Source organism: Schistocerca nitens, chromosome 1 (assembly GCF_023898315.1).
Source record: "Schistocerca nitens isolate TAMUIC-IGC-003100 chromosome 1, iqSchNite1.1, whole genome shotgun sequence".
Classification (NCBI taxonomy): Eukaryota; Metazoa; Arthropoda; class Insecta; order Orthoptera; family Acrididae; genus Schistocerca; species Schistocerca nitens.
The window spans coordinates 1071127403-1071271581 of NC_064614.1; the positions used below are offsets into that span (position 1 = coordinate 1071127403).

Consider the following 144179-nt stretch of genomic DNA (forward strand, 5'->3'; position numbering starts at 1 on the left):
AGGGTAGGTTCATACAGTTTCTGCATTGACTACTTACAACTGTGAAAAAAAACACAAAAAAAGATGTCTCTCCATTGCCTTGCAATGACAATATAGCAGACTTCCTTACAGGATCAAAATATTTCTCAACTATGGACATGCAGTAGGCTACTGGGAAATCGGGGTTGATGAGGCTGACCAGAAAAAGACTGCCTTCATACCTCCTGATGGCCCCGTGAGCTCAAACCTATGGAGTTTGGACTGTGTAACATTCCAGTACCTTCGAGGATATGATGGACAACTTGCTGCAACACGTTGAATAGATAATGTGTCTTTGCTATATGGACGACACTTTTTCTTTCCGAAGACATCTGAAGAACATCTAAACTGCTTGACAGCTGTGTTGAAATGTGTTCAGACCTCAGGTCTCTGCCTGAATCCAGACAAGTGTCTCCTCATCAAAAAATAAAAATGTGGGGACATCTAGTCAATGGCAATGTAGTCCATCCCAATCCGGAGAACACAAGAGCAGTTCTGCGCCAGTATTTTGTTAAAATTCAGCAAAGGCGTGGTTGGGCAACGAAGTCTGTGGCCGCTGGCAGTGTGTAGTAATAGTCGGCAGCCAGTTGGCCAGACAGAGTAAACATGGTGCAGAGCTGTGATGGCGTATTGCAAATACGATGTGTTTGGTGTGAAGCAACAGCGAGGCAGGAAACCGCAACGTTGCCTGAAGTTATTGCAATGTATGAGGCGAGCCAGGAGGGCGATGTGTAACGTGACGCTTCAAACGGCACAGTAGGACGTGTTCTGGGCCAAATGGTAAAGGGACAGGAGCATCTGGTGGCTTATGCTTCCAGACAGTTAAATAGGGCAGAGCGGAATTATTCCACACCGGAAAAGGAGAAGTTGGCTGTAATATATGGAGTAACGTATTTTCGTTGTTACCTTTATGGTAGAAAGTTTAAGGTCGTGACAGATCATGCAGCACTGAGATGGTTACTGGGACTCAAGGATCCTTCTAGTCGGTTAACATAGTGGGCTCTAAAATTGAGTGAGTTTGATTTTGAAGTGATAAATAAGCCAGGGAAGAAACACGGGAATGCAGAGGCTTTAAGTCGCAAGTTAGACACATTAGAAGCAATGGGTAAGAGTGTTGCAGAATGGTAAATGGCACAAGCAGAGCATGAAGAGTGGCAGGGTTTTAGAACTCAACCACATTTCATTACAGAGGGAAATTTGTTGTGTAGAGTTACCAGGTGTGGACCACGGGTAGTGGTACCAAAGAGTTTGAGAGAGGAAGTCTTAAAGCAGGCTCATGATCATGTGCTTTCAGGGCATGGGGGTCATCAAGCAACGGAAAGACGAGTATCAGAACGATTTTGGTGGTGCCCTCGGAGAAGGGATGTGGAACAATACATAGCAAATTGTGTATTGTGTGCGTAGTGAGCAGATATGATGCGCACAAGAATTCCATTGCAACGGTTACCAGAGGCTTCGAAACCTTTCGAGTGTATCGGGTTAGATATCTGCAGGCCATATAACAAAACACCAGCAGGGAATCGTTACATTTCAACTATAATTGATCACTTTTCACGGTTTCTATCCATGGTCGCAATACCAGACCAACAGGCGAGTACAGTAGCACAAGCTTTAGTCAATAACTGGTTATTGAAGTTTGGGGTGCCTGATACCATAATTACAAATCAGGGAACGAACTTCATGTCCGAGTTAATGTCACAGTTGTGTCGGTTATTGAGAATTAAAAAATTTTAGCTGGAGACAAGTGTGTGCCAGGTCAGTTGAGAGTCGGGATGGAGCTGTTCTGGTCTACGAATATAGGGGCCAGTCTGGCAGCGATGTTGTAAATATTCTGCGTAACCTATTCTTTATTTCTATGTACTTGTTCGGGCTGTATTTCACCTCCAGGAACACAACACTGGGGTGGAACAGAATGGCAGCTGGGTACTTGGAGACTGAACAGTCTGCCTGAAGGAGGGCAGTGACAGCGGTCTGCAGTGGGCCCAGGATGGGCCACGTTTGCTTCCCACCTGGCATACCGGGGTCCAGGCGAGGTGTATGCTGCAGGAGGCACGGCAGCACTGGAGCAGCGCTGGAGGCAGCTGCGGGTGTTGCCATCCGGCAAGCACCACTAGCGGCAAGTTGCGGCACCCATCCAGGAGGTTCAGGTTCGAGTTCGGTCCTGTCCTGGGAGCAGCAGCAGCCGAGGGCCGCAGGTGACCAGTACAACCACCTTTGTCCCATGGTCAGACAGAGCAGGCCAAATGGGGCGGTGGGCGGGTGGGGGGGCGTGACTTTAACAGTCTCCGGAATCAGCGAGCGGTGACTGGGCATGCGCAGCCGAGTTCCAGCTGAGTGGCCTTGCAGACGGCAGCAGCAGTGTCGGTATACCCAGAGTTGCTGAATCAGCTGGACTCGTGGGACAACACTGTGGGTGGCATGCTGACACTACGCTGCAGCCATCGAAGTACTGTAAATGATGTGAATAAAGAAATGCTTCCGAATACTGCTGTATCACTTTGCACTGCCCCTTGACGATACTGAACTTTCTCGGCCTCCTGACGAGAAGCGGCACGGTGGGTCCCAGCTTCAGCTCGGCCATCTGGAGTCCCAGGTTCCACCACTGATGGCCCGCAACAGCAGTCACAGATTTTTTGAATATTCGTAACATTCACGATGTGACTAGCTTTCCCAGAACATGCTCATACTACAGCAATTCACAAAGGACTAACGTGCCAAGGCACGTTCCATATGGCAGGGAGATGCCAGACTTTCCTGGAACAAGGTGCAAGAAAGATCCATCCTTGTCCTTAAGGAAGCACTGACACATCTTCCGGTTCTAGCATTGTAGAATGAAAATGCTGAGACAGAACTTCAAACCAATGATAGCAGATGTAGGATAGGTGCAGTTCTAGTGCAAAATAATAAAGGTGCTGGAAAGGTTGTAGCTTAAGCTTCCAAGAGCACTCTCAAAGACTGAGATGTTGTGCCATCAACAATTTCCAATCATGTTTACATGTATGCTGCAAATTATTCACCACTGTGACATACCACCATTGTCTATGCTGACTGAACAGCCTGAAGGATCTGTAGGGTTGACTGTTAAGATGAACACGGGCTTCAGGAGTACAATGCTCCCACGGAAATGGACACAAACACAAGGATGCTGATTTCTGTGCAACAAATCTTTCAACAGAACACAGCAGCATGGATGAAATCTCTCACTGTTGAATTTAATGACATTGGTGGTGAAGATGCAGCACTGCTGAAAACCATAAAAGTGTTGAAGGAGGAGGAACCAACCTAAGGACAATTCCAATTAACAAACAAAGCATTACGTAAGATGAACTATGATTTAGTATGGCAGAAATGGTTGCTTGTCCTCCCATCTCATCTTTGGCAAGCTACCCTGAAGTATTTTATCAATGCTCCAACATGTGGCCTGTAATTGAAAAAGTATCATGATGATCTCTCCATTGGCAGAAGATTCCAGACTAGTTCCCCATTCGGATCTCCAAGAGGGGACTGCCAAGGGGGAGGTGACCATGAGAAAAAGCGTTGATAACCAATGGAAGGATAACATTCCATGAGTCGGAGAGTGGAATGTCAGAAGTTTGAATGCTGTAGGGAAGTTAGAAAGTCTGAAAAGGAAAATGCTAAGGCTCAATCTAGATATAGTGAAATGGAAAGAAGAAAAGGATTTCGGTCATATGAATATAGGGTAATATCAACAGCATCAGGAAATGGTATAATGGAAGTACGATTGATTATGATTAGGAAGGTAGGGCTGAGAATGTGTTACTGTGAACAGTTCAGTGAAGGGGTTGTTCTCATCAGAATCGACAGTAACCCAGCACCGAAAATGATAGTTCACATATACATGCCGACGTCGCAAGCTGAAGGTGAAGAGAGAGAAAAAGTATGTGAGGATATTGAATGAGTAATTCACTTCACAAAGAGAGATGAAAATCCAATTGTCAAGAGTGATTGGAATGAGTTTCTAGGGGGAGGAGTAAAAGAAAGGTTTATGGGAGTTTATGGTCTTGGTACTAGGAGTGAGAAAAGACAAAGGCTGATTGAGTTCTGCAATACATTTCAGCTAGTAATAGTGAATATTATGTTCAAGAATCACAAGAGGAGAAGGTGTACTTAGAAAATTCTGGGAGGTACAGGAAGATTCCAGTTAGACTGCGTTATGATCAGGTGAAGATTCTGAAATCAGATATAAATTATGAGGTTTCCCCAGGAACAGGCATAAACTCAGATCACAATTTAGTAGGAATGAAGAGTTGATTGAAGTTTAAGAGACTAGTCAGGAGGAATCAATGCACAAAGAACTGGAATGTGGAAGTACTAAGGAATGAAGGGATACACTTGAAATTCTCTCAGGCTGTAGGGATATGCAATAAGGAATAGCTCGGTAAGCAGTTCAGTTGAAGAAAAATGGATGTCACTAAAAAGGGCAATCACAGATGTTGGGAAGAAAAACATAGCTACAAAGAAGATAACTGCTAAGAAATGATGAGTAACAGGAGAAATACTTCAGTTGATTGATGAAAGAAGGATGTGCACAAATGTTCATGGAAATTCATGAATACAGAAACACACGTCACAGACGAATGAAATAAATTGGAAGTCCATGGAAGCTACACCAAAATGGCTGCATGGCAAATGTGAATAAATTGAAAAAGGAATTAGTGCCAGAAGGATATCCATAGCATATAAAAAGGTCAAAACAACCTTTAGTGAAATTAAAAGCAAGGGGTAGAATTGTTATTTACACTCACTAATCAAAATCCATCGTTCTCTAGAGCAACGGAAATGAGGAGAGAGCAGATACGTGAAAAAAGTACATTGAAGACCTCTATGGGGCACATCTGATGATGCGATACAAGAAGAAACAGGAGTTGATATAGAAGAGATAGGGGATTCAGTATTAGAATCAGAATTTAAAAGAGCTTTGGAAGACTTAAGATCAAATAAGGCAGAAGGGATAGATAACATTCCATCAGAATTCCTAAAGTCATTGGGAGAAGTGGCAAAAAAATGACTATTCATGTTTGTGTGTAGAATGTACAAGTCTGGTGATATACCGTCTGACTTTTGGAAAAACATCATCCACACAGTTCTGGAAATTGCAAGAGCTGACAAGTGTGGGAATTATTACACAGTCAGCTTAACAGTTCATGCATCCAAGTTGCTGACAAGAATAACATACAGAAGAATGGAAAAGAAAATTGAGGATGTATTAGATGATGATCAGTTTGGCTTTTGGAAAGCTAAATGCACCAGAGAGGCTATTCTGAGATTGCGGGTGATAATGGAAGCAAGACTAAAGAAATATAAAGACATGTTCATAGGATTTGTTGACCTGGAAAAAGTGTTCAACAAATTCAAATGGTGCAAATGTTCGAAATTCTGAGAAAAATAGGGATAAGCTATAGGAATTAACAAGTAATATACAATAACAATGAGAACTAAGAGGGAACAATACAAGTGGAAGACCAAGAAATAAGTACTCAGATTAAAAAGGATGTAAAACAGGGATGTAGTATTCTGCCCCTACTGTTCAATCTATGCATCAAAGAAGGAATGATGGAAGTGGAAGGAAGTCCAAGGAGAAAGGATATCACTGATCAAGATTTGCAGATGACATTGCTATCCTCATTGAAAATGAAGAATAATTACAGGATCTGCTGAATGGAATGAACAGTCTGATGAGTACAGAGTAAATCAAAGAATGGCAAAAGTAAAGAGAAGCAGCAGACATGAGAACAGCAAAAAACTTAACATTAGGATTGGTGATCATAGTGTAGATGAAGTTAAGGATTTCTGCTAGCTAGTGGCAAAATAACCCACAAGGAAGGAGGAGGACATAAAAAGCAGACTAGTACTGGTAGAAAGAAAATTCCTGGCCCAATCAACTAGTATCAAACATAGATCTTAACTTGAGGAAGAAATTTCTGAGAATTTACATTTTGAGCACAGAATTGTATGGTAGTGAAACATGGACCGTGGGAAAACTGGAAAAAAAAAGAGAATCGAAACTTTTGAGATGTGGTGTTATAGAAAAATGTTGAAAATTAGTTGGACTGTTAAGGTTCTCCAGAGAACTGGCAAGAAAGGGAATATATGAAAACCACTGAGAAAAAGGAGGAACAGGATCGTAAGACATCTTTTAAAACATCGTGGAATAGCTTCCATGGTACTAGAGGGAGCTGCAGAGGGTAAAAACTATAAGAGAAGACAGGGATTGGAATACACCCATTAAATAATTGAGGTCATTGGTTAGAAGTGCTACTCTGAGATGAAAAGGTTGGCACAGGAGAGGAATTCACAGTGGGACACGTGAAACGAGTCAAAAGACTGATGACCCAAAAAAAATTGAGGGATGCTGTAGTTGGCTCCAATGAGAACTTCTGAAGCAACAGGTTGCTGATTCTTCAGGGGAGGAAGCAATACCTCAAGTCGTGCTGCATGCAAGGGAGGAGTAGTGGTTAGAGTTACTGAATGGTGTGCTGTGGATCACCAGTTCAAAATCCAACACAAGAAAAAATTTATTACTTAGTGTTTATCATTTTGAGAAGGTTCTTGAAACTTCTTATGTTTGTAATGCTTGCAGAAACTGGAATATTCAATATTTGTATAAATAGCAACACTCTGCATCCAGATGGCAGTTTTGTCTGTATGTTGGTGTCCATAATAAACATGCTTTCAGTGCTAGGTACTGTTTGTTCTTCACTCATGATCCTGCTTTCAGATTTAAAATTGACTGTAGTTCTGACGTGACAATGTTAAATTACCATATTGCAACTCCATGTAGACACTTATCTTGACTACAGCATAGGTTGTACCAGGTACCTGCAGTTAATTAACTTCATACATGTTAGTATTAGCATTTGTCTGAGAAATGTGTAAGGCCAGAAACATACGTTCTTTCATCAAATCAGTTTCTACAGAATTTATATAGAGAGCAAGCAGCATCTATCACAAACCACTGTACAATTTTGTTACAGTATATATAACACACACACACACACACACACACACACACACACACACACACACACACACAGAGAGAGAGAGAGAGTGTGTGTGTGTGTGTGTGTGTGTGTGTGTGTGTGTGCATGTGCTGCTACTCGTCTCTTAACACTTACATTTATATATTAGTTGTTTAATAAGTTTTACATGTGTGAAATTACTTTCAACAATTAACTAAATGTAGCCAAAGTATTTCCCACATATAATATGAAAAATTCTGATGTCAAATTAATTTTTATCTGCATTCATCAACTTTTAACAACCAATATTACGGAATACTGTATTAGTTCCTCATTTCAGAAAATGTAATGTTGGCATGCATGCACAAGTATCAAACGAATCATAATATAATACTTCATGGGCAATTAAAATTATGCGCCAGAGAGGGAGTCAAACATGGAACCTTGCCTTCTTGCCTTCTGAGCTATCCAGTCATGATTCATGGCCTGTCTCCATAGCTTTACTTCACCAAAGAGGTACTCATGGAAATAAAGAAGTGAGGGTGGGTTGTGATTGGAAAGCTCAGTTGCTAAGAGTGTTGTCCTCAAAAGTAAGAGTTCAGGTCTGGTTTCCTGTCCAATGCACACTTTTAATTTTTTGGAAAGTTTAAAAACAGTTATACTGTACTACAGAGTGAAATATTCATTCTGGTTTATAATATTTTGGTATCAGTCAGTATGTTAGTTCTTACTGTGTTTAGTTACATCTCAATGTATAGTAGTAAACATTGACCTAAGACACTAATTTCATTTATAGTTATGTGACAACTCACACCACATCTAGTTCAGTGATAAGGATTTTAATTCATACAAGATTTGTCAAAAAAATAATGTGATTATATCTAAAAACAAAGATGATGTAACTTACCAAACAAAAGCATTGGTATGGTGATAGACACACACATAAACACAAACACACACACAAAATTTTGTGTGGGTGTTTATTTGTGTGTCTATCACCATACCAACGCTTTCGTTTGGTAAGTTACATCATCTTTGTTTTTAGATATATTTTTCCCACGTGGAATGTTTCCCTCTATTATATTCAAATAATGTGATGAGCAATATTAACATATTTCTACTTCATCACCACTTTTACATTACCTCCTTCAAAAGACTCCGCCCCCTCCTCCCCCCTCCCCTGCATACCTTACAATTCTTCATGTGAATTTTCCACTATTCAAAGCAATACCTGTAGATATTTTCTGAAAACATGTTCAGCATGTTTGTCACTTTTTCTTATATGGTTCAACTGTCTCAAATCTTGTTCCTTTCAGTGCAGATTTCACTTTTGGGAACAGAAAAAAGTCACACAGAACAATGTATGGTGATTAAGGTGGATGTTCCAACACAAGGACCAATGCTTAACCAAAAATAACTTCACAGGCATTGGATTCTTGGCCACCATTTTTGAACCAATTTTTCTCTTGTGAAAATGTTAATGTAAAATTTGCAGAACTGTTTATTTGGCAGTGTTGCTCTCAAGCAACATCAAAATGACACACTCTTTTCCAAAACTGGTTTGAAGTTTTGTCCTAGGATGGATAAGGTTGTTTGCAAGCAACATATAAGCCACCATACACAGTGAAATACTGTTGTCTCTGGTGAAAAGTTTCTGAATAGTGTGAATCTTTAGCACACATCTTTAAATGTTATGTGACCATCAGTTATTAGTGAAGCAGTTTCGTTCGATTTTGTGGCACTGTTTTTTACTGTGCAATAAAAACTGCTTACAAACAGAAAGAGGAAGTCTTGGAGGTGAATTGTTATACAAATGTTTTGGCAAATTCTTACTTGGGGCACTGCAAATGCATTTACCTTTCCTGGGAAGAGGAAATCTGGCTTTGAGTAATGTATGGGCAAGAAGACCAGAAGAAGAAGTAAACAGCAGTTCCTGTGTCAGTGAAACATGTGATATGACAGTTTTGGCCACTAGCCAGACTATGAGGCAAAAGCAAAAGACCTAGACTTCATCCTCAGGGACAGTTGACTGTAAAATGTGGAAAATGTGGCATTTTCTCTGCCTCTCAAAGCTTATTAAAAGAAATTAATTTGGTAATTAGTGACAATCAACAGGTGATGTGAGGGAGGGTTCATGAACAAGAGTCAAGCAGGCATGAGTGCTCATACCCAAAATCAGCTAGTTGTTAAGCCCTGACCTAATGTATGAGGTTTTAAATACCAAGAGCATAATCAGTGTAGATAGAAACTAATTGCAGTAAATGATAGTTCATACAGCTGTGTGTTGAAAAAGGCTTTTTACAAACACTTAACAGCTGTTTCTCATCACTTCTTGAGAATCTATTGTTTCGTTTCTAAGAGAACAACATGTTACAACCTGCAATATTTGAAACAACCTGGTTTCCAGTCACCATTATGTTAAAGGTAATTTATTATTTCCCTTACAGTATGGTCTAGGACCTTTCTTTCATAGTCCCTAGTCAACCAAAACTGTCTAAACAGGATCTTCACCTCCATTTTGACGGTGTCTCTCCAGATCATCAGAAAGGAAGTAGGTATAAGGTAAATACCTCCAAGGTTGCTAGCATGGTCGCTCTTTCTGTTATAATTGCCATTGCAATATTAAGGGCAAGAGCAATCTTAATCCATTTTCTTATCATCCTCCCATCATTAAATATGCACACATGCATCCCAGTTGCTGCCTGGCAGTGAATCTGGGCAGAAAAACAAGCCTGAGTAGATGCAGCAGTGAGGATTCATACTAAGGAGGGTCCGTACAAAGCAAAGGGAAAATGATATGTGCAACGATGCCAACAAGGCTGCGAACACATTTGTTGTCATAAATTATGGCTGCCTGTAATATTTTAGCAAAACTCTACCAGTTACTATCATTTGTTGGTTCACTCAGTTTTACATGGTACTGATGCAATTACAACAGTTAAAACAAAAGGTTATCACTAATTTAACAATGTTCACCAAGAACCCAACAAACTATCCAGCAGGTGTTCAGAACAACTTCCTCCTACAGAAGCCAACAGAGTAGGTTCTATTATTGTCTATTCTGGGATAAAATCAGGGTCTGATATTACCACAGGAATGACATGCATAATCTTCTATTACCTCCTTTGCCAGGTCCCTGTATTTGGACATAATTCCATTCAACCATTTTGCAAATTTTGGGTGTTGCAACTGGTGACACCTCTGAGGGAAGTGACTTGCTCAGTTTTATTGATCACAGTTATGTCAGTTTGATTACAATGGGTTATTTTATTGATTATTATGCTGGGGTTCCAGCAAATTTAAATTTATTATTTTTATCATAATGTTTTACACTCAAACATTTCACTGGTATTGGTATAGTTGCATAGCTTTGAAATGCTTACATCCTTGATGCTATTACAGACCATTCTTTTCTAAATATCACAGTGGTTCCCAACCTGGGATAATTACCCCCTGAGGAGTAAAATGAAATTTTATGAGGGGTGAAAACTAAATGATTCAATTCTGTTTCAGTCACAAAACTAAATTATTTTCAAAAGATCATTACTATTATCACAATTTTGTAAGATTCTAATACTGTTTATATAAGCTATCAATGATTACTTTTTCTCAATTAGTAACGTTAATGCAGCAGAGATCACAGATTCCTCACATAGTCCATCCACTAAAAACATATGTTGTGCTTTGTTCCATACACCATAGAGATAAAAGTGAGACATATACATAAAAAATGCTAAATATCTCAAGAAAATGTCTTCTCAGAGTTGTAGGTAGTACCTGCAGTAACCCCGAAATTGCTTCATGATTCACTTTGAAACAGATAAATGAATTAATTGTCAGCATGACATAGCAGTAACTACATAATGGCTACTATAGTGCTGTACACAATATTGTTATTATTATTAGTATTAGTATTACTATTAGTGGCTGTGGTCAAACACAAAGCATTAACAGTCCGAAGTCTTCAAGCTTCTGCCAGTTGAGAGGTAAGGAGTGTAGCAATCAAGTGATTTATGAACAGTAAATATAGACTACACATTTTAAATAGGTTTGCAGTGTGCAGGTCAAGCAGGTGCCACAATGGAGAGTGATGCAGGGGTAATGCGTTTTGTAACAAATGTCTGCTGCCACTGTGGATAGTTAGCTTTCTTATCTGAGAAGAAGTTATAGATAGCACTTGCAAAGCACCACGAATGTTCAGAGTGCAACGGATATGGAACTAAGTTTCATGATAAGCTGGCCATTGACCTGACTTCATTTTAGTTTGATATCCACCCGGGTTCCAAAAAATTGCACATTTGATTTAGTATGTAACCACAACGTTAAAGATTTTCACTGTGAGCCAGTTAAATGCCCATTCAGCTATTGGCTTGCCCGAAGGTGATGTGACAGATTGGGCCATTGATTAACATACTTCTGCCCTACGTACACCACCATTCTTGGACATTCCTCTACATAATTCCAGGGTTTATTCAACCATTTTACTAGTTTCTGTTTCACCACAGTTTCATAAAAAGGAAACTGGAATGAAAGTGCTGTTGAAATATTTTTAAGAAGGAATTAAACACACAAATGTTCTTGATCCACCTGACACACAACATACAGTTAACTTCTGCAAATAGCATGCAGCAGAGAAGACTGCTGGTACCTGTACTGCATACTCTCTAATGTGCCTGTCATGACTGTGGCATGGGGACCCACAGCAATGCCTTACTGACCAGGCAGCCATTGCTATGGCTGGGTGGAGCCCACGAAGAGAGGCCCCCCTTCCAAGTGGATGACACCATGGCAGATGTTTTTCACATGAAGCAACTTCAACTTTCTCTGGTCACACTGCCCCAGCAGTCCCTTCATATGGAAAGACTGTGTATGATCCCAAATGTATTCCTGTCCCTGGCCATGCCGCAGGAGGAACGCACAACTAGGCAAGCAGGAGCAAAACCCTCCCTCCAATACCCGGTCTATACTAGGACTGACAGCGCTTAGTTTTGTTGAACACATTGAGAAGAAGAACAAGGAAGTTGCACTCATCTCTAAGACTAAGAGTGGTTCTCTCCTGATTAAAACATCTTCTCCTGTCCAGTTACAGGTGCTGCTCTCAGATGAAAATTCGTGTCATTCCCATGACTGTTACTCCCCACAAGAGTCTCAATATGGTCCAGGCCATCATCTTTCACCATGATCTTTTACATTCTGACAATGAACTGATGGCAATGGAGTGTGCACTTCATCTGTCCTAAGGGGATCAAGGGAAAACAGAGTTTCTACCAAGTCCTTCACCTTGGCTTTCAGGGGTGATATGTTGCCTGAGAAGGTCAAGGTGATGGTCTACCACTGTGATGTGAAATCCTTTGTTCGTCCTCCTATGACATGCTTCAGGTGTATGAAGTTCAGACATATGTCTTCCCGTTTCACTGCTAACTGTCCACAGGCATTGTGGATGTCCCCTGCACATGAAAGTTCAGTGTGCCCCTACCCCTATCGGTGTAAACTGCAGCAAGCTCCACTCTCCCTGTTCACCAGATTGCTCCAGTTTTAAGCGTGAGAAGAAAATTCAGGAGTATAAGATCCTGGATAACTTCATATACCAAGAGGCTAGAAAAAAGTATGAGTGTTTCAGTCCCATACAAATGACACAATCTTACGCTACAGCCTCGACACCATTGCCCTCTCTGTCAATGGTGCTTTCCTCTGTTGTGCCTCTTACAGTGAGCCCTCCAAGCCACCTGCTAACACCTGCTGCCCAGGTGATTGGGGGACCTTCTGGTGCTTAGTGTTGTGTCAACAAGTGGTGCCGACACAGTGTTTTGAGGGGGCCGAAATGCACGCTATACGCGCACGAAGGATGGCGTGAAGTCTGAAACAGGAGACGTAATGAATGCTATAAAGAAAAGTACGTAGCTGCGGAAATACTTAACTTTAATCCATCCTTGTGGTACATTGCTCTTGACGATACAAGTGAGACTCTTAAGATACATGCAATGTTACAAATGGCGCCTTGCTAGGTCGTAGCCACGGACTTAGCTGAAGGCTATTCTAACTGTCTCTCGGCAAATGAGAGAAAGGCTTCGTCAGTGTAGTCGCTAGCTAAGTCGTCCGTACAACTGGGGCGAGTGCTAGTCAGTCTCTCGAGACCTGCCGTGTGGTGGCGCTCGGTCTGCGATCCTGACAGTAGCGACACGCGGGTCCGACATGTACTAATGGACCGCGGCCAATTTAAGCTACCACCTAGCAAGTGTGGTGTCTGGCGGTGACACCACACTTAGACTGCACCCACTTCAGGAGCATTGGCTCTCCATCTGCTGGGGACACAGTCGCCGCCCCCAGCCAGAGTCACCTCGTCTCCTCTTGCTTCTCTAGCTAGGAAGAGGCCCTCAGGACTTTTCGTTCCATGGTTCCTGCTGGTCCACAGCCAGATGCCAGCCAGTGGCTGAAGAAATCACAGGTTGCTGGCCATCAGACTTTAGGTTCTTCCTCTGTCCATGAAAACATTTCAGGGAAACCATGTCAGTCCTTGTCTTCTAAGGAGAAGGACAAGAAGGATAAAAAGAAGTCCTCTAGGATGAAGGGAACTCCAGTGGCTCCCACACCACTGGACTCTGCATATAGTCCCCCTCCTGTGCCCAGGGTGGAGATCCCAATGGCCCCTGAGGCACCACATCTCTCAAGGCAATGTGCTATGTGCTGCAGAAACTATGACAGTGGATCCCAACATCTCAACTGGCGGCAGCACATGACCCTGGGTCTTAACCTGCCCTCGCCCTCTCCTCCCCCAGTCGCTACATGCCCCCCCCCCCCCCCCCAGTATTCACAGTCTGATCCTCCAGTGGAATTTTAACATATTTTCCCACCACCTGGCTGAGCTATGGCACCTTTTAAGCACTTACCCTGGATATGTATCGCCATCCAGGAAATGTGGTTTTCAGCAGCTCAAACCCTTACCTTTATTGGTTACCGAGGGTGTTTTAAGAATCATACTGACTCTGAAAGGGTATCAGGTGGAGTTTTACGTATGTGCTGTGCTCTATATACAGTGACCTTGTGCCTCCTAAAAACACCATTGGAGGCTGTGGCTGCTCAGGTGAGGGCATGTCAGTATTTTATCATCTGTAATGTTTATTCCCCCAAATGATTTCGTGTCCCATGTACTTTCATTACTTTCTCAGCTCCCCCCCTCCCCCCCCCTCCTCCCTTTCTCGGTCTTGGGAAACTGCAACACCCATAACCTTTGTTGGGTCGTACAACGATCACTGGCCATGGTAAAAATATCAAAACTTCACGGGCACAGCTCAATCTTTGGCTCTTAAACTCTGGCGCCCCCACACACCTCAGCATGGCACACACAACATATTCAGCCATTGATCTCTCCTTTTGCAGCTCTGGTCTTCTATCACATATCCACTGGAGAGTCCTCACTGACCTGTGTGATAGTGACCGCCTCCCAATCTTCCTATCCCTCCCCCAGCATTGCTCCTATGGACGCCCGCTCAGATGGGTTCTCCATAATGCTGACTGTGTTGAGTTCACCTCTGCCGTCGTCCTTAGCCGTTATAATTATTACAATGCAGTGGAGACACTTTCTGCAACTGATGTCTTACTATTTTAATACTGTAATATTTCCTCATTTAAACAAGTAAATACAGATACCATGATTTTGTTTTTTGTGTAGTATAGAGAATGATGTGTTTGCTGTACTTAGGGATCTGAAGGTGGTGAATTGTACCACTGGAAAGTAAATAAATAAAAACTAATACATGCATCTGAAGGTATTAATATTGCACAGCTGATATTTTGTTTCAGTAAGCAGCAGTGACGTTTCACAGTCACCAGCTCTGCTGAAAGATAATGCGAGTTGCCAATGTGGTAATGATTAATTTTGTAATAATCAAAATTAGCTAAAAGTGTTAATTACTCAAACTGTAGTTTTTTGACTCTGCCCAACCTCTGGAACTCTTTAATACACTTTAGATGGGATTTTTTGAGGCGATCTGAAAGGTTAGTATATACACATACACTTTCGTAGTTTAACAATGGACACTGATATCACAATTTATTTGAGTAGCATGATGCCAATTTATTTTAAAACTTACACTTTTCAATCAACATGTACTGTGGATCTCACTTTTAAAATAATTAACAAATGCAGCAATGATCAAAGTCTGTTTTCAATAACACAAAGCTCACATAATACTCACTCTCTATCGTATTGTCTGCATTCCTGCTGTAGCTCACTGTCTCTCCACTTCTCGCAGTCAATATAAAAGAACCTACTTACTCTATTCACAGCCACTGTTACTGCACCATATACTCGCATTTCTGTGATGAAATCTAACCACGATTCTTAGTCTATTCTGATGTCTGAAATCTTCACTCTCTTGTAGTCTTCTGCATATCTTTGTACTAAATCTTTGTTGTTCTGATCTTCAACCTTCAGCTCTTCCATCTTCTCTCTTCTCCATTACAAAACTGTTGCAATAACGATGTTATGACTAGTCTCTGGAAGATTTTTCATTACTCTTATGATAGTCTTTGAAGATGTGTTTCAGTATACTTGCCTCTTAAAATTGTTTCTCCATCTAATGTCATCCTGCTGGCTGCTGTCCAGATTTGACTGGAAATAAGCTTCTTCACCCCAAAATTGCTGATTGTCAGCTTCCACAAATGTGACACGGACCACCGTGCACCTCTCGCCTTGAGTTCCAGCTTTGAACTGTCTACCAATCAATTTTTTAATAACAGAGATACGGTGTTATCCTACCAGGTGTTACATGACTGTTTTCGCCAAACTGTCCTATAACTTGTGTAAAATCTGTGAGAGAAAGAGTCAAAACTAATCAGAATAAATTCATCCCCACCAGATAATGAAATGTGAATCAGTACCAGTGATTGACAATACTTCAATAATTAGACTATGATTCCATACATTGAATAGCATGCATAACTAAATGAGAAGCCACTGTGAAAGCAAGTTGTGCTCTACATACAAGGGATGCATAGTAGGGTCATAAACTGAAGGGAGTCAGTCCCTCACCCTCATTCATAAACTGCCACTCGCCCCCATGTGGAGGGAAATGCTAGTCAGGCATAATGTCAAGCTGGGCTGCATATGGAAAGGAAACAACATGGTGCTGACCACCCAAAGTCAAACACTGCTGATTACATTTTCAGGATGTACAGGACAACAGAGACTGTTTCTCACAACTAGCATGGCCACGAGATGCGTGCTGCTTAATGTCAGTGTGTCAGAAGAACCACTATTGTGGAGAGAAACTGTGGGCAGTCCAAAGTCACCAAAAATAAACATAGGCTCTTATTAAAACATCTTAGAAAGTTTAGGGCATCTTTCAAGATCATGAGATGCCAACGCCTTGGCCAGGTGCCACCAAACCAAAATCGTTACAGAAACACAAAAACAGCTACCACTGATTCATGTAAATAATTTATAAATGGGAGTAAGGAGTATGACTGTGTTACTGAAGATCTTGTGGTACTAGACAACACGTGACAGTAGGCAGAGAGAGTGAGAAATTCAGATACATTTTGTAGCAGCAAGACTAGCAATTTTGTTAACTGGTTAACTACCTGAAACATGAGTAAGGGAGGGAGATCAGTATCTTGTAAGATAACTTCTCGTTAATTGGCGCTCAAAAGCCTTAGTATTCAGCCAATCACAAATTACACAATGCCGAAAAATGCAGAGAACAAGCTTCTTTCTTCAGCAACTTGACAGGCAGGTTTCACTTCTAGGTGACTTCTCCAGGCTCATCTGGGACGAGAGGCTCTCATCCAGCTGAGTGGAACTCAGGTGCAGACAGAGAGGAGTTGTTGGTACCAAGCCAATGACTGATTTTGCACCCACATCAGTCAGCACTTGATGATTATTAGTATGGTGAGATAGACCTGCAACAGCGAGGCAAACTGTACGGAAAGGTACATCATTTGTAACAATGTTCATTATGAAGACATGATAGCAGTAAGGGGTTAAACATGTTTTCAACTCCAGAAACAGATGCTTACACATATTCTTCTATCTCTATGCACTGAACTTTAGCAATCAGGTTATGATGCCCATAAATGTAAAAGTTTTGTCCAGATACAAATTCACTTTAATCACATTGCCAAGGCATTGTTCCACTCATTCTTAATGTTCGTTCCATCTGTTTATTGTGAGTTCAACTATGTACATGTGTAATAATTTGAGTTCATTCATGTCTTTGACTAATTTTGTAGTCACACGAACTCCTTAATCATTATTTTGATGAGTGTTGATTTACTTATATCTGATACACAGAGGCAAATTAAGATATTCAGTTAAAGATTCCTTACAGTACTCCAACCACCAGCCACACTATAGACCATAACCTTATACAGGCTACAGTAGTTTCTACTTACACATGATATTTACACAAGAGCTTTACATTTAATGCTACATTTAAACACAGAAAACATACACAGACATATATATTTGTGTAAAAAACAAAATTAACACACATTACATTTGAATTTATATTAAACTCTTGAATTCTACTACGCTAGTTATGAGGGAGAAAATCTTTGTCATATCTACCACTCGAATTTCTAACAAAATACAATTACTTTTATCAAAATCGCGTCTAATCATACATTCCCTGCTCATCATCACACGGAGTACTCACCACCACCATTTTTTCCAAGAGCTGCTAGCTTATTTGTCCCCTCCCTGGACATCAAATGCAGACCATTGTCCCATATGTCCTCCCACCACCACCTACTCCAGTCCAGTCACAAGTATCACCTACCCCATCAAAGGCAGGGCTCTCTGTGAAACCGGTCACGTGATCTACAAGCTAAGCTACAACCATGTGTTGCATTCTGTGTGGGTATGACAACCAACAAGCTGTCTGTCTACATGAATAGCCTTTGACAAACTGTGGCCAAGACACACCTGTACCACCCAGTTGCTGAGCAGGCTGCCCAACATGACATTCTTCATTTCAATGCCTGCTTCACAGCCTGAACAATCTATATCCTTCCAACCAACACCAATTTTTTTGAATTGTGCAGGATTGAACTCTCTCTGCAATTTATATATATTCCCATAACCCTCCTGACCTCAACCTTTGTTACTCATTATCCTTTACCAACCTAACCCCTTCCCTTTTCCCATTCCAGCACTACACAGCCCTCTATTCCACCAATGCACCCACAATCTACACTTCTCTCCCTCTGTCTAACCTTCTGACTGCACCTAGCTGCCCTACCCCCCTCCACCTCATCCCTGTGAGCTCCCACAAGCAGCTCTTTACTGCCCCCCAGCCCTACCCTGCGCTAACCCACCCCATCCCCGCCCCAAATGCCTCCTTACCCCCCCCCCCCAACATCCAGATGGCTTCTCCCACCATGTGCTGCAGCTCAAAGCTTCGCCTCAGCAATCATCAGAAACTGTGGTCATGCGTGTGTGAGTTGTATTTCCATACGTGTTTGTGTGTGTGTGTGTGTGTGTGTGTGTGTGGAGGGGGGGGGTGCAGGGGGGGGAGGGGCCGCACGTGATTCCGATGGCCTTTTTGGCTGTTGCTTACTTGTTTGACAGTCTTTCTGTTGTGCCTATCTGTGCGTCATCATCTGTGCTACACGGTGAGTAGTAGTTACCCTTTTCATAATATTGTCAATAGCCTTCACAAGATTGTGTAGGTGGGTAAATTACATCTCTGTTAGGGCACAGTTGCTGTCTATTAATGTTGCTACTGGATATTTTTTATGCAAGATTAAGAACGTTTAAACTATCATGAATTTATTTAAACGCTCTTACTCAAGAGTTGCACATGACCAGAAAGTTTACTGGGAGAGGTATATAGCAAAGCTGTGTGTATGTAATTATGCCTGCCAACTGCAGTTTATCACCAGTGTAGCAACATCTTGTCACAATCAAACTAATCTCAAAAAGAAATTTATTTCATTAGAGAGAACTAGATTACAATAGTGTGTGATTTACACACTTTGCTTTCAAGACAACAGAACTGCTTGCTTGAATTATACAGTAAATCAAAATATTCGACTATGAGTGAAAGTATGTGTTGAACCTGACTATTAAATACTCTTTATTGCTGGTAAATGACTACTAATGTGAAGCTTTATTCCTTAAAATATCTTTAAATTAACATTTGAACTTTTATTAAAATCTTGAACCATGAAGGAAAGATACTACACTAATTACAACAGAGAAAATAACCATCACAACTATTGCAAACATGTACTCAGACTCATCACTGGTATCTGAAGTGTTCATATTGACAATGGATTATCAATGGCTATTTTCATTACACTGTCATGCCTTCATTGCTTCTCCTCAAGCTGTTTGAACCTTTCTGCAGTAATCTTTTCAGTCATGCTCAATAATAGCCTGAAAGGAAATATCTGCAAGATTCAATTTAGTTTCAGATGATGTGTCACCTGTGATACCATTCCCTAATGTCTTCATTTTTGCCCACATTAACTCTAATGCATTAAAGTCACAATAGCTTGTGGCCAATATGCCAGGTGTATATAAGTTTGCAGCTGACCTATTCTCCTGACTCAGGGAGTATAGAGCTTCCTTTGACATGCTCTCAAGACATCAGATACTCTCTTCAGCAGCCACTCTATCAGATACGATTGGTGACCATGCAGCACTCTAGAATGAAATGATAATTAAATCAAGACCCTACGTTGCCGACAGGCATTGATATCAACAGGGACAGCTGAAAATGTGTGCCCCGACCGGGACTCGAACCTGGGATCTCCTGCTTAATGGGCAGGGGCACTACGAAATGTAGTGTATGGACATTATATTGGGAATGTGGGTCTCATGGGGAGTGTGCAAGGGATAAATCCCTGCAGTCGCACTATCCTCTGTGCCCTCGGTAGCTCAGATGGATAGAACGTCTGCCATGTGAGCTGGAGAGCCCGGGTTTGAGTCCTAGTCAAGGCACACATTTTCAACTGTCCCCGTTGATGTATATCAACACCTGTCGGCAGCGTAGGGTCTTGATTTAATTATCATTTCACGCTATCAGATAGTTTCCTATCCAATCCCATGGGCAGTTTGTTGGCCTGCCTGTTGTGATAAGAGGTCCATGATTATTTCAGACTGAGAAGAAAGATTTGGGAACACAAGATACTTGTATCATTTTTCAAAATGAGCAGAATTCATCTGACACTGATAGTCTCACTGGGTTGATTTGGCCACGAACTTTAGTTGTGCTTGCCTGACAAAATCCCTTTTTACGACTCACAATTCCAACTGTTAGTTTTCTAGACACTTCCCCAAACAGTAATAACCACAGTATCTTTGTTTTGCCAACACCTGACACACATTAACCTGCCCATCCCCTATTCAGCGAAACAAAATATTTGTGTGTCAGATTTCTCTGTACAAAACCAATAAAGTTCAACACTTTTCTCAGGGAGGTACTACTCCACTGGAGGTACTACTCCATCAGAGGTACTACTCCATCTCTAGTTAATTTTCTATAAAAGAAATAGCAGTTTTTGTACACTAGGCACTATCTTTCGCATGGTGTAGAACTCATCTATTACGTCCCTATTGACAGCAATTGCTGGATTCACCAACAATTTATTCAATGTCCCTCAACACAATCTTTTCCTAAATGGATTAAAAATGTATTACTAGTCATCACTGTATGCATTGACTCTCTGTACAAAATACTCTGCCAGTAATCGAGTACATATTTGAAAGTATTAAGGACGAAGTGTGATGTTGTTTTGAGTTACTCTCTATTAGAATTACAACTATGGTTAACCTTTTCTTGTCAGGTGTTCCTGGGGTATGTCTGGATGATTCCTGGCAAAAACTTTAATTACAGTAATTCTACACTTGCTGGAGTATGTTGCAGTTCTGAGGGAAGACTGTGCAACTGGATGTACCAGTTCTTTGTGTACTTTCTCAGCACCACAGCACTTCACTGTATTCGACATCATTTTCTGACCTGCTCCTAACAACCAGTTTCCTTTTCATAACTGGAGAAGAAGATAACTCCTGTGATGGGCCAGCAGCCACCACATCACTCTTTTTGAAAAAAATCACAATTGAAACAGCACAAAAATACACAACACGATGTCAAAGCACACAATGCAGTCAACAGCAGCTAATAATATGCTAAACATGTAGCAACAAACATCTGCAAATCACTATGGGCATGAAATCTTTCGACTGGTACCAATCAGAACTCGGGATTCTACATCCCAAGCTATAGTTCCCAAATAGTACATTCTTCTCTACAGGCAAAAATCACAGCCAAATGTTTTTCAGTTCAATGGTTATTTCTTCAAACAATACGAGACACATAAATAACTTTTATCTTGACTTTGTCTAGCCTCGGTTACATTTTCTAACATTGGTGGCCACTAAGAGCCACTCTCATTTTATTTCTGAAGTGATATACTTTATGAAACAATTTTGACTATGGGAGAATGCAGGCAGTATCTTCAGCTTGAGTAGAGTATAGCTGGTCACTTACTCATGGACAAGTAAATTAAAGATACCTACATAGTAACATTTAGTACTAGGAACTGGGACAAACGCTCAGTGACACCCAAGATATACTCAACAGGATTACAATCAGGTGAGCTGAGGGACCATACAAGAATCCTTATGTTTGTGGATTGTTGCTCGAACCTCTCTGTCATAGTTTGACAATGACTGAGAGGTGAATTTTCTTGTTGAAGGCACGCATCATATGTGCAGTATGCTGTAGGCAAACAAACAGATGAACATGACTAAACAGCAAATTCCTGTTTGTGACTTTCATTGGTTCAACATGATGACAGACCTATCACGGCTCCCAGTTAATTTTGTTTACAATATTCCTCACACAACAATCTCTCCATTCCTAATGGTAAGCAGGATCCATCGCTGCATGATTTTCAATACATTTATAATCTGTCGTCTGCTTGTACAACATGTATTATAATCCATCCATCGAAGTGATGATATCTCTTGTCTGGAGCATCCAGTGGACCCCATTGTGAGCAGAGGTAAAGGTTAAGTGGCACTGACTTCCTGTGCCTCATTATGAGGAGGTAGCTCTGGACAAAATAGCTGCACATCACTAGCTGTGGTCATCAGCCAGTAATAGCAAATTACTTGCTGTACTGTGAACCAAACACTTTCTGCATCTGTGATGGACAGTAGACTGTTGTTCACATCACTTCACTAGAGGCGACAGTTTTCTTGAATAAAGGCATTCACTCTATATCCTTGACACAGTGGAATATGAAAAGCCCAATGCCTGAAAGACATCAGAGATGAAGGGTCACATGGGATGAACACCCTTAATCTGGCTGCTGTCAAATGACTTGATATTGCATGTTTTGCTCATCACCAATCAGATCACTGATCTGTCAGCAGCAGTATGAGGTCCAATTCTTAACCAAAATAGATACTAACCAAACTATACAAAGACTGAACAACTTCATGGGTTTACAAATATTGATGACCATGTCTGAACTTGCACATATGAACTGCTAATGCTACATTACCCTGTAAAATCTTAATACAAAATCACTCATATTACCTGTATAAAGCGCCTCCACATTCCTGTTAAACATTCTGCCCGAGCAGGCCTCAAATGGCCCAACAGTACTGACCAACTGCCAGGTCACCTTCAGCCAATAGGCATCACTGGATGTAGATATGGAGGGAGATGTGATCAGCAACCTGTTCTCCCGGCTGCTGTCAGTTTTTGTGACCAGAACCGCTACTTCTCAATCAAGCAGCTCCTCAACTGGCCTCGCAAGAGCTGAGTGCACCCTGCATGCCAGCATTTCTCAACAGACCCTTCCCGTCACCCATCCACGTGCTAGCAGAGCCCAACAGCCATTAACTTTGGTGATCTGATGGTTCACCACACTGATGGGACAGAAAAAGTGCCACAACCACCACAGCATTTAAAATCACACATGAATTTTGGGACATATGGCTTCTAATTGGAGTACTCGTACTGATATGATTGTCTACCAAATGGCGTCACAGCACTGCTGCTTTTGCTGCCATCTAAGTATTGCTGATGTGCACAGGAGAAATCAACCTCCCTCAAACGATTTTGAGGAAACTTTTTGGTTGAAAAATTGATAATTTCACATTTTTGTATTCTTGATGTTGGGCTAGTTTTTTTTCCAATATTAGTCATAATCATCATGATATTTTGAATGTAAGTGACCCATTTGTAGAGTTTTAATTGAAAACTGTAGTTTCAGTCACATGTACAGGGTGTCCCATTTATCTTGACCACCCTAAATAACTGTTTGTCCAGATGCAAACTACAAAATGTTTCAAGCAAATGTTCTTTAGCCGTCAGGGGGACATCAGTCAGCATGATTGCCTTCATTGTAGCTTTGTTTTTTACAAAGATATGAACAGCAGTATGACATTTCCAAATGGCACCCTGTATTTTTTATTCTGTAATTCATTTCCTCTCCTAAAGACCTATTCAAAAATGTATCACAGTGTACCATTCACTGAAACACAACATTATTAATTACATAACACAACATTGACATTGACGCTCCAAGTGCTTAGAGCACATACTCAGGGTAATGGAACACATCCACGTGCTGACGTTGACAGAGGACAAATGTAAACATAAGTAGAATGCACACCTGTCATTCCGTAAACCATTGTCAGTTGAAGAGTTGTGTGAGTAGGCAAAACAGTAATTGCAATACTGTTTGTTTATGTATGGGTATGTTTAGTAAATTGTTCATGTAGGGGTATGTTTAGTAAATAGTTCAGTCCTTTTAAATATTGTTGTGTACAGTAGGCATACAGTAAAAACTGTACTTCCTACAAAATGCATCAACATAACATTTCATTTATTGTTGTTGTTGTTGAAAGTAGGCAAAATGCTACACAGGCAGTGGAACTGTACAGAGAGTGATATCCTGACAAGAACCCACCTTCCCAACAGATGTTTTCTCGTCTTGTTGCGATGCTTTAGGAAACGGGACGTTTCAACCCATGACAACGCAATCGTCGTAGCACTCTCACAGGCGAAGCTGCCAAAGTTACTGTTCTCACTTCCATTGCTATGAATCCACGTGTGAGTACACAACAGCTTGAACATGAGATTGGTGTTCCTAAAACCGGTGTACATCGTATTCTTACAGATCACCAGTTCCATCCTTACCATGTAAACCTACATCAAGAACTGCATGGGAATGATTTCCAGAATCGTGTACAGTTCTGTCAGCGGGCACGGCAGCAAATTCTTGCCAACTTGAACTTCTTCTCCAATGTTTTATGTACTGATGAATGTTCCTTCTCAAACAAAGGACAGGTGAATACAAGGAATATGCATTATTGGTCCAGCGACAACCCACGATGGCTTAGACAGGTGGAACATCAGCATCAATGAAGAGTTAATATCTGGTGAGGGATGCTTGTATTACAATTATTGGCCCTTATTTCATCAATGATAGTCTAAACAGTACTGTGTATACCAACTTCCTCAGACGAATTGTTCCTCATCTTCTGGATGAAGTGCCACTAAGAACCAGAACGCTTATGTGGTATCAATACGATGGATGTCCAGCACAAAATGCCTTGTGTGCATGTTGTGTTCTGAACTGAAGGTATCCTGCCAGATGGATTGGTCGAGGAGGAACAGTTATTTGGCCTGCTAGGTCTCCTGATTTAAATCCTCTGAACGTTTTTCTTTGGGGATGCATTAAAGACATTGTCTATCGCGATATTCCAACAACTCCAGAGGACATGCATGAACGTATTGTGCTTGCTTGTAATTCTCTTCAGCAGGCAACACTGGAAGCATTAAATAATTCTTTCATTTAACGAGTGCACCAGTGTATCAGTGTCCAGGGTCACCACTTTGAGCACCTTCGAATGTTCTACTCCTGGCCAATGGTACAGGAGAGTCAAAGTTTTACTTGGTTTTCATTTGTTTCCTGACAACTCCAGCAAGTGGACAAGTTTGTGATCCCGGACTCAAAGTCAATCTTGTGTTATTTAATTAATAACGGTGAGTTTCAGTGAATGGTACACTATGATACATTTTTGAATAGGTCTTTAGGAGAGGAAATGAATTACCGCATAAAAAATACAGGGTGGCATTTAAAAAAGTCATATTACTGTTAACATCTTTGTAAAAAACAAAGCTACAACGAAGGTAATCATGCTAATTGATGTTCCCCTGACAGCTAAAGAACATTTGCTTGAAACATTTTGTAATTTGCATCAGGACAAACAGTTATGTAGGGTGGTCAAGATAAATGAGACGTACACACAGGGTGTTTGGAAGGAAGGTTAATATTTTACAGTGACAGTGTAAGTAATTTTCAACAAAAAATGTTATATGAACATAGGTTCGCAAATGCTTCATTAGGGAGATATGGGTATTGAAAGAAACTTTAATTCTGCAAAATTGATGTGCACAATGTGAACGTATACACAATACAAGTGGGCCATAACATGATTTTCTTGAAAACAATGTTACAGAGAAGTACAGTTACGTTACAAATTTTTACATAATGTTTATTTACTTTGCATTTAGTACAGAATGCATTACAACATGCATGTTACATGTATTCAGTTCAAAAAGACATACCATGTTTTTTACAAATGGCTTTAACACTTATCGTACAGATGCTGTACAGTTCACGGAACAGGTTCAAATATCCCACCATGAATGCCAATGCACTTTTGTGCTCTAGTGATAACATGTGTTGTGTTTCTTGTTCAATTGCCTGTGGTTGGTTCCTAATCAAGTCAGCAGCATCCAAGATGCGACGAAGCAGTTCATCTTGTGTATTTACCTTCACTTTGTGCACCTCTGATTTCATCCAACCCCACAACAGAAATCTAAAGGCGTAAGGTCAGGTGATCTTTGAGGCCAGTTAATAGCACAGCCATGGCCAATCCAGTGAATAGGATAGGTGCGGTTGAGATGGTCCCTCACACGTAAGGTAACATGTGTAGGGTCACCACCATGTTGAAAGTACATTCCAGTTCACTTGGCTAAAGGAGTGTCTTCCAATAGTTCCACAAATGAATGTTACAAAAAATGCAGGTACCTCTCCCGTCAATCGCTGACTGATAATAAATGGACCAATCAAAAGGTTGCCGATCATGCCGCACCAAACATTTATGGCAAAACGAACTTGGAAATTGCTATCCACTGAACTGTGTGTATTTTCCCGTGACCATAGATGATTATTTCGTGTGTTGTTTATTCAATGTCATGAAAACTGGGCTTCATGAGTGAATAGTATGTATGGCAGCAAATGAATATTCTCAATTACCCAGTGACTGAATTGAAGTCGCTGGGCATTGTCGCCAACATGGAGATTTTGGACATGCTGTATATGAAATGGATACAGGTTTTCCGCATGTAATGTTTTCCATACATGTGTCGGTGGGACATTCATACACAGGGACATTCTTCGTATGCTTGTACTGGGACTTTGCTCAACACTTGCGAAAATTTCTTACTGTTCTTGCAAAGTTTGTTGGCGTGCAGGCTCAGATGAAAAATGTCATATTGGAAGAGAGCCTGTTGCACCCAAAGTGATAAACACTTTGGTAAACACCCTGCGATCAGGTAATCGTTGAGTCGGAAAGCGCGTGTGATATTCTTCTCTTGCAGCGGTAGCACTACTATCACAGAACCCATAAACATACACCATATCTGCACATTCCTTATTACTGTAGACATGTGGCATTGAAAGCAGAGCTTGCACGAACACAGTTAACACCATAAACTACACAGCTAGCCGATCCGTTGCCTGTACACTACACAATGCAGCTTACACAGCACAAGTGCGCAAACAACATGTGATTTTACTATGTACGTCACATGACCATAATATGCGGTAAACATGGCAATCAGTGATGGCAATAAAAAAGATTTATTGGCCGTGCTGGATTACTTTGTCTCAAAATATAACAAGTTCAACAAGGCAATCGATTCCTACAAATTCTGTACTGCTGTAGATAACAATATTTTAAATAAATATTTGATAATTTAATTACTCAAAATAATTCAAAACACCGAACAATGCCACTTTTACATACAAAACATACAAACCGTTTTTTTACATATAGTACCAGTAACACTTTTTCCTTTCTCCTGAAAAATTTACTTTTTGGCACTTATATCCTTTTCCATGTCAACTCTTCATTTACTGACAAAATTTAAAATCTACTAAGGATTATAATCTTACGTTACACACTTACTCACTAAGTAGTGTAATTTTAGGTTACAGGATTAACACAGTAAGACAAGTATTATATCTTGAAGCAATGTAACTCATGATATGCATAAATGCCTGGGCTATATTCACCCAGTATTTGAGAATGAAACCACATAGCAGCTTCCAACAAACTGTGTATAAAATTTCAAACCTTTTCTGAACTTTTTCTTGCTTACATGCTTGATGCCAAATAACACAACATTAACTCATCTGAAGCTGTTTTACACATGAGACTTCGATTCTTAAACGTCCTTTATTGAAGTTGGGGAATTGGGTGGGATATTACACAAATTCTGTTTTGCTTTTGAAGTGATTCTATTTTTGTGAGATGAAAATAAAAATATGTTGTATGATCCATTGGTTCTATCCACATTATGGAAACAGCAAAATTCAGAAGACATAATTTTTTCAACCAGTCTTTCAGTATTGCAACAAATGTGTAACAGTAAACACTGGGATACTGTCTCCTCTCCTGGTCACCAACCTTGCACCCAAATGAAGCCGTGGTTTTTCTTAACAAAATGATTAGGTTTTTGTCTAAAAGTTAGCTCTATATAAGAAAGAAAACTCCAGGCTGGAATATCAACAATGTAAGGAAAAGATTGATTGCTACTTACCATAAAGATGACATGTAAGTTGCAGACAGGCACAATTGAAAGACATTTACATATTAGCTTTCAGTTACAGCCTACATCCAAAAAAGAAACGCATGCCATTCATTCACACAAGCAAATCACACTTTACGCACATATGACCGCCAACTCAGGGAGCTCGGTCGAGAGAGAGAGAGGGGGGGGGGGGGGGAGTGTGTGCAGGTGCGTGCTCCTGTGTTACTGTTAGCTGAACTATTTACATACAGAGGTACAAGGCAATTAAGCCTGACAGATCAAGAATGTTACTAAACAGCCACCATTACCTGGAGACAATTTCTGAACCAAGGATCACATACAAAAATTTTTAGTACATAAAGTTATTGTTTTTCTAACAGTTACCAAATGCAGAATATTGAAATTAAGTGCCATCAGAATTATGAATGCACAATTTTTCCAAGATTTTCACAGATGTGGGTAATGTGTCACAAGAAAAGTGAACATAATAAACAGAAACTGATTTCATTTTAGAATACAGGATTCAATTTTTCTGTTTTTAGTGCAGCTTATTATTTGCACTATTTGTGAAAAAAAAATACTGTTATTCAATGCAGCAGAAAAGTCTGGCTTTTGAGAGGTGACATATGATTGTGATTCACTGTAGCGAACATTTGGCTATGGCAAGCCCCTGTGGCAAATTTCGCTGCACTGAGGGACAACCCCACCACCGCCATGGTGCACCATGGCAAATTTCACTCACCAAGGAATTGCGTCAGTGTGGGGAACATCTAATTGATGAAATATGTCAAGCAACTGTTCTTGACAAAAAAAAAAGATTAATTCCCTCCCTCCACTGCCCCCCCCCCCCCCCATCCAACACACCCCAAAGTCAGCAATTTTTATTCAATTCTTACTGTTATAACATTAGTTCTCATGGACAAAAACAGACATTTTTAATTTTTATCTTGGCTGTGTTGTTGCACGTATGAACTATTTCTGACAGATATGTGTAGACTTTTCCTGTCATCAAAGCTTCTGATGTCAAATAATGCGAACTGATTTTCAGGCATTTACTTAAATATATTTAACATGATCACAGTTTGAAATAAAACATATAACATTTTACATTGTCATTGTTGCAAGTCTTTATACATTAGATGTCTCTACATCAATACATATTAAAGTAAGTGAGCAATGATGAATACAGCTGAAATGTACAACAGAATTAATATGCAAAGATAGTAACTCTGGTATTGGTGTAACTGCATACAGAAGTAGCACCACTGGTGTTAGATATATATTCGTAAAACACAAGGAATTAAACAAGGAAGGAAGGAAGGAAATGAAAAAAAAAAATTATTGATGTCAGTTACAAGTAACTCCAAATACTCCTCAATACATTCATCCTGCTTATGGTGCAGACTCTAATAATGATCAGAAACCTCATTAAAAATTGTGTAGTTATTTCATATGTTGATGCTGTCATGAAGAGTATCTACTATCAATAACGAATACTGTAAATGGGATAAAATTCAAATAAAGAGTCTAACTATAATGTGGATAAAGAACACTCAAACTATTTTTCACTGATCTAAGCAGACCAATGAGTTCTGTAAAGTAATTCATTTTCTGTACAATGCAAACACATCCTTCACGAATGGTTGCATACTACAAATCAGTCTTATCACAACTAACATGTGGAGTTTATTTTCTTAGATTTCCACTGACCCAACAACTGAAGTTTTTTTTTTATGCAGTGAGTGACATATCATTAACCATTATGATTTCAAGAACAAAAGTAAACACTTCATTTACATTTTCAATGTGAAAAGAGTGTTTCTTTTTGTTCTTCTATCAAGACTTGCCAACCACTAATCAAGAATTCAACTAATGTCAGGATAATTTTAGTAATGTTATGAACAATTTGTGTGGAACACCAATTAATGTTTGTATTTTACAAACAAAATACTACTAATTGCCTTGATAAAAATCACATATTTAAATAAAAACGAATTTCAAATAGCAGTTCACAACTGACAACTGCAGTCTTTCAAATGTGTGGATTCTAGTTATAAAATGTACATTATTTATAAAATCAAAAGTAAATTCTGAACCATATCCTGAATATTTTGTACTTTAAGGAAAGAAATTGTGATGCAAAATATACACAAACACATGTAACTTATCAAAAGAGTTTATCAAAAGTGTTCATTACTTCACTTAGTGCCTTCACTAAAGTTTCTTCTACTTGACTAGAATTCTGCCTGCTACTAGAAGTCACCTCGCTTGAATTATGTGAGCCATACCTGTCATTTCTCACAGGACTCAATACTTCTCTGGCAGTATTAGAGGCTGCTAATGACTGTGGTTCTGGAAGTACTACCATCGTATCTCCTGTATCACATGGTATGCTTGGTATTTGTGGTCCTTGTGAGGAGAAGCCATGATACTCTGCTGTTAACACCGGTTTTATCGGAGAAGGAAGAAGGCCCCCAGTTGGAGATTCAGTGCTGTCTAAGAGTGACGAAGCTGATTCGTCAATAGGTTTTGTTTCAATAGGTAAAGTCACATCAGCTTTAGGAGAAGTACGTGAAATAGGATCATCAGCACAGCTATTTTCTGTACTGAGATCTGAAATATCAATGTCATAATTAACTGATGCTAATCCTTGGACAAAACTCAAACTCTCCTGGGCGGCAAAGATCTCATCTGGTGTTGCCAGTCCATTGAGGCCATCAGAAAACCCAAACCCTGGAGAAGGTGAAGAAAGGTAGTCATAAGATGTAGAAGCAGGAATAGAATCTGTTAAAAACAACTCTGCTTCTTGAATTGGTAATTTCTTATCAGTTAAACACTGTGTTTCATCGGTTTTCTCTGGAAGCTCAGTTTTTAGAGCAACAACCTGCAAATCAGAATGGGCATATTAAACATTGAAAGAAATGACTGAACAGTGTATGCAATCACTAAATGAAAATGACAAAACGATATACTAAACCTGTGGAGTAATTGGTGGGGGCAAGGCCTGGCATGTTGGATCATCTGAGTCAATATTGGTTGGAGTCTTCCTTGGGCGAATTTTGAGAGGCGTGCGTGCCAGAACAGCTTCAACTTTCACAGTCACTTCATTCTTGAAAGAAAGAAAAAAAGCAGTAATGTTCTTATTCTTCAAAAGTAATTTCACTATCATAAAGATAAAAAAAAACCAGAAACTACTTTTTGTGGCAAAATAATATATGAGAATCTGCATCCAGATTACATAAATCAAACCATTTTGCTTAATTGTAGTTGTTATCCAGCACATCACCAAGAATGTGAGCCAATGCCTGTACTGATGCATAAAAACAATAATGCACTGAAGTCATTTAGTGTGAGTGTGTGTGTGTGTGTGTGTGTGTGTGTGTGTGTGTGTGTGTGTGTGTAAGGGGGGGGGGGGTTTGTTAAATATTTTTTACCATCACCACATCTTTTTTTATTTTAGTCATAATTACATAATATGATGACAATAATAACCATGTATGCACCATTAAACTACTGATCAAATAGCAGAGATGCTTAGCAAGTGAAAGGTACACAGAAAGGGCAATAACTTCGTAAGTTTCCAAATAAAGCCCTTGTTTAGACCTATCACTGTATATTCCATTGCTGGTTTTACACCAATTTATTAATTTATTATCTACAGCTGTGTTGCTCTGATCACACACCATTAATGGTGAATGTATAGATTATTGGGTTGGTGCATAAGTTCATAGCATTTTCCCATAAGTTTAAAAAACACAACTGATACACATAATAGAGGCTCTAGTCATCAATAATATATTCTCCTTCACTATTTACTACGGTCTGCCAATGCTGGAGTAATTTTTCAATTCCACGACTCCAAAAATCATGTGGTTCTGAGGCAAAGAACTCATAGAGCCATGTTTGTAGTACATTTTCATGTGGGCAGGAAGTTCCTAGAAGGTTGTTTGATAGAGCAGAAAAGGTGAAAACCTGAGAGCAAGATCGGATGAATAGTGTGGATGTGGAATGACTTCCCAACTCAATTCAGTATAGTGTTTTTTTGTCAGTCTAGCAGAATGCAGACACACTTATTGTTGAGTAGCATCACTTCACAGTCTTCCTGGTTGTTGGTCTTGGACTACGGTGGCAAGATGTCTGAGTTGTTAACAAAAAATGTCAGTAATTATGGTTGCACCTTTGGGAAAGCAATTTGTAGTACACCACATCATCACTGTTCCACCTGATGCATAACATTATCTTTTGTGGATGTGCGCAGGTCTTTGTATAGGGAGCTGCTGCTTTGTTTGGGCTCAACCAGTCCTTCCTTTTCTTTATGTAAGCATTTCTTGTCACCAGTAATGATACATGATACAAATGATGTGTTGTTCACTAGTCAATTGATGATGAGCTAGCAGAGATGCACATATGACTACCCACTGATTTATGTAATTTTGCCTCAGAACATGCAGTAGGAATAAACCCAATTATTTAATCGTCCCTGTTGCATGCAAATGCTGAATGATGGTCAAATGATCACAGTTCATCACATTTGCCATTTCTTGAGCATACTGACGTGGATCATTGTGGATTAATGCCTTTAAACAATCTTCTTCAAATCCCAAAGTTATTCCTGAATGTGGAGAATTCTAATGTCAAAATAATCACCCTCAAAATGTGAAAAGCATTTTTTGCCATGCTCTGTCCAATGACTTTATCCCCATACATGGTGCAAATTTTCCTAGCTGCCTCCACAGCTGTCACCCTTCTGTTGAACTCAAACAGAAGAATATGTCAGAAATGTTACGATTTCTCCACATGGCACTCCATTTTCTATCATCCACAGCACCACTCACTCCCTCCAAATGACCAAACAACAATATGTGAACTCATACAGCAACAATAGACTACAAACAGAAAAGACAATCAAGAAATAAAACCACAGACACTGGAATACCAATATGCAACATGCAAATACTATAAACCTATGCACCAACCTAATATTATGGGGATCTGATACACTTTCTCTTACAGAAAACACAGTATCAAACTAACACAATCAATATCAACTGCTTGGGCAAGAGTAATATAAGCATATCACAGAAGAATCACAAACATATAAAAATAATTATATCAGAAATTTACCTTAGAATTATATATTTTCTCTTTAAGGTCTGCTATTCCCTTCATAAGACTTTCATGCCTTGTTCTTAAATCTTCCAACATTGCCAAGTTCTCATACATTAAATGCATTCCCTGCAACAGAAATACCATGGAGCTTCACAAAGTTTTAACATTATAGGCTGAAACTGACTATAGTCATCATCTTCCATGTTACTCTTATAAATAATGAAATTATCATAATAAATTGAAGCACAGAGTGTCCAATACAACTACTAGTTACAATATGCGAGTGTAAATAAATTATCAGTGGCCACACTATTACTAATTTTTAATATCTAGCAAGAAGCTATGAATAATTCTGACATATCTTGGTGCTACAACTAGTACATCTCAATTCACATCCAGTAAGAACAAAAGAAAAGAAGACAGAAGAAAAATTTATGCACCACTCTCTTGCATCAAGATATCACAGTAACCAGTTTTGGTTGGTACCAGGTTACCTTCCATTAGGAACATTGGGCGCAATCAATACTTTCAAATGATACAGCACAGCAATCAGTCATCCTTTTCTTGCAGGTTTTATTTGGCAAATCTAGATTTTGGCTAGTGCCTAGTCATTATCAATGCACCATTTCATAGTAGAAATGCATGTTCTAGTGTGTCAGTCTCCTGTTGTTCAGGCTTCAGTCACGGCTCGTTCAGGACTGCAATATACACAGTATATTGTATATAGTAGTCATTTAAAAGTCTTGATTGGTTTAACACTACTCTGCTCGTGTTTTCCTTCTTCTCTGTATAAACACTAGATCCAATACCCATAATCACATGGGCAAAAACAATTAGGGTTCTGAAAGAGTACCTTTACATAATGTAAAGATATGCTTTTAACTCATCCATAAAAGGACATACTCTGACGTACAATATATTTCTTTATCCCATTAAGGTACATCATGAGAACCTATATTATTCATCAATATTTACAGTAGCAGTGTTCACAAAGAAGTTTCAAGGGAATTCTTCTGTGTGTTTAACTGTGATAGGATGTGATAAAATTACCAAACTTTCAACTACACTACTCAAAAGAATTAGGAAAACATGACTTTTGGCATCTGCCATACTGCACTGAGCATTAATTGAGGACCAGGTATGTTACTCTTTGAAAATCGTCTTATAAAGCAATTGACGTGTCTCGGTCAAAGCACGAGGTCAAAATAGCTCAATTCAGTTACGTACGAGGGTTGTAAAAAATGTTCAAATGTGTGTGAATTCCTAAGGGACCAAACTGCTGAGGTCATTGGTCCCTCGACTTACACACTACTTAAACTAACTTATGCTAAGAACAACACACACACCCATGCCCGAGGGAGGACTCGAACCTCCAGCAGGAGGGGTCACGGAATCAGTGACATGGCACCTCTAACCACACGGCCACTCCGTGCGGCTATGAGGGTTGTACCAAAAGTAAGGTTCCCATATTTTTTTACAAATAGATAACATTGTTTATTGTTATTAATTTACACACTGTTGAAAAGCTTACACTTTTGTCTATTTTTCAACATAGTCTCCATTTTTTTTCAACGCACTTTTGAAGACAGTGCTCCAGCTTTTTTGTTCCTAAGTCAAAGAAGTCTCCCTCCAAACCATTGAGGGACCATGAGACCTCTGCTCAGACTTCATCGTCACTCTTGAAGTGTTTGCCACCTAAGTGTTCCTTTAGCTTGGTGAAGAGGTGATAATTGCTGGTGGCTAAGTCCACGCTGTACAAGGGATGGGGCGTAACAGTCCACCCAAATTCCTTCAAAAGCTCGTGTTCAATGAGTGATGTGAGGTAGAGCATTCTCATGAAGAAGCACTACTCCCTCCTTCAGACGTACTCTCTGGCGATTCTGGATTGCACATCGGAGATTAGTCAATGTTTCACAATACCTGTCTGAGTTCATTGTTGTCCCAGGTTGCATAAAATCAATGAGTACCCCCTTCCAATTACAAAACACAGTCGCCATAACATTTCCTGCCAACTGCGTTTGTTTGAATTTCTTTGGTGGCGGTGAACCAGAGTGACGCCACTGGAGAGAGAGAGAGTTGTTTTGTTTCGGGGTGTAATGAAACATCCACGTTTCATCTCCCATGACAATAGAGTCCCACAGCTTCTCCTTGTTGCCCCCCCCCCCCCCCCTACACACACACACTGCTGAAGAAACTTGCGAGCACAGTCAAGACATTGTTCCTTGTGTCTGTCAGTCAGCATCTGGGAGACCCAGTAAGCACACACCTTGAGACAACCCAACGTTTCTGTTAAAGTTCTTTCAATTGTGCCTTGGGAAGCTTCACGAATGCGTTCAACAATTTCGCAGACAGTGACCCTCCATTCTTTGAGCAGCTCACTGTTGATCTTCTGGACAATCACATCTAAAACCAGCGATCTTCCACTCCGTTCTTCATGGTGAACTTCTGTGCAACCTTCAGCAAAGGCCCTGCACCATTTGTGGATGTGCTGAATGGGCATGCATTCTTCACCATAAACTTCAGTCAGTTGCCGATAAATCTCCATGGGCGGCAACTTCCTTGCATGGAGGAACTGGATTACTGCTCGAACCTCGCACTTAGCGGGAGCGGCGATCAACACTTCCAGCTCTGATGGCTGCCAAGCCAACTCTGAGTGACATAGCGAATCGCGGACGGGCGGGCTCGAGAGTGGGGGAACCACTGTGCATGGTACTATTGTCAGATTTATCCTAGCACCTTCCCTTCAGACTGTAGCTCATTGGGAACCTTACTTTTGGTACAACCCTTGTAGTTTCACCTAAAAGACAATGTTTTAATCACTTACAATTAAAACATCAATGACTTTAGAAACAGTTTTCCTTCAAAAAATTCAATTTAAAATATGTATGTCCATTATAAAATGTAATTATCCATTGTACATAAAACCAAAATTATGCTCAACTTTTATTCTGGTATTTGTATTGAGAATTATGTTTATGTATCTCTTTAGTCTTATCCTTACATCACACCATTTCAATAAATATCTATTGAATATGATTTGCATGCAAACTGAAACGAGTTGTCCGGATTTTTATTTCGATTCACTAAATCTTCGATAAAATTAGCCTTCAGTGTAATTTGAAATTATATAAAACACAATATAAGTTAAATGCTGTGTTGTAATTATGACATATAAAGCCGCCTTAACGAAAGAACCTGCCTCAGTTGGAGGTGGGATGAATATCAGCAGAGAGTGCCGGCCAAATGATGAGAGAGAGAGGTTGTGGTTGGTCCGACAACGTGTCACTTCAGATGAAAATGTATTTTCATTTTAAATAATGGTATTGTGGTAACACTGATATAGTCATACTGGAGCAATGCATATATGTTTTTTGTTCTGAAAATATAGAATAAATGAAATAAAATCTGCAAAATTTTCGTTTGCTATTCAAACCGCAATTGCACCTCAGACATCAAATAAAGCTTGGGACCTGAAACTGTGGATGAAATGACATTAACTACAGTAAATATATCATTGAGAATTGTGAATCTCAATATCTACTTATGGGGGCTAGATTACATGTCAGAAAATAAACATAAAACTATGAGAAGGTTTGCTGGTCAATATATACCTTCAGGAGGCAAAACTTTTAGTACTGTCACTAGCCACACATCAATGTGCATTAAACTATCCTATCTTTCATTTAGTTACTTCCTCGGAGGGTATCAAACCATCAGTTCTTTCCTTGAAGACAATGGAGGAAAATGTTGGAGAGGGACAAAGAAGAAGGGCATCTCACATTGATCCCCAAGATCTGGGGGACTCACCTCTTGTGAGGACAGAGGAAAAACAAAAACAAAAGGGGGGAGGGGGGGGGGGGGGAGATATTGTATAGAGTACAAGGTAGACAGTACAATGCTTTGTGCCAGCTACAGTCAAGATATGATGGAGGCATAGTAAAAGGTAACTATGGATTAACAGGAAGAGAAACTAAATGAACTAGGAAGGAAGAGATGGAGATGTGGCAAAAAAATTAGAGAAGAGAGAGAGAGAGAGGGAGGTAGGGAGAGAGAGAGAGAGAGAGAGAGAGAGAGAGAGAGAGAGAGAGAGTCAGCAATAAAGAAAACAGTTAAATAAGATATATAGAAATAATTAGCAACCAGTTGTATAAAAGAAATTTAATTTCTTGACCACTTTCAGACACCTAGTGCCCTTCTTGCTCTTATCAGTGAGCATCAACAATATGATACATGCAGCATGTTGCTGTGGTCCTAAAAAATACAATAGTAATAAGTAGTACAAAAATGAAACCATTAATACAATAAGAGCTCATAAATGCTTACATGTGGTTCACAGCACCTGTGCAAAAATTGTATAAATGAACCAAACAACAAGTTTAGACATCATGCCAGCACTGGAGCTAATCAGCTTGGCCAGTTCTGGCATGATGTCCGCACTTTTTGTTTGACTTCTTTATATCATTTCTGTATAGGCACTGTTAAGCACATGTAAGCATTTACAAGCTCTTGCTGTATTAATGGAGTCATTTTTATAATACTTATTGCTATTGTATTTTTAGGACCACAGCAATATCCTGCATGCAGTGTTTGTGGATTGTCAGTTGACAACCCATTATTCAATAAAGTGAACAGAAAATAAATGAGGTCCAGATGAGGAAAGGTGAGAAAAGTTGCAATCAATGATGGCAGCAATTTTGCAAATCAATAGAGAGTATAATCAGAAGAATGAAGTAATGTTACAAGAAGTTGACCGGAAGAATGAAGAAAGGCTTCAGAAGGTATTACAAGAACAAGGCTGTCAGTCAAAGAAAGAGTTACAGGAGTTTACAGAAGAGATGAAGAGAGAATACAATGGAAGAACTAACAAATTGCAGCAAAACCTGACACAACTCTGAGAAGATATGGGCAAGATGGATTAGAAGGTGACAAGTAACATTGAGGATGATGTTAAGAAGTCAAGGAAGAATTGGAGGGGAAGATCCAAGACACTGAGAGACATTTTGGGCACCAGATCGAAAGGTTGACACAGAAGCAACAGCAATGTGATGCTGCTATTCAGGGACTACCCTCTAAGTGAGACGAACTGGCTGTAAATATAAAGAATGCTAAAGCAGTGCGAAGTAGAGAAAATAATCATAAGATTACACAGGATATGCAGCATTTACCGGCAGTAATCCAACAACTAGAAACAAAAACTGATGAAATTGATAAGAAGATTGTTAGTGAGGAGTTAGCAGTGGGGGAGAGTAGAGTTATTAAGGTAGTGAATGGTGATAACAAGTACGCCCAGGCTCATGTAGGACAAAGATATAAACCTAAGGGAACCTTGCACTCAATGATATTTACGAAATGGTTGAAGGGCATCTTCCCTGAATGTTTCAAGGATGAAGACAAGATGTAATTTGCGATAGATAGAATGGAGGGTGAAGTATTCATATGGGGGATGAAGAAGATGGACGAAATTAACAGTTATGATCAATTTGAAGGAGTCATCAGTGTGCAACGATGGAAGACCTACTACATCGCAAGGCACTTAAAACTGAAGAGGTACCCTGAGGGAGTTTGTTGAACATTTGTGGGAATTGAATGGAACTTTACAGCAGTCACTAAAAGTGGATATAACGATGTCTGCCATTAAGAGAAGGTTGAGAAGAAGAATGAAAGAGATCTTATCAGTAAGCCTGATCAAGGATATGGATGCACTGATGGAGGTACCTGAGCAGTTAGAATCAACACATCTGCAGAAAGACAGTCAAATGCACAAGCAAAACCAAGGAGGAGATAACTGCCGAGGAAATCGCTCTGATAACCAACCATCCCACAGAGGAAGGGAGGTGGTCATGGCTACAGAAACCAAGAACATGGTTGTCAATTTTACAACAGTTCCAGAAGAGATGAGGATTTGAGGAATGATGAGAGGGGAGATGGTAGACTGAGGGATAGAGGTAACCTAAATTAAAGGACTGACCAAGAGCATAGTGAACAGGCAGCTATTTTGTATGTATACTGAGGGGCAATTGGTATGCTCCCACCTGAGTGAGATTTTTTTTCCTTTTTCAAGTCTCGCTCATCTACCATTTTTCCTGTCCTTTGATTTAAGAGGTTTTTAGGCATTAATTTGTTGGACGATTAGCAATCCTGGCAAGTACTAAGAAGCAATTAACAAAATAGTAGGACTTATTCATTATGTCAATAAATAGATTTAATAGTGGTTATTCAGATATCATCTAGAATATAGTAGGAGCTATTGTTTAAATTACTGTGTTGTCATAGTCATTACGATTATCCCAGCAATCCAATCAAAACCAATTAATAATACAAGATAAATATGAACTTTTGAAGAAGTCGTGTTTTATGTAATTGTTTGGAAGTTAAATTACAAAAATAGTAATACCAGACCTAAAGGAAAACATCCGTTTAAATATAGAAAAGAGATAATTAGTATAAGTTAGGAATTATAGCTAAACAACAGCTGATAGGTATTGTCAATAGGAGAATGTGTGTAGGGGCATGTAGTTGATAAGTAATAGTCAATGCAAATGATACTGAGATACAGAGAGAAGTAGTGTTATGATGTTATAAAATTAATGAAGTTTGTAATATGTATGGAATTAATGGAGCATTGTGGAGTTTTGTGTTTTTTATGGAGATTAATGAAAATGATTAGTGGATGACGAAGGAATATGCATTTGATGTACATTTGAAATCAAACAATGGGAAATCCCCAATGGAATAATGATAGTATTTTGAAAAGGGAAGTTCTACTCACCATACAACTGAGATGCCATGTCACAGAAAGGCACAACAAACAAAGCTTATGGCCAAAGAGGCTTTCATCAGAACAGACAACCTACACACACACACACACACACACACACACACACACACACACACACACACACACGACCACAGTCTTTGGCTGCCTGAATTGAGATGTTGAGTTGAGGTAGGTATGTATGTATATGTTCATGGAGATTTATATAAGGTGTAAGACATATGGAATATGAAGTACAGGTGATGTCTGAATGTCATATATGTTCACACGAGTAATCCTATTTATATCAGTATGCATTTAAAGGTTGTAATGATGAACAATGTATGATTCAGCAATCTAATTAGCTGTTGAGGTTGATAATTTATGTTATCAGGTTGAGTGCAAAGGTAGAATGCTGGCTCTAGGCAGTCAATGATGAGAATGGATATTTCAAATGTTGAATCTATGTAACAAAAGATATTCACCATTCTATGTGCAATGTTAATAACAACTGTTCAAATTCAGTAAAAATAGCTTAGGACAGAGTAATACGGCCATATATTTGGAAACCAGTTCTGAGACAATCACGTTAAAGACAGACTTACACTCGCATAATCTGGTAAGAAGAAAGGCACTGCAATTATTTGTATTATTTATAATATTTTGTTTAATATCTTTTGTGTTACTAGAGTGTTACAGATCGAGAATAGTCAATGGTTAGAGGTATTTGCTCTCCTCCTTGTGTGGCGCAGAACTGAGGTGAAGTGTTTTCGGATGGCAAGCCCTACTGAACAGACAGCAAACTCAAGGGGGCACCCAAAATAAAGTTAATAAGAGTTTTTGTACTGTGTTATGTATTAGATATTTAGAATTTCACACTAACTGTTGAAGAGAGACATTTATTGTACATTATATATGGAATTTTGCAAACTATTTCCGATTTCTCCAGTAATATATGTTTAACTTTTTGTGTAATATTTTCTTTCGAGGTAGTTTATGACCGGAGTAGAAGGAATTTACTCAACATTTTATAGTTTCAATGTGTACTTGGATTTAATGTCTTCATTCTTTTTGAATATGTTTAAACTTTTCCTACATTCTTTTTTGCCTCCAACTACAAAGAAGTCTTTTAGGGTGGGGATGTAAGGAGTCTGCAGCCCCTTATGTACAGAGAAATGTAGTTTTGCCTCACACAACTCAACGTAGGCTTGATATCAAAATCAAGTGCCAGACAGATACAGCAATTGGTAGTAAGTGCAGTGCTGAGAGTGAACAGGGAGAAGTCGCTGTAAGTGAGCAGGACGTGGTGTAATGGCAGAGAGCCACCCATAATACACTCCTGGAAATTGAAATAAGAACACCGTGAATTCATTGTCCCAGGAAGGGGAAACTTTATTGACACATTCCTGGGGTCAGATACATCACATGATCACACTGACAGAACCACAGGCACATAGACACAGGCAACAGAGCATGCACAATGTCGGCACTAGTACAGTGTATATCCACCTTTCGCAGCAATGCAGGCTGCTATTCTCCCATGGAGACGATCGTAGAGATGCTGGATGTAGTCCTGTGGAACGGCTTGCCATGCCATTTCCACCTGGCGCCTCAGTTGGACCAGCGTTCGTGCTGGACGTGCAGACCGCGTGAGACGACGCTTCATCCAGTCCCAAACATGCTCAATGGGGGACAGATCTGGAGATCTTGCTGGCCAGGGTAGTTGACTTACACCTTCTAGAGCACGTTGGGTGGCACGGGATACATGCGGACGTGCATTGTCCTGTTGGAACAGCAAGTTCCCTTGCCGGTCTAGGAATGGTAGAACGATGGGTTCGATGACGGTTTGGATGTACCGTGCACTATTCAGTGTCCCCTCGACGATCACCAGTGGTGTACGGCCAGTGTAGGAGATCGCTCCCCACACCATGATGCCGGGTGTTGGCCCTGTGTGCCTCGGTCGTATGCAGTCCTGATTGTGGCGCTCACCTGCACGGCGCCAAACACGCATACGACCATCATTGGCACCAAGGCAGAAGCGACTCTCATCGCTGAAGACGACACGTCTCCATTCGTCCCTCCAGTCACGCCTGTCGCGACACCACTGGAGGCGGGCTGCACGATGTTGGGGCGTGAGCGGAAGACGGCCTAACGGTGTGCGGGACCGTAGCCCAGCTTCATGGAGACGGTTGCGAATGGTCCTCGCCGATACCCCAGGAGCAACAGTGTCCCTAATTTGCTGGGAAGTGGCGGTGCGGTCCCCTACGGCACTGCGTAGAATCCTACGGTCTTGGCGTGCATCCGTGCGTCGCTGCGGTCCGGTCCCAGGTCGACGGGCACGTGCACCTTCCGCCGACCACTGGCGACAACATCGATGTACTGTGGAGACCTCACGCCCCACGTGTTGAGCAATTCGGCGGTACGTCCACCCGGCCTCCCACATGCCCACTATACGCCCTCGCTCAAAGTCCGTCAACTGCACATACGGTTCACGTCCACGCTGTCGCGGCATGCTACCAGTGTTAAAGACTGCGATGGAGCTCCGTATGCCACGGCAAACTGGCTGACACTGACGGCGGCGGTGCACAAATGCTGCGCAGCTAGCGCCATTCGACGGCCAACACCGCAGTTCCTGGTGTGTCCGCTGTGCCGTGCGTGTGATCATTGCTTGTACAGCCCTCTCGCAGTGTCCGGAGCAAGTATGGTGGGTCTGACACACCGGTGTCAATGTGTTCTTTTTTCCATTTCCAGGAGTGTACATATATTCAACTGAGCATGTCCCTGATGCCACAAGTTGACTCTCAGCAATTTACCAATGAAGACTATAGAGTTTATTTTGAAGTGTTTATTGAAATACCTACATTGTTCTGTCATTACGCGTTTTGTGCCAACTGCGCCAGCCACCTATAATTGGATTGAAGTGAAGATTGTGATGTGTTTGTGTGTGGAAAGATATCCAAGAGCACCCGTATTGAGTTTAACCATCATTAAATTGTAAGGCGAAGGGAGCAACTGCCTCACATTTGTGTAAAATCAAGAAATATAACACTTAATTACAATGGAACATCATAGTTATTATTGTTACAATAGAACCTTATTGATTGTGTTAATGCATTATTCAGTCCTCGAAAAGCTGATATCAAACAACTCACACAGCAGTACTAGCCAATCAGCTCATTCTTAGGACTTGGTTAGTATAACTCATTTATTAGACTGTTACTTGGTGATTAATAATATCCAAACCAACCGGCAAAGTTTCAATTTTCCCATGACTATCCCTGAAATGAGAACCTCTCTCCCCCTGACATCCTCCCCACACCACAAACTGTCACTGTCCTAACCTCCGAAAGACTGTTGTCAAACCATACGACATTCCCAGATTACCCCTGCAGTCACCTCTGCACTGAAACCTGCACCATGCATCCACCATTACCACCAACTCCAGCCAAAACAACAATATATCCTAAAGTATCAGAGACAGAGAAACTTACAAAATCGTGCAAGTTGTTTACAAACTAACTTGTGTCCACTGTACAATGTTTTATATAGGAACATTCGCCACTAAACTGGCAGAGCACACTAATGGCCATAGAATAACTGTCCACCTTGAGGATACCCATTACCCAGTAGCTGAACATGCTCTATGGCATAAATGTACAGGGCTGAGTGGGTGCTACACCATACAGGCCATTTGAATCCTCTAACTTGATAGTAGTTTGCCTCAACTCTGGAGATGATAATGTTGCCCTCTAACATATCCTCACATCTTGGCACCATCAGGGACTTGCCTGTGTTAACATATGACTGTCATAATATTTATTTCATTACTTTTTATTGGTTTTACTTTCTCATCTTCATTCTCTTCCCCCATTTCTCATGATTTTCCCCCATCTCCTCCTAGATGTTAATTGTACTATTCATTTTATTTTTCATCCTCTTAATCCACCATTTCTTCTCATTCTGTCATATCTGGACTGAATCTGGCACAGTGTTTCACTGTACTATCTTAGGACCTAGTATCCTCTCTGACAGCTCTCATTTCATCATGGCCTCCCTCTGTTCTCACAACAGGTGGGTCATACTCATCCTCAGTCTGACCTATCCTTACTTTTTAACCTCCCTCAGCCCAACCCCCTATCCTCCCCAAGGAAGGTACTAACAGTTCAAAAGGCTAGAATATTTTTGTGTGATTTTATATTTGTCTTTTGGCAGTACTTAAAGCTTTGCCCCTGAAACTAAGTACTAACGAGCATTTCTGTCTCATCATTTTATATTTTTCTCAGATGAATTTTAATTTTGATACAACAAATAAACAGAGGTAAATCTCAGTGTCTAATAAAAATGGTCATTGTGTGCCACCACCAAGGATAAAACGCATGTATGTAAGTCCATTTCTAGGTACCTGCATATTAATGCAGAATGATTTAATTTATAACTTAAGAGAGAATAATGACAGTAGTATGGAAAGGATAGACTGCTAGACTGTTACTCACCGTACAGAGAAGATATTGAGTTGCAGACAGGCACAACAAGAAGACTGCTATACATTTGAGCTTTCAACCAAAAGTTTAACTTTTAAAGTAGAAAACACACACACAAACACACGCGTGTGACCACTGTCTCTGGCCACTGGGGCATGCTGCAGTATGCCCCAGTGGGCAGAGACAGTGTGTGTGTGTGTGTGTGTGTGTGTGTGTGTGTGTGTGTGTGTGTTTTTCTGCTTTAGGAGGAGGCCTTTTGGCCAAACTCAAATATGTAGCAGTCTTTTTGTCGTGCCTGTTTGTGACTCAGTGTCTACTTTATATGGTGACTAACAATCTATCCTTTACATAATACTATCATTAATTTAGAATTTCATTTTTTTGATTAACACATTAGCGCCGTGTGTTGCCATATGGCAATGTTTGTAACACTTTTTTAAAATCGTTGTTTCCACGACATCAACGAAGTGAGTGTGTTGGCAGCACTGGATTCCTTTCTGCAAGACTGTAAAGATCACTACAATGCAACAGTTTTAACAATACATTTAAATTCTGCAGCGTAAGCAGTGTTGTAAGTCGTTGTTTGCTGAATGACGAAGAAAAATGGAGTATAAGTTCAAGTAAGTATGTTTTACACAATAACTTACGATATATAATTTAGTTTTTTTTAGTATGGTTGTGCTTTAAATACTCAAATATATATTCTTTGGAGGTTACTGCTTGCTGTGAAATAAATTATGTTCATTTGGGCCGTTTGAATGTCAGTGTTGTCATATGGCAACGCTAGGCACTTGTACTCAGTAAAAGGACGAATTTTCTCTTTTTAGTTTTAGAAGAGGTTTCTCGCTTGCTGAGGTGCTGGAGATTCTTTATAATGACGATATTGAAGGTGATGTGTTTGTTGAACCCCCAGATCCGAATGTAGACACAGATGAAGATTTGGGAAATGAACATGTTGGCGGATATTCTGCCATCGGTACCATCAGAGAAAACAGAATTCCTACGGAATGTCCACTGGAAAACAAAAAATTATTTCCCAAGAAAGATCGGGGAAATTTTGAGACAGCAATATAGAAGAATGATGGATTATTGTATGTGCGGTGGCTGGACAACTCAGTTGTCACAATGATCTCTTCTTCACATGGTGCACAAGAAGTTGGCCAAGTCGAGAGATTATTGCAACTAAAAAAGCGAAATATAATGATTCCCACACCAAAACTGGTAATCAAATATAATACATACATGGGAGGTACTGATCAGATGGATCAGAATCTAGCATGCTATCGCATTGCAATAAGAAGCAAGAAATGGTACTGGTGTCTCTTTACATGGATGTTTAGATGTCTCCATACAAAACAGATGGATTTTGTATAATAAAGCAAGAAACCAAACTATTTCTCAGTTAGATTTCAAGAGAGAAGTGGCAACAGTGTACTTGCGAAGACACCAAGCTTTACCAAAAGGAGATGGGAGACCAACTGCATCAAGGGCATGTTCTGACAGTCGCATATCAGATTCAATTAGGTTTGATAAGACTGACCACCTCGTCCAGAACACAGAAGGAAAGAAGAAGAAAAGGTGTGCACACAAGGACTGTAAATCTATTGTGAGACCAATGTGTTCAAAGTGTATTGTGGGATTGTGTATTGAGTGTTTCATTCCATTTCATGTAAAATAATGCTGAGTTCAAGTTTTGATTTTTGATTATTAATTGTACTGTGTTATAAAGTATCAATTGTATGACAAAGACTGAATAATAAATTTGCACAAAACTTGTATATGTAATAAGAAATTTCAATAACCTACTTATTTTAGTTGAAGAATCCATATAAATTTAGGCAGTGAAAGCCCCTAGCATTGCCATATGGCAACATCAAATATCTCGCTAATGGCGGTAATGACTTTCCTCGAAATAACTCTGTTGTGTAATTTATGTCTTTTACAGGCATAATAACACATCTTTTTTAAAAAAAAATCACAAAAAAATTAATTCCAGCACTAATGGGTTAATGCCACAGTAAGAGCTGCCTGATGATCATTTCAATTAAAATTGGTAGTAGTTAAAGGTTTCCTTTACTAGTAGCTCTTGGCATCACATAAAATTTCCTTGCTTTAAATTTTTATTTATTAGCTGTACCCAAGACATGCTGCTGCCAACATGGCGTATTACTCAGTCAGAATTATTCCCTTCTGATCAAATATTAATACCTATGTTAACATTAGTTTAGAATTTGTTTTTAAGCTGATGCTGAACAGAACATAACCATCACTTTGACACTTCTCCCTGCTACATAAAGGAAGTTAATGATTAATAAGAACCATGTTGTTGTTGTTGTGATCTTCAGTCCTAAGGCTGGTTTGATGCAGCTCTCCATACTACTCTATCCTGTGCCATCTTCTTCATCTCCCAGTACCTACTGCAGCCTACATCCTTCTGAATCTGCTTAGTGTATTCATCTCTTGGTCTCCCTCTACGATTTTTACCCTCCACACTGCCCTCCAATACTATATTGGTGATCCCTCGATGTCTCAGAACATGTCCTACCAACTGATCCCTTCTTCTAGTCAAGTTGTGCCACAAGCTCCTCTTCTCCCCAATTCTATTCAATACCTCCTCATTAGTCATGTGATCTACCCATCTAATCTTCAGCATTTTTCTGTAGCACTACATTTCGAAAGCTTCTATTCTCTTCTTGTGTAAACTATTTATCGTCCACATTTCACTTCCATACATGGCTACACTCCATACAAATACTTTCAGAAACGACTTCCTGACATTTAAATCTATACTCGATGTTAACAAATTTTTCTTCTTCAGAAACGCTTTCCTTGCCATTGCCAGGCTACATTTTATATCCTCTCTACTTCGACCATCATCAGTTATTTTGCTCCCCAAATAGCAAAACTCCTTTACTACTTTGTGTCCCATTTCCTAATCTAATTCCCTCAGCATCACCCGATTTAATTTGACTACATTCCATTATCCTCGTTTTGCTTTTGTTGATGTTCATCTTATATCCTCCTTTCAAGACACTGTCCATTCCGTTCAACTGCTCTTCCAAGTCCTTTGCTGTCTCTGACAGAATTACAATGTCATCGGCGAACCTCAAAGTTTTTATTTCTTCTCCATAGATTTTAATACCTACTACAAACTTTTCTTTTGTTTCCTTTATTGCTTGCTCAATATACAGATTGAATGACATTGGGGGTAGGCTACAACCCTGTCTCACTCCCTTCCCAACCACTGCTTCCCTTTCATGTAAATAGCCTTTCGCTCCCTGTATTTTAACCCTGCCACCTTCAGAATTTGAAAGACAGTATTCCAATCAACATTGTCAGCAGCTTTCTCTAAGTCTACATACAAATGCTAGAAGCGTAGGTTTCCCTTTCCTTAATCTTTCTTCTAAGATAAGTCTTAGGGTCAGTATTGCCTCACGTGTTCCAACATTTCTACGGAATCCAAACTGATCTTCCCCGAGGTCGGCTTCTATCAGTTTTTCCATTTGTCTGTAAAGAATTCGCGTTAGTATTTTGCAGCTGTGACTTATTAAACTGATAGTTCGGTAATTTTCACATCTGTCAACACCTGCTTTCTTCGGGCTGGAATTATTATATTCTTCTTGAAGCCTGAGGGTATTTCGCCTGTCTCATACTTCTTGCTCACCAGATGGTAGAGTTTTGTCAGGACTGGCTCTCCCAAGGCTGTCAGAAGTTCTAAAGGAATGTTGTCTACTCTGGGGGCCTTGTTTCGACTCAGGTCTTTCAGTGCTCTGTCAAACTCTTCACGCAGTATCATATCTCCCATTTCATCTTCATCTACATCCTCTTCCATTTCCATAATATTGTCCTCAAGTACCGTATTTACTCGAATCTAAGCCGCCCTTTTTTTTTCGGTTTTTGTAATCCAAAAAACCGCATGCGGCTTAGAATCGAGTGCAAAGTACGTGGAAGTTCTGAAAAATGTTGGTAGGTGCCGCCACAACTAACTTCTGCCGTTGAATATATGTAGTGTTACACAGGCATGCTCTGCAGGCACAAAGATAAATATTGGCGCCAAAACCTCTGCGTCAGAAAAAAAAAAAAAAAAGACGGTGGAAGACGAGCTTTTTTCTCCGCCACGAGTTTCGACCACTGCATTTTCATACATTATCCAATGAAGTAAATACAAATTCCATATTGTTCATCATCGAATGTAGCAGTATTTCAATGTACTACGAAAATCCGACTGGCAAGACTGTTTGGGATGTTTGTCAATATGGCCAACTCTACGTTCTGAATTTTTTCCTACCTGTGAGAAGAGATGGTTGCTAATAGGAACTTTTATGAATTGTGAATCACATGCAGTATTCTCTTCACCATAAGAATAATAGGAATATAAACATTTTGCCATGTATTCTTTCGTGTTTGCTGCTATCTCATTTAAATCCTGTCTGCCTAATAAACTAGAGTGAGACAACACCAAACGCGGATGAATATACATATCATGTCATGTCATGTTTATATTCGTATTATTCTTATGCCTAATACTGATACAGTCCAGATATGAAGCACGGCAATTGAATAGATTTTTAAATCTAAGATGACTAATTTCTGTGCAGAATGTAATGTACTACAGAGGCGTCTGCAAAGATATTCAAATGAAGAAAAATTTTCGCTAAACTCTTGTTCAGAACATCTTCTATCATACGCAGTCTATTATTTGGGTCTTGTTGATCAATATCAAAGACAGCAGCAGTGTAAGTAACAACAAATAGCAGTCTTGTTGATCAATTTCAAAGACAGCAGCAGTGTAAGTAACAACAAATAGCAGTCTCTTGCCATTGTTTCGCTTATGAGACAATTCCTCCTTTTTTTTTTTTTTTTTTATTTTTTTTTTAATAGTAAGCGGCGGTAGCGCGCACAGTAGCAAGCCATGCTGCGAGCGGCAACAGGCCATAAACACTCATTATCAGAATGCGACAAACAATGCATGACACAGTACAATAATGCATTTTCAGCTTAAAGTGACGTAAACACCTATAACAAAGAGAACTGCACTTGTCAGATCAAAGAAAAATAAGCAATCAATTCAAACCAGACAAATCACGTGAAAAAGGAAGGGTACCCGTATCAATACGGACGGAGCGCCTGACGCATAGCAATGGCTACCTGGTAAAGCTTAACTGCTAAGCTTACGACTCGAACCGAACTACTGTAGCTGTATCGTCATTCATTCGACCTAAAATGTGTCTCGTATTACAATGGACCAACTTTGTTTCGTTTTGGAGGTGCGGCCTAAAACTTTTCTCTCCCCTTGAATTTCGAGTCTCAAATTTCAGGTGCGGCTTAGATTCGGGAAATTTTTTTTCCTTGATTTCGAGTCTCATTTTTCAGGTGCGGCTTAGATTCGAGTGCGGCTCACATTTGAGTAAATATGGTACATCACTCTTGTATAGACACTCTATATACTCCTTCCACCTTTCTGCTTTCCCTTCTTTGCTTAGAACTGGGTTTCCATCAAAGCTCTTGATATTCATGCAAGTGGTTCTCCTTTCTCCAAAGGTATCTTTAATTTTCCTGTAGGCAGTATCTATCTTACCCCATTGCAGCTGTATTATTACACATTTATTGTGTTATGACCAGTTTCATCTGTTTAACATCTTCAAGTTGCTGAGTTTTTCCAAAGTCGTGACATAAATGGTCTGATTGTCATAGGTAACATTAAAGACCAAATCCAAAAACACTGATCATAAACCTTCTGCCAACCAATGTATGTAGCATGCCATGCATGCTCACCATACTTCTGCCAGATGGTCAGTAGAATGTTTGTTCAGTGTTTTTGGATTTTGTTTTCCATTACCTACAACAACCAGACGATTTACGTCATGACTTCAACAAAATTCATCAACATGAAGTGTTCAATGAACAACGCCAGTTGTAACACAATAGATGTGTAAACTGCAGCTGAGGTGGTTTTTATTAATGATTAACATCTGTGTCAGCTGTGCTCAATATGATCAAGATTACATAAAGGAAAGTTCCAACCAGGAATTAATTTCAAGTTATGTCATTCTTTTGCTTGCAGAGCAGCTCAAGTGATCTTGGGAGAGCCTGTACATATTTTAGAAAGATTGACGAAAGATGTTTGCAAAAGGTGAGGTGTGTTTTGATAACACTCCCCATGTACTACAGAGATCTAGGTTTAAGTCTGCATCTCACACATACTCAATGTATAACACTTCATGTTTTAACAACATGAGAGACACACACTGCACCTCTGTAAACATTGATCAATGTAAATAATTAGAGAGGTTACAGGTTTCAATCCCTGTGGCAGTGATACAAACTACACCAACATTTCACTTGACTGTATTATTTCAGTCACAGTTACCATCTTAAAGAGGTATACTAAGGCACTGACGATAATAAGACAGAAAATGTTCAGAGAATGGAATTTGGTTTGAAGAAGTGTTAAAATAAATGGATTAACATTCTGTCAGCATGTATGTATGTGATATTAGCTTACTTCTGAGCGCAAACAAGCTAATTAATTAAGGTACTTTCTTCACCCATCCATGATTATTGATCCTCTTGCTAGAGAAGATTTTTAACCTACCCTCAAGCAATGAATTTAATATGTACTCTACTGTAGTGGGAAAATATGTTCTTGCTTATTCAAGCTTATACATGATTTATGCTCACAATACCCATTCTCAAAAAAGTGTGTTAATGATGCATTACATGTAAGAAAATTACTCATGAAAACATAATGAACTGCAGATCAGCCTATTGGTTACACCTGTGACATCCTAACTTTATGTACATACCTCACACATCAGGAGTGCTGACTCCCAAGTACTTGGAGGTGCTAATTCTCCAGACATATACTGATCAAATTCTTCAACAGGCATGTTAAGGGATTCAGCTGTTAAATTTTCAATAAAAAACAAAGCACCACACTGCAACAGAAAAAAATCAGCCATGAGAAATCTGCATGAATTAAAAGGACTTACAAAGATTTACTGAAACAACCATTCAAGTTAATGGAATTAAGAAGTACAACCTATTACAACAGTCTACGTTTACACATTTACTCCACATAAGTTTCAGTTTGCTTCATATTTGTAAGTTATAAATTCTAAACACAGACATACTGATTTAATTGTAAGTACTACATTTTCTTTACTCAAACAAACCAAAAACGTCACAAAGAGAAAATGCAGCTGCATTAACTGAAATGATTAAACCATTCCTTTGAACATTAAGTATGTCACCTACCCAGTTATACTAAGTACACAAAAGGTTGGTCTGCTTTCAACTCATCAGAAAGACCCAAATTATTTTTACCATACCAATTTTCTTTCGACCTCTCTAAATATCAAGGGGTCTTCTGCCACTTCATGTTTTATGGTGTTATCTTCGGGGCAATATACCACTGTCAATGAAAATCTGTCTTCAAGAAAATGTTGTCTGAATTATTTGCACAGTGCCTAGGCATGCTGACCACCACTTTTCAGCATATTTATCTGATAAGGAGTACATTGTTGACAGTCATGTACATTACCAGGCTTACAAAATTTACCATGACTTACATGTACATACATACATACTCCGCAAGCCACCATATGGTGAATGGCGGAGGGTACCCTGTACAATTGTTAGTCATTCCCTTTCCTGTTCCACTCACAAATGGAGTGAGGGAACAATGACTGTCTACATACTTCCATACAAGCCCCGATTTATCTTGTCTTTGTGGTACATAGGTGAGTTGTATGTCAGAGTCAGTCACAAATGCTGTTTCTCCAAACTTTCTCAATAGTGTTTTATGAAAAGAATGTGTTCCTTCCTCCAGGGATTCCCGTTCCGAGTTCACATATCTTTTCCATAGTACTCACTTATGGATTGAACCTATCAATAACAAATATAGCAGAACACCTCCTAATTGCATTATGTCATCCTTCAATCTGACCTGGTGGGGATCTCAAACACTTGAGCAGTACTCAAGAATGGGTCACATAAGTGTTCTGTCTATGGTATCCTTTATAGATGAGCTACAGTATTACAGAATTCTCCCAATAAACTGAAGTTTGACCGTCTACCTCCCTTATAAATGACTTTATGTGCTCATTCCATTTGATGTCACCTTGCAACATTATGCCTAGATATGTAATCAACGTGATTCTGTTAAAGAGCATACCACCAATACTGTATTCGAACAGAATAGGATTGTTTTTCCTTTTCATCTGCATTAATTAACTTTTGTCCACATTTAGTGCAAGCTGCCATTAGTCACACTAAATAGAAATTTTGATGAAGTCATTCTGTATCCTCCTACAGTCACTTAAAAAGGACACTGTCCCATTCATTTCCACGTCGTCAGCAACCAATCACAGATTGTCAAATTGTTTACAGGCACAGAGAACAAGAACTGGCCTATCGCATTTAGCTGGGACACTCCTGACCTTACACCACAAGAAGGAAGGCTGATCTGCAGTGTGATGTATAAAGACTTAAAGTTCAGCATAGAAATGTATACAATCCACCAATATTAAAATCTTCACCGTGCTGCCAAATAACTTTAAAGATACACACTGTAGTAATGAACTAGTTAAAAGTAAAATAAAGTTATAGATCTTTATAATTAGATTAATTTTAAGAGGGACAGCTACACTGCTTTTATGCACTCTTTTTATTTGTTCGGCTAAGGATGTAGAGTCTTATCTCACTAGAGGTAAGATAGATACTGCCTATAGGAAAATTGAAGAGACCTTTGGAGAAAGGAGAACCACTTGCATGAATATCAAGAGCTCTGATGGAAACCCAGTTCTAAGCAAAGAAGGGAAAGCAGAAAGGTGGAAGGAGTATATAGAGGGCCTATACAAGGGCGATGTACTTGGGGACAATATTATGGAAATGGAAGAGGATGTAGATGAAGATGAAATGGGAGATATGATATTGCATGAAGAGTTTGACAGACCACTGAAAGACCTGAGTCAAAACAAGGCCCCCGGAGTAGACAACATTCCATTAGAACTACTGATAGCCTTGGGAGAGCCAGTCCTGACAAAACTCTACCATCTGGTGAGCAAGATGTATGAGACAGGCGAAATACCCTCAGACTTCAAGAAGAATATAATAATCCCAATCCCAAAGAAAGCAGGTGTTGACAGATGTGAAAATTACCGAACTATCAGTTTAATAAGTCACAGCTGCAAAATACTAACGCGAATTCTTTACAGACGAATGGAAAAACTGATAGAAGCCGACCTCGAGGAAGATCAGTTTGGATTCCGTACAAATGTTGGAACACGTGAGGCAATACTGACCCTAAGACTTATCTTAGAAGAAAGATTAAGGAAAGGCAATCCTACGTTTCTAGCATTTGTAGACAGAGAAAGCATGTGACAATGTTGATTGGAATACTCTCTTTCAAATTCTGAAGGTGGCAGGGGTAAAATATAGGGATCGAAAGGCTATTTACAATTTGTACAGAAACCAGATGGCAGTTATAAGAGTCGAGGGGTATGAAAGGGAAGCAGTGGTTGAGGAGGTATTGAATAGAATTGGGGAGAAGAGGAGTTTGTGGCACAACTTGACAAGAAGAAGGGACCGGTTGGTAGGACATGTTCTGAGGCATCAGGGTTGTAGTCTATCCCCGATGTTATTCAATCTGTATATTGAGCAAGCAGTAAAGGAAACAAAAGAAAAGTTTGGAGTAGGTATTAAAATCCATGGAGAAGAAATAAAAACTTTGAGGTTCGCCGATGACATTGTAATTCTGTCAGAGACAGCAAAGGACTTGGAAGAGCAGTTGAACGGAATGGACAGTGTCTTGAAAGGAGGGTATAAGATGAACACCAACAAAAGTAAAATGAGGATAATGGAATGTAGTCGAATTAAGTTGGGTAATGCTGAGTGAATTAGATTAGGAAATGGGACACTTAAAGTAGTAAAGGAGTTTTGCTATTTGGGGAGCAAAATAACTGATGATGGTCGAAGTAGAGAGGATATAAAATGTACACTGGCAATGGCAAGGAAAGCGTTTCTTAAGAAGAGAAATTTGTTAACATTGAGTATTGATTTAAGTGTCAGGAAGTCGTTTCTGAAAGTATATGTATGGAATGTAGCCATGTATGGAAGTGAAACGTGGACGATAAATAGTTTGGACAAGAAGAGAATAGAAGCTTTCGAAATGTGCTACAGAAGAATGCTGAAGATTAGATGGATAGATCACATAACTAATGAGGAGGTATTGAATAGAATTGGGGAGAAGAGGAGTTTGTGGCACAACTTGACAAGAAGAAGGGACCAGTTGGTAGGACATGTTCTGAGGCATCAAGGGATCACAAATTTAGCATTGGAGGGCAGCGTGGAGGGTAAAAATCGTAGAGGGAGACCAAGAGATGAATACACTAGCAGATTCAGATGGATGTAGGTTGCAGTAAGTACTGGGAGATGAAGAAGCTTGCACAGGATAGAGTAGCATGGCGAGCTGCATCAAACCAGTCTCAGGACTGAAGACCACAACAACAACAACATATTTGTTCAGCATAGTTTTGTTTTATACTAGCACAAATGGTTGAATGGCATAAGTGTTTAAACAAACATTAGAGATGATACTGTGTATTGTGAGCTCAGTCTCAGTAATATGTTAATTCAGAATGTTATGCAACACAGTCAAGTGCAGAGCATCACAACACTCAAAAATTTTGTATGTCTCAAGGTATACACATTATTTTCGGTACATGTGAACAACATACTAAATTGTTCTTGCATATTATTCTTTGTATCTGAACCAACTAGTAGAAAATAAAATTTTGTCGAGGGAGAAATGGTTGTGTCAAATAAGTGAGTGCAGGCGGAACTGGAATGGTTTTGGCAAATTTGAGTTTGCCAGCATTTGATATTCATTTTGCCAAAAATAAGAAATGACAGTTTCAGTGTCTATATATTTGAGGAGCTGTTAAAATGATTTGTGAGAGTTGTTATAAATTTCATCAGAAAGGAAATTCAACACCTGGGAAAGGAGAAGGTGCAAGTTTATATGAAAAATAGGAAGTAAAATTACACATGTGGAACACACAAAATTATGAACCCTTGTGGTTACCTTAAAGATGATATTTGTTATTGTTTAAATTTTGTTCTGCAGTTGTTTTAAAGTTGTGTCTTACTTTAATGACAAGAGTCAGATACACAGGCATATGAGCCCATCTAGCATTTTCTCAGGTTAATCATTTCATGGATTACACATGACTCACAGAAAATAGTTTCTTCACTCATTTATGGTCGGGATCTTTCTTAAAATGTAACATAATCTTATTTCAACAAGGAAACTCAGTTGTCAGACACTTACTTTCAGTTTGTTTTATCTAAAAATATGGATGATACTTGCTATGATACTGGATAATAAAATAACTATAAATTTTGGAAGGTAACAACTCACCATGTAGTTAGGATTGAATAGCCGATATGCACTTCAACAACAGTGAAGTTGTTGCTAACTTTTTGAGACCATTTGCTCCTTCAGAATTAACTAGTGAGCATATGTGCGCGCGCGCGCGCACACGCACACACACATGCACACACATGCGCGCGCGCGCGCACACACACACACACACACACACACACACACAAATTGTACTGGCACTACAACAATGTCGGAATTGAGAGTCCACCTTGATGCAAAACACATTATTTGTTTATTTATTTATTCCCCAAACTAGTTTCAGCAACAAATATCACCATCATCAGTGGGTTCTTTAAATCTTATTTATTGTATGTTATGCCATGTTTTTAAGAATTATTGGCCCTGTTTGCTACATATTCTCTGTGCTTTTTTCTGTTGCTGTTTTTTCTCAGCGTACATCATGTCATCTGCAAGTTCACTTGACAGCATGTAGCTGATTCTACACACAGAAAAACAAAACTTTTGCACTTTGTTTACGATAAAGAACATTTGTTGCCAATACTAGTTTGGGGAATAAATAAGTAAACAACTAACTAAATGTTTTGTCTCAAGGCGGACTCACAATTCCAAAATTGTTGTTTTTCTATGCAAACATGGACCAAATGGAAGAGCAGTGGTGTGGAGGAGTGGACGAGGGTATAGGTGTTGAGGTGTGAGGGAGAAGGGGCAGACTGTCCGTGGGAGAGGGGTGGGACAGAGAAAGAGGAAGACTGTGGAGAGGAGAGTGTGAACATAGAATGAGTTTAGTGGGGGGGGGGGGGGGCAGAAGAGGTTGATTGAGAGACAGGTGCTAGTGAGGACAGTGCCCAAGATGATTGAGGGATCAAAGGATAAGTTGTGGGGGCAATTCTCGTCTCTTCTACATAGTTTGGAAAAACTGGCTGGTATTGGGAATCGGTAGGGTGGTGCTCCAGATGGTGTGTATTGTAAAGCAGCTATAGAAGTCAGGCGTGTTGTGTTCAGCAGTTACTTTGCCACTCCTCTCTTGGCCTCAGTTGGGTGGTGGCCATCCATCTGATGGACAACTGGTTAGTTGTGTGTACATATAAAGCTGTGCAAAAGCGACAATGGACCTGGTATATATGATATGATTTTTGCTTTCATTGGTGGTCCTGTCTTTAAATATGCCCGTAATGGGATTGAAACAGGATCTGCTGGGTGGTTGCATGGAAAATGTTTTGTGCTTGGGTAATCCATTTGGCAAGGTGTGGGAGTAGATGTGACATAAGGGAGCATAAGGATATTTCATAGATTGGTTGAACAGCAGAATATTGCCTTTAAGGGATGGGAATAATCATGGATAATGTGTTGCTCATTCCTAAGTACCATAATTAGGGGAAACCCTGGTGAAATATACAGTTCAGTTGTTCCAGTCCAGGGTGATAATTGGGTTATGAGGGGATCGCTCCTTTGCAGCTGGTTTATAGAATTGGTCAGAGGATTAGGGGCATGCATGGGAATGGCACAAGATATTTGTATGTGCAATGCATATACTTGGAAGGCCATAGAAGACGTTCATTGTACTGGGTAAAGGATTGTTCATCGCTGCAGGGGTGCCATTCAGTTTGCCAGACTGCCTAGGAGAATTTTTAGTGCGACAGGGATAGCAGCAATCAAAATGGAGGTATTACTGATGACTGGTGTGTTTCATATGGACAGAAGTTTTTGTGGAATCATTGGCAAGTGGTGGTTAACAACAAGCAAGGTGGCACACTGTGCTGAAAGTACCTGGTGAACCAAAGGGAAGTTGGTGTTAAGACTGCTGAGGGATGAGGTTAGTGCCTTGACCCTGGGTCCAGATCGTGTACATATCATCAGTGAACCAGACCATGGGTTTTGGATCTTGGCTGGCTAGGGAGGTTTCCTCTAGATCAGGCTGTTCCAGCTCGTCGGCTACGTGGTGAGCCACGCAGCACTCCCTGCTCCAGGGAGCCGTGTCGCTCGCTGTGACCATTCAAGTGGGCCGGCACGTGGCAGGGCTGGTTGAGGCAGGCGGCAAGGCAAGCGTTTTGATGTGCCAGCTGTGTCTTACAAGATCGACAACCTCATACTCTTAGCTGCTAAGACGTGGTGACATGCTACACCAGGAAATACGATGTTCAGGAAATAAATAAGAAACAACTGTTTTACAAGAAATTGCATACTAAATTTATTGGGCCTTTGTAGCTTGACATCTTCTTTTCATTACAAGATCGGAAATATCAGGCGTCAAAGTGTTTGCAGCGTTAATGCGGAGGATGGCCTTCATTGTTGCATCCTGAAGAAACGATCGTTCCTTACTTTTTACTCTTTTCATTGCTGAGAAAAGCTGCTCACAACAATACGTAGATCCAAACGTGCACATAATCTGAGTGGCATTGTTGTGAAGCTTGGGAAATGTTTCTTGCTGTAATGAACGATACCATCGTGACAAATCCAACGTGTTGTAGTACCTCTCTTTCAACAAAGTTGAATTTTGCAAATCAATAATCTCCATGTGAAGTGACGATGACAAGTCATCGGGGGAAACTGAAAACAGAGTGCTGAACACCTTCAGTTCCATTTCCAAACTAGTGAGGTCTGGGAATCGTGTTTCAAATGACGTGATGAGCTGCTTTAACTTTTCTTGGTAATCGCCGAAAGTAGTACCTTCAGGTAGTTTTAAAGAAGCAAGACCATTGAAGAACGTTAAATGTCCATTACTCATCTGTCTCTCAAATAAACGTAACTTTTCCATGAACGCTTTGATCTGATCGTGCATGTCAATGGCCTGCAATGACAGATTTAAATTATTCAGATGCATAGCTATGTCAGCTAGGAACGACAGGTCTAATATCCATTTTATATCTTTCAGACAACGCATTTCTTCCCCTTTCATTTAGAGAAAAAGGGATATTTCCTCACGAATGGCAAAGAAAACATCAAGAGCTTTTCCCCGACTCAGCCAACGAACAGTACTGTGATAAGGTATATCCTCATACTCCGCTTCCATATCTTTCAAGAATACTTTGAACTGGCGATGATTCATACCGTGACGCCGCTAAAATTCACACACTTCACGACATCTTTCATTACGACAACTAGCTCTGCTGTTTCAGCACACAGTGCCTCTTGGTGAATAAAACAAAGAGTCACAAAGTCTTTCCTGAGTTCGTCCCTGAGTTTATTTTTCAAACGAGAAGCAAAACCTTTGTGAAGCCCAATCATTTGTGGTGCACCGTCTGTCGCTACAGAATGGAACTTATCCCACGGCAAATTCATATTGTCCACCGATTCACAAACAGCTTCAAAAATGTCACGTCCTGTTGCGGTGTAATCGAGTGGTACCACATCCAACAGTTCTTAAGTTACTTGGAGCTCCATGTCGACACCACGCACAAAGACTGTAAGCTGAGCACAGTCCGACGTGTTGGTGCTTTCGTCAAGCGCTAGCGAAAATGCAACACAGCTCTCCGCCTTTTCCCTGAGCTGAGTCTCTAAATCCGCTGCCATGTCCAGGATTCGACGAGTTTGCTTCGACAGGCAAACCCCTTCAATTGCCTGCACCTCCCTTGGAAACAAACATTCTGCAACTGCTACCATGCATGATTTTATGAGTGGTCCCACCGAAAACGGCTTGCCACTCGTCGCAATGATGTGAGCAACCCTGTAGCTTGCTCGAATTGCAGATTCAGTAGTGTTTTCTCCGCTCTCATTCACCTGAAAATTATAAACGCATTACAGAACATGAACTATGTTGCATGTTTTGATACCCTCCGTATTACGAAATCGTTTTTAATCTTACGTCTGCTGGTATGTCGTTCTTAAGTCTGGCTACCAGTTCTCTGCGTGCAACGCCTTCTACCTGATCGTAGTTCGCTGCGTGAAGACGTGTATAATGTCGTTGTATATTGTACCTCTTCACAGAATTAAATACTTTATGACATACAAGACACTGAGGACGACCATCCCTCTCAATGGATAGAAATGTATCCTCAAATAGAGGTACAGGGCTCCCGCGGCTAGTCATAGCTGTCATTGAACACGGATTATTGCGTCAGTTGCGGCTGCATGCGGCCAGGGGGCAGTGAGTTCGCTTTCCCCCTCCACGCGGGCTCCGAGCTGTCGCAGTGAGTGCTCCGGCTCCCTGGAGCTCGGTTGGAACAGCCTGCTCTAGATTGACTGAACAGGTTGGCTTAAGAGGATGTCATGTTAGTGCCCATTTCCGTGTTGATGATGTCTTTGTATATCTTCCTTTCAAAGGAGGAGTTGTTAAAGATAAGGATATACTTCATCAGGTGTATAAGGAATGGGACTGTGGGTTTCGAATTGATAGGACAGTGGGACAAGTAGTGTTTGACATTGGCATGGAATATATTGGTGTATATTGAGGTGGCATCACCAGTGAAGAGCAGGGACTCAGACTATAATGGAACAGGGATAGTTTACAGATGAGAAGGAAATGGTTTCTGTTTTTGATGTACATTCAGCTGTGTGCAATAGGTTGGAAGTGTTAGTCAACATAGCAAGTTTCTTTTCGTAGGTGCACAGTTATTAGTTACAATAGTTAGTCCAGGACAGTTAAGTTTATTGATGTTTGGGAAGCACTTAGAAGATGGTTGTGCAGAAAGCGTGGAAGGTAATTAGGATGGGATGGGAGATGAATTTGAGGGAGACATTCTGGAAAGGGACTAAGGACTTAAGATGGGGTTACAGGTTATAATGAAATTCTGGAGTTGGATCAGTGGGGGCTGTGTTGGTAGGTGAAACAATCATATGGTTGGTGAATACCTACTGTTTTGTACCAGTGCTGTTTATAATGACTGATAGGGACGCTGCTCAAATTGGATGAGTATTAAATTTAGTTCATGTGTGTATCTGAAAGGTTGAATGGATAATTGGCTTCTAGCAATAAAGTGTTCATAAATGCAATAAGTGCCAGAGGTATAAAATCACAAAATAAAATAGCAGAGAAATCTTTGTTACTACAGTGATGATTGCAACAATGAAGGTTGTTAACTTGCAGCAAAGTTTCATAGCTTAAAGAAAATTGAGATTTTTGTAAATGATGTGCCTCAAGTTCTACTGACTCTGGAATGAATAAATGGAAATTTAAAATAGATTTGGCAAGCACTTAATTTGGAAAGAGCAATTTATTCAGAAGAAACAAAGAAAACCAATGTAGTATATAACAGAAAATCTGTGATTCCCTTGAAGTAAGCAGAATTTGCGATGCTAAGCTTTCTGATAGCTGAAATTTTCCTAATGATGAATGTAGCCAAGGAGAGATTTCTTCATTTCTGGAGGGTATGATGATGGCAGGTATGCCTGCTGTCTACGTGGATGCCTACGAATTTAGTTTAGTATACTTTTTGTATGTACTTCATGCACTACACAGATCCATGGCTTATGTGGTTAGACTAGGATTTGATATAGTAAATTTTATCAGTTTTACTGATAGCGAATTTACATCGAATGAGGTAAGGTGTTAAACAGCAATTTGTTCACACCATCCTCTGAATCAGTGGAAGATCTAATACCTATCATTATGCTAGATATCAACAGCACACAATCAAAATGCATGTTTCTATGGCACAAGTAAGTAATTTCTACATCGGAGAAACAGTAGTGTGCGACGGACAGATCCTCAAGTGATCCCATTGTGTGCGCTGCTCCAGTCAGATTCCACTCTACTGTCCACTGCGCTTCTCACATCCAAGATTACTTTCTGCTTCTTGCTTTGGGGTAAGATTTAAGCCAGATTCCATTCACCTACCAGATGTTGTATTGGCATGCTTTAGCCACTGGATTACCATGCTGCACTGAATGACCATTGCCTGTAGATAGAGGAGAACCACAGCACTAATGACCAGGGAAAAGCTCACAGCTGTTGGTGCAAGATGTACGTATAATCTCTAGCTGCAGGCTCGACTCCAGTCTGACCCCAGCAATTGGAAGTGAACTTTGACAATGGCAGCCATTCTTGCTGGCAAAATGTCATTAAAATTGTTAAACAATGATCATGAGGCAGGAGCTCTATGGCAAAAAATCACAAAAAAATTTCCGTAGTCATCCCTTGGTTATATATCTGTCCATCACCAAAATTTATAACTTTGTCTCTCATTCTATTCGCCCAACTGGCCTCCATAGAAAAGCTATGGGATGACATTTCAACACTGCCACTTGATCTTCACCAGAAGATGAGTACAATGCTGGTCAGAGTTTCACAGTATTTCAACACTGCCACCTGTCTTGGAAACTCGAAGAGCTTTTCATCAGCAGTACATGCCAAGAAAGCCTACATTCATGTAAGGAAAGCTGACCAGTATCTGTATTTCCTCTACTTCATTATTATTGTTTCAGGTTCATTTGTTGACAGACCAATTTTTAGACATCCCTACTAACTTTTTTAAGGTATTTCAATTCATCTGATGCTCTATACTGCCTAATTTTCATTCTGACTTCCTCCTTGTGTCATCACACTAAGACATAAAGGGCTTTGCTACCTCTGAATATGCTTTAAATATCTGCATATCAAGAGGAACAGTCCCTGCCTCAAAGCTCCATATTCCTCACACTTACGTCTGCTGTTTTTGGTACCAAGAACCTATTTTTTACATATTATGAAACCCAAATTTCCATCAATTCAATTCTTACGCTATCTCTGAAACTACTTACCAAATTAGTAAAGTAATAGCCTCCTTCACCAGACATAAGACGGCTAGCATTACAGAATCGAGTAATGTAGTTGATATTGCTCTTCAGCCTTGCTGGATTTGCCTTTAAAACAATGAATATCAATGCTGGGAGGAAATCATCTGCTGATGCTGGACCTCCTACAGACTGCTGCAGGAGTGAAAAAATATTTCGGCAACAGCGTACCACACAACCCAACTTATCTTGTGGTGCCTTTGCTGAATCCATTCCCAAAATATCTGTAAATAAAGAGTTACTAACTGGAGTAAACAATCTATCTCCAACTGCATTAAGTTCGTCTATGAGCATCAATATAAATGGAGGTGAATCATAGAAAGAAAATTCAAAACAGCAAATTACATATTCCACAGCAGAATACTGTATCAACACTTGACACCTTCATGTTGTGACCAACAATGTAATGTATGTGAATAATCTAAACATGATGCAGCACCAGGCATTAGCAAAAATACATGTAAGTAAGTATATGTCATAAATTTGCAGAGTTCTGGGAAATTTGTGCCACTATAGATATTCCAAATGGAAAAGTATCTACAAATTACAAAGGTTCCAGTTAAGCTGGCAAAATAAGATTATTGAAATAATCACTGCTCGGGACTATTATAGAAGCAGTGTAGAGAAATGAATAATTTTTCTACACTAAAGATGTAAAACAGTTGCAACCTGGCCACACTATGGGTGGGGATTAGCCAATGGGCATATTTCCTTTCCTACTTGGTGACAATTACTTGTCAACTTCAGGTGGTTCTATCTTGGCAAGCATGTGTACTAGGTCTATGACAATTCTGACATCCTCCTGAATCAGCAAAACATACTTTTGCTGTTCGTCTTTAATAGTAAATTCTGCAGTGTTAGAGATGCATAACTTAACACAGGCCTTGGTGAGTGACACTTATATATGGTAGGAGAATACATTAACAGCTGGCCAGTCTACAGTGAACTGACTGCTGAATCTTATCACTAATAGACGTAAGAACTTGACAACTTCCTGCATTGTACTAATACTATACATAAAAAATGCTTATTTGATGAGAATTGCACTGCTTTGTTGTGCAAACACTTATACAACAAAGGGTACATATTTTCTGCAAAATACAGAAGGAAACAGTGAATGACATTATTTGCACTCATTTTCTATTTCATGTTCTTACAGTTATACTTAAAGATGCAAGTAGCATTGAGATTAAAATCCAAAATTAACATTTCATCTACATTACAGTCATTTGAAATAAGGAAAATCAACATCTAATGTCACTCTGATGCTGAAATCATTAGCGATGCAGACTGGAAGATTATGGGTGATAGACAGCCAGATAAGGATATGAATCCGTTGCCTTCAAAACAGGCATTTACTGTATTATTAGAAGTACTTGTTTGTTGAGTATAATCAAGAACTACACAGATATACGGAGAGTATTTGATATGAAGCAGGTCAGTACCACACTAAATTTGTACTCTTTCTTTCAATCCTAATTACACAGACACATAAGACAATCTACAGTGTTTTCTGGATTTGACTTTAAGAAGGATATTTTACAGTATCTCAAGTGTTTCTGTACAGCTGCTCATACACCTGCATGTTTTGCAGCTAGTGACCTATACCTGTGCTTGCCCCACACCCACGTAGAGGCACATATGTAGGTGCATGCATCGTTCTCAATGTGTGCACCTGAGTAATTCCATTCACATCTAAAGAGGAAAACATATGGTACTTCAGTGATCAAGATGCAGGTTAAATATGACTGTGCAGCTAGCCAGTGGGCAGTGGGTTTGTTTTTATGACAGCCTGCCAGTTGTGCTGGTGATGTGCATTAGTGACGCTCCATCATAAATATTTCCTTCTTAAGGCATGCTGAGTACCACCAACATTACTCGCAAGGCTTATTGTGAAGAATTAAATACTTACTACAATCTTAAACTTTACAATGAACAGATCATGAATATGTATGTATGTGTATTTTAGTTATCTCACAATAAGAATAATCATAATAATGAGTTCTAAATATGAAATATAATTTTATATTAAGAAAAAAATAACTATCATCAAATCACCATGCTTGTAAAGTCCTTCATTTTATATAATGAATGCATATTTTTACTTCACTTGGAGAGTTCATAGAGGGAAGTATTACAAAGAGTCTGCAAGGTCTTGGCATTTTGTTGCTGCTCTGATGGATTTGATTCACTGTCTTGGGTGGGTGTAATGAGGAGTTGAAATTTCTCATGCACAGAGGGTAGCAGTTTCTGCAATATATGGATTTACAACACATAATTAGTACTGGCTGACGGCTAATGAAGAAATATCGGACATCAAATGGTGAGTTTCCAAATCAAAAAGTACTTTGTGGATACACATTTCTGATCAACATTGGAGACATGCTGCTAAGTTTTGTTATCTTCCAGCAGTATGTTCTCCAACGAAAGTAACATAATAAACCTTTCAAAAACTTGTATTATCTAAGTGTATCAGGGTAAGAGCCTCATCACTGGCAGTGTGTACTTAATCAGTTACTCTCAGCTTATGTTTTAGACAGCTCTGACAATTTGTTGCGGTGTATCTTTTCCAAGTGCACACCTAGAACTATTGCTGTCCATCATATGGGGCCATATTTCCTTGCTGTTCTTCCACTACCACATTGTATCAATGACACCAAAGGAAAATATAAAATACAGACATACTACACCAGTGGCAACAAGGTTTGCTCTAACATTCAACCTCTTGCTACCAACGAGAATTACTCCAATTTGAAGCTCCAGTTCAAGGTTGAACTGGAGCTTCAAATGGGGAGAACTGTGAACAGGCACACAACTATTGCATGTGTCTCCCTGCCTGGTTTGAGGACACTGCAGCATTTGTGCATGGGGGCTCATTAACACAAATGAGAGGCATGCATGACTTTGCACTGACAACAGTGCCTCCTTGCCTCTTCATGAAATGGCAGCATGCACCCAGTGCACATGGAAAGTCACACAGATGTAAATGCGCCTTTAGGTTGTCTTCTAGTGAATGAAGATCTGAATACTTAATCAATGGGTTTGTCACTCAAATAAATAATGAATGAAATTGGTGTGAGTGTGATTTCCTGACGTAGACTTCCATTTCCTTTTTTTTTTTTTTTACCAAGCATAACAATGAATTGGCAATTAGGCAGCATATATCTTATCATTCTAAAATCACAAATTTTAGTCAGTTCAAGCCGATTATCAAAAATGGCATTCTAAGCAATAATTATATCCACAAAGCACACAATAATTATGTTTATTTTCAAAATGATCTTCAAATTGCACGGTTTCAGGTTTAAATTTTGGTCAGTACAGGATTGTTCAACCCCGAATCCTACCTGTTCTGTATCAAAGTTCCTTTCAGCAATAAATACAGTGAGCAAACAGTGAAATTTCAAAAAAACTCATACTGAAACAAAACCAAGACATGAAAGGTTTCAAGGTCACCTGACGGCTTCCCTGGCTTGAGTAATACCATGACTGCCCGCCCGACTAGCCATGCGGTCTAACGCACTGCTTCCCGAGCGGAATGGTATGCTGGTCCCTGGCACAAATCCACCCAGTGAATTAGTGCCGAGGTCCAGTGTGCCGGCCAGCCTGTGGATGGTTTTTAAGGCAGTTTTCCATCTGCCTCGGCAAATGCAGACTGGTTCCCCTTATTCCGACTCAGTTACACTATGTCGGCAATTGCTGAGCAAACACTGTTACCCCATATGTGTACATGCAAAAATTTGGGGTTACACTCGTCTGGTACGAGATGTTCCTATGACGGGGGGTGTCCACTGTGGGCCAAACCGCACAATAACCCTAGGTTCGGTGTGGGGCGGCAGAGGGGTGAGTGGACTGCTGAAGCCTGTTGTGGGGCTGTGAGCCACAGAGGGCTACGGTGGAGACGAAGTCTCTCCATCGTTTCTAGGTCCCCGGTTCAATACACAATACACAAATACCATGACTTGTGATAATTGTCAATTTTTGTGATTTTAAGAGAAATATTGAAAGTTCACTGGAACATATGTAATTGCTTTACTGCCAAGATATTTAATTAGTTCAATATATTATAAGGTTGTCAGATTTGCCACTGTTAATATTTTTGAAAGCATTATATGTCTCCCCTTGTTGAAATGGTTTCCTTACACTACTTGTTCCAGGTTCCTTAATCTAGGTATGATATTGGTAAGGATTTGCCCATTCACTGGGATTGAAATTCAGGAATAGTTCAGTTTCTAAGAGATTTACATTGACAAAAGGGTTAGTGCGACAAGCGAAAACTAAGATTCTCTCAATTACGGCCCAGAACTTTTTTGTTTTTGTGTGTGAACCCTAAAGTTTCCATGAGATAGCTCAGTGTATGTCTCCATGACTCTTGAGGCAGATATGAGTAGATCTTCTCTGGTGATTGCTAAGGTAGGTCCATCACTGGTAGTGTTCATCAAATAGTATCATGTAATTGCTAAAAGAACTGAACTGAAAGGCAACTGAATATCCCATGAAAGCCTACTTAAAAAGCTGTACAACTAACTTTAAGTGATAGGTCTATGAATATAATACAATCCCCTATCAATTGCTCCCATAGGAAACATGAAGACAAAATTGGACCAACTACGGTGTACACAGAGGTATTTAAGCAATAATTCTTCTCACATTCCATACTTGACTGGAACCCAAAAAAGTCCAAATCTCTGTTACAATCAAAAATACCCTCTGCCATGCATTTCATGGTGGTTTACAAAGTACAGATGTAGAGCTGAACACCATCTCCATCCAACCCTAGAATGTAAGCTGTTCTGTCGTGAAACTGAAATTTCGCAGCATGTTTGTATTCTCCCTATTCACCTAGTTGTGTCAGCAGGCATTCAACTTTCATCAGTGGGTGCTGGTGTTGGCATACTGGCACAGGCAGCACTATGTCGAACCTCGCTGTAGTGTGTGACACAGCTGTGGGAAATCTGGCACATGACGAGAACATAGCAACAACATGAAGCCAGTGACGTCCCCGATGATTAGGAGAGGGGGTTGTTGCGGCTGAAGAAGGTTGTGCAGGAGCAACAGGGAGGGAAGTGCCCCTCACCATCAAGGGAGCAGGTGGAGTCTGACCGCTCTGAGAGCCAACTGTATGCTGCAGAACGGAAGATTGAAGAACCGTTGTCGTAGTGGTGGCATTGGTTGACGTCATATGCACAGGATGTAGCCTCTCAAATTTTCTCTTAGCCTCAGTGAGTCGGTCCAGGGTCTTGTATTCCATTATTTTTCTTTCTTTTTGGAGACTCCTGCATTCTGGCGAGCAAGGCGAATGGTGCTCTCCACAGTTGACACAGATTGGAGGCGGGGCACAGGGAGTATTGGGATGTGCAGGATGTCCAGAATCCCAACAGGTGACGCTGGAAGTACAGCGGGAAGACATATGCCCGAACTTCCAGCACTAAAAGCACCGCATTGGGAGAGGGATATGTGGCTTTATGTCACAGCGGCAGAGAATCACCTTGACCTTCTCAGGCCAAGATGAAGGCACCGGTGGCTACCTGATTATCCCTCGGATCCTGGTGGACACACCAGACAAAATGGACACCTCGCCGCTCTAAATTGGCGCGCAGTTCATCGTCAGACCACGAAAGAAGGTCCCTGTGAAATATGATATCCTGGACCACATTTAAGCTCTTATGGTGCGTGATGGAAACAGAGACATCGCCCAGTTTGCACAGGCAAATAGTGCCCATGACTGGGCAGAGGATGCTGTTTTGATCAAGACTGATCATGACTGCATTTTGGACAAGCCCTCCACCTCCCCAAACTTGTCCTCTAAATGCCCCACAAAAACTGAGGTTTCATTGACAAGAAAGATTCCCCATCAACTCTTGTACATACGAAGTACCGGGTTGAATAAGCTTCACTGCCATCCTTACCCCAGTGTTCCTCCCATGGTGAAGCCGGGGTCGTATTCCTTAGCATTGAAGTTAGACCTTGACTTGTTAGAGACTCCTGGTGCTTGACCACCAGCAAGAGATGATGTACTACGCTTCATGGCGTGTCATCTATCCTGATGCCACCCACTCCAACCAGGGGATCACCACCACACGGGTGCCACCCAACCGCAGCAAAGGCCACCTGGGAGGATAGCCATTGCCGGGAATCCCGATGACCCAGGGTGACTGTCATTTACTCCTTGGCATACATACGGCCGAGGCATCAGCAGAGTGACCCCTGTGTAGTCAGGGGGCTACAACCAACAGGGTACATGGCGGGCCCCACCACAACAGACTGGCTACTGTGCTGGATATAAGGAGCAAACGAGCTAAGAAGTCCATTATCGTCAACAGTGCAGAAAGCTATACTGCACAGAGGATGGAGGAAAATGCACCCAGGAGGGTGACCTCACTGGAGAATGAGCGGAAGTGCAGATCCACATTGACGAAGGATGCAACAGGTCTCAGCGCATGATGGACATTATGCACCATGTAAGGCCAATTCCCCAATTGGCTCATTCTTTGTGAAAATTTTGAAAAATGGAGGTCAACACTGCAGGGGACAATTACATAAATGCCAAAACGCGTGAGACGACTCCTAGTCACCTCTTACGACAGGCAGGAATACCTCAGAACTATTCTAACCCCTGGACCTGCAGGGGAGGGGGGGGGGGGGCACTTCAGTGGAGTGGATAGTTAGCCTACAACTGTGAAACAAGACAGATCCTGGAGAAGCAGACAGTGCTGTGGAGCAGCAGAGTAGTGCAACGGTCAACAGGTGGCATGGCCGGTTGTCACGTGGACATCATATGGCTAGGGCAGCAGATGGCATTTCCTCCATTTGTGCAGGAGATGCGGCAGCTAGGAGCAGGGAGGAATTGCAAAGAGTGTTTCCTTTACGATGATTCTAAAGCAGGGCATGCGTGACACACCATTGAGTGTGTCCACTACCACTACTTCACATGTGCTGGCATTAGTGTGTGACAGTGATCTGCACCTGTATTAGTAGACAAGTACTTATGCAGTGGTACTTGAAAAGGCATGGCAAGGCTATGGTGCACTCTGATTGCGTTATAATTGTAACTGAATGAAAAAGGCACAGGGCGGCCGTGGAGTGTCTAACAGTGTCAGAGATAAACTGTGTAATTGTGCCACTGGTTAATACTTGATTGTAGGCTAGCTTGTTGTGTCCGTGTTAATTGTGTTGCCTGTCTGGTGTGTGGTTAAGGGTTGGTTATTTGGGGGAAGAGATCAAACTGTGAGGTCATCGGTCTCATAGGATTAGGGAAGGACAGGGAAGGAAGTCGGCCGTGCCCTTTCAAATGAACCATCCAGGCATTTGCCTGGAGTGATTTAGGTAAATCACAGAAAACCTAAATCAGGATGGCCGGACGCTGTGGTTAAGGTGTTGGTTGTAGTAGGGTGATGCATTTTCTGATGGGTTAGCATTGTTGTGCAGTATTACTTCTGTGTCCTTTTAAAGTTAGTTTCTGTGGACTGAAAACATATTTGTTATGAATGACATGCATATATATATATATATATATATATATATATATATATATATATATATATATATATATATATATATATACACACTCCTGGAAATTGAAATAAGAACACCGTGAATTCATTGTCCCAGGAAGGGGAAACTTTATTGACACATTCCTGGGGTCAGATACATCACATGATCACACTGACAGAACCACAGGCACATAGACACAGGCAACAGAGCATGCACAATGTTGGCACTAGTACAGTGTATATCCACCTTTCGCAGCAATGCAGGCTGCTATTCTCCCATGGAGACGATCGTAGAGATGCCGGATGTAGTCCTGTGGAACGGCTTGCCATGCCATTTCCACCTGGCGCCTCAGTTGGACCAGCGTTCGTGCTGGACGTGCAGACCGCGTGAGACGACGCTTCATCCAGTCCCAAACATGCTCAATGGGGGACAGATCCGGAGATCTTGCTGGCCAGGGTAGTTGACTTACACCTTCTAGAGCACGTTGGGTGGCACGGGATACATGCGGACGTGCATTGTCCTGTTGGAACAGCAAGTTCCCTTGCCGGTCTAGGAATGGTAGAACGATGGGTTCGATGACGGTTTGGATGTACCGTGCACTATTCAGTGTCCCCTCGACGATCACCAGTGGTGTACGGCCAGTGTAGGAGATCGCTCCCCACACCATGATGCCGGGTGTTGGCCCTGTGTGCCTCGGTCGTATGCAGTCCTGATTGTGGCGCTCACCTGCACGGCGCCAAACACGCATACGACCATCATTGGCACCAAGGCAGAAGCGACTCTCATCGCTGAAGACGACACGTCTCCATTCGTCCCTCCATTCACGCCTGTCGCGACACCACTGGAGGCGGGCTGCACGATGTTGGGGCGTGAGCGGAAGACGGCCTAACGGTGTGCGGGACCGTAGCCCAGCTTCATGGAGACGGTTGCGAATGGTCCTCGCCGATACCCCAGGAGCAAAAGTGTCCCTAATTTGCTGGGAAGTGGCGGTGCGGTCCCCTACGGCACTGCGTAGGATCCTACGGTCTTGGCGTGCATCCGTGCGTCGCTGCGGTCCGGTCCCAGGTCGACGGGCACGTGCACCTTCCGCCGACCACTGGCGACAACATCGATGTACTGTGGAGACCTCACGCCCCACGTGTTGAGCAATTCGGCGGTACGTCCACCCGGCCTCCCGCATGCCCACTATACGCCCTCGCTCAAAGTCCGTCAACTGCACATACGGTTCACGTCCACGCTGTCGCGGCATGCTACCAGTGTTAAAGGCTGCGATGGAGCTCCGTATGCCACGGCAAACTGGCTGACACTGACGGCGGTGGTGCACAAATGCTGCGCAGCTAGCGCCATTCGACGGCCAACACCGCGGTTCCTGGTGTGTCCGCTGTGCCGTGCATGTGATCATTGCTTGTACAGCCCTCTCGCAGTGTCCGGAGCAAGTATGGTGGGTCTGACACACCGGTGTCAATGTGTTCTTTTTTCCATTTCCAGGAGTGTATATATATATATATATATATATATATATATATATATATATATATATATATATATATATATATATATATATGTATGTTAGGTTAAGTACTATTCTATGTTCTTAGTGTCACCTTTGAATATTTTATTATTTTATTACAGTAGGGCAGGTGTTTGGTTAATGTTTCATTTGAAGTTAATTGATGTGAAAACTGAAAGCATGTGTTTGCCTTGTTTATTTCTGTAAGCACTCTGGCACAGGAAATTATTGTTAATAAAACCAAATAGTTGGTGTTTGTCAAAGACACACAACCCTTAGCCAAAGACCACTCCCACTGAAATCCTGCACCACAGTTTGATATCCTTGATGAATGCTATGCTCAAAATTAAGCTACCTTCTGGAACAAACTGACACAGGCTGCATACAGTAAATGTTTCAGCATTGGACTGGTATGCAATGAGTGTAGGAGCAGCCATAGTACTTTTGTTACTGTTTGTGTAATCCTTTCAGAATTTGCTTACTGAAGAGCTGCTCCACTGATGATTTCTAGCAGTCACTACTAATGTAACACTGACTCAAGATTGATCCAGTTTCAGTGTAACATCCCCCACGAACACAATAAAACGTATTTCTGAGATGAAGCTAAGATAGGTGAAGTCCTTATTGCAACTTTTGACTTCACAAAATACTTATTCTTGACCATCTACTGTGACTGCACAGATTCAATAGTTCAAATATCAACCTTTTCATAAATCTCAGCACGCTGTGGTTGTCACAGATCTGACTACAAATGTACGTAAAACATGCAGGCTATGGGTCAAATAATGTACATGACAGAATAAACCTTGATTTATTGTATAAGTGAGAATAACTAAACAAGAACACAGAGCATAGAGTTAATAGTTCACTTTTTTTTGCATTCACATGAAATTATACTGAATGACACAGAAACCTACTATTCCCTGGATTCCATAGATAAAAACTGATTGTTCCACATTTAAGAGCTTGAGTGGCAGCAGTGTTTACCAACTACCAATGAGACTGATAGACAAATTTATTACACTGGCCACTTACATTTTTGCAAACCTTACGATAGGAAGTTATAAGTAACTCAGTAAAATAATGGAGGGGAAGAACTGAAGAAAATATGAGAGCTGCATGACACAACATACTGACAACTTTTGTAATAAAAGAGGTCTCCTCACAAACCAAAACAATATGAAATGTGGTACCATTTTCAGTGAGTTAGGTCATGTATTGGATACTGAAGTACAGTTCTGTACACTCACATGTCAGCAGACATGAGAATACTATCTGATATATATTCTTACAGAGTTTGTAATGTTCAGTTATCTAATCTTGTGTGTTGATAAAAGAAAGAAATGCCTCTGATGTCTAGTAATTGCAAACAAGTTTGCAACCATCTACTTATCTCAAGATATTATACTGAGAAGCAATTTAACTGTGGCAAATACTCGATTCACTTCACCAGTGTTGAAAAGTCAACCAAATTATTACAGAATACAAACATACTAAACTGATATAAATTAGCTTAAAAATTTATGTATTTTTAAGGAGTTATTACCTTTTGACAATTTATCTTTCAGTGAAAAGTTTTAGAGGACAGAGTACACACAAAGCATTTTAGGTTACGTCAAAACTGCTGAGTTGGGATACAGCCACAAATGAAAAAATCATATGGTGAGAGGTCAGGTGAACATGGAGGTCAATGGAAAAGGCCTCTCTCGTACTGACCATTACGACCATTATCCTAGCGGAATAAAATTTTTAAACAAAGATGAATGTTCTATGAGCATTAACATGAATCTCAAAATATAAAAAGATAGATGTAATACTTTGTAATTATAGTCTTGATTAACAATCTTTCATAAAATATTAGTAACTAAGAATTTTTCTTTGCAATGGGAAAATCCATGATGGAATGTAACAATATTATGAGAAGGAAAGGTGCTACTCACCATATAGTGGAGATGCTGAGTCACAGATAGGCACAACAAAAAGACTTTCACAATTAAAGCTTTCGGCCACTGGGCTTCTTCAACAATAGACACACACACACACACACACACACACACACACACACACACACACACACACAAAAGCAAATGCAACTCACACACACGGCTGCTGTCAAGTGTGTGGTTTCAGTTGCCTGAGACTGCAGCCGTGTGTGTGAGTTGTGTTTGCTTGAGTGTGTATGTTTGTGTATGCGTATGTGTGTTTATTGTTGATGAGGGCCTATGGCTGAAAGCTTTAATTCAGGGTGTATACGTGGATAAAGAAAAAAAATTCCCGGATTTCTCCCGGATTTACCGGTTAAAAATACACTTTCTCCCGGGTGAAAACATTCTTTTTCCCTGTTAACTGACAGTATATTTTCTCTCGGAACTGTATTACTTATCAGTCCTTTGAATGATTATGGTTTTATACACGGGAGTAGAATTTCCGGTGCTTTATAAAACTAAACACAGGGGGAAAACACGCGTTTTGGAAAGATCTTTGATGTGCAGCAACATATACGCTGCATATTTTCGTATTACAAAAGTATAAATTCGAATTCCACCAAACACCGCATGTTGCTTTCCGAAGCATTGAAATCGAGATTTCTATGCGATTTTGTAAGCCGTTCGTAGCTCATGTCACATGATCTCGCCAGCCGATGACAGCAGATATTCAGAGCATAGGACACGTGATGTAGTCAGCCAACAGCAACATCACTGTTAAGTAGCACGAACACACAAACAGGGAAAGTTAATAGCTTAAATTAATATACATGGTGTTGCTACAAGAAAAGCAATGCTTTCACATATAATATTGGTCTGTAAGATTAATACACTGCAAGAGAAGCTAAGCTTTCACATACAGTGTCGGTCTTTTATGCTCGTATTACAATTTAAGATATATCACACAAATGTGATCGTAAAAGTTTTAATAACGACTTAAATGTCTGATCTTCTGGGCTCGAAATTCTTCTAAATGGCTCGTCATGAAACAGTTGATTTTTAAATGAGAGTGAAACGCTCTGTGGGTTAAGAAATTCATCGCACATAGCTCCATTGTAACTGACAGAATGGTACTTTGATGGTAACGCTTTTCAAACCACCATTCGGAATATTTTCCCATGACCTGTTAGAAATAGGTTCGTTTCCGCAGTTGCCAGACAGCGCCAGATGACAGACGTCACCGCGCTTGCGCAGCTACGATGTCGCAGGGAGCCTGTATGTTCGTACGTATAAAACATTAAAATATCGTGCTTTATGTCATAGAAGAAACAAGATATCAGAGGATACTCCAAGAGCATCGGAATTTCGAGACCCATACTAAAATGTGCACATTTAAAGTGCACATTTGTATGTCCATATTTCCAGTTAAGTAGGCCACGACCTGATATTAAGCTTTTCAATGTGGTTTTCGGGATGTAAATTTTCTTGGAGTACCAGTAGTGTGTTATCTCATGATTGGTTCTTTATTACGGCACACTGCCATACGTGCTGGAAGCTGGAAGCTGAAAACGTGCACTTGAAATGCAGCGAACAGTGTGTGGAATTAAAAAGAAAATTTCTTTAGCAAACCGACAAAAATAACTTCATTGTTCCGCAAAGCAATTAATGCTTGACTGTCAGAAAGGTGGAAATCAGAAATCTGTTTTGTTTTCATTTGACGTGAGAGCAGTAAACGAAGAGGAAACAGCAAAATCACTAAATGCAAACAAGGGTCACGTGGAGACTACCCACTACCCCACTGTAACTCAAACTGCTCTGCGCATCAGCCCCGGATCTACGATATTTCCGATCCGGTGCAATAATCTGCCACTCCCTCGAGCATATGAGATAGGACGTCAAAAATTATAAAAAATCGAATTTTCAAAAATATGTTCATTTTGTAGCGCACATCTTTCTGAAGAGTCTGATGCATAAAACATGTGTTCGAGGAAATGTAAGACATGTTATTTGGTCGTAAGAGTGTCAAAGGACAGTGCCTTGCCTCCTCACACAGCATTCTTCTATCGCGCATCACTGTACTTCGCTCTGTGAAACTGAAACGTGTATATTTTGTAAAGGATGCCATCAAACCATATTCAGGACAGTGGAAATTAAAATGTCCTGTGGTGCCTCTCCTGTTTACAGACGGCCGGTTTGACATCCTGTTCCTCTTTTTTCAAACAAAGAACTCTTCAGAAAATTTGCACTCTTTATTCCCTATCAGCTAACAACTTGCTGCTTTGTGTGACATAAAATTAAATATACGATACATAAACCCAGTAAAGACATGAGAACAGCAAGACAATACACATTGCTTCAATCCTTAGCTCCTAGAATTTTTTTCTCTCTAATCTTCCTACAGCTTTACATGGCGTGCTTTCCTTTCTGCGAAAGAATCTATTACCTCATCAAAGTTCGTCAAATGTTTTGCTACATGAAAAGTCAAAATGTCGTTGTCTAATACTGAAAAAGCTGTTAATGCAAATAGGACCCAAGACTGGTGTGGTTTCTCGATCTGGTTACATCTACTTTGTCACTCTCTGCTAGATAAAACAAAATAGGCCTTTCTCATACTGCAACTACTGTCATACACACCAAATAAACGAGACTGTTTTGGCACAAAAGGTCTTTTTTGTAACGACAGAATATAATTCACAAAGTACCAATATCAAATGCCTATTAGACCTACTACAAGCAAAAAGCCTTACGTTAGGAAATAGTTTCACACTTCATTCATGCGCTCCAGTTTCTCAAGTATAAGATCGAAAAGTACTAGCACGAAATTTGTATACAAACTTGGAATCGTCATATTGTTCCATAATTTATGTGATGTCCCAGTTTCTTCTCCTTCCTCGTTATAACAAACAGTCTTGTTATCAGTAATTCTGAAACTATTCCTGCCAACGTCAAAGCTTATTTGCACTATTTGCACATTAACTCCACTAACTCTGCCAGAATCGCCGGTTTAGCTATCCCGCAATTATTCTACGGTTAGGCATTGCTACATGTTCGTACAACGCGTTTTCCGCGCTTCTTCCAGAATAGAATTTAAAGTGGCTGCTAGCCGGGGACTGTACAACTAGCCCTCACTAATATAGCGATCTGGCTAAAAATTTTCTGTCAAAATTTCATTTTCTTAGATACACCGAGAAGGTAATACGTAATCTTTCTTACCTGTTATTCGATTATTTCCACTCCTTTAGTCTGAATCTATGGATTTAGCTAGTAATTATAACAACGCTCATCTTTCGCAAACCCAATCAACCACACAATCACACAGCGGTTGTCATTCATCCTTTCGGCCTTACTCCGCTCAGCTCGTATAGCCCCTTTTGTCTGTAGGAAAGTTTGTTTCTACATGTGACGAGGATTCACGCATTCACAAATCAACTTACAATTGATTCAAAAATCAACTTAGAATGTGTTCAAAAATGTTCAAAAACCGACAGGGATGTGTTTCAAAGTCATATGAATAATCGATAGACTAACGTGCGCTGGATGCTAGTAGCTTTGTGAAACAAGGTTTTTCCCCTCAATAGTATGAATTTGCACCCCACCCCCGTCCTCGAACTGGGCCTGCTGCGCATGCAAGAATCTGGCAGCTTGGGCGCTCCAGTAAAATTTTTCCCTGTAGCATCTAGCTGCTTGCTGCGACTGCTTACACAGCCAAAAGCCACATTTCTGTAGCCAGAAGCGGGAGAAGGTACTACTCAACTGCGCATGCGCATGATCCCGCTCGTAACTGCTAAAACGAATCTAATGTAAACAGTTGTGACGCCATGTTCATCGGAGGCAATTTGTTGTTACGGCCTTTGACACATTTTGCTGTTGGCAGACGCTTGTATGAGCACTGTGTTTTGTTGCTGTATATGGCGCATTTCCTTTGCAATTTAAGTTTTATTTTCGTTTTTTCTCTCGTTCATGTTTTATTGTTGCAGTATTATTCTGAAATAGCGGTATACAGTAATTTCCTTTGTTAGAGTATTGGTTCTTGCCAGTCAAAATTACAAAAATTTAACTGAAAACAAAAACAATGAAAACTTCCCAGAATTCTAAAAAATTCCTGGGTTTTTCCCGGTTTTCTCCCAGATGAAAAAATTCCCAGGTTTTTCCCGGATCTCCCGGTTGTCCTTGGTCATATACACCCTGTAATTGTGAAAGTCTTTTTATTGTGTGTATCTGTGACTCAGCATCTCCGCTATATGGTAACAACTTCCCTTCTCATAATATTGTGACAATTAGGTATGTTAATTAGCATGTATTTGATTCATTTCATATTTAAATGAGATAGGTAATCAAACTGAACAGAAAAAAAGATTGAAACAAGACTCAATCTAGTGATTACAAGTCTTGTGCACTTTATGTATTCAACCCTTCACAATAATGCTTGTAGAATATGTATTTTTGTTTAAAAATTTAATTCCACCAGGCTTCCATGAGTGAACACTCTAGTACAGAGTCCTATTTTAGCATACTAAACATGGTTGGAAAACTTTAAAAATTCTTTCAAAAATAGGCTAAGGTGCACTGAACTGCTTTGGGAGAGGTATATTTGAGTTCTGAACTGCACATACCATAAATGTAAAAAATTACAAGAATCTCATTGCCGGGTGGTCCCTTCGTTGCATGAAAAGTTGCCTCTTCAACACCGTACGATCATAACACTACAGTTGCATAGTTATAACATTAGCCACAATCATCTGAGTTTAAAGCATGTACTTAATGTAACCAGTAAAGACACATGTGTCAACATTTTCTTAAAATGTTTCACACTGCCATCTTTGGCAACTGAAGTTCAAGACTTCCGTGCCAAACAGACTTATTAGGACTACAAAGATAAGATCCTCTGACATGGTTAACTTTCTCTTCGGATACTTTCAGTCGTCCCATGCTTTGCCCTTTACACACACATCTGACTGTTTCATACGACTAAGGCACTGGAAAATGTTTTCGCAACACAGAGGATAAAAAAATTTAAACAAAATGCATGCTGAACTGTAATTACAGATTCACTCTCAGCAAACTGCAGAACACAAAACACTGTAAACTCATGAGTCGCCATTTTGCAAATTATGTGCTGCAAGCACGAAGAGAACAAAGCAGAGTACCGCGTACACTTATCTAATTGTGTCCTTGAATCAACACTCTACAATCCTTACAGTTGATACAAGCATAGTTTATAATGGGTCATTCTTTTAAGGACACCCTTTTTTCCCATTCCGTGACGTCATAGATTAGCATGTAGAGCAATTTAAAGACATCAGTCACCCTGGCCAAAGAAAGCCAGTAATCTATACCACAGATGCAAACCTTAAGCTAACATTACGGTTTAGTTCAGTGCGGAGCGAAGAAGCCATATTACTAAAGAAATACATAAAAGAATTAAATATGTAAGATGAAGACAGAAGTGCAAATCCTTCCACATGTGGTGGGATGCCTGGAATGCAGTTTAAAATAGACATCACAATAGTTGGCAAATGTGCTACCAGGAAGATCAGAATCTGGAAAGTTAAAAAAGGCCTCACCATGAATGATGATAATGTTCTAATCTCTACAGTTGATTTCTGTAGAAATGAACTTCGGAGATAATAATGCATTAAACACATTAAAGACACAATACAAGACAAGGAAAGCTGATTGGAAACATCTAAGGAGTATATTCGACTGTCTGGACACAGTGGAAATAGATGGCAATGGGGACACAAAAGCTGAAGACCTTATCACTGTAATACAAGAGACCATTAAAAGTGCAATATTAGCCATAAAACAAATGAGTCAGGGTTCACAATTACCACAGAACAATGGTGTCCAAAGACTGAGAATACAAATCATTACCAGAAAGGCCGAACTGTGGAAGAAAGAGCTCACAGACTGGGCAGATACATAGACCTTAAGCAGCTATTTAAAGACCACCCGCTGCAGGCAAAAATGGAGAGCTGTAAATGATTCTTGGCACCGAATGTATATCTTGACCCATTTGGAACACCACATCAAATTGTCTGTAAACAGGTAAAATCACAGACAAAGTTATCAACTTTGAAGTGAGCAGATGGCAGCATGACAAATTGGTGGCAATATACAAAATTACTGATGCAGATACACTTTCCAGATGACACTGCAGAGGAAGATAAAGAACTGTGTAATACAAGAAAGGAAGCATATGGTGAAATGGGACAGATTTTCCATTTTCAGTATAGGGTGTCAGGAAAAACACCCAGGAACTGAAAAGGAATAAATCACTCACCCTGATGGAAATCCTACTGAAGTTTTACATGCTCCTCATATGCACCTAAGTTTATGTTAGTGTTAACTCTATAACATTGTGTTTACTGTGCGGAAGAATATCAAACACTGGGAAGAAAACCAAATGTGATTATCTTGCAAAGGGTGAAGAGTGATGTCCCCTAGCTCCAAAGTCCTAGATCAACTTGCTTTCCCAATACCTTAGAGAAACTGCTGAAGAAAATGCTGTGCAGTGCAGTACAGGAGAAAAGACTTCATGGAATCAACTCCACACAACATGAGTTCACAAGTGTGAAGTCAACAGGAGGCACTGTGAATGCTCTGCATAAATACATTATAATCATAATGGTAGATATCATAAGGGCATTCGATCACTTGGAAAGCATTCTTTGACTGCCTGTGGGTCTCTGACTGTCCATGACTGGTATACAATCATTCTAATAAATACTGCTTAAATACAGAAGCAACTCTGTGGTGCCCAGGAGAGACACTTACAAAAGAAATTTCAAATGATTGCTCACTGGGATCCATAAGTCTTCTGGGATCTGAACACTAACAAGTAACAAAACAACTGAAAGAAGACAATGCAGTTGTAGGAGTAGTGGCTTACGTCAATGATATAATAGTTATCAAGGGAAGTTCCAGAAGTAACATGGAAGAAGGATGTAACACAGCTCTTCCAGAATTATTTCATACGTGCCAAGGAGTTAAAATTATCTTTCGCACCCAAAAAGACCAAGTACATGTTACAAAAAAAGAGGAGCTTTGAAATGGCTTATCCAGCTAGTTACAGGGGGACCTACAGTTTAACATGGATTCCAAAGCAAGGTGCAACCTAGCACTTTCTACTTCAACAAACACTGCCAGAAATGAAAGACATGATAAGTGACAGATAAATATCATTGGATTGACTAAACATAGCACCCGAGACTTTTGAATTTGTAGTATGGCACTTTACCATAGAGCCATACTATTAACTTTTAAATAACATAAAATAAAACAAGTGTTAATTGAGTGTAGATTTTGACTGTGACTCAGAGTGCTTGATTAATAGATCCCAATAGAGAAACATGAAGCTCATCAATGAATCTGACATAGCCTGAGAGAACAGTTTCAAGCAGGATGTGACCTCCCACCACCAAATAATATACTTCAGTGTATATTTACTCAAGCTTAGAAATCAGTTTCAACATTATAACCACGTTTCACAAAAAAATACGATACGATTCTAAGTTTATGTAACACCATGTATCCAGTATGCGCATCTTCCACTGAAAGCTCTTTGATTAAGTGTGATTGCCAAGCTGCAACACAATGCCAAGATGTGAAATAAGTTTTTAAGTTTTCATATAGAAAGTAAAGCTTTGCCCAGAAACTATCTAAATAAATGAATGTAAATTTGGATTCTTTAGATAGAAATATTTTTAGAGAGACAATGGATGATATAAAGTCCATCAATATTTTAGTCCTTCCCCTCTGCCACTTCTAAACTGACGTGCCTGACAAGATTTTGCATGCACATACAAAACAGGCAATACAATGAACATTTGGGACATAAGAAATAACTGTGATTAACTTACAGCTAACCACAAGCACCCATCTCACTGGAACAGCAAATAACATAGTTATTTTAATCAAGCATAAAATTTATATCATGAATCAGCTGCTCACATACTACAAAATTCTCCAGTTATGTCGGTGCACATTATTCAACAGATTTCCTGAAGCACTGCGCACTTCATATATAATTATTCCATATTCAGATGCAAGTCTATCAGTTTACAGTATTCTAAAGAACTTTATACACAACCTGTAATTGAAACTTTTGAAACATAATTAACGAAAACTATCTTTACCTGTGATAGCAGTGTACACAAGATCACGAACTTCTAAATTTGTTTCATCAATTCTGCAGTCCAAATGTTTAGCACTAACCCAACTCAGTTGCCGTATCCTACAAACAAATAAATGCTATTTATTCCATAATCACTTCTAACCATACAAATACTGACACAGCAATAATACCCATGACTTTAACATAAAACCAGTAATAGCTTCTCTTCAGTGTCTGATGGTGGGTGCAAACAATAACACATCTTCAGTTCAATGGAAACCAATATGGAAAAAAGAAAACAGTAGCTGAAGGTACATATGTGAGAGCACTAAACTGGTTTGTATGCCCAGAGTAAAATGACTGAACAAAACGTTCACTGTGATATTACGTTTGACAGCAGTACTACGGTTGAATAAACTCGTCTACATTTCAAATTAATCATTATTGACTGAGTTACTCCTGGGAACAAATTATGAAGTACGAAAATTTTACAACACCTCATAAGTAGAAAAACATGTTTTTTTTTTAATTAATATAAATCTTTTTAAGCACCAGACTTTTATAAAATACATCCTCTAAACCAAAAAAGAAATCAACAACAGTTCTTGTTATCTAGTCCAAGGGAGGTAAAAAATGTTTAGCTATATAAGAAGGTCACACATCCAGACAATTTTGACAACACTTACTGGTTCCAATCACACTAGACATTTCACCGAGTTACAGATGAACATCCTTTAGAACAAGATTAGGTTAACCTTTTATTTTTCTTGTGTTCATTTGATGAGGTAGCGTACACATGAAATCTCCATTTCAAATAAAATTTTGATTGGTAATGCACATTCCACGTCAACATGCAAAACACAAAAGACAAAGATAATAGGAGCAAGAGGCTTGAGGCGACGCCTAGAAAATTAGATGAAAGACAATAGAACAGTTCGTGAAAGAATGGAAAATCCAGGATGGAATAATGACAGTATTATGAAAAGGATAGTTGCTGCTCACCATACAATGGAGATGCTGAGTCACAGATACGAACAACAAAAAGACTGTAACAAAATAAGCTTTTGGTCAACAAGGCCTCTGTCAAAAATAGACAACAGACACATGCACACACTCGTGCAAGTGCAGTTGACACAAACACAACAAAAGTCTGTGGCAGCTGAAGCCACACTACGAGTAGCAGTGGCAGTGCCTGATGGGAGAAGCAACTGGGTAGGGGTAAGGAGGAGGCAGGGGCTGGAAGAACGAAGGATAGCAGGGTAGGAGGTGGGGGATGAAGTACTGCCAGGAAGCGTGCAGGGATGAGGTGGAGAGAGAGTAGGGCAGCTATATGCCTCTGAACATTTGAAACCTACTAACCACCAGCAATACCTCCACTTCGACAGCTGCCACCCGTTTCATGCCAAGAAGTCCTTTCCATACAGCCTAGCCACCCAAGGTCGTCCCATCTGCAGTGATGAGCGGTCCCTCTCAAAATATACTGAGCGTCTAACTGAGGCCTTTACAGATGGTAATTATCCTCCCAATCTTGTACAAAAACAAATCTCCTGTGCCTTATCTTCCCAGTCTCACCATCCAGTCACAGAGGAGCATTCCCCTTGTAACGCAGTACCACCCAGGACTGGAGCAACTGGATTAAATTCTCCACCAGGGTTTCGACTACCTCTCATCATGCCCTGAAATGAGAAATGTCCTCCCCAATATCCTTCCCACACTGGTATTCTGCCATCTGCCGAACCTACACAATATACTCGCCCATCCCTAAACAACCTCTGCTCCCAACCCCTTACCGCTTGGCTCACACCCCTGTAATAGACCTATCCAAGACCTGTCCCATACATTCTCCCACCACAACCTACTCCAGTCCGGTCACAAACATTACATATCCCATCAAAGGCAGAGCTGCCCGAGAAACCAGCCATCTGATCTACAAGCTAAGCTGCTGCATTCTTCATGGGTATGACAACCAACAAGCTGGCTGTGCACATGAATGGCCACCGACAAACAATCATCAAGAAACAACTGGACCACCCTGTTGCTGAGCAAGCCGCCCAACAGAACATTCTTCATTTCAGTGACTGCTTCACAGCCTGTGCCATATGGATCCTTCCTACCCACACCAATTGTGCAAGTTGGAACTCTCCCTGCAATATATCCTACATTCCCGTAACCCTCCTGGCCTCAACCTTCATTAGTCATTGTCCTCACCGATCAGCTCCTTCTCTGTTCCCATTCCAGCACTACACAGCCCTCTATTCCACCAACATACATTTTACTTCTCTCCTTTTCTACTACCACACTTCTCTCCCACTCTCTGTCTAACCTCCTGACTGCACCTAGCTGCCTTACCCTCTCTCCATCTCATCCATGCACACTTCCCAGCAGCACTTCATCGTCCCCCAGCCCGACCCTGTTACCTCTCCCCCTCCCTGCCCCACACTCCTCCTTACTCCCATCCAGTTGCCTCTCCCATCATGCACTGCTGCTGCTCAGTGTGGCTTCAGAAAAGCTTTTTTGTGACAGTCTTTTTGTTGTGCCTATCTGCAATTCATCGCCTCCACTATACAGTGAGTACCAACTATACTTTTCATAATATTGTTACATTCCATCCTGGATTTTCCATTGTTTGGTTTCTAAAAGTTAGGACAGCATGAGAACTTTTATGTATGTATACTGGCTGTACTAATCATTTCTTCTCACGGCAGTAAATACTGGCCAGCGAATATCATCTAAAATGTTATTGTACTTTGTTGGAGAGAATTTTTCTTTTGTTTCACTACTTCATGAAAATAATGGGACAGCCAGAATTGAAAGACAAATCACGTAAGGGTATTCCATATCATCAAAACTACTCTCAGAAGCTCTAGAAAAAGTGTACAGATAACTTGGAGCATACCTGAAATACCTTCATTTTCCTGAAGGCAATAATTTTAGTACACAGACCTTTGAGATTTTCACTCTGCAGCGGAGTGTGCACTGATATGAAACTTCCTGGCAGATTAAAACTGTGTGCCAGACCGAGACTCGAACTCGGGACCTTTGCCTTTCGTCGGGAAAGGTCCCGAGTTCGAGTCTCAGTCCGGCACACAGTTTTAATCTGCCAGGAAGTTTCACACAGACCTTTACTTATAATCAAAAAACTTATTAAAAATGTTATTAAAGTAGGCCAGAGAAATTGATCATAGAATTGGCTAACCATAGCTTATGACTACTCCTCCATGACACCATTGAAAGCATTGCATTGTCTTTTCTAAATACTTAAATGTAGAAAAGCTTATGATGCAGTGTCGATGTCAACTACTGAACTTCCAACATATGCAGACAATCAGAGTTCTTCAGAAGCTCCATGACAACAATAGTGTCTGTCAAAGCCTATGTTTTTTGCTTAAATTGTGAATACAAGTAATTGATTGTGTAGCAATGGTCAAGGCAAAACCTGGCAGCTACTTTAGTGGAAGACAGAAACATGCTATTTCCCTTGGCCTGCTTTGTGCTGTTCTTCATTCCAGCAGGTCTTTCCACGGCACATATTTTAGAAACGTGTTTTTCACTGAGGTAGTTTTCATTACATCATTCGTGCTGTGTTAATATATGGGAACTATTTAATGGCATGGATTTCCTAAACTTGTCTTCGCGCTCTGCCTCATAGTTCAACACACAGAAGATCTAAGGGAATGCCAGACACATACAGCCTTTATGATAGAGCCATCAGTATGTGAAACTGTATTCATTTTGAGTGGGTAGTAATAGTGTGTACACAACAGAGATTCTGATGATCCAAAATATGCATTATAAAGCTCAGTGTTTCCTACATGGAGGAAAACATACATTATACAGACAAATTTGTGATGTTCATGGTTTAACTTTCACAACAAGTTAATAGAACAGGCAATAAATCATAAAAGCTGAATACCTGTTTTGGATTGCTAAATCCTTTTCTTCATCAGTTGTCCAAGGAGGACAAAACAGTAGTCTATACACAGCAACCATAAGATATTTCTCAAAATAATCCAAAAGCATTTCCTTGTCCTCCTGTGTGAGACCTAGAAAGAAATATAGGACAATGTTTATACAAGAAATTATTTACGATAATAAGAGTAGTTAGATACCAGCATTGATTTTACACAGCCTACTTCAATAAGCTGAATGAATGGCCTCTCACCAATGTAACTGGCACTTGCATCCATATGTTTTGCAAAATTCTGGTAAAAGTTCTGCACAACCTCTGACACATCTGCATCACTAGCTGTGATTTGTTCTGCACTTTTAGAAACCGCCTTTATTACTGAATGCACATATTTGTGAACATCCTGATCAGCCCTCTGTCCAACAGCCTCAAACAAAGTTTGATGCTCTTGCTGCAGTTTTTCAAGTTCTGGAGTTCTGACATGCGTTTCATGGAGCAGTTCAATTCTTCCAGCATCTAAAAATAAAGATGTCAAAATGCACTACTGATTCCTTCCAAATATGGTTATTAAAGAAAGCTATAGCTAATATCTTCATTTTGCAACTGCACTCACATTTTTGTACTATGAACACAAAGTACAGATAGTGGAACTATAGGCTCTGTAATTTATAAAGGTTTTTTTTTATTAACATCAACTTAAAAACATGAGCATATCAGATAAAAAGTCAACCAGAATATGAGCCAGTGTTGCAACCTTTAGCAGTCTCTTCCTTGGTATTTCATCTAGAACTGCTGAAATTGTAAATTCAAGCCACAGTATAGAACAGACAATACATACAAAAACCACAGAATACAAAAATCTCAAACTGAGAGAACAAAAAGTTCATTTTCCTCTTAATCAGAGGAAAGAAGAAGGAAAGATACCATAGTCATACACACCAGCTCCAATGAACTTCTACACAGCATTTAACATGGACATGACAACCACCCAACTGACCATCATAATGAATGGGCACCACCAAATTGTGCCCAATAGCATGGTTTACCACCCAGCACCAGTATGCACTGTTGAGTGCAACATACTAGATTTCAATGGCTGCTTCAAACTCATGCCATCTGGATCCTTCCACAAAATACCAACTTCTCTAAATTATACAGATGGAAATTGTCCTTGTAACACATCCTCATATACCATATTCCTCCTGGCCTTAATCACCACTAGCCCCTACCACACACACACTTCCACCCCTGTCCCTAACTTCATTCATCCTGCACTCACACTCACTCTTCCTCAGTTATATCACCCCCTCCCAGTCCTCTCCTCCATGTCATTGTGCAATGCACACAGCTTCCAATATCAGCACCGAGAATGAGCTCACTAGTTGCACAAAGGTATCTCATGCCCCTGGTGCTTTTCCCTCCAAACCATCAGACACCCTTTCTCAACTCTCTGTCTCCCCGTCTTCTTCTTCTCATTGCCCACTACATATGACAGCTAGTCACCCCCTTCTGGCTGCTAAGATGGAACAATGCAGTTAGCCAGTACAAAGTTGTCATGCAGAGGTGTGTGTGTGTGTGTGTGTGTGTGTGTGTGTGTGTGTGTGTGTGTGTGTGTGTGTGTGTGAGTGTGTGTGTGTGTGTGTGTGTGTGTGTGTGTGTGTGTGTTGGGGGGGGGGGGGGAGGAGGGACGGAAGAATGTGCCACATGTGCATGTATTCTGTTAGTCCTGAAGCATGACCTGTCCAAAAGACAGCAATGTTCTGTCTTGTTTATTTGCCTGTCAACAAATCAACGCCTCAGCTATATGGCAAGTTGTTATTCTTACTCCTTCCATTATTTATATTCCACCGGAGAATTTCCATTATCATATTAATCAAATACTCATCTTAAATTTTGTCAAACACAATCCTCCCCCAGCTTTACACACAACCATTCATTCCATTACCATATTAATCAAATATTTGTCTTGAATTTTTCCATGCACGATTCTTCCCGAACTTTACATACAGCCACCACAATAAATTCATTACTTCAAACCTGAATTCAACATCCTTCCTCAAATCCATTTTCAATAACTCAAATATCACAGAAACAGAACGAATTGCTTTCCATGACTTAGTAATTCTGAGAGAGCCTTCCTGCCACACATCAATCATCTTCTGGTGAGTGATTGCCTGCCCAAAGTTTTTGTTTGTTGTTTCTTTTATTATGAAATTTCTACTATATTTTCATCTCCCTTAAATACAAAACTGTGACATGCTGCACACTCAAATCAAGCAATGCTTGGCACCGGGACAAATGCAGTGGTAGAATTGTAAAAATGAATCTAGAAAAATAAGGACACTAACAAGATGATAAAATGCCAGTCTTCTATCGATGAAACTCAATTGTTCGTAAGCTGTTTATTAAAATGACCCAACATCTAGAGTACTTCCTTGGCTTTTAGGAATTCCCCCAATTCTCTATATATTTAAGAGATAATCTTATGACCTCTATCATTCCTTAATAAACATAAAAATATTTGTAGAATTCAGAAGTTTTGTCACAATTACTGTTTCACTGTAGACTACCCTCCTCCTCATTACAGATGGGCCTCTCTCATTCTGAGGTCTGACTGACATGTTCTTACTTTTAACTTTTGCTAAAATACTACTTTCTCACTGAGAAAACACCTTTTAGTTCCAAAAAGCAGGTAGTGAGTCCCTTTTACTTCTGTGTGTGTCTGTAGTATTACATATTACGGCTCCTGAAGGTAAGTACCAGCCAGAAATTCTCTCTCATGCGTTATTAATTTTCTCAGTTAAATTTTCCTATCATACAAATTCCAGAATTATTACAATTCAAAAATTGGAATAGTTTTGTGCTTGCTTAGCTTTAGTTTTTTCCACCTGATAATATCATCATACCTTTGGTTTTCTTGAAAAATTTTGGCAGCTTTGTTCTTTTTTCAGCTTGCTGACGCTTCTTAACTTCAAATTTTGTAAATCCAGCAACAGAAGTTCTTGACTGTCCTTCAGTACTGTGTCCTCTGCAAAAAGAAGATGAAATATTTCTGCAGACTTCTATTACTGGTTAATGCACCATTGATACTTCAGGTAATTAGAAACTGCATCACAGGAAATAAATGCATCATGAACAATGACACAAAGTGAAATGAAGTGAGAGTCACTATGCCAAGTTAACTAGGTGCACTATAAATATTTACAGTCTTTGAGGGGGGGGGGGGGGGGGATATAACATTATATTCTGAGAATTTTCTAAAATTTGGCTGTCTCAATAAAAAACATTGCAAGCATGAGAAAGGAGCTATAATATATTATACAGTGTCAGCAGTTCTCTCTCTCTCTCTCTCTCTCTCTCTCTCTCTCACACACACACACACACACAGAGCGAGGAGGAGGGGGGGGGAGGGGGGGAGGGGGGGAGGGGGCAGAGGGGGGCAGAGGGGGGAGAGGGGGGAGAGGGGGCAGAGGGGGAGAGGGGGGGGAGGGTGGAGAGGGGAGAGAGAGAGAGAGAGAGAGAGAGAGAGAGAGAGAGAGAGCAGCAAATTATTATAGTATATGGAGGAGCCATAATTTTGATGCATGTTTAATCCTCTTATCTAATATCAACTAAGATACTGAAACAAGCATTTTTTGTAATATGGGTCCATAGCTTCTATAATTTTTTTAAAAAAAATCTCATCTTGCTATCAGTTGTCAGTTTGTTTTATTTCACAACACAATTTTGAAATATCACAAAACATAATACAATGTAATGAAAACAATGTTAAGTGGGGTTACCACAGTACATACAAGTAATTTTGTGGTTTGTTGACATTCACATAGCCATCTCCCCCCCCCTCCCCCCCCCCCCCCCCACACACACACACACATACACACAAGCAGCATTATGACTACTAGGTCTGCCATCTTATTACTTTATGCAGTCTGTAGTGCTCCACATAGACAGCTAGCAAACCACGGCCACCACCGCACAGCAGAATAAAGCTACACAGTTGAGATGCAGGCACTGTCGCCCATGCAGCATCACGTGACGGTGAAAAGAAAAATTACTTGAGTTTGGAAGCAGGATATTATAAATTTATGGTATATTTTAGGAAGAGAACAAAAAGAAAACAGGAAAGAGTGGACATCTCTGTCCCTTCATCAACAACACCTAATTAAAGCCCAGTATCCCTATGTGGTGCTACCCATGTTAGTATTATCTGCATGATCATCACTCTGTTGTTTGTTAGCACGCTCATATACTAACAAAATTTTGACATAGAGGTTTACGTTAAGGCAGAAATTACAATGTAATGTGTACCTTACTATGGTGCCAATGATTTACGTAAAACTAATGTATGAATCAAAACTGAAAAGTTGTATATGATGAAAACAGATAGACATTTCCCTATCAGATTCAGGGAACACACAAACATAAGCAAGAACTGTAAATCTTCATTTAGTGCTCACCTACAAAACTACAATCATAATACTAGCCCAGCAACATCGAGAAATCTTTAAGGGTGCAAAGGGCGTTCAAAAAGTTTTGCACTGTCGTCTCTAATTTTTTATTTTTTGCAGGAGGAGAATGAAATTTTTTGTGAACATACTTGGAACATTTAGCTATAAGTTGGCATATAAAAGTATTTTCTTTTATTTACAGGTGAGACATAATGGACTATGAAGTAGATGTTACGTTGTGACGATGGAGGGTATGGAGTTCCTCTTCAAGACTGGCAATGACTCTGCCACATCAATTCAAAGGAAGCTGCTCCGTGTTTAAGGGGAGGCACAGCGGATCACAGCAGTATCCAGAGGTGGTTGCAGAGGTTCAACCCTTTCGCTACGGCGAACTTCTGTAGAAGTCGGGAGCGAACGTGCTGTTCAGTCGGTGAACTGCTGCAGCAGTTGAGTATGGCCTGTGCCGCCCAGCCAGTGGACTGCTGTAACAGTTCTGCCTCACGTCATATTTCTCCGCTTCACTACGCTCCACTTGTGTGGAAGTCTGACCCACGCACCATTATTCATACATCAATATTTTCTAAACTGCTATCTAGAGACCGATTTCAACATATCTTGCACTTTTTCACATTTCGCCAATAACGAACAGCCTCATGACAATGACTATTTGTACAAGCTATCAGAAACATGTGCGATTTGTATAAATATTTTCCCGAAGAAATATATAGTATAAAGTCCAATAATTGTGATAACACTATGAGTGTGAAAGCAGGACAGAGTAGCGCTGCAGGCAGTGTGAAAAATGCGCCATACAGAGGGCACGACCATGCGGGACTGGCGCTCATCCACAGCGCACAATGCAACAATTACAGTGCTGACGTGAAAGGGTTAAAGAAGGTGATTTCTCTCTACTGGACAATCCACAATGCGGTAGACCACTGACTGCAGTGAGAGATGTGAATAAGGAGACCACTGATCAAATCATCCAAAACGACAGATCTGTGATGACATGACAGCTGGCTGAAATGACTCGATTGTCATTGGGTAGTGTGGTATCACAGGTACAGTCACTAGCGTACAGAAAAGTCTATACACGTTAGGTGCCTAGATTACTTTCAAGCGAAATGGAAATGATGAGGAACAATGGGTGCGAGAGTCTCATGAAGACCTTTACTGAAGAGTGAAAACAGTGTTTTGACGGTGTCATTACCCAGGATGAAACATAGTTGTTTTTCCCCTAACTAAGAGCAAAACCCGACCCATGGAGTGGCATCATCCGGGTTCCCCTCGGAAGAAGAAACCAAGACTTTCAAGAATAGCAGGCCAAAAGGTGATAGCCTCCTCCTCCTGGGATCAGTGTGGTGTCATTTTCATTGACTTTTGGGATCCTGGCTCCACAATAAACTGGGACCGTTACTGTTTGTCATTGGACATGCTGTGATGTGCGATCAAGACCGACAGACCACAGCTTCAGGGTCGGCTCATCAGACTACACCATGATAATGCCAAACCCCATACAGCCCTTATGATGCAGGAGAAAATCAGGAAAATGGGTTGGAAAATTTTTCCTCATCCTCCCTACAGTCCGGACTTGGCTCTGTCTGATTTTTACCTCTTTGGTCGTCTGAAGGCCCACCTGTGCAGTAAAACATTTGACAGTGAGAAAGACTTTATTTCCTGTGTCAAACAATGGTGTAAAAGTCAATCCCCAGAATTTCACCAAAGTGCATTTACTTCATGGAAAGAATGTTGTACCAGATGGGTCACAGCTGATGGGGTCACAGCTGATGGAGGCTACACTGAGTAGGCTCTATGTATAGCTAAATGTTCCAAGTATGTTCACAAAAAATTTCATTTTCCTCCTGCAAAAAATAAATAAAATTAGAGACGACTGTGCAAAACGTCTTTAACGCCCTTTGCACTAGATAGGCTAGAGGAAGACAGATTAATGGACACTCTGGAAGAAACTGAAATTTGTAGCACCTTCAAGGGACAACCACAATACATAATCAAGTAACAGAACTATAATTAAACATTTTTTGTTGAGTGTTTTAGACATTTACTCTATTGTATTCAAGTGCACACTTTTAGATGTGTCACCTGTCATGATATATATATAATCCACTCAAGATTGCAGCACATGAAAGGGATTATTGACCAGTATCACTGATCAACTGTTCTTCGATGAGCATATTACATTATCATCTCTGTCTAACATAAATATGGCATAATGCCGAAATTGCAATCATAAAACAACTGAAACAACTAACAACTGAAAGCGAGAAGACATCATTTGAATTTTTTTTTTTTTTAATTGAACAGTATACAGGGCTATTACAAATGATTGAAGCGATTTCATAAATTCACTGTAGCTCCATTCATTGACATATGGTCACGACACACTACAGATACGTAGAAAAACGCATATAGTTTTGTTTGGCTGAAGCCGCACTTCAGGTTTCTGCCTCGAGAGTGCAGTGAGACAAAATGGCGACAGGAGCCGAGAAAGCGTATGTCGTGCTTGAAATGCACTCACATCAGTCAATCATAACAGTGCAACGACACTTCAGGACGAAGTTCAACAAAGATCCACCAACTGCTAACTCCATTCGGCGATGGTATGCGCAGTTTAAAGCTTCTGGATGCCTCTGTAAGGGGAAATCAACGGGTCGGCCTGCAGTGAGCGAAGAAACGGTTGAACGCGTGCGGGCAAGTTTCACGCGTAGCCCGCGGAAGTCGACGAATAAAGCAAGCAGGGAGCTAAACATACCACAGCCGACAGTCTGGAAAATCTTACGGAAAAGGCTAAAGCAGAAGCCTTACCGTTTACAATTGCTACAAGCTCTGACACCCGATGACAAAGTCAAACGCTTTGAATTTTCGGCACGGTTGCAACAGCTCATGGAAGAGGATGCGTTCAGTGCGAAACTTGTTTTCAGTGAAGAAGCAACATTTTTTCTTAATGGTGAAGTGAACAGACACAATGTGCGAATCTGGGTGGTAGAGAATCCTCACGCATTCGTGCAGTAAATTCGCAATTCACCAAAAGTTAACGTGTTTTGTGCAATCTCACGGTTTAAAGTTTATGGCCCCTTTTTCTTCTGCGAAAAAAACGTTACAGGACACGTGTATCTGGACGTGCTGGAAAATTGGCTCATGCCACAACTGGAGACCGACAGCGCCGACTTCATCTTTCAACAGGATGGTGCTCCACCGCACTTCCATGATGATGTTCGGCATTTCTTAAACAGGAGATTGGAAAACCGATGGATCGGTCGTGGTGGAGATCATGATCAGCAATTCATGTCATGGCCTCCACGCTCTCCTGACTTAACCCCATGCGATTTCTTTCTGGGGGTTATGTGAAAGATTCAGTGTTTAAACCTCCTCTACCAAGAAACGTGCCAGAACTGCGAGCTCGCATCAACGATGCTTTCGAACTCATTGATGGGGACATGCTGCGCCGAGTGTGGGAGGAACTTGATTATCGGCTTGATGTCTGCTGAATCACTAAAGGGGCACATATCGAACATTTGTGAATGCCTAAAAAAACTTTTTGAGTTTTTGTATGTGTGTGCAAAGCATTGTGAAAATATCTCAAATAATAAAGTTATTGTAGAGCTGTGAAATTGCTTCAATCATTTGTAATAACCCTGTACTTATTACCAGCACTCAAAAGCTCTTGAAAGGACGAGTATAGTGACATAAAGCTTGTTATGTTGGCACTCATGACTTTTCACGAAAAATCCAACAAATCTGCTAAAACTGACAGGCAACTTGGAAGGAATATACTAATGCAGTGTAAACACTGTCAAGTAGGACTCTCTTGAGAGACTCTGTCATGCATGAAGCCTTGTGGTTGTTTACTTATTTATTCAAAAGCTGTTCACTTAAACACGAGTATGTATGTACATTTGGAACAGCTTTCCTAACCCCCTTATGATCTGTTAGAAGTTAGCATGTAGTTCAATCTACAAATATCTTAGCTGACTCTACCTCTATGTCGCGTAAAGTGAGGGTCAAGAGGAAATATATTTTAGCTTATTAGTGCAGGCCTACTTTATTTCTGCGTATAATGATGGAGCTTAGCATGAGAGACTCACTTGGCAGTATTTGGACTGCAAAAGCTGATTCCAGCCACATTAGGCTAAGGTGCACTTATGGTGTCAGCAGGTGCTGTGTTGCATGGTGATGTTGGCAGTTCATTGGTGTTTGTCATAGCCAAATGGGCGATGGTATATGGTAGCCAATGAAAATCGCTGAATCTAAAGATTTCATTTGGCAGTAGATATGAATTGATAACTTTTGTTCTTGATATGGGGAGTGCCAAATATTTTTCACTGATCTTGTTATTATGAATTTTAAAGTTGGTTACAGATTTTTGTATTTATTTCGTGAATGGAAAAATTAGTTATCTCAGGCACTGACAATTTGCTTGAGTGTTGGCGAAGACAAGAAATGAATACAAAAATAGGCAAATTAAATGACATAATTTCAGAGACTTTACTGGTCTCTTACAGATATGATTTTGTGTTTACCAACTGAAACAGTGAGTGAAAATTTGTACCAAGACCAGGAAACTAACCCAGGTCTCCTGCTTACTAGACAGGTGCATTAGCCACTAAGCCACCTTGACACAGTGATTTACACAACTGCATGGATTATCCTGCCATGCCTCCCTCCTTGATCCAGATTCTCATTGCTACCCCAAACTACTTTAAATTCCCCCTTAGAGATGAACAGAAAGTAGACTAGGGCAGCAGTGAGAATTGAGATTCAAGAAGGAGCCATGCCAGGATAATCTGTGCCTTTTTGTGATGCACTGTGCCAAGGGGGGCTTAGTGGCTAACACACCTGCCTAGTAAGCAGGACACACAGGCTCAATTCCCCACCATGGTACAAATTTTCACTTGTACTTCAAACTACATACATAAAACAAAAATAGGATCCAATAACAGACTGATATGTAGTGTAGTCTGACACATACATCAGTCATTGCAATTACCTACTTGTAAGTCTTACTTCCAGTTTTGCCAAAAACTGTGACAACATGATTAAATTGTAATCTAACAGAACAAAATACACAATAATTTTATGTATGAACCACAGAAAATTATGAACATACATTCTCATTCCCTATCGATAAACAACTCCATTCATTGTACTCAGTTCCCAACATTCATCACATTAATCATTACCAGTATTGGCATGCAACATAACATCCACTGACACGGTAAGTGCAATTTCGCCCCCTTACATTTCTGTTTCATCCCATTTCTTGTATACTTTTGTGTGAGTTTCACTTTCAACATTAACAAGCATTATAACACTGTTCTCTTTTATACCAAAGCTTCTGAATCCCACTAAAAAAGTAGCATCACTTGCCAAAAACTGCATTTCAATGCCTTGAACTATTCATGAAATAAAGAATGTTGCCTCTGAATAACAGTGGCTTTTACTGATGATGTAATGAAGATGGGGTTCACCAGCAATTAGACACATGAGCAGAAGTGATTGGTTTATCTGGTATGAAATATAATGTAAGGAAGACAGAGATCATAATTGGGACCTTGAAGAGGGAGACTATTCCAAGATTCATGCTGGCAGAGGAACAGCAGAAAAGTTGACAGCTTAACAAATCTTGAAATTGTGATGGAAACAAAAGGGAGAGGGAAGCAAGCAGTAAAATTTCTGAGAAATGTCGGTACTTTGTTGTGGAACAGAGGCTCGCACAGAAGATCAAGGGAATAATACATCAAACCTACTATGTGCCTATCCTGACCTATGCTTCTAAAACCTGGCAATTTCAGAAAAAGAATTTAAGCAAAATCCAAGCATATGAAATGAAATATTGCAGAAGCAGAGTAGGAGTACCAAGGATGTACAGGATGAGAAATGAAGAGGTCAGGGAGATGGTAAAGTGAGTCCCGTTACAGGAGCAGACAGAATAAAAAGAGAAACCCGGAACAGAGTTATGGTAGAATGGTTGTGAGAAGATAGAGGAAAAATAAAGGCTTACTAGCAAAAAAATACTGAGAGATGTGGCTGGAAACATGACAATGATTAAATCAAGACAGCACAGACGACGAGCAAAAAAGATCAGCGAATACCATAACAAGAAAATGCCTCTTACAGGTGGAGATCATGATGTGAGACTGCAGAGAGGCATCTAACAACTGCTACTGAAATAGGGACAACTAGACTATGACTCTCTCTCTCTCTCTCTCTCAAACACACACACACACACACACACACACACACACACACACACACACAAAAGAAACACTAAACTTCCATTTTTCAGGCACTGTTTGCTATGGGGCTGACAGAAAATAAAAAAGGTTGATGTGTAACTGTACCATATTTCCAAAAGCATGTTAGCTGTGTTCTTTCTTCGCAATCCTTCTAAATATTACCCTCAACAATGTCTCTTCCTTCCACATGAATGCCACCAACTCCATCTTAGAAAGCACCAAAAATCATGTCGTTCACAGTCAGCACTGCTAACATTTCTTGTAACATTTTGTCCTTGACTAAAATCAGTGTTTTGTTCAAAAGAAAGAAATAACATAGGCCTAGAATAAAAACTGTCAACTTTGACTAAAAACTGTCAACTTTGACCAATGACAACATCAACGAAGGATCTATTTCACCATTCACTGTGGCAACTATGACTTCACACAAACTACTAGGACATCCATGGGAATATAGGGGTTTGGAGTAGGTATATTCTTGTCATTAAAGGTATCAGATATAGTAAAATTTTGCAGATATTAGACAACAGTGGGAAAATGGATTGTCATGGCAAATTTGTTGGCTTCGCCAACCCACAACGCAGTTATCACCTTCCAAAATCATCTACAGCTTGAGTTATGGAAGAGATTGGTACATCACAACAACTTTCATTTTTAAGTAGTGGTGATTTTGATGTCATTGTTCTAATCAGAACAACAACACCAGTACCACAACCTTCACTGCACTTGTTCAAGATTTACTTCACACTGATTTCTTTTACTCAATCAGATTTTCCATTAAGAAACTTCAACTGATTAAAAATGTGAGAGACATTGGGACTCCAACCAAGAACTCCGTTTTACTGAAAATAAGAGAGGGGTACTGCCAAAATTCAAGATGCAGATGTAATTAATGAGTTGTGTCTGTACAGAGTAGTAACAATATTGCAAAGCACAGTGCTGTGTTGCCTTCAATAAGTCTACTGTGATTTGGTTATTTTTTCGAAATAATTATTCAAAGATATTGCAATTATGTATTAATGGTTTCAGTTATCACAGAAATCACTGTCAGATCTTGCAGAACTTCAGCTTTGACATCTCATGCATTTGGACACACACAATTTGTTACTATACTGCCAGGAAATTAATACAGTATGCCCATTTCAAGTTCAAAGACTGAAATATATTCGTGCTGTCCTGACGTTTTGGAATTATGGAAAAGATTTTGACTTTGGCATGTAATTAGTAAGGCATACTCAATGCTCTTATGACATTTACCAACGTCAAAAACACTTCCAATACACCGTCAATACACAAAAGTGCTGTCCCCCATAACAGACAGAATATTTTTCAACAAATTCACTCAGGCATTTACAATAAGCGAAAAATATATTTACCTTTCAACTGAAGATAAACTGCTGTGGCCAGTCTTCCTCCGTTGTTCTCTGTTGCACTGAGAACAATAACCCCCCCATTCTGGCGTACCATAAAATCCGCAACCATTTTTACACTTTAGGTCGTCTTCTCCAATTCTCAAACTGGGACCTTTCGTTGCGTACATAATCTAAGGAAAGATTCACAATAGAAAACATAGTGACATATTCTGTGAGTAGTTAATCAACAAAATGTAAACCAAGTTCAACATCAATATGTTGCAAAAATTTAAAATCATCTGATCTGAAAGTCCAGTAAAAAAGGTTTGTAGCTGTAGCAGTTGCAGCTGACTAACGTTGCGCACAAAAGTGTCAATTCCATTAAAATCAAGGTGTTTTGTACATGAATGACGAGGGTAGCAAATGCAAGCTTATATGCTCATGCTCACCTAGCACTTTAGGAATCAATTTTTCACAATTGTTAATCATTCAGCAGCATTTACTGCGTGTTATGAAACCTGCGAAATTTTTTGTCGGTAAATAACGACTGAAAATTTTGTTTGTCCTTTAAAAAAAAATAGTATTTACGCGATACTTCAAGCTAATCAGGATCACAACATTCCTTTCTGTCGTAAACAAACATTCTGCAGCACACTTCATCAACAGGCATATTTACACGTGAATGTCAATTTGCCTCTTACTAATACATTTTACTTACGTCAGTATGTTTACAATCGTTTTCTCGCCATTCTTCAGCCGTCAAACTACTGTTTGTACCTTGCCAAAGATGTTGATTTACTTGCAAAAAGATTCACCGAAAGACTTGTGTCTAGCGTCTGACTTATTTTCTTTTTTTTTAAGGGTGAGCCCTTCCACGCCCACACTGACGTGGTGAGCATCACAATAGTTCAACTGTCTCTTTTGTGTTGTTAGTTTCAATCGAGAAAATCACGAGATGTGCGGAAATTATGTTGTCCGTGCATCTGGGACCACTAACATGGGCCATAAAAGTGGTCGAAAAACGAACGATCAGTGGCGGATTTAAAAATTTTGCGCCCCGAGGCACACCATACTACATGACCCCCTCCCAAAAAAAAAAACATGTTTCAAATAATAACTAGTACCCGATCACAATTGCCATTTCGGGCGGGAGCGCTGTGAGCTGTTTCCGTACTCCGTTTTTCATTGTTCTGAAGGACGCGTCAGCGGTCTAGTCGCGCTCAATCAAAATGTTTGGTGTAATATGGTTCCTGAACTGTACTTGGAGTACGGCAGCAGATAGAACAAACTTAAAACTGCATTGTGTTAACACATTCTTCTGTCGTAAGACAACAGAAACGAACACAAGCAAATAACTTTTCTTTTATGGCCTAAAAATACAGCAGAGTGTGTAGGAGACAAAGGATTTGTGTTATACATTCTCATTTTATATGTTCCTTTACACGAAAATGAAAATAAAAAAGTTGTGTTACGATGTAAAAATTGAAGCGAACGTGTCATACATAAGAAAGTAATACGTACTTTTACAGAGAAGCGTTCAAAATTAAAATTAAACTGTCGCTTTACGATCTAATAACTTGAATGTGTAGCACATAAATAAACGTGTTCGGTATTAATACGTGTATCTATAGGAAACCGTAAGATATGAAAATGAAATAGAGATTTCGGTGCACGAGCTAATCACTAAGTACAGACAAACAAACCAGAACGGAATTTGCTATTACATAATTTTACAGACTAGTGTGGAAAAACTAAACTTGTTTTATAATCTAATAGTTAACGTGTAAAGTATTAGGGTCTGTGTAGCTAGATGCTGCATAATAAGTGTACACAACAAATTTAATTCATGTAAGGGCTGAACAGTTTTGAACTGCAGCTACTGCTCTAACCATAGCTCTTTCGAACGGTGCAAGCAAAGCTTTTACGTATTTATTGACAAAACTGAACTACGTTATTTATTAACACTTTTTCATCTGAGCGTACTCTCCAATAACGTATATTCCCGGATAAATATACATTTCAGCAGACGCCAAGAGTATGCGTCAGTTTTAATATAGTACAGCATCAGTATGACTTGACTGTACAGCGCCGAGCGACCTGGGTCATTCGTGTATTGTTTAGTATTGTCGAGCGCCTTCGGTCACGTCTGCGCGTAAACGAGTTTTAGTTCAGCGGTCTGCAATCGGCAATTGTAAAATTTTTTAAACTATTATGAATAAATAAACAAACTCACCAGTCAGCAATGTTTGCGTTTGGCTTTGACGACAGAAAACTCGTTGGTCATATCTTCATATTTCAGCCGGTTATCAGTTAGGTCGGCTTCAATGTGAGGAATGGACAAGGCGTTCAGTTTCTCCTCAGATAACGTAGAACGTAGGTACGATTTCAGTCTTTTAAGAGGCGAAAACGAGCGTTCTGCTGAACAATTTGTAAGTGCCATACATAAAAATATTCTAAGACCAATGTCAACATTCGGAAACAAGGACTGTAATCTTTATTTTCGTAAAAATTTACTTATTTCGACTGGTACATCACTAATCTCAGAAGATTTCAAAAGTTCCACGAAATTCACTAGGTAAGAAAGGCTCTAAATCCGTGTCATATGATGCTTGGCATTTTACTGCACGTTCAGCAATATCGTCAAGCAAACTGTTCTTAAGGTTACTGAAACTGTGAAGGAGTCCAACAGTGTTCTATAGTTTTTCTTCCTCCTCACTAATTCGGCGTGTAAGTTGTCGAGTACTGGGAGAAATGTTTCAATTCTAAACTTTTCCCTTCCAGTCAGAAAAACTTCTGCAGAGTCTGCTCCTTCGTCATCATGAAGTTTGCGTTTTCGTGATCTTTTATAGGTGTATTCATTGTCTATATCAGTCACAATCTCCATGGATTTATTTTCATAATAGTCGAACATGTCACGAATAGAAGCAATAAATCCTACAAGTGATTCATATAATTCATGCACTATTTTAGTATCAATATTTACACTTTGCAAGTTCAGATTTACACTATTAAACTTCTGGTGTACGTCCTTCCAAACTGTCATCACGAATACTGTTTGTAACCTGCTGACTTGATTCAATAAAGCTGAAGCCTCATTTCGCACAAGTGGTTTTTCAAACGGATTATTGTCAATATGTGTGAGGGCATTGATAATGCCCTCTTAGTTTTCATATAGACTTACACACACTTCCTCTTTTGCTGACCAATATGTTTTTGATCAACTTTTTACCGTTTTGCTTCCTGGTTTCATGAAAGAAAGGAGTTTATCCCAGTGCTGCGTAGAAGCATAGAAAAAATTATAACGGTACATACTTGCAGCACTAGTGCCAACTAAATTCAAAGAATATGCTGCACAAGGCACATAATGCGCTTTCGGATTTCGCTCTTTAATGTGTGCCTGCAAACCAGTGTAGGTTCCCAGCATATTGCTTGCATTGCCATATGACTGGCTTCTACAGTCAGTAATATCAATGGAATTTGTAGACAGGACTTTTAGTACGGCCTCAGCTACGTTTTCGGACTTATGTCCCGGGTTTGGTAAAAACAGGAAGCAAGGTTAAACAGGTTCACCATTCTCGTTCACATATATTAATATGAAAGATAATAGATCAGTACGTGAAATGTCTGCAGTAGAATGTACTATTATAGAGAAATATTTGGCCTGTTTTATTTCACTTATGATAATTCCTTTTTTTCGTTCAGAAAGAAGCTCTATTATTTCATCACAGATTATTGAAGAAAGATAACTAGTATTTCCCTGCCCTGGATCTCCATATCGTTCATTGTGCCCTGCAAGAAAAGGATCAAACTCGGCTAAGAGTTCAAGAGACATCATAAATTGATCATTATGTAATAAATGGAACCTTTCAACGTGTCCACATAGGGGAAGCCCACGACTTGTTAGCTTCATCACTACTGCAAACACCCTTTTCAGCACAATGCACCAGTACATTTTTTCTGTCTCAACATATGACTCAAAATGGTTATCTATTGTTCCAAGTCACTTTTTTTCTTGTTAAGACTGATAACACAGAATTTTTGTGTTCAAGTGAATTCTCATGATGAGGTAAACTATTAGAAATGTTTTTCTAATCTGCAATACCATTAGTAACAGTCGCGGCCTTACCTCCGAACAGTTTACATGGTGTACAAAAACCAGCACCGGTGCTGCAGCCGGCCGGAGTGGCCGTGCGGTTCTAGGCGCTACAGTCTGGAGCCGAGCGACCGCTACGGTCGCAGGTTCGAATCCTGCTTCGGGCATGGATGTGTGTGACGTCCTTAGGTTAGTTAGGTTTAAGTAGTTGTAAGTTCTAGGCGACTGATGACCTCAGAAGTTAAGTCGCATAGTGCTCAGAGCCATTTGAACCATTTATTTGAACCAGTGCTGCAGGAATATACTAGGAAATCGCGCAGAGTTGATTCACCATTTAAAAGTTTACAGTAAAATACATTTTGGTCAAATATCTGGTTTTATCGATCGTCTTGAATTAGAAAAATCGAAGTTACAATTTTGATTAATGCCACATTGTAAGAGAATGTCGATTGTTGATTGACACACCATTCTGCAGGACCATCATCGCTAACGAGATTATTTCTCGTCCTGAAACTCGAAATCAGGAACAATTTGCTTTTCTTCATTTTTGACTTTTGATTCGTCTGTCTGTACTTCTTTTACAACAGCTGCAGTGCCAGAAATATCATCCATACTACTTGAACTCTTAAGTCGAACCAGCAACATTTTTTGCAAAAACTTTATCTACTCTGCCAAACGTTTTTAAAACATTGGCTTCTCGTTCTCACCTTTCTTCGATAATTTCTGAAATGCCGCCCCACTTAATTTTGCACATTTGCTTTTTTCACTGTTATTCATGTTAAGGCACTTACAGAATTGTCAGCCAACAGTCAAAACAAAAGAAAAATTTGTAAAGGAAAGAAAGAAAGACTTTATCCAGTTCCAATCGTACTACCCCACACATGAGCACAAAGCTTTTTACGTTAAACATGGCACACGAGCACAAAGATTTTTCCTTTTAACGCAGGGTAATAAATTGTCCAACTCGGATTAGTAGATGTACCAGTGCTATGAAAGAACGAAAATGCAGAATAATTTAATTTCATTGTCGCCTGTTTCTCTGTTGTCAGCGAACAGTAGAAGCACACCTGCTGGTTGGAATCGTCTCGTAAAGAAAATGGGACAGTCCCTTTTTCGGCTTCTGTTTCCCGCGTCACTGGAATTTTAGCTGGGACGCAATTATGAATATTCTTGACACCGTATTTCTAATTTAAAAAGCAAATAATTTTTGCTATATCGTGCAGTGAGACACACTGGATCGACTCTTATTCCACTTATTCTTATAACATTTTAGCGGTTTCTGTGGGCAGAGATCGAGCGAGGTGGCGCAGTGGTTAGCACACTGGACTCGCATTCGGGAGGACGACGGTTCAAGTCCGCGTCCGGCCATCCTGATTTATGTTTCCCGTGATTTCCCTAAATCGCTCCAGGCAAATGCCGGGATGGTTCCTTTGAAAGGGCATGGTTGACTTCCTTTTCCGTCATTCCCTAATCCTATGAGACTGATGACCTCACTGTTTGGTCTCTTCCCCCAAACAATCCAATCCAATCTGTGGGCAGAGAAGACAGACTACACATGTTTAAGTAGTCTTGTTGGCAGTTGATATGGGGTGTTGTCATTTGTGTGAACACTGCTCTTATGTCTACACGCAAATGCACTTTTTGTTCCAACATATAATAAAAATAACGTTTCCTCAACGAAAAAAGCTGAGTTAAGAAGTTTAACATAAAATTTGCAATGCCAAGTACTATTCAATTGCACAGAGTGGGAACTTTGATATCGTGCAGGCTGCAGCACAATAAATGAGAAAAACGGTAATTTGTTTTTCTCCTTTTTTCGCCAAAAAAGTAACTAAATAAATAAATATAATTTTTAAACTGTCGTGAAGTATATTTCACACATTATTAATATTCTTCTCATGATATTTCGTATCAACATGTGATTAAAAATTTAAACATTCCGAGTACCAACATGTTTTGTTAAATGGGTGTCATTAAATCAAAGCTCAGATGCTGAAGACCACAGAGCGTTTACATTAATTACAGTAATGGAGGGCTGACTTGAGACGTCCCTGCAATTTGTACAAGAAATTTAAGTAGAGTGAGGTTTACATACTGAGGTCCAGATATGTTACAATATTTAAGAAACTGCTGATTAGTTTATCACAGCTGTTCAAGGGTCCCAGTATTTTCATGAGGAAAATATGGTAGGGTTTTCTCGGAATAAAAATGTTTCAATCATTGTATTGTAGGTTCCCATCCTAACAGCTTACTTCAAAATATTTTGAACGATCATGATACCAGATAGAAACCCAATGTTAAATTTTCATACAGTCACCAAGTAAACTATGTATATTTCCAAATTTATATTGTCGAATTTAGTTCTTATGGATTATTTAAACTATCAAGTCGTTTAACAACATCAAATTTTTTTGTTTTTTGTAGGTGCAGTTATTTTAAAACGTAAAAGGTTAAAATGAGTACAGAGCAAAAAATGACACCGCCCTTAAGGTGCGCCCCTAGGCTCGTGCTAATGGGCCAATATGTTAATCCGACACTGCAAACGAATGGAATCAGGTTTAAGAGCAGAGCAAAGAAGTGCCAAGGAAAAAAAGCTCTGCAATATGCAGGACGGCAAATAAGAGCAATAGCAGCCTTCTTGCTACCTGTGACATATCATGGAAGGGTAAAGTTGTGTTTAGTTTCTGGGAATCGTGCAAATGCTCGATATCATTGTCATATACATGTTTATTATAAAGAGTATCAGTCAAAATCGAGGAGAGGTACTGCTGAGGCTGGGTACCTTTTGATGTCTTCTGTGCCAGGTGTAGCATCTGTGTATCTGTAACATACACAGGCATAGATACATACAGTGGGACAAAGACGAGGGGTGATGATGACGAGGTGGTCCAAACCCCCTACCCCACTCCGCAGAGTCATGAAGGTTTTATCGAGAAAAAAAAGATCGCTAACTTTGAAATATGGCATTTATTACTTGTAATAAGTATGAGATTAAATTTTTCCATTGAACGCTTATAGTGCCTGTTAAGTAATCAATCCACTAAGTTGAGGTTTGGCTCCATGTTCACATGATGCCTTTTTTGTGTTCAACTTTGCACACATGCATAAATTTCCAAAAGTGCAATTATGCATGCCCTTTTCTGCAAGAGTAGTATCCTTGAAAAGAAAGCCTGGCGTTAAGCACATTGTTTACGTTTTAAAGGGGAATGTAATGGAAAATGCAAACATTTATTTACAAAAATCATTACACCCATATTTATTAATGTACAAATCGAAAATTTTGCATGTGTAAAGAAGAAGAGCTGCGTTTTAGCAGAAAAATAAAATAAAATATGCAGGATTAATATTTTGCTAGAAATTTGAATTTTTAATTTTTTATTGTCTTTTTTATAAAAAGCCATAACTAAAATTCTAGTCATGCAATAAATCTTAAAATTTTATTGTAGTGTCCTTGGAAAGTTTTAAGACCACTGAACTACAGTTATTAATTTATGGTACAAATTGTATTTAACAGAGATTTTAATTTTGGACATGCAAAATTAACATTTTTTCTACAGACAATCATCTAAAAATCATAATGTAATTGCAGCATCTCGTATTTTTTAGTTCCAGGGAGATAGCAACACATTGCGAACAGTTCCTGAAAATTTCATAGCATTAGCACATATACTTTTTGAGTAAACACTTCTAATAATGTAAAAAATGGAAAACAGAGAAAAAGAGGTTCAAATATTTTCTTCTCACACTTCTACAGGTAATAAGCTTATATCAGTTTTAAGATTCTCCATACTGATACTCCTCATCCTCTAGGATTCTCTTCTCTCCTCTTCGAATCTTCCTGGCCTTTATTTGCAGGTAAGACACTGATCGGTTAGCTTTCTTGATCCTGCTCTCATCGATGGTGTAAAATGCTTTTGTTGTAAACACACCAGGATTTATACCAATTCTCTTCAGCACTTCAATTCTGCCATTATTTCCGTTATTGTAACATAAAACTGCATCATAGACACCTATTTTGATTACTTCATGTCCACTGGATGTCCTTTTTGAGCATCTAATTCAAATTAAATTAATGAGGCTTTCTTTTGTATTTGTGTTTTTCTGTGAAGACACTTCCTCAATAAATCAGGGTTTGCGAGAAACATGAATGTGGGCTTAATTGCATCCATAGAAGGTTCTGGTAATGAAAGTTTATGTTAATACACTCCTGGAAATTGAAATAAGAACACCGTGAATTCATTGTCCCAGGAAGGGGAAACTTTATTGACACATTCCTGGGGTCAGATACATCACATGATCACACTGACAGAACCACAGGCACATAGACACAGGCAACAGAGCATGCACAATGTCGGCACTAGTACAGTGTATATCCACCTTTCGCAGCAATGCAGGCTGCTATTCTCCCATGGAGACGATCGTAGAGATGCTGGATGTAGTCCTGTGGAACGGCTTGCCATGCCATTTCCACCTGGCGCCTCAGTTGGACCAGCGTTCGTGCTGGACGTGCAGACCGCGTGAGACGACGCTTCATCCAGTCCCAAACATGCTCAATGGGGGACAGATCCGGAGATCTTGCTGGCCAGGGTAGTTGACTTACACCTTCTAGAGCACGTTGGGTGGCACGGGATACATGCGGACGTGCATTGTCCTGTTGGAACAGCAAGTTCCCTTGCCGGTCTAGGAATGGTAGAACGATGGGTTCGATGACGGTTTGGATGTACCGGGCACTATTCAGTGTCCCCTCGACGATCACCAGTGGTGTACGGCCAGTGTAGGAGATCGCTCCCCACACCATGATGCCGGGTGTTGGCCCTGTGTGCCTCGGTCGTATGCAGTCCTGATTGTGGCGCTCACTTGCACGGCGCCAAACACGCATACGACCATCATTGGCACCAAGGCAGAAGCGACTCTCATCGCTGAAGACGACACGTCTCCATTCGTCCCTCCATTCACTCCTGTCGCGACACCACTGGAGGCGGGCTGCACGATGTTGGGGCGTGAGCGGAAGACGGCCTAACGGTGTGCGGGACCGTAGCCCAGCTTCATGGAGACGGTTGCGAATGGTCCTCGCCGATACCCCAGGAGCAACAGTGTCCCTAATTTGCTGGGAAGTGGCGGTGCGGTCCCCTACGGCACTGCGTAGGATCCTACGGTCTTGGCGTGCATCCGTGCGTCGCTGCGGTCCGGTCCCAGGTCGACGGGCACGTGCACCTTCCGCCGACCACTGGCGACAACATCGATGTACTGTGGAGACCTCACGCCCCACGTGTTGAGCAATTCGGCGGTACGTCCACCCGGCCTCCCGCACGCCCACTATACACCCTCGCTCAAAGTCCGTCAACTGCACATACGGTTCACGTCCACGCTGTCGCGGCATGCTACCAGTGTTAAAGACTGCGATGGAGCTCCGTATGCCACGGCAAACTGGCTGACACTGACGGCGGCGGTGCACAAATGCTGCGCAGCTAGCGCCATTCGACGGCCAATACCGCGGTTCCTGGTGTGTCCGCTGTGCCGTGCGTGTGATCATTGCTTGTACAGCCCTCTCGCAGTGTCCGGAGCAAGTATGGTGGGTCTGACACACCGGTGTCAATGTGTTCTTTTTTCCATCTCCAGGAGTGTATGTTTCATTTATGTTGTTGAACTTACACCGATCGTCTTTTGGACACAGTTTGTGCATTGGTGTTTGGTCAGTGGATAGTTCATTCAAGAAAATTGCACACACAGCATGCCTCATTGCCTGTAAATTATGTGTGTTCTTCTTTCAGAGTAAGCCTGCTTTTTCCCCTTAGCTGTTTTCCATCCTCAAGTACTTCACCTTTCTTCTCTTTCAGCAAGTGATGAAGCCTAGCACCAAGCCAGTTTTTGAATGTGACCAACACATTCCAACTTTTCGATTCTTGTATTGTATGGATTTTTATCTGTTACAGTGTGAATGAAGAGGAGTCACCATCACCAAGGTATTGAGTATATCTAACATCATAATGGTCCTCAGATCTGGAGAACATCCTCAATACTGCAGCAGCCTCCATGCCCCCACTTGAGCCACTATAATTCTTACAGCATGCTACTGCATGCTTTTATTGCCACAGTTTCTCACTGTCTTTATTGTTGTACATTTTCCTTATTGCACAGTAGTGGCAGTATATAGACATAATTTCTGCATCTAAAACTTTCCCTGAGTTAATACCAATAACAGATGCAACTTCATACAGAGCTTCATCCAGGTCCCACCTACAGACACACACATTTGTAGGAGATCCACTGTCATGAATATCTACCCCAGAATCTATTTCTTTTTGGTTTATTTCCACCATTTCCTCCACTGCTTTTTTCATAGAATCTTTGGCAGTATCACATAAGCATCAGACATTTCTTTATTTATTTTTTCAAACCTTGCACAAGGTGGAGGAAGGTTCAGAAAACCACACAATAAATTACCTCCTTCCCTACTCTGTCCAAGTCATCTCAGATTACATGCTAACCTAAAATTGCTTTCATATGTACCAGTGTTAGCTTTTTTGAAGGAGGAAAATGAAAATTCATCGCCACACGAATTACAAATTAATTTAAAATCACAAGCTATTCCCACTCTTCTTTCTTCAACAACAATCATGCATTCCATATTTTTACAGCTAACACATGAACATGAAAATTTTATATCCCGGCAGAGAAACTCTAAATCAATAAGTCTGAAACCAGTGGAATCTATATCAACATCATTCACACACCTGTACAATTCCCCTGTTCCAAGTTTCGATGACGAAGCTGAGAGCTTATGTTCTTCATTTCAACCTGCTTCCTCTTTTTTGTTGGTAAACTGATTTCCACGAAGCCTCCATTTCCTGAACATAGTTTAACCACCCATTATGCATAAATCTTGACTTCCAAGTAAAGGTTTGCGAATTCAGTCTTCATCTACTAATATGTGTTAGTTTTGTCAAAACTTAAATAAACCACATGCAAGATAGTTCTCAGGCAAAGATATAGATGTCAGCCAGAGATATAGATGTCAGCCAAAGATATCGAAAGAAAATAGTCTTCACACTGACAAAAATTCTGCTGAAGCAAGTAATTCCCCAAATATCGGAAAAGGTGGGAGTGGCTGCCAGTGCAGAGTTGAACAGTTTAACAATTGAAAGGCATTTCTAAAGCTTCTATCATGATAAAATTCACACACGGCTAAGATTAAATTGTGTAGATCAAGAAAATAAATTTTTTTAAAAATAGATTTTTTTTGACAAAAATCCATTACATCCCCCCTTAAGGAGATGACAAGTAGCTGTGTATTGCATTGTGTAGTGTGTTGAGGTTATGGTGCAAAGCGATTTATGTGCAGTAATGTTTGCTGCCTCCTAAAGAAGCACGCTTAAATTTATAGATGTTTACACACAGAGAGTCGTATCGGATGCTGCTTTTGAAGATTATTTGAAGAAAAACTTGAGATGTGATTCTGAGAGCGTCAAATATTAGGTAAAAAGTCTCTATCATATTACTTTAATGAAATGGATACCATAAGTTTCGAAGTAGAAAAACAAGGATCGATAAAACAGAAATTTATCAAAATTTTATATTAAAAATGTGGACGAATATTCATGCTGTATGAACTTAACAGAAGTACTGAGTAGCCTGACATTTGAACAAAACAAATGATGGTAGATGTTTAACTCCTAAAAAACTACTATAAATACATATAAAGGACTCTGATAATGCAAAGAATACAAAATTGGAAAACACAGCATCCACCTAATGGATTCTGGTGTCTATGCAATTTGAACTTTATCGAGTCCCAAGGTGTTAATCTACATAGCCTATAATCTCTCAAGATTAAAGCTGTGTGAACAATCTTTTTATAAATTATATTGTGAATAATGCATTGAAAGCTAATTAACATAACGACCAAAAACCTCACTTGAATATTTCTCAGTTTCAGTAATAATCACTGAAATACTTTGCTCTGAAATGTGAAATAAGTAGTTAAAACTAGCATATAGGTCACTGGTTGCCAGCAAACGAAATATTATTGCTATCCTTATTGCTGAGCTTACCAAGCAGTAAATCAAAAATCTCACTGTGACTTCCTTCTGAAATTTGCAAACAAAATATTGCCATCACTTTGTCTTTCTCACACCTATGTTATTGAGATACTTCTTTGCCTACAGCAGCTTTTGCGTTTTCTTTTTCTGTTGCCTTTTCATCACAATAAACACAGCACAAAAGCAAAGAAGGGGATCCATAGCTTGGTGCTTGCAGAATAATGCAACGTTAGGACACGAGAACGCCATTACAAATTTTGTGCATGCACTTCTAATGTCATGCATCTGCGATTGTGAACAAGGAAAGAAGCATTGTGTAGGCATACATTAAGGGCCTCACAAAGGATCACAGCGATCGGTCGCTCACGCTGTGAACTATTACTCTATTTATCATAATTGGTTGTGTATTTCTGTATTGTTCTGCTTAACCCACGTTGAGCAAAAAATTTGGTTTAGAATTAATTCTTATTCAGGGTCCATGATCAACTCTGCACAAAGTGAAGTGGAAACCGGAGGTGCCATTGATACTACATAGAAATGCAAAAATTACATCCTCTGATTTTGCAGTGATTAGCATTTTGAAACTTTTGCTATTGAAGCGAAATTGGTGGGAATTTCACAGGGCAGTGGGCTCCATCTTATGATTTTGAGTTATTTATGAAATAATTATATGCATTATTAAAGTTCTTAACTTCTAAATAGAATGGCATATGTACCTACCATAACGTCAAGAGAACATTTTAATTTAAATATTCAGGGCAAATCTGTTAGACAGTTATACTCAAGTCACTTGTCATTTCATATAACTCTCCTTCATACAATTTATAAAAAGAGTTATGATACTCAGTAATGATGTTACTGGTAACATATCTATTGACACATTGAGTAAATTGTGTAAATACTTGCAGTTAAACTGTAAGATTAAAAAATAAAAAAGGAATCGAAGACTAATAAACGTAAAACGAACTGTATTAGTACTCTGGAAAGATGTATACATTCCATTCGGCGACAGTGAAAAAATTATATATTCTTTAAAGTACCCTACGGCTCTCAAGGAAAGCATTTCAAAACATGTTTAATGAATTACAAATCTCGTTCGTTTTAATATTACGTATTGCAACTATTTGCGAGGATACTGAAATTAACTGTAACTTCTGCTAAACATACAGTCCATGTTCCAAATCAGAAGTTCTCGACGTAGTAACAGCTATAATTATGATTGAAATTGCTGGGCAAATCACTCATATGTGGGGTGTCAAGGTGAGTGGCCGATTGCAGGCGATATCGCATGCAATGGATGGTAGCGATCTGTTACTAATGTGTGGGGGCCTTTAATTGTTAATGGTACATATCGCTACACTTTGTGTCGACTATCTTAAGAAGAATTCACTTTGGTCATCATGTCACATCATGTCCTGTCCCATCAAAAGATACTGCAATGCTTTTCAAATGGCGGCATCCACACTGACGGTCACATCACGTCTCGGCGCCGTTAAGGTTTCTCAGCAAGAAAAGTTTTGATGGCTGATGTCATCTGCCCAATGTTGATCATGTGACCTTGAAGCTAATTTTCTCCCAATACGTGTCCATGTGCAAATCTCCATATTTAGATTTGTTGTGGTTTTACTGGTTAATATCAGTTGTTTTTTTTATTCGATATTTGTTACAAAACTCTCTTATTTCGTTATTTCTTCTGTTCAAATTTATAATAAATGACAAAAAGATTAATTGAAGTAGTGAGGCAGCAGTTTGATTCGTATGACATGAAGATACTAAATTAATTGCCTTTTACTACAAAAGTTGATTTTTATACATACTGGTCCAGTATTTAATATATTATAGTGAAATGTATGCAACATGGATGCAGCTTGAAGTGAAAAAGTACTGTGGGTAGAATCAGATTGATTAGTAGGTGCAATTTATTTGTATGTTGTCAGACATTGACTGAAACCTTCAGACACTGCAAGTTGTTTGTCTAAATATGTGTTTGTGGCAGGCTTAATTATGAGAAGAAGCTCTCTGGATTGTGTGTGAAACAGTTTTGCACGCATCACTCTTCAATATTTATGTGTTTTCACTAATTCACCCAGACACAAATAAGGCATTTGAAATATTAAAAGCCAAATACAACACATAAAGAAAAACTATAAATATTGAAGAATAAGGTGATGAGGGAGATATGACCATTGCACAAAAATTTGCACTGGACTAACAACGAAACTTAACTTTAAAAAACCAAAATTTCATGGGCTGTGATGGCTACCTGGAACACTACATTCCTTTTAGTGATTCTGGGTGCAATTTGACGTAACATATGAAAAAAATGATGCTTCGATTTTCTGAAATACAAAATGCTGATACCTGTCCACTCCAATAAATGTCATTTTCGTACAAATGTGGACTCCAACATCTACGTAGATAAGCTACCATGCTGTGTATGTGTGCTTTGTGCATAAAAACAGTTGAAAATCATTTTGCGAAGATCGCAATTCCCACAAAAAAGAAAAACAGTCGATGACAGTCATGCGAGTTGACATCACATGACTTGTTGTGCCGTGATGTGACAGACAATGTAGATACTTCTTGATGTGGTGGTACGGTGATGTAATTGTGTGATGACAGCTAATGTGAATTGGTCTTTATCTTTACAACTGCTGCCAGCTTCAGTGATATAACAACTACCTGTAGCTCTATAGTAGCGACCTAAACTCGTGTTCTCTGTGTTAACTAAGGAATAAATACCATAACGAGTGTGTTTGAATATTAAAAACTCCATGATATCCTTTGACAGAGCCTTGTTACTTTCCTGTGTAATTCACACTGTAGCTGCTGATTATCGAGGCACATGGATGCCTAAAGTGCTACAACTGTGTAGCAAATTAATAACATTACCCCTCTTATGTCTCTCCTCAACAAGGTGACGAAGTTGTTCTGCTTTCTACGCATCTCACATCCCTCTGAGGTCGAAGCTTAACTTCATACTGACACTTACACTGACTTATGTCAGTATCTACAGAGTTGAACTATTGCCTCAGAGATCATCATTGAAACTTGGAATAAAAGAAACATGGATTCAATAACATTGTGACCAAAACAACGAGAAAGCTTTTAATCCTTTAGACTTTAGAGTGTCTCAAAGTTCGATTTGTAGTAGTGTAACTACAGTATACCTGATACATAAGTTGTACCTATTTTTAATAGTGTACCAACAGCCAGCGATTGTGTCCTAGGGTCACTGACCAGTCGCCGAGCGCGTTTTTGTTTGCGTGAGGGTTCAACGACGAACAGAATCTGAGGAAATTATAAAAAGTTTCGTCACGCTGATAGCAAGAATGGAGTTGCAGTACTCAGCGTGATTGTGTTGACTGTCCAATTCAACTGAAGTGATGTTTGGCTTTACATGTATTTATTTATATTTTAGAAGAGTGAAGTGTTATTAAACAAGCGGAAAAATACTCCTGTCACACTACAGAAAGGTGAATATGTTCTTCTTTAAAAGCCTCCCAGAAAAGAGGAGAACCAGATGCCTCAGTCATCATTCTGCCTTCCTCACCAAAAATTTTGGCATGCAAACGCATTTGCGCGACTTTAACACAGAATATTCTAAAGCCTTTTAACCACTCTCTCTTGGTAGTTATACCTTCAAACTAAGCGTCTTCTTATCACTGCACTGGCTATGTAAGTCTCTCTCTCTCATCGTCTCCCTTTTCTCCCATTTATTTATGGTATATCCAGCTGACATTGCCTCCTCTCTTACCGATACTGTCTCCTTTTGTCTGTCTGTCCTACTACCACTGTTTCCGCCATACCTTGGCAGCTCAAAAATCCTGGGGATTCAACTTATTTTTTGTGTTATACCAACATGTTTAAAATTTCGATCCAGAACAAGCCCTCCCCTATACCCACGTTGAAGTTCACTGGTCTGGAACAGACCAGAACCCATAAGCCTATATACTATAAGCCTATATACTATATTGTCTCATCTGTATTTTTCATTTTTCTTGCCTCCTCTCTCTTTCAATCCCACTGTTTCTGTCTCCATTAATCTCTCTTTCCCTTTTACTACTACTGACCATATGATCACTATCCACATCTCCTCTCTCTTTGACTCCCACTGTTATTGCCTTTGTCCAACTCTCTTTCCCTTCCACTATGACTTTCTTTCTGCTACCATCACCATCGCCTTTCTCTTTCTCTCCCACTGGCACTGTTTATTGTGTACCACTTTGTACAATATGGCAAGAAGAGGTGGGCTGCAGAGTGGTGTGGCAATTGTCATCATAAGAAAGCTGGACAGAAGCAGAAATGGTTAGTGAACAACATATCATTGTAAATAGAATATTAACTTAACTTGTATTTCTCCAAGTGAATAAAGGATGCAGCCAGACAGAGAGTCCGGCTTAAACAATACCAACAATGATGAAGTCGGAGCCATGACTAGGCAGCATCAGCATGGCATCCGGTAACATGGTGGCTCCAGGTTTGAGTGGGATCAGGCACTGGAGGTGTGGTGTAACAGGGGCACATCATTGGGTCTGCCTGGTTCCACACGACCACTGTCGCCATCTCGCAAAAAACTGCAATTCCGTTACATATGTTAACAGCGCCTATAGGATGGTATCGATGTTTGTTCAGCCGTTACTTAAATGGTCGTAAAAACCGTTCAGCTTCGACATTCAATTTTGGGTGGAACGATGCACTTGTGATGTGCTTGAAGCTGGAAGCAGTGAAAATCTCTTCAAACTCAGTAGCGACAAGTTGAGGTCCATTGTCAGTCATAATCACTTCAGGCAATTCTCAAGACAGAAGACCGACAACAGGGCTTGGATTGTGGAACGAGCTGTAGTAGAGTGCATAGTAATCTTGAAAGGATATTTGCTAAAAGCGTCAGTGACGATGAACCAACGTGCATTCCAGTAAGGAGCGTCGAAATCCAAGTGCAAAAGTTGCCAAGGTGTTTGAGGTTTGTGCCACTCCAAGAACTGCTGCAGTGAGGCTCACCAATGTTCAGCACAGGACTGTCACTGAGAAGTCAACTGTTCAATTTGTGCATCGCGACTATGCCAAATACATGTACAACGATGTCACGAACTGCTTGGTGAGAACAATACCCCAGTGACCTTGGTGTACCAAATGAAGCACGTCAGACTGAGGAACCACAACATGTGACTGGTCATTATCGGTGTGAAACAAAATGACGAGGTGAACTGCAAGGGTGTGCCAGTGGGCAAAATATTGGCTAATGACACAGAGAAAGAGCATCTGCATTGCCATGCTTAGAAGTGGGCTCATACACGATATCATATTGGTAATTCGAAAAAGAAGAGCCCACCATTGCAGCTTCTGCACTGTGCAAGTTGGGCCTGCATGGGTAGCCCTAAACAAAGATTATAGACGTTTATTGTCAGTTACCATGTAAAACTCTCTGCCAGAAAGATACTGGTGAAACTTAGTGGCGCCATAGACAATGGCGACAACCTCCTTTTCAATTCACTAGTAATTGCATTGAGCTTTGTACAACAAGCAAGGGCAGTTGGTCTGTCAACAGAACCAATTTTACAGAACAAAACTGCACTGATGCCGGCAGATGTAACATCCACAGCCAAGACCACAGGTTTGGCTGGATCAGTATGAACAAGTCACTGATCACTGAGCAAATCATCTTTCAGCTTCTGGAAAGCAGACTGACACTCTTGCAACCAAACAAAAGGAACAGTTTTCCTGTCCAAACGATGCAAGTGAGCCTCGATCTGAGCAACATCAGGAATAAATTAGATGTAATACGTGAGCTTTCCTAACACACACTGCAATTCCCACAGGTCAGGGATGCCAAACAAATGTGACTGTGATGGGTGAACACCCTAGCTATTAACGACATATCCTGAGTACTCAAGTTTGGTCTATAAAAACACACATATGTCTCTGTTACATTTGAGACCAACTGTAGACAATACTCGAAACAGAATGCGAAGTCTGACAATGTGGTCTTCAAGAGTGCTACCTGAGATGACAATGTCATCTAAATAATTCGAGCAAAGTGGAACTTTTGCAGTCAACTGCTCCAGAAAGTACTGAGTTATGGTGGGTCCTGAAGCACTGCTAAATGGCAATTTCAAAAATTTGAAGAGATCCAGATGAGTGTTAATGAAAAAAACTTGTTGAGACTCCTCATCAAGACGGATTTACAAGTGTTGCGCAAACAAATATTAGAAACGTAGCGAGCAGTACCCAATTTTTCCAGCAGTACTTCCGCGCGAGGCAAGGGATAACTGTCAATAACTGTTTGAGGATTCTTAAAATCAGCGCGCAAACTGAGCCTGCTGGATGGCTTCTGTAGGCTAACAAGACGGGATGTCCACTGACTGGCAGTAATGGGTGCTAAGACCCCACAGTCTTGTGCCACCTGTTCCTGAAGAGCATGAAGGAGAGGACGAGATCAAATAAAACGTGGCTGTGCACTGCCCTTCATTGTGACATGAGCAACAAAATTATTCGCTTTATCTAAATCCTCAGAAAACAAATACAGAAATTCTGCATATAACTTAGCAACACTGTCCCGAAAATCAGAGGAAGAAATAGGATGTACATTGTCCTGAATGCTTAAACCAAACAAATCAAATCAGCCCAGACCAAAAATATTAGCACTGTCTTGGGAGGAAGGCACTGTGAATGTCATTGTCTTTGTCAAATTTTCGAAAGTTGCAGGAAGGCTATAAATGCCTTTACTTTTATACGCCATTAGTGTATGGCACGCAGTGTATTTGGTTTTGCCATGGACGTCACTTTAGCTTCAGTGTTAAGTTGCAGACAAACAGAATGTCCAGAAATAGAGACACAAAACGTTTGTTGTCCTCACATAACACTGCACCATGAGTTGGAAGCTTTTCCTGAATAGCTATTACATAGTTTTGCACTAGCGACACTGTGAGCCTTGGGAAACACACTACACACTGTGTGACTAAAAACCAAGTCGCTTCAAGCGAGGGGCAAAATCGACGAGCACGTGCTGCCCATGGTTCTCTCAAGGTCTTCATCAAAAGCATAATGATGTCCCATGATCGAATGGAGAAAGGCGTCACCCTCATTCCCATAATGCGAGAGGCGTTCCTGGCAAATTTCAAGTCTGTGCACTTTCATTTCAGGAGTCAGCATCCGGGGTGCCCATGGTGCACAGATCTTCCGATAGCCAAGTAAAGCAATAATGTGAAATGCCGATTGTGCTTGCAATTTCTCTCTGAGTGATACGACGACCGTCCTGAATCTATCTGTCAACATTTTGCTTGTGAAACTCGGTGGTCACAGGACGTCCAACTCTTTGTTTGTCATTCACGTCAGATGTTCCCACCTCATCATCTTTAAACTTACTCCCCCAACGACGCACAGTACTCACATCAACACAATCACCATAAACTGCTTTCAGTCTCTGATGAATCTCCTTTGGGGTGACACATTCTGCTATCAAGAATTCAATGACTGCACGTTGCTCAAATCGCATTGACCGAGTGTCTGTGCAGGGTTTCATACTTTACACTGTAACGACACAATGCGAAGGCTTCCCGCCAACTGGAGCTGTAGAGAAGAGGTTACGGAATATGCCAGTGGCCAGTGCCTTCCGCATACCAATGCTGCCAACTGTTGAAGAATTACGAAGGTGAAGGCATTACTTTTCAGCCAACCCTCGTACTAGTGCTGCCTGAAGACTGTCTGCTGTGCTCTCTCAAGATTCTTGACAATCCGAAATCTGCAGAACCTGTTGCAATGAAGGATACGGATATTTAAGGAAATTTAGAAATTTGTGGTAAGGTAACTGGGACGAAACTGCTGAGATCGTCGGTCACTAAGCTTACACACTACTTAATCTAACTTACACTAAGGACAACACACACACGCACACACACACACACACACACACACACACACACACACACACATCTATGCCCGAGGGAGGACTCGAACCTCTGACGGGGTAGACACGCGGACGGTGACAAGGCGCTAAGACCGCTCGGCTACCGCGCGCCGGATATTTAAAAATATATTCGTAAATTACAGAGTCAACTACATTATGCGTGGTGGCATCGCGAACCATTGTATCACTGTAATATTTACCACAGTCACATTTGAATCTACACTCTCTAGTAAGGCCTTGCAAATCAGTCACCCACTGACGGTGTGTTTGTCCTTGTTACTTATGCAACGTAAACAATTTGTAACGAGCAGCTGCCACTTGAGCCCTGTCCTCATAAAGCTTCGTAAGCGCCTGCAATAAATGCTCATAGTTCTGGGCGGGATTTGGGAAATAACTTGATGCAAAGTCGATAAGTAGTTCCTCTCGCCATGGCCAAGAAATAAAAATGTTTTTCAGTACCTGGTATGTGACGCGCTGCAATGTGTTATCTGTGCTGTCCTGAATCTATTCATCACTTCAAGCAGTTGCACCATTTGTTGACTCTGAAACTGCATAAACTGAGTTAGATGAGCAGGAGGCAGGGCAGCATGTGATTGTCACTTAGTAGCCATAGTCTCCGAAGTAATGCACAAAGACAAACACCGAAAAGCAAAAATAGCAAGTCAAATAAGCATAGAGAAAGCAGAAAGGGGTTCAAAAGCAACAACCGCGGAACCTCGAACTTGAAAACGGAGGCAAACACTGGGTACCACAAAAACCAATCAAAAAAATGACATAACAAGAAGAAATCAGTTAGACTTGATGACTGCCGCACGTAGGTACGATAAGTCATCACCAGATGTGTACAACTTCTTATGCAATGGTAAGGAGGGGGGGGGGGGGGGGCGCGCTACAGAATGGTGGGGCAAGCTGGACAGAAACAGAAATGATTACCGAATAAGATATCACAGCAAACTGGAGATTTATGCAACTTGTACTGCTCCAAGTGAATGAAGATTCAATAAAAATAATGCAGCAGGAACCAGAGTTCAGCTCATACAGTACTAACAATGATCAGTACCTGACGGCTCAACACAAAAGTTTTGTCTCAAGTATAGATAGTGTTGAGGATCAGTGGAAAAAGTTCAAAACCATCGTACAATATGCGTGAGATGAGTATGTGCCAAGCAAGATCGTAAGAGATGGAAAAGAGCCACCGTGGTACAACAACCGAGTTAGAAAACTGCTGCGGAAGCAAGGGGAACTTCACAGCAAACATAAACATAGCCTAAGCCTTGCAGACAAACAAAAATTACGCGAAGCGAAATGTAGTGTGAGGAGGGCTATGCGAGAGGCGTTCAATGACTTCGAAAGTAAAGTTCTATGTACTGACTTGGCAGAAAATCCTAAGAAATTTTGGTCTTATGTCAAAGCGGTAGGTGGATCAAAACAAAATGTCCAGACACTCTGTGACCAAAATGGTACTGAAACAGAGGATGACAGATTAAAGGCCGAAATACTAAATGTCTTTTTCCAAAGCTGTTTCACAGAGGAAGACTGCACTGTAGTTCCTTCTCTAGATTGTCGCACAGATGACAAAATGGTAGATATCGAAATAGACGACAGAGGGATAGAGAAACAATTAAAATCTCCCAAAGAGGAAAGGCCACTGGACCTGATGGGATACCAGTTCGATTTTACACAGAGTACGCGAAGGAACTTGCCCCCCTTCTTGCAGCGGTGTACCGTAGGTCTCTAGAAGAGCGTAGCGTTCCAAATGATTGGGAAAGGGCACAGGTCATACCCGTTTTCAAGAAGGGACGTCGAACAGATGTGCAGAACTATAGACCTATATCTCTAACGTCGATCAGTTGTAGAATTTTGGAACACATATTATGTTCGAGTATAATGACTTTTCTGGAGACTAGAAATCTACTCTGTAGGAATCAGCATGGGTTTCGAAAAAGACGGTCGTGTGAAACCCAGCAGGCGCTATTCGTCCACGAGACTCAGAGGGCCATAGACACGGGTTCACAGGTAGATGCTGTGTTTCTTGACTTCCGCAAGGCGTTCGATACAGTTCCCCACAGTCGTTTAATGAACAAAGTAAGAGCATATGGACTATCAGACCAATTGTGTGATTGGATTGAGGAGTTCCTAGATAACAGAACGCAGCATGTCATTCTCAATGGAGAGAAGTCTTCCGAAGTAAGAGTGATTTCAGGTGTGCCGCAGGGGAGTGTTATAGGACCGTTGCTATTCACAATATACATAAATGACCTGGTGGATGACATCGGAAGTTCACTGAGGCTTTTTGCAGATGATGCTGTGGTGTATCGGGAGGTTGTAACAATGGAAAATTGTACTGAAATGCAGGAGGATCTGCAGCGAATTGACGCATGGTGCAGGGAATGGCAATTGAATCTCAATGTAGACAAGTGTAATGTGCTGCGAATACATATAAAGATAGATCCCTTATCATTTAGCTACAAAATAGCAGGTCAGCAACTGGAAGCAGTTAATTCCATAAATTATCTGGGAGTACGCATTAGGAGTGATTTGAAATGGAACGATCATATAAAGTTGATCGTCGGTAAAGCAGATGCCAGACTGAGATTCATTGGAAGAATCCAAAGGAAATGCAATCCGAAAACAAGGGAAGTAGGTTACAGTACGATTGTTCGCCCACTGCTTGAATACTGCTCAGCAGTGTCGGATCCGTACCAGATAGGGTTGATAGAAGAGATAGAGAAGATCCAACGGAGAGCAGCGCGCTTCGTTACAGGATCATTTAGTAATCGCGAAAGCGTTACGGAGATGATGGATAAACTCCAGTGGAAGACTCTGCAGGAGAGACGCTCAGTAGCTCGGTAAAGGCTTTTGTTAAAGTTTCGAGAACATACCTTCACCGAAGAGTCAAGCAGTATATTGTTCCCTCCTATGTATATCTCGCGAAGAGACCATGAGGATAAAATCAGAGAGATTAGAGCCCACACAGAAGCATACCGACAGTCCTTCTTTCCACGAACAATACGAGACTGGAATAGAAGGGAGAACCGATAGAGGTACTCAGGGTACCCCCCGCCACACACCGTCAGGTGGCTTCAGAGTATGGATGTAGATGTAGATGTAGAATTTGGAGCTGCCAGTAGGTGGCGTCTGCGTGACAGCCCATAGTGAGGTAGCTCCAAGTGCGAGCGGGGTGAGCAGCTGCTGATGGCTGCCCAACACTGCAGAGGCTGAGGGCACTCGTGGTACAGAGCCTCTGGAGGTGTGCATCATTGAGTCCGCCCAGTCCCACACAACAGCTATTGGTGGCTCATGGAAAGTTGAAGTTCTGTTACCAAAGTAACAGAATATGTGATATCGAACTGTCTTTCTCTTTTCCACTGTGACTGTCTCTCTGCCACTCTCTTCCAGCACAAATACGTGCTAATATGTTTGCATGCCAAAATTTTTGATGAAAGGCGGAATTTGGAGGCAGCTGGTTCCCCCCCTTTTCTGTGACTTTTAAAAAGAAACTTATTCGCCTTTTTTGGCCTCTTAAAGAAGCAAGTTTTCACTGGTTGCCTTCCTTTTCCTACTGGCACAGGGTGTACTGATTATATAAAATGACTTCTATAGGCCAATGACGTTTTCACAGTTTAATTATGTACATCGACACATGTTTGTACTTTGATACATATAAACAACGATTAAGTATGCACAGTATAAGGCCCACACAAAATCAATTGCTTTACATCTTTTCTGGATGCTTTGTTCATCGATCGCAATTCATCGAAAATGCTAGACTTACGATTTATGTCTTTAAAGACTAATTACGTTACTAGAAATATTTTCCTGAATGTGCAGTTCTTTCAGTTTTACATATGAATAAATAGTGCTTTTATAAGACACCCGAAGATCACTCTGGACCACTCCTAACGTTCAATTTGTTTCGGCTCGAGGAAGTGTGTAACGTTAAATTTTGAACCTATACTGTAGGGTAGCTACAGTATGCCCATTCTTCTGATTGGTATACAAATGGTCGCTAGACCAAGGGCTATCCAAAACACTTGGCCCCTTATCCCTACTATCAGTAGAACCTGAGACATGACCCCATGAACCATGCATTTTTGAGTGCATGTGTTTGGAACATATTGGTACCGTGCACCACCCTGTCTTAATTCAGTCATGCTAACATTACTTGACACCAAACGTAACTTTTGTATCATCCATTCAATTTCAAGGTTATGGGGTTACCGTTTAATTAACCCTCCATTTCTCGCGTGGATGACACTCGTCATCCACATGACTTTCCCGCTCAATTTTGTCTGACAGGGCTGGATTGAGTTCGCATCATTTTCAGTACCACTCTGTTAACTCTCCGGATGTTAGCTCCAATCATTGTTGGCTTTCAGTTACGAAAGATACATTGTTTATGAAACATTATTATAATCTGGAGGACACTTGTCATCCGCGCGAGCTCTGTTGCCACAATCTGAAAAAAAGTAAGTCTGTATTACTTCATTGCTTTCCTAGATTGGCGTGTAAACTAGCTTGCGTCTGTGGAAGAATTCCACACGTGCACCCTGGGTAATGCTAAATGAGCTAGAACGATAGCTGGCGCCAGACTTACATTCTCTAGAGGATCTCCTGGTCTTGCGCACATGGAAGCAAGCCTGTCAGATAATGGCTCCTGCGGGAGCTGAATGACAAAAAATATCGGACCTAGCCTCCAAATTTTCCAACTAAATATTGAAGGACTAAGCAGATCCAAATGCGAAACTCTGTCTCGAATTCTCCATGAAAGGAACATTGATGTTGCTATACAAGTGACTCATGCAACTAGTGTGGCCGATCTTAAGGCAAGAGGTAGAATACCAGGATACGAGATACTAGGTACGACATACCATCAGTCACATGGCTGAGCTACTTATATCCGCAGCAACATAGAAAATGCCCAAGTATTGCACTCTGGCATTGACAGTGGAATCCACACTGTCACCATAAAAGGGGAAGAAGTTTCAATAACTAATATTTACAAACCTCAACTCGTCCAGTGGCCTCCAGAGATACTACACCCACTCCCCCATGTAGCTCTGTACTTGAGAGATTTCAATAGTCACCATATAATGTGGAAATACAACATCAGTGACCAGAATGGCGTTGCACTCACAAACTGGATGGAAGAAAGCAGCTTAAGTCTCATATTCGATGCAAAGGATAAGGGAACTTTCAGAACAGCAGCATGGGATAGAGACTCAAATCCAGATCTATGTTTCTCCACCCAGAATCACAGTGGCCAACCAATTAGCATAACCAGAACGATCCTACCAGATTTCTCACGCAGTCAACATCGTCCAGTCATATATGAAATAGACATACAAATCCCAGTGATCCAATCTATACCAAGACCTAGATGGAATTTCCAAAAGGCAAACTGGGAACTGTTCTCCCAAGAACTTGACAAGTTCGTAAAATGGATCCAAGCAACACCTAAAAATTACAACAGATTTGTAGGTGCAGTGATTGCAACAGCAAAAAAGTGTATCCAACGTGGGTACCGCAAGGAATACATTTCAGGCTGGAACAAAGATTGTGAGAAACTTTTTGAAACATACGTAAAACATGGTGATACAGACGTAGCCGATGAACTGCTACAGACACTAGATGAGGCTCGAAGAAATAGATGGATTAAGACAACTGCTGAAATGGATTTTAAGAAGTCAAGCAGAAAAGCTTGGAGCTTACTAAAGAAGTTGGGGGGAAGTAAACCATCAATCAAAGTAGCCCGTACAGTGCTACCAGACCAGATAGCAAGACGAATTGTATGACTATCTAGAGCACCACGAGACAAACACCACACACAACATGTAAAAAGGGAATACAGAAATACACAGCGAACAACACCTCAAGAAACTGAGTAGGCCTACTCTCGGAGCTTCACAATTGAAGAACTAGAAGCTGCTCTCAGTGATGTTAAAACGGGTAAGGCGCCTGGTTATGATGGAATGCACCCTGAATTCCTGACTCGATGTGGGAAGGAAACGAAGAAATGGCTGACCAAGTTATACTCATGTATACTAACATCGGGCTGCCTGCCAAAAGCTTTTAAAATTACTAAAATAATTGCTGTGCTGAAACCAAAGAAACCATCAGATAAATTCGAAAGTTACCGCCCTATCGCTCTTCTCAGCTGCTGCTACAAACTTCTGGAACGGCTTCTACTCAACAGGCTGGACCTACGAATCCTAGAAGTCATCCCACCAGAGCAGGCAGCTTTCAGACCCAATAGGAGCGGCACAGACCAGGTTCTAAGTCTAACAACACATATTGAAGAAGGTTTTCAAAAACAAAAAAAGACTGCGGTAGCTTTCATAGACCTAACAGCTGCCTATGACACTGTATGGAAGGAAGGACTTCTACACAAACTGATAAAAGTAATCCCCAGCCATATGCCACTGAGACTTATCAACAACATGCTTTCAGGTAGATACTTCCAGGTGATACAGGGTAATGACATAAGCAAACAGAGGAAACTGAACAATGGACTGCATCAAGGATCAGTTTTAGCACCAATGCTCTTTAATCTTTACATCTCTGACCTGTCTGAAACCATCTCAAGGAAGTTCAGCTATGGTGATGATATGGCTCTAACTATCCAAAGCAAGCAGTTTGAAGACACTGAAAACATCCTCACAACTGATGTAAACAAAATGTATGAATATTCACCAAATGGAGGCTAATACCAAATCCCACCAAGACTGAAGTCAGCTGGTTTCATTTGAACAACAGAATGGCGGGATATGAGCTGAAGGTTCGTATGAATAACAGTCAACTGCGATATCAGCCACATCCAAAGTACCTGGGGATCACTCTAGATAGGACATTATCCTTCAAAAGACACCTGGAAAACGTACCCAATAAAATAAGCTCACAGAACAACCTCATTCAGAGGCTTTGCAGCACTAACTGAGGAGCAGCAGCAGACACACTACGAACCTCTGCACTCGCCTTAGTGTACTCTGCAGCCGAGTACTGTGCACCAGCGTGGTTAACCAGCAGGCATGTAAACAAGGTGGACACCCAGCTCAACTCTGCTATGAGATCCATAGCTGGATGCATAAAGACTACCCCACTATATTGGCTTCCAACACTTAGTCATATAGATCCACCCTCCCTGCGAAGACAGGAATCTCTGATGAAGCAATACACAAAAATAATGAATAACCCCCTACTTCTTATCCATGAAGATGTCCCAACTTTGGAAAGAACACGACTCCGCTACAGAAATCCCCCTTTAAGACTGGCCCAACAACTGTCAGCTGCCAACTTCAGCATGGATACTAAATGGCACAAGATCTGGAGTGGTAGTGCCTCCCCTGACAACCGTGAACTTATCTGTCCATCAGAGAAACCTATGGGCTTTGAACATCCACGACAGCTATGGAAAAGCCTCAACAGAATCCGAACAGAACATGGACTATGTGCACACAATCTACACAAGTGGGGAAAGCTTCCCAGCCCTAGCTGTGACTGTGGGGCACCTAATCAAACAGTACAGCACATCACCCAGGACTGTGAATTAAAAGCTACCAGGGTAGTTGGGCTGACTTCTTCAACGCCACACCGCCCTTCCTCGAATGGATCGCCAATTTGGACGTCAGAATTTGAAGAGTTGTGTAACGCAAAGTATCTACTGTGATGTTACTTTTTATTGTATTTATATATATTTTATCTGAATATGTATCTTTCACTTATGTATTTTATAGTGTATTTTATCATATAATTTCATAATGTAATAAGTGTAAACCATGTGTGTAGCGCCATACACTAAATAAAATAAATAATTTCCTAGATTCAAATGATCTTTCATGTGCGTAAATTTAGACGTAGTGAAACTGATTGCAGTTACCTTCCATGTTACCTAGTATTCTCTTTATTTCTAAATTGTGGAAGAAATCTCAAAGGAAAAAAAAAAAACATCAGACAGAGTTCAATAGAGATCCTAATGTGTGATTGGAATGATTCAATGAGCTGAGTGATGAAGATGCTCACAGTGATAGCGCTGACTCTGAGACTGAGGATTCTGTTCATGAAAGCGGTCATGAATCAGGAATAGAACAAGAGGTATCAGAAAATGATGAATATGAATCACAGGAAGACGTAACTCAAGAGGATGCATTTTTGTAGGGAAAGATGGAATAACTAAGCGGAGGAAAAATAAATATCCTACCAGTGTTAGAAGCAGATCTAGTAATTTTATTACCCATTTGCCTGGACAAAAAAATTAAACACGTATAAAATAGGACAGAAATAGAAATTCTGAATTTTTTCTTGGATGAAAACATAATAAGCATTATCGCAACATGCTCTATTGTATACATCAATTAAGTTCGTGGTAACTTCTCTAGGGAAAGGGATGCTAAAGAAACAGATAGAGATCAGAGCTTTCATTCGTTTGTTATATCTATGTGGATCTTTAAGATGTTCTAGGAAGGGTATATCGAAATTGTGGGATAACTCAAAGGGAAACGGACTTGAATCATGTTATTTATGCATACGTGAAAACCGATTCAGGTTTCTGTTGAGAAGTGTGTGGTTTGATAATATCCATGATTGAGGTGTTCGCAGAGAGACTGACAAGTTGGCTGCTCTCAGAACTATCAGAGAGGTACTTGAACTATTCACGAACAACTGCTAAAAATATTTTTCATCTAGTGAATATCTTACTGTTGATGATCAGCTTTTGGCACTTAGAGGAAACTGCCCGTTCAGGCAATATATTCCTAACAAACCAGCAAAGTATACGTTAAAAGTGTTTGCTTTGATTGATGTACAAACAGCTTACATTTTGAATTTAGAACCGTATGTCGGTAAGCAACAAGAGGGACCGTGTAATGCCAGTAATCCAGTTGAAGATATTGTTCTTCGAATGGTCAAACTGTTTCAAACGTTAGAATATTTTATACTATGTATACATATTAAATGTATTATATTTAGATTTAATATAAAATCATAAAACCAGTCATAAAGACCTTTCAAAGTATACAAACAGTCCGCTTGCTTTGTGGATGACACCAGTCATCCGCGCGAGTGACGACGTCACGAATTTTCGCGCGAGTAACGGAGGGTTAAACATAGTTGTTAATAGCCTGTTTCTAGAGGCCTTTTAAATGAATTAGAAAACAAGGGTAATGGGTAATGCTCCAGTAGGCAGACCCTTTGGGGTAAACAGTTTAAGAATGGAAATGTGGCTTTATATGTGCTGTAAACCATAGAATAATATTCCCAAAAGAACGGAAAATGTTTCATTATAACAACTGATCAAAAAGTTTCGGTACAAAGTTAGTACAGTCCAGAATCTGTATGTTAATCAGGAAAAATCACCATGAGCATTGAGGTACTCATACCACTGATGCACCAGGGTAGAGATTTCTGCTTGGTAAGATACCATGTTCTGCTGTGTGAAGATGACTTTGATTGCCTGCTACACATCCTCGTCCGACAGGAATCATTGACCCTTCAACGCCTTTATTAAGGGACTGAGGGCACGATAATCACTTGGAGAGAGATCAGGACTATAGGGCCGGTGACGAATTGTTGTCCGTAATAGATGAGGCAGAGTTCCCAATCGATAGGCGCCTTGTATCGAATCGCGATCAGTCCCAAAACTGACGCACCATTCCACAACGGCGGTTTTCGACAGACATGCTACTCCATGCACATTCTTCATCTCCTATGAAGGTCTAAGCCGTTTGTCCTTTGACAACTAAGAAAAGAAAAACATCAGGTTAGTCCTGTTTGAACGCCATTTGTAATAACGTCACAATAGTTCACGTTTCCTCATTCACCCCAGAGACATTGCATAGACATGAATGTCACAGTAATCCCTTGCCCTCATGTCTGTGTTTGTATACCCTCTTCGGAGTCATCCTAAATTGCATAAACGTTGCAATAACGCCCTCAAATTTAAGCTTTTTGATCCCCCTTATACATTGATGTAATTACCGAGCCCACAGGGCCTGCTGTGTCAGGGAGGAGGGGAGGCCACAAAGCCATCCTATCTTTTGGTATACCTAAATACATAATTTTGCTTTCGATTCATATTTCATTTCAGTAATAGTTTCAAAGGGATGCCAGTCCCTTGCCTGATATGTGACACCTACAAATTATGTTGCAAAGTATGCAGTTTTAAGAGTATTTTCATTTTATGTTCATCTGGAAAACAGAAAAAATTGATAGTATGATGAAGGAAACTAAAAACTGTTGAATAAGGCAAAATCACATAAATTCAGTACAACAGATCTTATTTTTCCGCCATAAGCCAATAGCAGTATAGCTTAAACCACTTTCTTGCTCTCAGCAGAGAGCACAGGAAACAAAGTGATAAGCATTATGGCCCTTTGTGGTAAGAGAAATGTTGCAGGTCGAAATCCACCCATGCTGCCAACATTTTCAGCTCACACTGCAACCGGGCCACTTGCTGTCATGGAAATGACGCAAGAAAGTAACAAGATCTCGTGAAATCACGTTATAGCGACGTTCGTGATCATATGTGATACTTATTTGTAGCAATGAAGGTGAGATGAAATCAAATAAATTAAGTAAATGCCACAGCACAAGGTCAAGCAGTTCGTTTGCAGTGATTAGTGCAGTGCCATTTAGTGTCAGCTTGAGTAGATTGGCAAGCCCCACAGCAAGTGTCAAGAAAACTTCCAGACTATACCAATGAGTACCAAACAGTACTTATGGGTATTGCTTGGATAAGTTATGTACCTCCTCCATCCCCATCCTCCTTTTACACCTATCCACTATCTCCCTTCACCTTCCACCTGCCGCCTGCATCTCCCCCTTCTGGCCACTTTCTCTGGTCAGCTTGTCCTTTCCCTCTCTCTGCCAATTTCCTCCTCCCCCTCTCACAGTACATCTTCTAGTCTCCCTACTTCTATATGTCCCCCCCCCCCACTCTCAGCTCATCTCCTCCGCCCCTTTCACTCTGTTGATCTCATCCTCCTCAACACTCTCTCTGTACACTTCCATGTCCCCTCTGCAGCACAAGGTCTCTCTGTCCATTCCATCCTGCCCCCCCCCCTCTATCTGTTCATCACCTCCTCCTGTCTCTCTATGACTACCTCTCATTCCCCATTCTATCTCTCCATCACCTCCTGATCCCTCTATTTGTCCATCTCCTCTGGCCCCTCTCTTTCACTATGCCTTTCTCCCCCATATTCATCGGACACTTGCTCACTACTCCACAACAATTGTCACCTGCCCCTCCCACTATGTCCATCTCCTCCTCCTTCTCCTCACTGTCTCTCACCATCTCCTCCTCTAAAACTCTTTATCCATCTTCTCCTCTCCTCTCTCTTTCTCTCAATTTGTTCCCCACAATCTATGTCCATGTCTTCCTGCCACGTCTTCCTGTCCATGCTCTCCCTGCCCCCCCTCTTCCGATCCATCCCCTCCTGATACCTCTCTCTGTCCATCAATTCCTCTGTCCGTCTCAACCTTCTCTCAGACATACCCATCTACTCGTGTAGCCCCTGCAAAATGGTCAATAAAATGGGCTGTTACTACCCCCATAACATACTTGTCATGTAGGGTAGCTTACATATCAGTGGCTTAAAACCCATTTATTCCCCCTCACACATCGGATGCCATGCAAAAAAAGTCAATGAAGGAGGTTGATACTACTGCAATGCAACATGCCCATTGTACAATGCAGCTTGCAGGACGGTGGCTTGGGAACTGTTTCTTGTTCCTGACAGATAGGCTGCCTTGTCAGGCTGATACTATTCCCACAAATATTGTCTTACAGGGTAGGCTATATGGCAGGGACTGAAAAAACAAGTTTTCGCCCTTATCTTTGCTCATATGGAGCTAGGTGGTTATAGACATCACAGTGCTGACACTCAAGAAGTTTTGTGTGCCAGATTTGGCTGAAATCGATCCAGGAGCCTGAGAAGAGATTCTAAAGTACAAATTCACCTGTATAACAATACACTTAGTGTAGATGTCGCCAATAGTTTGTACAGTCATCAGTGCTTTCATTTCCATGTATTAGATCTTTCAGTAGATGCAACCTATGTTCCAATCCAAACGTTGAAAAATCTTCTGAAAGTTCCACTGTCAATATCTTGGATACTGATATGAATGAAGATCTTGTTCTTGAACAGAACTGGACACCCTCCCTGAGAAGAAGAGGTTGTCTATGCCCTGTTGTCATATGAGTGGTCAGTTGAACATAAATTGATCACTTTGTGTTTGGGGGTTCTGTTGTGTTTTGTGTGCAATATGGCTTCCCTGCATTCCTGAATGATCTGCTGGGTACATTCAATTGGTGTTGCCAGTTAGCTTTGCTGTAATGCAGGGATTTCCAGGTATTTGCTTTGATAATTTTCTTTTACTAGCCTTAGGTGCTTAATTGTCCATAGCAAAGACTGTTTTTGGGTGATTAAATTTCCAACTACGATTGTTGTCATAGGTTCCCAAGTTTAGGATGAAGGGACTGTTTGAGTGTCTCCAGTTGCTGTACACCTGTGTGAGAAGCTCAAGGTAGTATCTGTGGACCTTCACAGTGTTTGTGTATCACACATTGCTTCTGACACATGGCACTTTGTTCTGTATGACTTGTGGCGGCGTAGCCGTGTTCAACACCTACTTACCTACTCCATAAATAGTGATGTAACAATCGACTGTTGTTAACAGTCGATTTTTTTCATACAGTCGGTTTTTTCAGTCAAATAAAACAGCTGAATGAGAGTAGTCTCTACTCTCTCTCATCGGGTTTGAGTGACTTCGTTAACTGCTAGAGAACTGACTGACACAAGAGTTTGTTGATTGCGACCGTTATTTGAATGTTTTCATTCACTCACTTAGTTTGAGTGGTTTTATTCAATGCAAAGAAACGACTGACACGAGTCTAAGTCGGTATTGGCATTTATACGGATGTTTTCACTCGTTCTCCAGGTTTGACTGGTTTTATTTACATGCTTTTTCAGCCTTTTTGGTTACACAAATCATGACAAGGACTGACAACGTTTTTGCAGACAAATAAAGTACGAGTATCATATTTCAAGAACATGTGAATAAAAAGTATATTTCTAAAAAATAAGGAATTTTCAAAATGTATGTATTTACTTACTTAAATACGAATTTTCGTACTTGTGGAATTAAATAGGCCTACCCATTTTTGTTTGGTTTTGAAAGTTTAATACCTGGAGCTACACTGTAACTTTATGTGTATATAAATGAAGAATCTCTTTCTAATACGTTTAGGTCGATTTTTGTCCGTTAGTTCGGTAGAAATTTTGCAATTGATTTTAAACTAACTTCGTGATAAGTTGTATACTTGAAACTTCCAATGCAAGAGCGAACTTAATGACACTGCAATGTTAACTCGTTTTTTAGTCTGGTGTTTGGCGGAAGGTACTATGTTTTTCGGTCTGTCTGTTTGTTCAATACACATTTTGCAACTGATTTTAAACTCACTTCTTTACAAGCTAAAGAGCTGAAACTTTCAACTTAGCTCAGAACTGGATGAAAATGCAATATTAACTTGCTTTCTTTTCTGGTGTGTGGCGAGAGAGTATTTGGTGTACCATTGCTATTTCCCTGTTCCAATCACGAATATTTCGCGGTTAAGAACTATTGCTGTTAACTTCCGTGTCAAGTCGATTCTCTCTATTTTTTGCATTCGTAGTGTTTTCGCCAGATACACGTAGAAGGATTCAAAGCATTGCCTGATTCAGCTGAAGAGAAATTGAAATAAACGTGAAATTTGCCACATATATCTGTTGTAATCTCATCAAAATGTTTGAAATCAGTTAAAAATTTTCCGATGCACAAGACTAAAAAGCTGAAAATAATTATTTAAATAAAAAGCTTTTTAATGTAACGCATTTTTAAAATGGTCCAAAAAGTAATAAATAATCTCTCCTAGCCCCACACAGATTCCTAATGCCATACGGATAATGCTGAAAATAGGGGCACATGCAATAGATAGTAGTAAGGAGTGTAGAGAATAACTGCCAGTGAGAAAAATCACATAACAGTTTATATCATTTGAAGTGCAATAAAACTGCTAGCGACTTAGATGAACTTTTCATTCATCAGTTACATATTGGATGCGTTCCACATTCTTCGTTTTACATTTTACAAGTATTGTCATAGCTATTAAAAATTCATAGGTATAAGTTTTCAGGACTGTCTGTATGGTGTTATGAATCTGTATGGGTCTATGAGAAAATATGTAACACATTTTAGTCTATTTTAAAAACGCGTCATATTAATTTTTTTAATTAAATAATTATTTTTAATTTAAATTTATGGAAGCTCAGTCTTTCTCTATCTGCTGGTTAGCACGCAACATCGATAGTTCTTTTTCAATAAATGGTGAGCTGATGTGAACATAAATTAAGTGACCAGACGTCCCGCTTTGGCCGCGACATTTCAAATGGTTCAAATGGCTCTGAGCACTATGGTACTTAACATCTGAGGTCATCAGTCCCCTAGAACTTAGAACTACTTAAACCTAACTAATCTAAGGACATCACACACATCCATGCCCGAGGTAGGATTCGAAACTGTGACAGTAGCGGTCGCGCGGTTCCAGACTGAAGCGCCTAGAACCGCTCGGCCACTCCGGCCGGTGGCCGCGACAGTTCCGGTTTTTGGACTCTTGTCCTGACCAGGCTCAGGTGGGACGCCTAAATATTACGGTTTTTACGAATCAAATCGAAGTCTCGGTCATGTGATGTTTCATGTAACATCTCACATTTTTAGCATAGAAAAAGTGTTTTACACTTTATTTCCATATCATATCCCAAACCTAACGTAAAACATTATAGAACGCGTTTCGACAACCTGTCTCCTTGCACGTTCGAGACCTTCAATAACAGTTGCGCTGAAGTTTGTATTACTGAGCTGGTAGCCCTTTTGTAATTGTTTTGTTCGAGTGAGTATTGTAGCACGTACAGATTGTAACCAGCTTCGCAATGCCCAAACGTCACTGCGTTTTCAATGCCCAACTTCAGGAGAGCTAAGTAAAGTATTCATAATTCATTGTCATAAACAGTGTGATAACTCTGCTTTTAATTAACCCTCAATTACTATGGATCGTCTCTCAGAACGCAACAATTTTTTCTGTTGTGATATATGACACACCCACGCAAATCGAAGTGGGCTCTTCCTATTGGAAGTAATGCGTGGACGCCACTACTCTAGACTATTACCGGCGACGCAAACAGAGGGGTGTTACAAGTTTAAAGTGTGTTTGTGTGTGTATGTCAGTGGCATCATAACTTCCAAACGAAAGGTCCGATTTTGATGCAGTTTTTTAATTTGAAAGCTGGTTTAATCAGAATGGTTCTTAGCTATGTTCCATGAAAGTTTGTACAGCAGTTCAGATTTCACCAGCTAAATTTTAAGTAAAAAAGTTTTGCGCTAGCTCCTCTGATAATGCGCTATATAATACGATTCATAAAGAGCTACATCAAGTTACGTAGAGCCAGATTGTAGAGCTTAAAGCGTTGCCTCCAAACTACGAGTTATCTCGTACGAACGAACAGGCCACTGGCGCCCACTGCGAGTTAACTTGTAGGAAACGAGTTTCTGCATAGAGACAGATACGAAAACATTAGTAGCAAATATGTGTGATTTACAGGTTTTGGGCGTCAGGGACATGTATAGTAAGACATGTCTTAAAGCAGATGTTCCGAAATTTTTTGTCCTGGTCCAGATTTTTTTTCGTCTTCCCTTCTTGAACCACTGGAATTTTTTTTACTATACAATAGAATATTGTTGTTATCGTGCTTTTCTACATTGATGGCAACACTTGTGAGAATACAGCCGTTGGCACACCGGAGATACATTACTGAAGTGCGTGAGCTCTGTGCGAGTAAATGTTGTCAGCCCTACTGTATTGCCCCTTCTCCCTCACAGATCGCACAGACGAACTTAAAAAAAAAAAGTGATTTAGCAGTACAGAGACTGTTATTTTCATATATAGTGTTGGCAGGTAGCAACGGGTATGAAATTAAATTCAACTTGTAATTGTAACAACACTAAATTGTTAGATGTAATCACGTTGGCAACAATGAGAAATGATCACAGCTGAGGCGATTAACATTTCTGTGATGCTGCCAGGACTCCAAAGCACTTATAGGAAGCAAAAAGCTCAAATTCTCGTGTAGCTGATAATGAAGTAAATTACAACACTTTCTAAACTCTACATAGTAGTTGTTGTTGTTGTTTTGGTCTTCAGTCCTGAGGCTGGTTTGATGCAACTCTCCATGCTACTCTTTCCTGTGCAAGCTTCTTCATCTACCAGCACTTACTGCAACCTACATCCTTCTGAATCTGCTTAGTAATCTCTTTGTCTCCCTCTACGATTTTTACCCTCCACGCTGCCCTCCAATGCTAAATTTGTGATCCCATGGTGTCTCAGAACATGTCCTACCAACTGGTCCCTTCTTCTTGTCAAGTTGTGCCACAAACTCCTCTTCTCTCCAATTCTATTCAATACCTCCTCATTAGTTATGTGATCTACCCATCTAATCTTCAGCATTCTTCTGTAACACCATATTTTGAAAGGTTCTATTCTCTTGTTGTCCAAACTATTTGTCGTCCATGTTTCACTTCCATACGTGGCTACACTCCATACAAATACTTTCACAAACGACTTCCTGACACTTAAATCTATACTCAATGTTAACAAATTTCTCTTCTTCAGAAACGCTTTCCTTGCCATTGCCAGTCTACATTTTATATCCTCTCTACTTCGACTATCATCAGTTATTTTGCTCCCCAAAAAGCAAAACTCCTTTACTACTTGAAGTGTCTCATTTCCTAATCTAATTCCCTCAGTATCACCTGACTTAATTCGACTACATTCCATTATCCTCGTTTTGCTTTTGTTGATGTTCATCTTATATCTCCCTTCAAGACACTGTCCATTCCGTTCAACTGCTCTTCCATGTCCTTTGCTGTCTCTGACAGAATTATAATGTCATCGGCGAACCTCAAAGTTTTTATTTCTTCTCCATGGATTTTATTACCTACTCCAAATTTTTCTTTTGTTTCCTTTACTGCTTGCTCAATATACAGATTAAATAACATCGGGGACAGGCTATAACCCTGTCTCACTCTCTTCCCAACCGCTGCTTCCCTTTCTGCCCCTCGACTCTTTTAACTGCCATCTGGTTCTGTACAAATTGTAAATAGCCTTTCGCTCCCTGTATTTTACCCCTGCCACCTTTAGAATTTGAAAAAGAGTGTTCCAGTCAACATTGTCAAAAGCTTTCTCTAAGTCTACAAATGCTAGAAACGTGGGTTTGCCTTTCTTTAATCTATTTTCTAAGATAAGTCATAGGGTCAGTATTGCCTCACGTTTTCCAACATTTCTACGGAATCCAAACTGATCTTCCCCCAGGACGGCTACTACCACTTTTTCCATTCGTTTCTAAAGAATTTGTGTTAGTATTTTGCAGCCGTGGCTTATTAAACTGATAGTGCGGTAATTTTCACATCTGTCAACACCTGCTTTCTTTGTGATTGGAATTATTATATTCTTCTTGAAGTCCGAGAGTATTTTGCCTGTCTGATACATCTTGCTCACCAGATGGTAGAGTTTTGTCAGGACTGGCTCTCCCAAGGCTGTCAGTAGTTCTAATCGAATGTTGTCTACTCCCGGGGCCTTGTTTTGACTTAGGTCTTTCAGTGCTCTGTCAAACTCTTCACGCAGTATCATATCTCCTATTTCATCTTCATCTACATTCTCTTCCATTTCTATAATATTGTCCTCAAGAACATCGCCTTTGTATAGACCCTCTATATATTCCTTCCACCTTTCTGCTTTCCCGTCTTTGCTTACAACTGAGTTTCCATCTGAGCTCTTGATATTCATCCAAGTGGTTCTCTTTTCTCCAAAGGTCTCTTTAAGTTTCCTGTAGGCAGTATCTATCTTACCCCTAGTGATATGCGCCTCTACATCCTTACATTTGTCCTCTAGTCAACCGTGCTTACCCATTTTGCACTTCCTGTCGATCTCATTTTTGAGACGTTTGTATTCCTTTTTTGCCTGCTTCATTTACTGCCTTTTTGTATTTTCTCCTTTCATCAACTAAATTCAATATCTCTTCTGTTACCCAAGGATTTCTACTAACCCTCGTCTTTTTACCTACTTGATCCTCTGCTGCCTTCACTACTTCATCCCTCAAAGCTACCCATTCTTCTTCTACTGTATTTCCCCCATTCTTGTCAATTGTTCCCTTATGCTCTCCCTGAAACTCTGTGTAACCTCTGGTGTAGTCAGATTATCTAGGTCCCATCTCCTTAAATTCCCACCTTTTTGCAATTCTTCAGTTTTAATCTACAGTTCATAACCAATAGATTGTGGTCAGAGTCCACAATTGCCCCTGCAAATCTCTTACAATTTAAAACCTAGTTCCTGAATCTCTGTCTTACCATTACATAATCCATCTGAAACCTGTCAGTATCTCCAGGCATCTTCCATGTATACAATCTTCTTTTATGATTCTTGAACCAAGTGTTAACTATGATTAAGTTATGCTCTGTGCAAAATTCTACCAGGCAGCTTCCTCTTTCATTCCTACCAATTCCATATTCACCTACTACGTTTCCTTCTCTTCCTTTTCTTACTATCAAGTTCGTCATCCATGACTATTAAACTTTCGTCTCCCTTCACTATCTGAATAATTTCTTTTATCTCATCACACATTTCATCAATCTCTTCATCACCTGCTGAGCTAGTTGGCATATAAACTTGTACTACTGTAGTAGGTGTGGGCTTCGTATCTATCGTGGCCACAATAATGCGTTAACTATGCTGTTTGTAGTAGCTTACCCGCATTCCTATTTTCCTGTTCATGATTAAACCTACTCCTGCATTACTCCTATTTGATTTTGTATTTATAACCCTGTATTCACCAGACCGGAAGTCTTGTTCCTCCCACCACCGAACTTCACTAGTTGCCACTAAATCTAACTTTAACCTATCAATTTCCCTTTTTAAATTTTCTAACCAAGCTGCCCAATTAAGGGATTTGACATTCCACGCTCCGATTCGTAGAACGCCAGTTTTCTTTCTCCTGATAACAACGTCCTCCTGAGTAGTCCCCGCCCAGAGATCCGAATGGGGGACTATTATACGTCCGGAATATTTTACCCAAGAGGACGCCGTCATCATTTAATCATACAGTAAAGCTGCATGCCCTTGGGAAAAATTATGGCTGTAGTTTCCCCTTGCTTTCAGCTGTTCGCAGTACCAGCACAGCAAGGCCGTTTTGGTTAGTGTTACAAGACCAGGTTAGTCAATCATCCAGACTGTTGCCCCTGCTACTACTGAAAAGGCAGCTGCCCCTCTTCAGGAACCACACATTTGTCTGCCCTCTGAACAGATACCCCTCCGTTGTGGTTGCACCTACGGTACGGCTATCTGTATCACTGAGGCACACAAGCCTCCCCACCAATGGCAAGGTCCATGGTTCATGGACACTTACGTATCGAATCTAAAGGCTTTAGAAATTTCATCTCTTGTCCTGCTAAAGCGGGATAGCTTACCGACAAGGTATCCAAAAATATGTCACAAGACAGCACAGTTAACGAGTCAGCATCTGAATCTGAGAAATTACAGGATTCTAAATTGAATGAAAATATGTTCCTTATCCATGTTCGGTTACTGTTGATTGAAGGAAAGTTTTATTTCAGAATAGCGTCCACTGCCCAGTCCCAGCAGATGCTCCTCTGTAAGAGTTGCTGTATCGTGCGGGAATGAACGTGTTGTACGCTCTTTGAAATTCTCTTACCTTTATGAGCCTCAGTGACAGGCCAAACCCAGGACGATCGTCAGCAAAGTAGTATCTTAATGACGTGCAGTTTCATTATTTACTAGAATGAGTAGAACTTCTATGTAACAAACAACTGTCTTATAATTCCCTTTGGAAACTAAGTTTTTCAATTAAATTACTATTTAAAAATGTGATTATTGAATAACATACATAATTGTAAACTGTCAATTACAACAAGAAGATATTTGTTTACAACAAGGAGATATTTGTGCGACCGGGTATTTTTTTTTTTTTCATGTCCCGGTGCCGGGTCGCGACCCTTAAGTTGGGGAACTCTGTCTTGAAGATTTCTTCCACGCAAAGACTTGGTGTTTTTCGCAAATTGGACAAAAAGACCACAAGACAACTGGTAAAAAGCGATTAACGGTAGGGTCATTTAATAAGTGCACAGACGTACACAGATCATCTGGAAAATATATTTCCTCCTTCTGCTCCTTTTCTTTAAGGTGTAGGGCGATATTACTGCGCATCTGAGCTCAATTTTCCTCTCTTGACGCCAACTACGAAATAATTCGCAGGCTCTGTTTTCTCATCAATAATTGTTTTTAAAAAATTTCAGAGACAGATGGCCTATGTCTGAGATGACGAATCAAACTGTATGAACCATTTAACATGGACTCTGAGAGCAGTTCACTCATTTTGGCCGTGGCTGTCAACATGTTAAAAAGATCTAAATTAAAGTCTTCGAGAGTTATGTTTATCTTATACAACTGACCAACAATGATAATTTCTGTCTTTGGATGTTGCTCGTTCCAGCACTAACAAAAAATAAACAGGAAATCATAAACATGTATATTCACCATAACAATTGTTTTACATAAAAAAAAATAAATAAAAAGGCAGCAGGTAAGTACTCGGGCAAGGATAGTACTGGCGCACTCTGCATTGTTGCCAGATAAATCTAAGATGGCGGCCATGACGTCATCCATGATTTTGGTGTGTAGACTTGGCAACAGTGCATGAATTCATCCAAGATGGTGGCGATGATGTCGCCCAAGATGGGTGCTTTTGGCGGAAAGATAGGTCAATTGGGCGACCTACACTAACCTACCTCCCTCCCCCCCCAGGAAATGGCAGGAAGTTGGAATTTCATCAGGATAATGCATCACACCACGGTTATATCTACTAACCTAAGAAAATGGCGGTAAAGAAAAGTCACTTGGGCCATCTACATCTACATCTACACTCCGCAAGCCACCCAACGGTGTGTGGCGGAGGGCACTTTACGTGCCACTGTCATTACCTCCCTTTTCTCTTCCATTCGCGTATGGTTCGCGGGAAGAATGACTGTCTGAAAGCCTCCGTGCGCGCTCGAATATCTCTAATTTTTCATTCGTGATCTCCTCGGGAGGTATAAGTAGGGGGAAGCAATATATTCGATACCTCATCCAGAAACGCACCCTCTCGAAACCTGGCGAGCAAGCTACACCGCAATGCAGAGCGCCTCTCTTGCAGAATCTGCTACTTGAGTTTGCTAAACATCTCCGTAACGCTATCACGGTTACCAAATAACCCTGTGACGAAACGCGCCGCTCTTCTTTGGATCTTCTCTATCTCCTCTGTCAACCCGATCTGGTACGGATCCCACACTGATGAGCAATACTCAAGTATAGGTCGAACGAGTGTTTTGTAAGCCACCCACTTTGTTGATGGACTACGTTTTCTAAGGACTCTCCCAATGAATCTCAACCTGGTACCCACCTTACCAACAATTAATTTTATATGATCATTCCACTTCAAATCATTCCGCACGCATACTCCCAGATATTTTACAGAAGTAACTGCTACCAGTGTATGTTCCACTATCATATAATCATACAATAAAGGATCCTTCTTTCTATGTATTCGCAATACATTACATTTGTCTATGTTAAGGTCAGTTGCCACTCCCCGCACCAAGTGCCTATCTGCTGCAGATCTTCCTGCATTTTGTTACAATTTTCTACTGCTGCAACTTCTCTGTATACTACAGCATCATCTGCGAAAAGCCGCATGGAACTTCCGACACTATCTACTAGGTCATTTATATATTTTGTGAGAAGCAATGGTCCCATAACACTCCCCTGTGGCACGCCAGAGGTTACTTTAACGTCTATAGACGTCTCTCCATTGATAACAACACTCCACTAACCTAAGAAGATGGTGGGAAAATAGGTCACTTGGGCTACCTCCACTAACTTAAGTCACCTAACCCCCACCTCATCCTACAAAATTGTGGGAATAGAACTCGACCTGTGCTGGACATAAGCCTTTATTTTACATGCACTAGTTATTTAAACAATTTGATGCAGTACAGCCATCCAATGTGTTCACCACGAGGTCCAGAATCCAACTTACCTAGTACACAGTACTGCCACCAAAGGGCGTGGTCATCTGTTCTGTGACATAACTCAAGATGACTGTCTGGAGGGGGAAATGACTCAGCCTGCGCTGGGCTGCTGGAGAGATTAATGAAAGTGTGTACCTTATTTATTTTGAAGCAGTTTATTTAGGCATGGATTTTGAAAGATAGTATATTTATCACACCGATACAAAACACATGCTCGGACATGCTTGAGGTCCACAACCCACAGACCTGTAAATTACTACTAAATAACACTCTGTTGACACGCAGACAACTCCTAAATTAGCTAAATAATTTCAGTACAGACCTGCAAACTGCTCCTAAATAATGCAGTACACTGAAGCGCATACACAAAATCAACTCGTAAACTGGCCAAATAACGCGTAGCACAGACTACAGATCTCCTAGAAAAATAATGCAATAGTCACGCAATCAACATGCGCAAGCACCATCCACCACCCCCTGTCCACTAGATAGCACAGGAGGCTACCGGCAGACCCACGAAGTGACGCAGCCGTCAGCTGTCAAACTACACACAGGTGCCCTCAAGCATGAGGTGGCGACATCACTTTCATATTTGACATCTGAGAAATTCCTCTCGAAAATACATGACGCTACCAGATGGGAGCAAAGACCTATTTGCAGAGCGCTTTGATGCAGGACGCAAGCTAGCACAAGCCATCGCTCTCACGCCGCTGCTCCCTGCAGCGAACAGGTGAAAGTTGGTTCTATTTTGCGGTGTACAGTTAGAGTTCTCCAAGTGTTATACTGACGTCACAGAATTCCAACGCGCGCTCACACCAGTTCCATATGCGAGACACCTCTGGGCAGCACATGTGTTTTACCGCTGCTGATGCGATACCTGGGGATACTGATGTCACCGAATAGCATAGGGTGCATTGTTCCTAGCGCGACATGCAAGATGCTTGCTGATCTGCCATGCTTGTCTGTCCAGTGTGACTGATGCAACGCTGCAAAGTGCGTGCGTGTAGCTACAAACTGTTGCAAGTGCATCTAACAAGTTTCTCAATCTTATACTAATGTCTCATGGCTGTGTAAAATAAGAACCGCGTCAACCTCTCTGAAATTGTGTGGTGTCCCAGAAATAGTTAATGCACGCTTTCTCGATGTCTCAACTTGTATGCACGGAAATTCTTGACCTCACAGAACCTGTTTACGAAAATAGGGCAGAATAACATCGAATGCAGTCTTCCTAGTGGTCCTGACTTAGTACCCCATCCATCACGTGTTACCCTTTCTGCTTTCAACACACAAAAACGTTCCCAATGCTGTGTAGACCCCTATATCCCAGCACAAAAGAATGTCTTGTGAATGAATCAAGCATTATGATTGGCTCTTATCCAATTTACCCCCCCCCCCCCCCCCCCGAATTACTAATGCCGCCGGTATCGAAGAACCGTGTGCAGATGAGACTTTCAGTGGGGAAAAAAAACTATTTTATACAGATCGCCATATTGCACCGTCAATTAAACCCTGCAAAGTGCCCCTACATATTGTCAAATACGAAAAGACACTTAGCCAATTACACTGCTCTCCCACCGAGGACAGGAGCTTTAATATTAGAGCGCGAAACCGATCTCCAACCCAGCAATATATCACTGTGTACCATATCGATGTAGTAAACATACAATTCCTATCCTGTGCCATACAAAATCAATACAAAATCATCCCTTTTACATCATTCGTACATATGCTGTGAAGACAGGCAGCATCGTATATACACCTCGCAGCACTAGATGTTTCCCTGTGAGGTCGGTGGTCATCCACACCTGACAGGTGACCAGAGCACCCTCAGTGGACTGAAGCCACTCTCAGGACTGTTCTACAAATTCAGGCTCACTTCCCCTTGGCACTTACGTGTTACTGCTTCTAGTGTGGACCTGCTTTCTTGCTTTTCTACACCCATTTCCAGACTCTGGGATTACAAGAACACATGTATTTTCGCATGGTTTGCCATAATATTATACCACTTTCGCAGTACTTTTTGATATCAAGCACACAGCAGTAGCCTAGCGAAACTCGCACAACATAATTCCAAAGATAAAGACTGGAAATTATTTCTCTACAAACCCGAAATTTTAGCGCTTATCCCGCCTGCAAAGACCTTTACATGAGAACTCTAAACACATAGAGGAAACTGATATTTCTACTCACGTTTACTGACGTCCTTGATGTAACAGATTCCAAATCGTCCCTGTAATTTACAAAGTCAACTAATGTGTTTCTCATCTCCAGAGAACCGGCAAACGTGTCTTTCACCTGCTAGATGCACACATCAGAATCCATGTTCCCTCAACTAAATAAAGGCGCGAAATTTGCGGAGCAGTGAACCGAACAATTTACGTGGGAAGGAATAACGGTCTAGTGCAAACACATCTCCATTTCCAATCTTCTCAATTTTCCACACTATCACAAAAGCTATACAACACATACTAAGTATTAGTTTGCCATTTGGACGTCTAGAGGACAACACGGTTAAGTCATCTACATTCCCACACTCCAACAGCCCTCTCCATTCAGGCAGACCCTACCGTTAGCTGGAAATGTGAATCATTCCCACCACAGGCCACGCATACACAGAATCGTCCTACGAAACTGGTCACATATATATTTGATCGTTATACTTACAATTAAATGTTACGATTGCAGTTTCACTTGAATGACATTTGACAGTGAGCAAAATATCGGAAATACATCCCACTGACAGGTGTGGCTCTGGAAATAGAAATATCTCTACCATTCTTATGACTTGATATACTCTTCCTTCTGCTACCACAGTATTCCACAGTCATCTCCTTTGTGGATGTCAGAACACAAACACATACTTTATAAGCCAGATACCCAAGGTGAACCTATCACGCATCCCCTACTACTACTACTACTAAATACACTCCTGGAAATTGAAATAAGAACACCGTGAATTCATTGTCCCAGGAAGGGGAAACTATTGACACATTCCTGGGGTCAGATACATCACATGATCACACTGACAGAACCACAGGCACATAGACACAGGCAACAGAGCACGCACAATGTCGGCACTAGTACAGTGTATATCTACCTTTCGCAGCAATGCAGGCTGCTATTCTCCCATGGAGACGATCGTAGAGATGCTGGATGTAGTCCTGTGGAACGGCTTGCCATGCCATTTCCACCTGGCGCCTCAGTTGGACCAGCGTTCGTGCTGGACGTGCAGACCGCGTGAGACGACGCTTCATCCAGTCCCAAACATGCTCAATGGGGGACAGATCCGGAGATCTTGCTGGCCAGGGTAGTTGACTTACACCTTCTAGAGCACGTTGGGTGGCACGGGATACATGCGGACGTGCATTGTCCTGTTGGAACAGCAAGTTCCCTTGCCAGTCTAGGGATGGTAGAACGATGGGTTCGATGACGGTTTGGATGTACCGTGCACTATTCAGTGTCCCCTCGACGATCACCAGTGGTGTACGGCCAGTGTAGGAGATCGCTCCCCACACCATGATGCCGGGTGTTGGCCCTGTGTGCCTCGGTCGTATGCAGTCCTGATTGTGGCGCTCACCTGCACGGCGCCAAACACGCATACGACCATCATTGGCACCAAGGCAGAAGCGACTCTCATTGCTGAAGACGACACGTCTCCATTCGTCCCTCCATTCACGCCTGTCGCGACACCACTGGAGGCGGGCTGCACGATGTTGGGGCGTGAGCGGAAGACGGCCTAACGGTGTGCGGGACCGTAGCCCAGCTTCATGGAGACGGTTGCGAATGGTCCTCGCCGATACCCCAGGAGCAACAGTGTCCCTAATTTGCTGGGAAGTGGCGGTGCGGTCCCCTACGGCACTGCGTAGGATCCTACGGTCTTGGCGTGCATCCGTGCGTCGCTGCGGTCCGGTCCCAGGTCGACGGGCACGTGCACCTTCCGCCGACCACTGGCGACAACATCGATGTACTGTGGAGACCTCACGCCCCACGTGTTGAGCAATTCGGCGGTACGTCCACCTGGCCTCCCGCATGCCCACTATACGCCCTCGCTCAAAGTCCGTCAACTGCACATACGGTTCACGTCCACGCTGTCGCGGCATGCTACCAGTGTTAAAGACTGCGATGGAGCTCCGTATGCCACGGCAAACTGGCTGACACTGACGGCGGCAGTGCACAAATGCTGCGCAGCTAGCGCCATTCGACGGCCAACACCGCGGTTCCTGGTGTGTCCGCTGTGCCGTGCGTGTGATCATTGCTTGTACAGCCCTCTCGCAGTGTCCGGAGCAAGTATGGTGGGTCTGACACACCGGTGTCAATGTGTTCTTTTTTCCATTTCCAGGAGTGTATAGTACTTTGTCAATAACTGATTGCCTATGATACGAAATATTACTGAGAGAAAATCAGCGATGGGTGGACATGTCTAATAAGTTTTTCTTGGGAGTGATACCACTGTGTCTTAGAAAGATAGGCATAATCGTCTCATATGTTAAAAAAAAAAAAAAGAGATGCAACAACTACTCTATGTTACTGTCACAAGCGCCCTTGGTTCTACAGGTGCACACAAGTATCCATGTTAAAAGCTGTTGTTGTTGCTGTGGTCTTCAGTCCAGAGACTGGTTTGATGCTGCTCTCCATGCTACTCTAGCCTGCACAAGCTTCATCTCCCAG

General features: G+C 40.5%; 1 protein-coding gene across 2 annotated transcripts; it reads right to left on the minus strand.

Moving 5' to 3' along the window:
- Positions 1-15078: 15078 nt before the first annotated feature.
- On the minus strand, positions 15079-98135 carry LOC126198230 (rab5 GDP/GTP exchange factor). Of its 2 annotated transcripts, XM_049934705.1 has the most exons (12): positions 98031-98135; positions 97337-97503; positions 88165-88286; positions 85514-85774; positions 85265-85394; positions 81374-81471; positions 62274-62530; positions 50998-51129; positions 32972-33082; positions 30825-30956; positions 30136-30731; positions 15079-16898 (listed from the first exon to the last, which is right to left on the minus strand). In XM_049934705.1, the coding sequence occupies exons 2-12, from the start codon at positions 97498-97500 to the stop codon at positions 16880-16882; spliced, it is 2022 nt and encodes a 673-aa protein (XP_049790662.1). In that variant the 5' UTR covers positions 97501-97503; positions 98031-98135; the 3' UTR covers positions 15079-16879. The 2 variants fall into 2 exon arrangements, with proteins under 2 accessions (XP_049790662.1, XP_049790661.1); XM_049934704.1 differs by lacking the exon at positions 15079-16898 and having other exon boundaries at positions 28737-30731.
- Positions 98136-144179: the final 46044 nt, after the last annotated feature.

Coding starts and splice junctions, on each gene's coding strand:
- LOC126198230 (XM_049934704.1), bottom strand. CDS start 97,500: ATGTACGCAACGAAAGGTCCCAGTTTGAGAATTGGAGAAGACGACCTA. Junction 51,130..62,273: donor GCTATTACTTTACTAATTTG/GTAAGTAGTTTC, acceptor TTTCTGTTGCAG/TGTGGTGCTTTGTTTTTTAT. Junction 33,083..50,997: donor CAGCACTCCTGATGTGTGAG/GTATGTACATAA, acceptor TTTCTGTTGCAG/GGAATGCATTTAATGTATGA.